This window comes from Phocoena sinus, chromosome 19, assembly GCF_008692025.1.
Source record: "Phocoena sinus isolate mPhoSin1 chromosome 19, mPhoSin1.pri, whole genome shotgun sequence".
Taxonomy (NCBI): Eukaryota; Metazoa; Chordata; class Mammalia; order Artiodactyla; family Phocoenidae; genus Phocoena; species Phocoena sinus.
In genome coordinates this window covers 7,568,707-7,687,885 of record NC_045781.1, presented here as the reverse complement: position 1 = coordinate 7,687,885, position 119,179 = coordinate 7,568,707, and the positions used below count along the sequence as shown (strand labels likewise).

Sequence of the window (119,179 nt, the reverse complement as noted above, 5' to 3'; positions counted from 1 at the left end):
ATATCCCCAGAGCCTAGTACTCTGTATGGCACATAGTAAGTACTCAATAAATGTTTGTCAAATCAACGGGAAAAGAGATGGAGAGTTCCCCTCCCCTGCAACTGTTAGGGAAGAGATGGGATTCTGTATCATGTCGTTAATTCAAAGGATCTGATTTGATACGGTGTGAAGGGGAGAACTTTTACAAAATTATTAACTTTGTACTGTGCACTAAAGAGACTTTGAAAATTAATAATTCATTCCAACATCTCCTGTTCCTTATGAATATTTCTCAGGAGTGATTTCAACAAAAATGTTTTCCACCATGCCCCGTACTGTAGGAGTTGTGGTCAGGTCCAGTGACTATTCCCTCCAGAAGAAGGCTTTCACCCTGCTGGGTTGTCTTGGTCATTTTGCTGCCCTGCTTTTAACATCCTGCCTGTAAACTGAATAAATACAGGTAAGCTTTCTCGTTAGATCACAAGATCGATAGCCCTTTCCCTCACGATGGGAAACTAAATCCCATGACTCTGATGGATTACTTATCTTACAAACAAAACTAGTGAGCCCACGTTTGTACTAAATTAGCAAACGGTGCCAGGCCCACCGATGACAACTTCCGGGATGGCTGAGAGTAGAAGGAGACGACCCCTGCTCGCAGCCCCGACACACACAGGCGAGAGTCACCTCCAATTTTGTCCCATTTTTTGAGTCCAATTTTGAAGATGGTTTTGTGTTCTTAAAGCATTCTTATAAAGCCTGTGTGTTGAACTGCATTTGTGAGAACAAAATGAGTTCTAGGTCCCTTATTTTTCTTTAATACTTTCTTTCTGTTGTCACTATTTATATCGTTTGTATGTCTTGATTAAAGCTAATTAATCAACGACGTGGTGGGCAATTTGGGGGGCAATTTGGAGTTTTTTTCTTTCCTGTGCAATGTTGAGGTAGCAAGGTTGACATGCTGCTTTCAGTCCCCTCTCTTGAAGTATGAAGAATTCCAAAATATTAATTAAAAAATGTTAAAGGTACACACTGAGATTCTGGGGTTGCTTCTTACTGCAGCATAACCCAGCCTATCCTGACTGATACGGTTTCTGGTTCTCAGTAGAGCCTGAAATGTGCAAGTCTCAAAAAAAAAAAAAAAAGTGAGTAAATGAATGAATGGCAGGGAATAGGGACAGGGTCATACATTTTCTCCCGGGCCAAAGGTAGAGGAAACAGCCACGTCTTATGCTCACTCACTCACATATACGCTTGTAACCAGGCTGGGGTAAAAATCAGACTCTGGCCTTTATTTCCTATGGTCACAGCTCATGCTGACCCTGATGTCTTTGCCCCCATCCTTCCCCCACTGGTCAGTACTGGGGACTCTTGAGGACAAGGAATGAGGAGCTACAGAGACAAGGACATGAGATGCGAGGAGGGTCTGGGAGATGGAGGAGAGGAGAGGGAGTTAGAAATGGGGAAGCCGAAACAGGAGGTGGGGGGGGATAATCAGAGAGGTCAGAGTAGAGATGGGGAGACAGACATGGAGACAGGACAGAGACACACTGAACGAGAAGCCTAGAGAACAGAAGATTAGGGAACCGAAAGGGAAGGGCAGGTTGGAAACAGAGAGGGGGACCAGGCGACAGATGACGGGGAGCTGATGGGAAGAGATGCAGAGACATAGTGAAGGGGAGATGCAGACAGGTGTGCAGGCAGGTCACCCGGAGCTGGGTGAGAAAGATGGAGAGGCATAGGGGAAATTAAGAGGCAGAGACCCAGAGAAGGCCCTGCAAGGAGCCAGGGGCCGGGTTGGGGCTGGGTGCCCCTAGTATTTGCTCTGGGAATCTTTGCTGGTGGTGGAGACCCGGCCAGTGCTAGAGGCAGGGCCAGTGCTTGAGACTTGGCCTCTGCTGGACTCGAGGCCTCTACTCGATTCTGACTCAGGGCCTTTGCTCTCTGGGCCCCCAAAGCTCTCGTGGCCTCTGCTGGACCCCAAGTATCCAGTGGGCCCCAGGTAGCTGCTAGAGTTGGGGGATGTGAAGATCGCTCGGCCCTCAGTCGAGCCCCGGCTGGACATAAGTCCCCCTTTGACGGCTGTGGTGGAGCCGACGGTCGCGTGGCCTGCGCTGGAGCTGGGGTCCCTAAAGGTGACACGGCCGACATTGGAGCTGGTGGCGCGGCCTCCGCTGGACGCCAGGATGCCGCTAGCCCTGTGGCTCGTGAGGGAGCCGGGGACAGCGCTGGGGCTCTTGGGCAGCAGGGGCAGGCCGGAGCTGGCCTGGGTGCTGGAGAGGGTCACGCTCTGGGCGCTGTCCACCTTCGTGACGGCCTCAGCCAGCTGCTTCAGGTACTGACCCTTCGCCTGCTCCCGGGCCTCCAGCTGCGGGGGAGACGAGTTAGGGCCCCAGAGGAGGAAGAGCCGCCCCGCACCCGCGGGCACCCGTCCTCACCGACTTCACCACGTAGCTCAGCAGCTCCCCCTCGCTCAGCGGGTAGTCGTCGTTGGCCTCAAAGCCTGGGGGGTCCTCACTAAGGTGGGTGGAAGGCAGGAAGGGACTCTACTCCTCGACCTTCAGAAGGCCGATGGCACCTCATTGCTAGGCCCTGAGACCCTCAGCCGTGCGCCGGGCTCTGAGCGCCCTTTCCCCTTCGGGTCCACCCAGGGCCCCACTGAATGTCCCTGGAGCCCTTACTCCTTCTGATTCCCCCGAAGTACCCACTTCATCTTCTACTCCCCCCGCCCCCGAGCCCCACTCACCCTCCAGTCCCAGGGGCCCGCCCACACCTGAAAACCCTCCCTTCCCTTGTCTCCTCTGCCCCCGTGGAAGCTCCCTGACCCTTGCCCTCTGGCTCACAGATTGTCAGGGGGCTGAGGTGGGGCCACTTTCTTGGGAAGATCCTCGGGGCTCTGGCCCAGCACCAGGAGGGCAGCGTTAGGCAAGCTGGCAGAGAGGCTGTTCTGGAGGGTGGAGAAGCCAGTGGTCTGCTCAGGCCCGTCTCCAAGGCCCCGGCACCCTGTCCCCCCTCTGCACCGTCTGCACCCCAACCTGGGTTTCGAGGAAGGCCTGCACCGTCAGGAGCTCCACCAGCCGCTTCTCTATGAGGCCCAGGAAGAGGCCTATGTCCCGGTCTCTCATGTGGATCTTGACCCCTAGGAGGTCATTGATGACCGTGCTGTCACACTGGGCCCTGGTGAAGAGGTGCTGGATATCTGGGGTCAGAGGGACAAGCCATCATGGATCCGGTGCCCATGGGGTGCCACCCTCTCTTCTCCTCAAGGCCCTGCTGCCCAAGCAAGGCTCAAAGATGCGAAGGGACTTGCCCAAGTTCAGACCCACCGGGTTCCAGATGACAGAGGGCAAAAAGCGAGGGAAGTCCAAGGAAAACGTGACAAGGGCACCTCCACACGGCCAGTCCTCTGCTCACGGCTCAGAATCACCCAGCTTCCACCCAACCCAGCGAGTCCACAGCTCAGGATGTGCGTCTACCAAAGAAACACACACACGTGCTCCACGGGAGAAAGCGGAGGAAATCCACAGCAGCACCAAGGCCGTGACCCGCTCTCACAGTTGGCCCGCTTGTATTTAGTTAACTGGTTATTGTGAATGAAATAAGATGCACCCATGACCTTGACAGAAATCTGCGCCCAGCCTGTGGCATCCCTACCACCCTCCCCTGCCTCCCCCACCTGAGCTGCAGGCTCATATTCAGTTTCCTCCTGGGGCCCCTCTCCGAACAGTCCGCAATACCGCTCACACTGAGGTCAAGCTCACCCCCCAGAGCAGTTCCTCCTCCCAGGTTCCGCACTGCACCCTCACCGGGCCAGACCCCTGGTGCCTCAGCCCTCACACCCCCGTAGCCCCTCAGCCCGACACCTCTGTGCTCCATCTCTCCCTCTCCATCCTCATCCCTCACCCTCCTATCCACCCCCCTCTCCTGCTCACAACCCTCCCAGGGCTCCCCAGCACCCCCAGGAAAAAGCCTCAGCCTGGCATCCGTTTAGGATCTGACCCTCTTCAACTCCCACCCACGCCCTCTCTGCACGAAGAACCTGCCTTCCTTGGATGCACCTCCGAGCCTTGGCCCCGCCTGCTGGGAGCATCCCCTCTCCCCAGTTTTTTGGTTAAATACTCATCCTTCAAAATCAGCCTCAAGCATCATGGCTCCCAGGAGACCTCCCCTGTGAGCCCAGCAGAGCCAATGTCATGGGCACAGGGCCCTGTGCCGAGAAGGAGCCCACGTTTGGTTTGATGCTCTGCTCTTGTCTCTTGAAATTCTTGCCAGTTTGTAAACAAGGGGCCCCGCATTTTCATTCTGCACTGGGCCCCCCAAATCCTGGTCCTGCACTCCACTCTGAGTTAAGGCATACCCTTCCTCCTGCAGTGCCCAAGGTGTCCTCCCTCCCAGCCCCTGGGTTACGAGTATCCAGAGCCCGTGTCAGCCTCTTCCCGGCCCTCCCCCTGCCCGTCCTCACCACCTAGCACAGGGCTTGTCACCACAGTCCCTACAACAGAGGGAAAGAGGGTCTGCCAATACCTGAGCTCCGACCGCGCAGCGCGAGGTGGCCCTCCTTCTTGCTCCCCACCACCACTGCCACCTCCCAGTCTCTCTCCATCCCTCATCCCATCTAATTCTCATGCCGACCCTACAAACTAGGCGCTGCCATTCCACTTCCGGAGGGGCTCCAACAGAGGAAACCACACACAAAAGTTCACAAATGGTGGAGCTGGGATTCACACCCAGGGCTGCCTGACTCTCATGGACTCCACACTGGAAGGATGAATGGATGATGGATGCAGGGTAGATGGATGGATGCAGGATGGCTGGATGAAGGATGGCTGGCTGGCTGAATGCAGAATGGATGATGGATGAGTGAATGGATGGTCGGGTGGATATGGGACAGACGACAAGGGAGTGCACAGAGTGGTCCGCGGAATGTCTCCGCGTGGCCGGCCCGGGCAGGCTCTCCGCCTGCTCATCGCATCCTTCCAGATGAAGAAGCCAGGGCGGGTGCTCACCGGTCTTGAGCTTCTCCAGCTGCCCGCGAAAGTTCTGGAAGCGGGCCTCCAGGTTCTCGGCCTCCGTGTGCACCTCGTCCACGCGCTGCTGCAACTCGGCCCGCTGCTGCTCTTGCCTGGAGCGACGGTCCTCCTCACTGCCGCGCCCGCTCTCCAAGGCCTCCTGCATCTACAGGGGCAGGGGCGCGACGTTGGGCCCAGCTCGGGAGGGGGCGCCAACGCGGGTGGAGGAGGGGAGGGGGAGGGGGAGGGGCGGGTCTCGCTCACCTCCTTGATCTCCTCCTGCAGACGCTCCAGCTCTGAGTTCTGCTCATTGATGAAATTGAACTCTGCGAAGTTCCGCTCCTCCACTGGGGGCGAGTCAGGAAAGGCAGCGTCCAGAGAGACAGAGACCAGCAAACAGAGAGACACACACAGAAAGGCAGAGAAAGAGATGTTGAGAAAGGCAACAAAGACACAGAGACAAAGAGAGACAGAGACGGAGAGATATAGGCAAAGAAATAGACACAGGGGCCAACAGAGAGAAATACAGGGCAAGGCAGAGCGACAGAAAGAGATAGCGACCGAGAGAAAGTCACAGAAATGCCGAGAGAGACACAGAGAAACAGAGAAGTGAGGGAGAGCAAACGGTAAAGGTGGGTAAAGAGAGAACATTAGACCCCGGGAGAAAGACAGCAACAGGGACACGGAGATAGGCACACAGAGGCTGAGGGTAAGATTCCCAGGGTGACCCGCAGGCCCAGGAATGAGGGAGGCGGAGGAGGGAGGGAACGGGGAAGGGGGAGACGGATGGGGGAGGCGGGAAGGCAGACACGCCAGGGAAATTGGACAGAAAGAAAAAGACGGAGATACACTCAGTGAGAACAGTGAGATGCAGACGGGTGGAGACACACAGAGAAGGAAGGGGTCAGTAGGCCCGAGACGGGGGTGGGAGAGAGACTGGGGAGAAGGGGGGGAGAGAGAGGGGCGGAGGCAGGGCGGACGGGAAGAGGCGAGTAGGGCGGAGCCTGATTCCTGGTCCCTCCAGCGCAGGTGGAGGAGTCCCCAGGGCCGAAGCGGAGGCCCTCGGTGACCGAGACAGAGCACAGTCTGCACTGGATTCCGGGGGGCTGGGCGCCGTGCTCCTGCCCCCCCTCCGCCCCGCCCTTTCCATCCCCACCCCCTACCCCCAGGGACTCACACTCCAGGTACTTCTCCACCAGCAAGTCCGGGTCGCTCTCCCCGGTCAGCTGGGACAGTTTCTTCAGGGCGTCCTCGTAGCGCAGCACCAGCTTCTCCTGGGAGGTCTTCCGGAGGCCTTCGGCCACCTCCCGGGCTGGGGGGTGAGGGGGCAGTGAGGTCGGCGTCCGGGGCGGCCACCAGGGCGGAGGGACCTGGCTGGGCACGCTGGTGGGGAGGAGGCAACAACACCGCAGCCGCGCAGACCCCGCCCCTCCAGCCCCGCCCTCCGGCCGGCCCCGCCCCGCGGCAAGACGTGGAGCGAACCGCTCCGCCCCTCCCCTGGCCCGGCCTGCTGCAGGCAGAGGTGGCGGCCCCGGCCTCACCCCGTTGCTCGCGCTTCTCCACGACGGCGGGATCCGGCTGCCGATCGCTGTTCTTGAGTTTGAGGAAGCGGTGCAGCTGCTCCAAGTGCGCGATCTGCCGCTGCAAGACCTGCACCTCCGTGTCGTTCTGGGCCACCTCCTTCTCTGCCCTCTCCCGCAGCATGCCTAGCTTGGCCTTCGCCTCCTCCCTGGGAGGGGTGGGGGTTTAGACCCGGGTCGGGGAGATTGGAGGTTGGATTTGGGTTCATCCTGGGGCCCAGGGAGGGGCGGGGTCAGCCTTGGGTTGGAGGGTGAATGGGGCAGGGTCAGTCTTGAGTCACAGGGATGCGTGGGGTCATCCTGGGGTTGGGGGTGGTGGTGGATGGGGCACAGTCAGCCTGGGGTCTCAGGGATGGGACAGAATCAGGTTGCCGTTACCCTGTGGTCACAAAAGGCAGAAAATTGTCTAGGTTCCTAGAGGTGGGTCAGGATGGGGTTATGGGGCAGAGTCAGGGGGCTCACTCACTGAAACTCCCCTGGCCTGCTTGGCCGAAGGTGGAGCTTTTAAGCTTTTAAACGTAGTGCAGCCCACTGTCAACTCAGAGTGCCCCAAGCCTACTTCACAGGTCACAGGATCAAAGGTCAGAGGGTCATTAGGTTGGGAGAAGAGCAGGTCAGTCGCCTCAGCTCCCTGCCCGTGGACCAATCTAGCTCCCCTTTCCACACCTTTGCCAACCTTGGTTGCCTCGACTCAGGGCACTAGCTTCTTGCTCTGTTCAAATTCCTCTGAGGCTTACTCAGGTCAGTCCTCCTTGGTGGGAGTCCTCTCCTGGCACCCACCAGCCCTAGCCCCCGGCGACCCCTCTAGCAGCCCCTCAGGGATTAGGACTCACAGTTCTTTCTGTGCCTTGGGCTTCAGGTCAACAGAAAGGCCAGGAAGAGGGAACCCAACTTCCCAAGAGCCTGGCCCTGCAGGAGATGCTCTAAAGCAGCACGCCATAAGTCCCCACAGCAGCCCATGAGGTAGATACCATTACTGTTGCCATGTCACAGTAGAGGAAACTGAGGCTCAGAGAGGGGAAGTGACCTGCCCAGGTCAGCCAGCAAGGAAGCACTGGAGACACTGGCTGGTCTGACAGAAGTGTTGGTCCTGACAGCTGCCCCCTGCCTTTAACGGAAACCACCCTATCTTTGCACCCGGCTAGGCTGCCCACTGCAGTCAGCTGGAGGATTGTTGGCAGAGGCTAGATCCTGGTGATGCAAAGACAGGCCAGCAGGCCATCACCTGTGGGACGTGGCAGAAAAGATGAGCCGGGCCAGTCAGATTCTCTCCTCAGAATCTGAATTGGGAAATGCTAAGAAGGGGACAGCGGGAAGCCGAAGCTAAAAGGGTGTATAGAGAGAAGCCACAAAAGGTCATGTTACAAAGGCCAAGTTAGGAAGAAGCCAGAGCTATGCGTGAACAGAAGCCATGAGTCAAGGCTCTGAAGGGGTCATGGAGGACCACAGGTAACAAATTACAGAATCAGCCATAAAAAGGCATGACGTACTGAGAGATGCTACAACGTGGGTGAACCTTAAAAGCACTGCACTGAGTGAAAGGAACCAGACACAAAAGGACACGTTGTATGATTCCATTTGCATGAAACAGAAAGGTAAATTTACGGAAAGGCAGATGTACAGGTAAATCGTTGAGACAGGAAGGAGACTAGTGGTTGCCAGGACGTTGGGGAAGAGGGAAAGAGAGAATAACCGCTTAATGGTTACAGGTCTCCTTTGGGGGTGATGAAAACAGAAGTGATGATTGCACAACATTACCAATGTACTAAATGCCACTGAATGGTACATTTTAAAATAGTGAATTTGGGGACTTCCCTGGTGGCGCAATGGTTAGGAATCCGCCAGCAAATGCAGGGGACACGGGTTCAAGCCCTGGTCCAGGAAGATCCCACATGCAGTGGAGCAACTAAGCCCGTGCGCCACAACTACTGAGCCTGTGCTCTACAGCCCGCGTGGCACAGCTACTGAAACCCGTGTGCCTAAAGCCCGTGCTCCACAGCTAGAGAAGCCACCACAGTGAGAAGCCCGGGCACCACAACGAAGAGCAGCCCCTGCTCGCCGCAACTAGAGAAAGCCCGCGCACCGCAACGAAGACCCAACGCAGCCAAAAATAAATAAATAAATAAAATTTTAAAAGGTGAATTTTATGTGCATCTTAACTCAAAGGAAGGAAGGAAGAAGGAAAGAAAGACAGAAGAAGGGAAGGAAAGGCGGAAAGAGAGAGGAAGAAGGAAGGAAGGGAGGGAGGGAGGAAGGACGGAAAGAAAGAAAGAAAAGAAAGGAGGAGGGCTTCCCTGGTGGCTCAGTGGTTGAGAGTCCGCCTGCCGATGCAGGGGACGTGAGTTCGTGCCCTGGTCCGGGAAGATCCCACATGCCACAAAGCGGCTGGGCCCATGAGCCATGGCCGCTGAGCCTGTGCGTCCGGAGCCTGTGCTCCACAACGGGAGAGGCCACAACAGTGACAGGCCCGCGTACCGCAAAAAAAAAAGAGGAACAAAGAAAGAAAGATCACAGAAACCCTAAGGTAGATTTGGACTATAACCGATGTCATGAGAAATCATGAACCATGATAAGCAGAAGTCATGTGGTAGAAACAAGACACTGAATAGAAGGTAAGAAACCACTTGGAGCAAGAGAACAGGGCTGAAGCTCAGAAAGGAGCAGAGATGGGATAAGAGAGAGCATGGAACCCAGGAGAGCCCAGAGGCAGAGAGAGACGTCCATGAGCAGAGCAGCTGGGGCTTCTAGACGCCACACAACATGATCCTTTACCTGAAGGTGGCTTGAGAGAATCTCTGTCCCTTTCACCCAATACTGACAAATAGCAATCTAATTACAGTCATTCACTGATGCTTCCTACGACCTGGCCCCCTGCTATGTGCACTTACTTAAGTCTCTCTATTTTTTTTTTAATATTTGTTTATTTTTGCCGGTGTTGGGCCTTAGGTGCAGCACACAGGCTTCTCTCTAGCTGTGGTGCTTGGGCTTCGTTGCCCCGAGGCATGTGGGATCTTAGTTCCTCGACCAGAGATCGAACCCACATCCCCTGCATTGGGAGGCAGATTCTCAACTACTGGACCACCCGGGAAGTCCCTTAAGTCTCTTTATTTATTTATTTGGCTACACCCTGTGGCTTGTGGGATCTCAGTGCCCGGACCAGGGATTGAACCAGGGCCATGGCAGTGCAAGTGTGGAATCCTAACCATTGGACCGCCAGGGAGTTCCCCTTAAGCCTTTCTACATCCCTATGTGCTACATGCCGTTAACAGACTTGGGTTAAAGAGGTTAATTCATACACCCAAGGAGAGGGACCTTGCCCGAGAAGCTGGGAAATCAGTGGAGGTGGGAGAGAAAGGGGCACCTTATAAAAAAAAAAAAGGATGTTCTGACAATCTATTTCTTGAGTTTGGAACCTTCCCACCACTTCCTTAAGAAAATGCATGGAATGAGTCATCTAGGATGCCTCCAGGGGCCCTACCTGATGGTGTAGGCAGAGGTGGAGGAGACCATGAGGGTCCTGACCGTGTCCCGCAGGAGCTGCAACTCCTGCCAAGAGAACAAAACAGATACCACTTCTAACACCCTCATCCCTGGACAGCCCTCCTTTAAGCCCCACATTTCCCCAATAAGAAGTGAGGCTCCTGGGCCTTAGAAACTTGGACCTTCCTCATTAGCGGCAATCGGTGAAAGGGATTTTAAACAGGTACCAAGTGAAAGGAAAGCCAGATTGACGAGCAGGAAGCAACAAAGACCCAACACAGCCAAAAACAAATAAATAAATAAGGACTGCAGTGAAACATCCAACCCAGAATATTCCTAAGAGTGCTGACCTAACTTTGTGGTGGGGGTCAGAAATTTGTGTGAATTTCATGATTGTGACCACGCTAATCTGTTTTCTAGTCCTATGGAAGTGTCTTTGCAGAGTTATGCGTAAAAGGGTTATTTCAGGAGAAAGACAAGAGGAAATTATATATATATATATATATATATATATATATAGTACATATACATAATGTGTATATATGTATTAATGTATATAAACATATACACACATACACATACATATATAATGTGTGTGTACATTAATGTAATACGTCCATACATATATATGTATGTATAAATACATGCGTATGTGTGCACCGGCACACACACGACACACAAACACATACACTTTTGTAACAAGAAACCTAGGATGGATAACCAGAAACTATGGGGGCTGAATGGGAACGAAGTGGAAGAGATGGTGAGGAAATGATGTTTCTGTGGCTTACCTTTTGGCATAGTTTTGATTTGGGAACCCCTGTCGACGGTTTACATATTCATAAAGAAAATTAAATCAACAAGGATAGGGGAGAGAACTAAAACCAAATACAAACAGAGGCAAGTGAACCTAACTGTATTTCAAACAAAGAACAGAACCACAAAGAAGACCAAAACAATAGGAACTAATCCCAGTGACTTCTGAATACAATAATGTGAGATAGATAAATAGATAGATAGATACCCATGCCCTCAGAGAACAAAACGATCTGCAAACAAATCTTGAACGCTCGGGTTCAGGGGGTGTTAGTACAGCTATAGCAATTCTGAACCTCTCTTATGTGTTTTGTAGGACTGAACAAGTGAGTACGTATATAAACGCTGTTGGGAGCCAAGGTTCCCGCTGTGGGGAAGAAAAAGATAAAATAGGGAAGGTTCAGGAATAACCCAGGGGTGATGGATTGATATGAGAGGCACCGACATGAACTCACAATTTTAAAATATGTGCGTGTGTTTCCTAGCTCCAGAGAAAGGGTCCCAAGGCAGGGACACCCCAGTAGCAGTGAGGACTCCTAGTGCCTGTAATTTGGTTTCTCGGCACCAAGAGAAGAAGAAGCAGGACTCCCCACTAGGAAGAATCAAGACTCCATGGAGAAATGCTAACTTGAGAGTTAAGGCTGATCAAGTACGAGCAAATCTGGACTATCTTCCTGTACCAGAAAGTAAGGAAGTTTTCAAAAAAAAAAAACAAAACAGATGGGCTTGTCAGAAGGACAGAAAAGCCAGCTTGAGGGGGCTCCCACCAGCCGAATCTGAGACAATGTGAACATCGTGGTGAGCACTATGGATTATAACCCAGAGAATAAAGTAAGAATACATGAATGCTTCCTGATAACCCATAAATATACTTAAGAAGTTCTTCCTTAAGTAAAATGCCATCTTATCAATGAAGAAGAAATGAGAGAGAAGAATCACCATTTGGTAGCCATTACAATAATAATGATTCAGGCAAAAGTCATTAAGGGATGCTAGAACAATTGCGTGAAAATGTATCAGGGAACAGGATATTTACGTGGTCTCAAAGAACCTCCCCGGACTCAGTCATTACAAAGAGGAAAACTCTATATTGGAGAAACCTGGCTGACCAAGGTCAACGTTACTAGTTATGGGACAAACTTACATTATGTGCCTACTGACATAATGCCCGCAAACGACACAATACCACCTGTGTGATATTCCACCAAAAATGTACAACTTGAATCTAATCATGGAGAGAGATCAGATCAATCCACATTGAGGGACGTCACACAGCACAACTGGCCTGGATGCTTCCAAAATGTCAAAGTCATGGAGACAAAGAAGGGCCGAGGGGGACTTCCCTAGTGGCGCAGTGGTTAGGAATCCACCTGCCAATGCAGGGGACACGGGTTTGATCTCTGGTCTGGGAAGATCCCACACGCCGCGGAGCGACTAAGCCAGCAAGCCACAACTACTGAGCCTGTGCTCTAGAGCCCACGAGCCACAACTACTGAGCCCGTGTGCCACACCTACTGAAGACTGCGTGCCTAGAGCCCATGCTCCACAACAAGAGAAGCCATCACAATGAGAAGCCTTCATGCTTCAACGAAGACCCAACGCAGCCAAAAAAAAAAAGAAGGGCCGAGGGACTGTTCCAGATGAATGAGGCCAGGACAACCAAATGCAATGTGGGATCCTGGCCCAGAGCCTGGAGCAAGATAATTAAATTAGCTATAAAGGACATTGTTGGAACAATCATGAACTTTAAATATGGACTGCTTAGAATTGTAACAATGTTCAGTGCCCTTGGGTAAGGGCACTTTGTTTATATAAGAAAATGGTCTTGTGCTTAGGAAATACACACTGAAGTTCTTAGGACCATAATGCCTGCATCGTACTCTCAAATAGTTCGGCAGTTGTGATAATAAATTATTTTCAGGGAAACTAATTACACACACACGGAGACAGAGAGTAAATTTGGCAAATTATCAATCTTGGTGAAGGATATATAGTTCTTTGTACTATTCCTGCACCTTTTCTGCAAATTTGAAATTATTTCAAAGGAAAACTTAAAGAAAGAGAGAGGGAGAGAATAAAGGAAGGAAGGGAGGTGAAAGGAGGGAGGGAGGATTCTTCAAAGGTTATTGAGAAACCCATGGAATGTAAATGGTCCTGCCTGCGCCTTGGTGGCCCTGGGTGATAACACTCAAAGTGCCATCTCTGCTTTCTGCAAATCTCAGTGAGGCTGCTTTCTTTGCTGGGGGTAGCCTGGAACATTCTCAGGTGTCCATTCCCTCCGGACTAAAGTATACCTATGGCTCCGGGCGATTCCGTACTTGAGGCCCGAGTGTTGGAGAAAGTAGGGTGACTCTTGCATCCTCCCCTGCACTCCAGCTGGGCCAAGGGGTCCTGGGCTTCAGGGCCACTGACCTTCTGCAGCTTGCGGTCCACATTCAGATACCGGTTCCTCTCGATCTGCAGGAGATCCAGCTCCTCCCGCAAGGTTGCATTCCGAACCAGCTGGTTGTCAAAGCGACAGGTGACCTGGAATGGGGGTGGTGGTGTGGGAGAGGATGCCAAGCGTCTGTCTGAGGCCTGGCCTGCCTCCCTCTTCCATTCTCAGCCGAGAAGGGGGCACTTGTCAGGTAGGGGGCCCATTCCCAATTTGGGGGCTCTGAGAGCATCGCCACCCCCCCCCAAGACCCAAGCACCAGTCTCCTTTCCTGGGAGACCCTCCATCCCTCCAGGATCTTGTCTCCGAACCCCACTTAGGGAACCCACTATTTTAGGCCACTCTGCATCCAGGAATCTGGTCCACCGTTTCTAAAACTTGACTCCCATGCTCAGTTCTTCCCCCAAGAGTTCAGGTCGGGAGACAGCCGAGAGGCTGACCCTCACCCTGTCCAACTGGTCTTCAAGGATCTTAATCCTTCGCTGGCTCTTGACCTTCTGATCCAGGATGCATCCCGAGGCCTTGACATCCTTCCCATGGGCAAAGATCCGGCTCTCCCATTCCTGGATCTGGAAGAAAGAACATGGGGCCTATTTGTTGACTGAATGCGGGAGAGATTGAGGGAATGAGGGAGATGAGAGGGAGGGTGAGTGACTGAGCGTGGTTGACATCTGCGGTCCTTGTGGCCCCAGCCGTCTGCTGTACCCCTCTTCTGAGGTGAGTACCCAACCTTCCACGTGGATCTGACTTCCAACCATAACGAGCCGCCCTGCTGGCCACATGACCCAGGTCCAAACAATCCATTTAGAGATGGACGTGTGACCCAAGCTGAGCCAGCCTGAATCCTTTCCTGATATTTTGGGAGAAATGTGTGATCTGGATGGATGCGACGCCACACACAGTAGACAAAGTGGAGACAAGAGCCTGAGAATGAGACAGGCTGGGACCTGGGACCCTTTGCTGCAGTGCCTGCACCTGGACAAACGTCTCCTCGGGCAACAAAATACAAAGGAACTATAAGGGACTAAAAATAACTGCGTGCATGTGCAGTTAGGGCAAATTCTGGACAAGAATGTACAAAAAGACCAAAAAAACCCAGCTGCCACTTCTGAAGAGTCAGGACCAAAAAAAGGGGTTCGGGAGCAAAAGCAAGGTCCTACGTGTGCCCCCTGCAGTACACCACCAGAGGGGTGGGCAAGATACCTAAGCCACTCCTCTGGCCCAACCCGTGGACACACCCCTACTGTCACCCCATAGAAGGGACAAGCTCGCCTCACCTCTGGGAGCAAGCAAGGGAACCTGTTACTTGTTTTCACTCCAGTAAACAAGGGGCCTCAGTAAAGGCCTGTCTGAATTTCTTGTCTGGCCTCTAACCAATTTCTTTTTTTTTATTTTATTTTTTTGCGGTACGCGGGCCTCTCACCGTTGTGGCCTCTCCCGTTGCGGAGCACAGGCTCCAGACGCGCAGGCTCAGCGGCCATGGCTCACGGGCCCAGCCGCTCCGCGCACGTGGGATCTTCCCGGACCGGGGCACGAACCCGCGTCCCCTGCATCGGCAGGCGGACTCTCAACCACTGTGCCACCAGGGAAGCCCAATCAATTTCTATTGACTGGGGAAGGCCAAGAATCCCGGTTTATACCAAGAGGAGGGGAAGATAAGCCCTGATGCCTGAAACCAACTTCCAACCTGCCCTTCTCATTCCCGTATTCATCTTGACTTGTTTGGGGTATGCTGTCTTCCCAACTAGATTGGAAACTCCACGAGGGCGGATTTTTAGCTTTTCTGTGCTTGACAAAGAGTTGGCATGCAACAAAACATGCAGACTAAATGAATAAATGAATCGCTTGATACTGTGTTTCCCGATTTGTGCAGCCCTATGGGTTGAACTGAGTCCCCTGTAAATCCATATGTTGAAGTGCTAATCCCCAGAACCTCAGAATGTGACCTTATTTGGAGACAGGGTTTTTACAGAAGTAATCAAGTTAAAATGAGGTCACTGGGTTGGGCCCTAATTCTACACGACTGGCGTCTTTATAAAAAAGGGGAAATTTGAACAGACATGCCAACAGGGAGAATGCCAGATGAAGGTGAAGGCAGATGTGGAATCTTAAAACTATAACAAACTAGTGAAAATAACAAAAAGAAGCAGACTCACAGATATAGAGAACAAACTAGTGGTCACCAGTGCAGGGGGAGAGGTAATATAGGGGTGGGGAGTGGGGGGTACAAAGGATTGGGTGTGAAATAGGCTATAAGGATGTATTGTACAACACGGGGGATATAGCCAATATTTTGTAATAACTGCAAATTGAGTATAACCTTTAAAATTGTATTCAACATTTTTTAAAAGAAAAAAAGATGAACGCAGAGATTGGAATGATGCTTCTACACACAAAGGAATGCCAAAGATTGCCAGCAAACCACCAGAAGCTAGGCAAGATGCACAGAACAGATTCTCACAGCCCTTAAAAGGAACCAACCCTGCCGACATCATGATTTTGGACTTCTGGCCTCCAGAACTGTGTGACAATAAATTTCTGTAGTATAAGCCACGCAAAGAAATGAATACGTGCGCCAAGGCACCCCAGAGCATTGCGGCAAAGTCAAAGGGGCAACCACGGGGATATTTTAAAATTTGAGGGAGACACATTGACATTGGTCAGATGCCACATGAACCTGGAGCTCAAGGTAGTTCCCAGGTTCAACATGAGACGGTGCTACATTCCTTTTGATGATGTCCCATCTTTCTTTGTTGTTGTTTTGTTTTTTGGGGTTTTTTTTAACCACGCCACATAGCATATGGGATTTTAGTTCCCCGACCAAGGATTGAACCAGTGTCCCTTGCAGTGGAGGCGCAGAGTTATAACCACTGGACCACCAGGGAAGTCCAATGTCACATCTTTCTTTCTTTTTTTTTCTTAATATTTATTTAGGCTGCCCCGGGTCAGTTTCAGCACGCGGGATCTTCACTGTGGTATGTTTCTAGTTGCGAGATGCGGACTCTTAGTTGCAGCATGCGTTGTGGGATCTAGTTCCCCGACCAGGGATCGAACCCAGCCCCCCTGCATTGGGAGTGCAGAGTTTTACCCACTGAACCACTAGGGAAATCCAATGTCACATCTTTCTGAAACTGAGTTTTTAGCAGTTGCTGTGATAAAAATCAAATACCCCAAAACGGTACCATTGGAGGAAACTAAGCAAAGCGTACAAGGACTCTCTCTGTATTATTTCTTCAAACCACAGGTGAATGTACGATTACCCCAGTAAAATTTTCAGTTAAAAAAAAAAGCAAGTACTGCACAGAAATCAGGGTGGAAAGAGAGTGGTGAGTCCACTCTGACTCCAAGATCTGAAAAGTTGCAAAGTGGCCAATAGGCACAAACGTGCCACAGGTAATTGAGGTTTTTAAAAACGAAACACAATTTTTTTCAATTTATGTATATTATTTTTCCAAATGGTTTCTAGGTTGTTAGGATGCAAACATTTATTGGGTTGTTTGGTCCAAACTGCTATAATAGAGCTGTTAGCAGTGCAATACTGGGGCCCTCTTGGACAGCTCTTGAGAGCTGATGGTTACATTTTCAGGAATTACATGAGTTAAATTGTTGGTAGTTTGAAATTGACCATTATATTTGTTTTCCATTTCTGCAGAAAAATTACAGTCGCCCTTCAGTATCCACAGGGGATTAGTTCCAGGACTCCCCTCAGATACCAAAATCCAAAAATGCTCAAGTCGGGCTTCCCTGGTGGCGCAGTGGTTGAGAGTCCGCCTGCCGATGCAGGGGACACGGGTTCGTACCCCGGTGCGGGAAGATCCCACATGCCGCGGAGCGGCTGGGCCCGTAAGCCATGGTCGCTGAGCATGCGCGTCCAGAGCCTGTTCTCTGCAACGGGAGAGGCCACAGCAGTGAGAGGCCCGCGTACCGCAAAAAAAAAAAAAAAAAAAAAAAAAAAAAAAAATGCTCAAGTCCCTTATATAAAATGGCATAGTATTTGCACATAACCTACACACAACCTCCTGTATACTTTAAATCATGGCTAGATTACTTATAATACCTAATACAATGTAAATATTATGTAAGTAGTTGTAAATACAGTGTAACTGCTATGTAAATAGTTGCTGGCCCCCAAAATTCAAGTTTAACCTTTTGGAAATTTCTGGAATTTCTTTTTTTTAAAAATATTTCCCATCCTTGGTTTGTTGAATCCACATATACAGAACCCGTAGATATGGAGGGCCAACTGTACCACAAACCCTGTGGCTTAAAACAACACCCATTTATTATCTTGAAGTTTCCACGGGTCAGGAACGTGACACAGCTCAGCTGGAACCTCTGCTCAGGACTCACAAAGCTGCAATCAAGGGGTCACCAGGGCCACGGTCTCATCCAGGACTCATCACGTGGTTGATGGCAGAATTCAGTTCCTTGTGGTTGCAGGACTGAGGCCCTCAGCTCCTAGGAGCCCCCAGATGTTTCCTGCCATGTGGCCCTCTCCACAGCATGGCAGCTTCTTCAGTCTACTATGGTGCAGTATTAAATAGCATAACCGGGCTTCCCTGGTGGTGCAGTGGTTAAGAATCTGCCTGCCAGTGCAGGGGACACAGGTTCGAGCCCGGGTCCAGGAAGATCCCACATGCCGCGGAGCAACTAAACCCGTGCACCACAACTACTGAGCCTGCGCTCTAGAGCCCGTGAGCCACAACTACTGAGCCCGCGTGCCACACCTACTGATGCCCACGCGCCTAGAGCCCGTGCTCCGCAACGAGAAGCCCCTGCAGTGAGAAGCCTGCGGACCGCAACAAAGAGTAGCTCCCGCTCGCCGCAACTAGAGAAAGCCCATGTGCAGCAACAAGACCCAACACAGCCAAAAAATTATAAATAAATAAATAGCATAACCTCATCAAGGGAGGGACAACCCATCACCTGTGCCAAATTCTGCCGTCACAAGTTCTGCTGCCACTGAAGGGGAGGGGATTCTATAAGGGTGTGACTCACTGGGGGTCATGATAGGGTATGTTCACCTCAGCCTAGATGAGAACGTTGATGTTATGAAAATCAGAAAATGCTCATTGTAAATCAACTATACTCTAATATAAAATTTTTTTAAAAAGAAAATGCTACATATCAGGGTGCTTTCCCCCGCTAATTGCTGGTTTCCCAGCACACCCCTGTTAGATGTTTCTTTGGGGGCTAAAAAATTTACTAAGAAATTAAGGGCTCCAGGAACAAAGAAAGTTTAGGTGAGATAGGCTGGGACCCGGGACCCTTTACTGGAGTGCTTGTACTTGGACCTGGACAAACGTCTCCTCCAGCAACAGAATACAAAGAAACTATAAGAGACTAAAAATAACTGCATGGGGGCTTCCCTGGTGGCGCAGTGGTTGAGAGTCTGCCTGCCGACGCAGGGGACGCGGGTTCGTGGCCCGGTCCGGGAAGATCCCACATGCCGCGGAGCGGCCGGGCCCGTGAGTCATGGCCGCTGAGCCTGCGCGTCCGGAGCCTGTGCTCCGCAACAGGAGAGGCCCGCGTACCGCAAAAAAAAAAAAAAAAAAAAAAAAAAAAAAAAAATAACTGCATGCACGTGCAATCAGTGGGGCAATTATGAACAATAAGACAAAAAATGGCCACAAACCAACTGCCACTTCTGAGGTGCTGGGAGCAAAAGCAGGGTACAGCTCTTGATGCCCGCACACAGCACCATCAAGGGGGTGGGCAGACCGCCTAAGCTTCGCCTCCTGCCCAACCTACCCATTCACCCTACCCTCACCCCATTTAAGGAACAAGTTCACCCCACGCTTTGGGGAGCAAGCAAGGGAACCTGTTACTTGTTTTCGCTCCCTCATCCCAGACCAGAATTCCTGGTCTGGCCTCTTATCAATTTCTATCGATTAAAGGGTCCAGTCTTGGGAATTCCCTGGCGGTCCAGTGGTTAGGACTCGGTACTTTCACTGCCGTGGCCTGGGTTCAATCTTTGGTTGGGGAACTAAGATCCCGCAAGCCGCGTGGCACAGCTTAAACAAAAAAGCAAACAGATAATATGCAGTTTAAAAAATAAATAAATAAAAAATGAAGATTCCAATATTTGGCCACTGAAAAAGCTTGTGCAGTGTTGGGGGAAAAAAAAGAGTCCAAGGATCCGAGTCAATAACATAGGTAGTTCAAGAAATTCTTCCCAAGATTAGAAAACACTCTCCTTCAATTTTTAAAAGTATTCAAATTTTGCTCTTTACATTTAAGTACCTAATCTAACTAGACTTGATGTTTTCAGATGATGTGAGGTAGGAAATTTTTTCTCAGCTTTGTTGAGGTATAAATGACACACAATAAAGCTGCACATATTTAAAGCAGACAATTTGGTAAGTTTGACATAATCGAAGGAGTGAACATACCAATCACCCCCAAAGTTTCCTCTTTGTCATTCCCCCTGCCACTTCCTTCCTGCAGCTCCCCACTCCCATGCAGTAACCCAGTTAGGCCAGTTTGCATTTCCTAGAGTTTTATTTTATTTTTTTAACTTTTATTTTTTTATTTTTTTGCAGTATGCGGGCCTCTCACTGTTGTAGCTTCTCCCGTTGCGGAGCACAGGCTCCGGACGCACAGGCTCAGCGGCCATGGCTCACGGGCCTAGCCGCTCCGCGGCATGTGGGATCTTCCCGGACTGGGGCACGAACCCGTTGTCCCCTGCATCGGCAGGCGGACTCTCAACCACTGAGCCACCAGGGAAGCCCTCTAGAGTTTTAGCTTAATGGGATCACATAGTATATACTCTTTTTTTGAGGGGAGGAGTTTAGCTTCTTTCACTCATAACAATTATTTTGAGATTCATCTAAGTCTTTGGGTATATCAATAGCCCATTCCTTTTTTTTTCTTTAAATTTATTTTATTTATTTATTTTTGGCTGCGTTGGGTCTCCGTTGCTGCACACGGGCTTTCTCTAGTTGTGGCGAGCAAGGGCTACTCTTTGTTGAGGTGCACGGGCTTCTCATTGCGGTGGCTTCTCTTGCTGTGGAGCACGGGCTCTAGGCGCGCGGACTTCAGTAGTTGTGGCACGTGGGCTCAGCAGTTGTGGCTCATGGGCTCTAGAATGCAGGCCCAGTAGTTGTGGTGCACGGGCTTAGTTGCTCCGCAGCATGTGAGATCTTCCCGGACCAGGGCTCAAACCCGTGTCCCCTGTCCTGGCAGGCGGATTCTTAACCACTACACCACCAGGGAAGCCCTACCCTAGCCCATTCCTTTTGACTGCTGAGTAGTATTCCACTGTATGGATGTACCACAATTTGTTTATCCATTCACCTGTTGGTGGACATTTGGGTTGTTTCTGTTTTGAATTTTACCAATAAAACTGTTATGAACATTCACGTACAAGTTGCTGTAGGAACATGTGCTTTCTTTTTCCTAGGGTAAATACTTAGGAGTGGAAATGGCTGAATCATACGTTTAGTGGACGTTTGATTCTTTAAAAACTGCCAAACTATTTTCCAAAGTGGTTGTCCCATTTACATTCCCACCAGCAGGGTGTGAACGTTCCAGTTTCTCCACATCCTCACCAACAGTTGGTAAGGTCAGTCTTTTAAATTTTAGCCATTCTAATAAGTGTGTAGAAGTAGCTTGTGATTTTAATTTGCATTCCCCTAATGACTAATATTTCTACGTGCTTGCTTCCACGTTATATATATTTGGTGAAGTGTGTGTTCAAGTCTTTTTGCCCATTTTTCCTATTAGGTCGTCTGTTTTCTTATTGAGTTTAAAAGTACTTAATATATTCTGGATATAAGTTCTTTGTCAGGTACAGGCTTTGCAAATATTTTCTCCCCATGTAGGACTTGTCTTTTCATTCTCTGAACAGACCCTTTTAAGGAGGAGAAGTTTAAAAATTTTATGAAATCCAATTTATCAGTTTTTCCTTTTATGGATCATGCTTTTGGTGTTGCATCTAAGAAATCTTTGCCTAACCCAAGCTCACAAAGATTTTCTCCTACACTTCTTTCTAGAAGTTTTATAGTTTTAGGTTTTACATTTACGTCTATGATGGGTAACATCTTTTTTTCCTTAAAAAATGTTATTGTACACAGAAAAGTGCATAGATCACATATGTACAGTTTATTATATATTTTAAAAGTGAACATCCTTGAACCACCACCCAGGTCAAGAACTAGAATACTGACAGCACTGCAATCTAATCATTACCATATTCCCCTCCACAGAGGTACCACTCTCCTGTCTGTGTTAGTTTCCACTGCTGCTGTAACAAAATACCACAAATTTACTGCCTTAAAACAAAACAAATTTATTATCTTACAGTTCTGGAGATCAGAAGTTGGAAATCAGTCTTACTGGGTTAAAAATCAAGGCGTCAGCTGGGCTGTATTTCTCCTGAAGGTTCCAGTGGAGAATTCATTCCTTGCCTTTTCCAGTTTCTAGAGGTTGGATTCCTTGGCTTACGGCCACTCCAACCTCTGCTTCTGTTGTTACATCTCCTCTCTCCATAATCACATCGTCTCCTCTGACCCTGACCTTCCTGTCTCTCTCTTATAAGGACCCTTGTGAGTAAATTGGGCCCATTCAGATAATCCAGCATAACCTACCCAACTCAAAATCTGCAGTCGTCACGGGGTCCAGAGATGATGACATGGACATCTTCGGGGAGTCATTAATCTGTTTGCCCTACTTCCTTAAGTGAAATTCTTTATAGTTTTATCACCCAGGTATAAACCCCCTAAACAAAAGTTTGGCTTGGCCCGGTTTTGAATTTTATGTAAATGAAATAATGCTGTCTATTTTATGCCTTGCTTCCTTCAAATGTTTGTGAGATTCATCCACAAACATTTAATTGTAATTTTTTATTGTTGTATACTATGTCATTATAAGAATATACTACATGGGACTTCCATGGTGGTCCAGTGGTAGGACTCCGGGCTCCTAATGCGGGAGCCCAGGTTTGATCCCTGGTGAGGGAGCTAGATCCCGCATGCATGCCGCAACTAAGAGTCCGCATGCCACGACTAAGAGTCTGAATGCTGCAACTAAGAAGTCCGCACGCCACAACTAAAAAAAGATCCTGCATGCTGCAACTAAGACCCGGCTCAGCGAAAATATTTTTCAAAAAGAGAATATACTACAATTTATTTATTCATTCAAATATTCATGAACATTTGGGTTATTTCCAATTTGGAGCTAGATGATATGAATAATGCATCTATCAACATTGTTTTCATGAGTCCTGGTTCCACAGTATAGACTCAGAAGTGGAATTGTTGGGTGGGAGGATGGGTTACTGACAAATCTAAACCATTTTCTACTGGGAAATGACTTTGGTTTACTTCCTTCTAACACCGTTTCCATGGAAACATACTGGGCTAATGTAAATACGGAACGCCAGCTGTGTTCCCAGGCAACAATGCTGATTACAAAAATGGCCCCTGATTGGTGAACGATATCAGATTGGAAGGATTATGAGTGGACTCAGAGACCCCAAAGGCCTACATGACCAGGACTGAATAGAAAACTGGTTTCTCTGTGGGGTGTTTCTTACAATGGAATATGTTCCTTGTGGGGTCTTAGAAGCTGCCCTGATGATCTGTTACAAGAGGTGGCTCATGTTGTATATAAAACTTCCCTATGCCAGGGCGAGCAACACCCACCCGTACAGTATCATCCAACTGAACATGCTGAGAAGCAGCCCCTGGACGCTCAAGGAAGATGTACTGGATGCTGTTGTGCAAAGATGCTGTTGTTTCTTGTCCTCTTTCCTTCTACAGAGTTAAGTGAACCTGGTGCCAAGTGACAGCCTATTGGATCCTGTGAGTGTGATGGTCAGGTAGAGCCCAAGACTGCTTCTGGTGACCGTCCATGCGGAGTAGATGCAACCCCAGATCGCAGGGTATGTCTCTCTTCAAATTTAATAGATAATGGGGGGAAAAAACCTTTTCAGGATACTCATGACAATTTAGACTCCCACCAACTGGTGGGGTCTTAGCAACCAACACTTCATAAGGGTTCTCACCGTTCCTTCTTTCCCCAGCACTTGGTATTTTTGGACACTAATTTTTGAAAATCTGGTGAGTGTGTAATGATACCTCCTTATGGCTTTCATTTGCCTTTCTCTGAATACTGATGAGTAATAATTCTTCCATTCATTGGACATCTGAATTTCTTACTTGGTGATGTGCCCACTCAAGTCCTTCGACTGTTTTTATTTCTTTAATTTTTTTATTTTTTAAATTAATTTATTTATTTTTGGCTGCATTGGGTCTTTGTTGCTGTACTTTCTCTAGTTGCGGTGAGCGGGGGTTACTCTTCGTTGAAGAGCACAGGCTCTAGGTGGGTGGGCTTCAGTAGCTGTGGCACGCGGGCTTCAGTAGTTGTGGCTCGCACGCTTAGTTGCTCTGCAGCATGTGGGATCTTCCTGGACCAGGGCTCAAACCCGCGTCCCCTGCATTGGTAGGAGGATTCTTAACCACTGTGCCACCTGGGAAGCCTTCCTTTGACTGTTTTTAAATTGAGCTGACTCTTTAATGATTTGTAAGAGATCCTTATATGTCCTTGACGCTAGGTTCTTTGTCAGCTATGTCTTACAAATAACCTTCAGTACTGTGACTTAGTTTGCACGCTCTATGGTTCTTTTGGTGAACAGGAGTTACTAATTTTAAAGTCATGGAATGTATCAATCTTTTCCTTTAAAAGTAGAGATTTCTGTACCTTAAGAAATGTTCTGCACTTTCACACATTTAGACCTTTGATCCATCTGGAATTAGTTTTGGGGACAGTGAGAGGTAAGTGTCTGGTTTCATCTTACAGTATGGATATCCAATTTTCACAGCACCATTATTAGAATCCTCCTTTTCCCATTTCTTGAAGTCAAATATCAAGTGTCCACATATGCATAGGTCTCAGCCCAGTCTCTCTATTCTGTCCCATTATCCCACTTGATTAGCCCTGCATCAATTATAAGAGATTTATTTATTTATGTCGCATCATGCGGCATGTGGGATCTTAGTCCCCCAACCAGGGATCGAACCCGTGCCCCCTGCATTGGGAGCATGGAGTCTTAATCACTGGACCGCCAGGGAAGTCCCATAAGACCTTTTTAATAAATCTTGATAATTGATAGAGCAAATCCTTCCACATTGTTCTTCTTTTAAGTAAATTTTAGTCATCTTGTCCACTGCACTTCTCTATAAACCTTAGAATCTCTTTATCAATTCCATCCATTAAAAATAAAAACTTTTAGGGCTTCCCTGGTGGCGCAGTGGTTGAGAGTCCGCCTGCCGATGCAGGGGACTTGGGTTCGTGCCCCGGTCCGGGAAGATCCCACGTGCCGCGGAGCGGCTGGGCCCGTGAGCCATGGCCGCTGAGCCTGCGCGTCCGGAGCCTGTGCTCCGCAACGGGAGAGGCCACAACAGTGAGAGGCCCGTGTACCGCAAGAAGGAAAATAATAAATAAATAAATAAAATAAATAAAAACTTTTAGTGTTTTGTAGAGATTACATTGATTCTATAAATCAATTTGGAGATCTGACATTTTACAACACTAACTCTTCCAATCCATGAATATGGTATATTTCTACATTAAATTCTTCTTGATTATCCCTCAATAAACTTTTACAATTTACTCTATCGAGGTCTTGCACACTTTTGTTAGATGCCTTCCTAGGTACTTCTTTTGACTATTATAAATTTGTCTTTTCTTCTTCTATTTTCTAATAGCTATTGCTAACACATGGAAATATTAATTTTGTATCCAGCCACATTGTTAAAATACCTTGTTAAGAATACCTTGTTAAAATACATTGTTAAAATACCTTGCCTCTTAGTACGTTGAAGTTACAATGACACAATCTGACTTCCAATGTTTCTTTTGAGAAATCAGTTGTCAGTCTAACTGTGGCTCCTTTGAAAGTAATGCCTTTTAAAAGTTTTCTGGCTGCTTGTATATTTTGGAAATTTCCGTATGTCCTGCATAAGCATGGCTTTTTTGTTCATCCTGTTTTGGACTCTAAGGCATCCTTGAATCTGTGGATTCACTCTTTCATTGTTTCTGGAAAGTTCTCAGATATTATCCTGTCACACATTACCTCTGTCCCGTTCTCTTTCTGTTCTTCTGAAACTTTTATTAGACAACTGTTAAACCTTCTCACTAGATCTGCAATTGTCTTGACCACCCTTCCACGTTTCTCATCTTTTTGTCTCTCTGTGCAAGATTCTGGGTGATTTCTTTGGAACAAATTCTTTCTTCAGTTTTTTGGGGGTTTTTTTTGGCTGCGTTGGGTCTTCGTTGCTGCGCACAGAGTTTCTTTAGTTGTAGCGAGTGGGGGCTACTCTTCGTTGCGGTGCGCGGGCTTCTCATTGCAGTGGCCGCTCTTGCTGCAGAGCATGGGCTCTAGTGTGCGGGCTTCAATAGTTGCAGCATGCGTGCTCAGTAGTCGTGGCGCACGGGCTTAGCTGCTCTGTGGCATGTGGGATCTTCCCAGACCAGGGCTTGAACCCAAGTCCCCTGCATTGGCAGGAGGATTCCTTTTTTTTTTTTTTTGCGGTACACAGGCCTCTCACTGTTGTGGCCTCTCCCGTTGCAGAGCACAGGCTCCGGACGCGCAGGCTCAGCGGCCATGGCTCACGGGCCCAGCCGCTCCGCGGCATATGGGATCCTCCCGGACCGGGGCACGAACCCGTGTCCCCTGCATCGGCAGGCAGACTCTCAACCACTGCACCACCAGGGAAGTCCCTTTCTTTGGCTTTTATTTGACTTATTGTCTATCTCCCCAGTAGAATGTAAACCACATGAGAGCAGACTCCTGTCTGTTTTGTTGACTACTGTGTCTTCAACACCTAGAACAGTACCTGGCACTTAGTAGGCATTCAACAAATATTTGTTGAATGAATGACTATCACCAGACAACTACATCCTTTCTTGAACTCATGAGGAACTTTACAGAGCTATATTCAGAGGATCCACCTGACCTACAGTTCTCCATAATCAAGTTTCTTAGGGCAAAGGAATCCATGGAGTCAAGATAATAAGATCATCCCGGTTGGACCTGTCTCTGGTGAGTTCCCATGAAAGACTAAGGAAAGCCAGCTCCGGCAGCCAACACACTACACACATGTACTACCATGAAACAGCCAAAATTTTGAGGTGTGTAAATCAGACAGAATTCAGCTTCCAAAAGGCAGCTCAGGGTGATACTGAGAGCTGGACAAACGGACTGATTGAAAGTCAAATGTAATAAAACTACAGAACATGTAGTAGACAGAAAAATGCCCCTCACCCTCCTGCCCAGATGTCCACATCTAAATCCCTGGACCTTGTGAATATGTCACTTGAAGTGGCAAAAAGGACTGTATCTGTGTGTTTATGAACTGTGTCACAATGAGTTGTGGTCCTAAAAACTGAAAAGAACACTGGCCTAGAAAAGTCACATTGTTTGCAGGGCCAAATAACAAGGTCTTGAAGCAAATAGGAAAAATCTGTCTAGGGAATTCCCTGGTGGTCCAGTGGTTAGGACTCCGTGCTTCCACTGCAGGGGGCACGGGTTCGATCTCCGGTCAGGGAACTAAGGTCCCGCATACCACACGGCACAGCCAGGAAAAAAAAAAAAAATCTGTCTAGACTCTGCTGAGTTACCCACATCCTCTTTTTGCAGATGAAGAAACTACAGCCCAGAGAGGTGAAGACTTGCCCATGGTCACACAGCGCTGATATGCCAGGACCAGGATTCTAATGCAGGTTTCACTGACTCCAGAAGGTGAATCTTTCCCCCTTAACCACCTTTTTTGAAGGTGTGGGGCTGTGCTAAGCACTAAATACTCATATTCCTACCGGAGCCTGAACACAACTCCCCCAGGGAGATGCTTTCAATAACCCCATTTTTCAGATGAGGAAGGTAAGGCTCAAAGAGGTTATGACACATGCTCCTAAGTAAGATCCACCAAGTCTGGTCTCAGAACCCACCTGCCTGTCCAGGGCTCTGGTCTGCTCCTGCAGCTCCTTGACCTCAGCCTGCGCCCGGACCCGGCACTTGAGCAGGTGACCCATGTTTTCCAGCCTCTTGCTGTCCTGCTGCCGCGTGACCTGGCTCTGGGCAATGCTGATCTGGACCTGCAGCTTGTTCCGCACCCCTTCCAGGCGCTGAATCTCCTCACTGCCCAGGCAGGGAAGTGGAGGGGAAGCCAGAAAGGGGCAGAGCTCGGCCTCACTAAAGTCCAGACACACTGGGCCTTCCCTCCCCCGTCAGCCCCAGGAGGAGGCCAGCACCCACCTCCTCAACAGCCCCGCCCCAGCTCCAGGGCCCCAGGTGCTCGGCTCACAGTTGCTTGTTGATGCGCTGGTGGACCTCCTTGCTGTAGGCTCGCCTTTCACCCTCCATCACTTTGCATTGCCGCTGCAGTCTGCTCAGCTCCCAATCCACTGAGGTGGGACCAGGCCAGGGAGGGACTCCATAGGAATCCAGGTTCCAGCCCCTCCCTCCCCAGCACCTAGGAATTCTGGCTCCCTGAGGGTCTCACAAACTTCACCTGAACTGCAGACCCAGTTCCCAACACCACTCTAGGGCTGCACCTCAGTTCCTGTATCCCTCAAGCTTCCTCATCCCTTCACACTTCCTGTACCCCAAGCCGACCTTCGCATTTTTCCCCTAAACCCACTCCTACCCGGGGCTTGGGCACACATGTTTCCCCACTAGAGGGCACTCCTGGGAGGACTCACAGTCCTCAGGGACCAGAAGCACAGGACCTGGAACTTGGGAAAGCTGAGGACAGGTGCCAAGACCCCCAGGGCACCATTGCTGTTCCCTCCCTCCCCTTCAGCCCACTGCCCAGCCTTCCTCAGCCCCACCTCCCGCCTCCTCGCTCTCAGCCCATCCCCCTGGCTCAGGCCTCATCCTCCCCTTTCTGGACCGTCACCCCATCACCCCAGCCTCCTCCCTAACCTCCTGGCCTCCCCTCACAGCTCCAGAGGGTCTTTCTATACCTAGAGCTGTCACAGGCCTCCCTGGCGCGCCAGCATCTCCAGGACAAAGTCCCAGCTCTTCACCCTGGTGTTCAAGGGCCCACAAACCCAACCCTACCCACCCCTCTGGTCTCTTCCACTAGCTCCCCAACTCTCACGGCCCAGTGGTTCTCATCCAGGAGCAATTGTGCCCCCTTAAAGACATATGGCCATGTCTAAAGACACTTTTGATTGTATGGTGCGGGGGCAGGTTGGGGGGTGCTACTGACATGAAGTGGGTAGAGGCCAGGGATGCACTGAGCATCCTCCACCACGCAGGACAGTCCCCCGGACAGCAAGGAATGATCTGACATCTGACCCCAAGGGTCAACAATGTGGAGACTGAGAAAGCTTGCTCTGATCGTATGCTGTTCTCTCTGCGGAAACACTCGTCCCTTCCTTCTCCTGTTGGTAATTCCTGAGAGAAGTTCTGGGCCCCGCTCAAACTTCTGCAGTAAGTCTTCCCGGCCGTTCCACTCCCCAGGCTTGGCCCGCCCATCTGCCCGGCTCCACCTCCATTCTGGAGCCTGTGCGTTTCCCCACTAGAGGGCGCTCCTGAAGTCCCTCCCTGTCCCCAGTGCCTTGCTGCACAGGACCTGAAACGTGGGAAAACCGGGAAAAGAATGAATGAAATAAAGAATGTACGAATTACCCGTTCCCTCCAGGAAGGCCTCGCTTCCATCCTCGGAACGAGCGCTCCCAGCAGAGAGTCCTAAAGGCATCTTGGCCAAAGAGCGTGGGGCTCCTGTAGGGGTGGCACAGGACCCCTTCAGACGGCGAGCAGGAGAGGGCTATAGGAGGAGGGCGGGCGACGAACAGCGAGGGACTCGGAATTGGAAGAGAGTGACCCCAGAACTAGCTCTGGCCTTTCTTTGAGTCTCAATTTCTCCAGTGGGTTGGAGTGAGACACCTCTAGGGTCTCTTCCCATGCCTCTCCCGACCTCCCACCTCTCACATTCTCTGTCTTGCGTCGCGGCTCTGACTCTGGCGGGGGGTCTTCTAGGCTCTCGGTATCTCCGAGGCGGGACTGTTTGGGGAGGGGGCACAGAGGAGGGGGAAATCCCCCCAACCCCGTCGGCTGAGGGGAGTGAGGCCTGGTCCCTACCTGCTGGGCTGGAGTGCCTGACATGTCCTGGATGCTCCAAGCTCACTGTTGTGGTCTGGTTACTGGGGAGATGAGGGGCCAATGAGGCCTGAGGACAGCAGCCGGGGAGGGACCAAGGCCACCGAAGAAAGCCGTGGGAGGGGAGACTGGGGAGGAGAGGCCGAGGAGGCCACGAGGAGACTTGCGGGGAGCTCGGGTGCTATGAGCAGATGAGTTAGGGGGGAGCCCTGCGAGGGGCGGGGCTAGAGGGCTGCGATGGGCGTGGGTTCGGGGTCCTGCCAGGGGCGGGACCTGTGGGGGCGGGACTGTAGGCCTTGCGAGGGGCGAAGCTGTAGAAGACTATGAAGGGCGGGACTGAAAAGGCCTCTGAGGAGAGGGACTGGGTGGGCCTGAGGGGCGGGGCTTCAGGGGAGGGCAGAGCTGCCGGGACCGAAGAGGGTTGGGGCTGGCGAACCTCAGCAAGGAGTCAGAAACCCGTCCAGGCCGGGGTTTCGGAGCCTTGAGAGGGGAGGGGGAAGGAAACCTGTAGAGGGCGGGGCTGAGGGCATTGTGAGGGGTGGGGCTTCGAGGGCTGAAAGGGGCGTGGCTGGAAGAACACGGGAGGGGTCTGGTGGGAGGGCGCCGGAAGAGCGCGGATTCCCAAGACTTGTGGCGGGGGTGGGGGACGACTAACACGGAGGCACTCAGGCTCAGAGATCCTGGGGAAGGATGGTCGAGATGGTCTATTTGGGGAGCACAGGGTTGTGAGGGCTGGGCTGTGTTTCCAGGAGGGAGAGGCAGTAGCTAAAAGAGCCTGTGGAGGCAGGGCTGGGAGGGAAACGTCTGAAAGGCTTTGGAACTGGGCCAAGGTCCTTCGGGACGGGGCGTGGGAGATGCGTGTCTTAAGCTGATTAAGACCACGTTATTTTGAGGATTCATCAGCAGGCACGCGGTGCCGATGCCGGAAATTGTGAGGGGGGAGAAGCGCTCACCGCCGCCTCAGGTCCTCGAAGCGGCTGACTACGCATGCGCGGCCAACGGCCTCCTGAGAGGCAGCCAAAAACCCACAGCCGCGTTAGAAAGGCGGGAGTGGGCGGGGCCTAGGGCGCTCCGTGCCATCCCTGCTTTCCGGCCACGCCCCCATGGCGGCGCCCTTAGCCCCGCAGGGCACGCCCTGTTGACGGCAGGCTGTTGCCCCCTTGACAACAGGCGGCTTCCCCCGTGGGCCTCTACAGAGCGGGCTGGCAGTAGGCACCGCTCCCTGCAGGCTGGGTGTGCCCGATGCCTGCGGTTTCCTGTGGGAGGAAGCGGCCCGCGGGCGCTCAGCTCGTAGCTTTGGAGGCCCAGGAGGGGGAGATCCCCCCCACCGCCTTCGGGTCCCCTGATTCTCCCCCTTCTATAGGGCCCTAGCATGGGGGACCCCCTGCCCGAACACCCACGGGGTGCCCAACTCTGGCGCTGATTCCGCTCTGGGAGCTTGATTCAGAGTCCTAGCCTCCTGTTCCCCACCTCCCCCCCTCAAATTCCATCTCCCTAGACCCTAGTCCCCAGACTCCTCCCAGGACCCAGGTCCAGTCCCCTTGCCTCCTTGAAGAGCATACGATCTCAGTCCCTCATTTTTCCCCCAGTGACCCAGGCTTTCTAACTTACCTGGGGAACTGATTTCAGACCTCCAGTCTCTTGTCCTTCTCAAAGATGTAAACTGGAACTACTTTATTCCCCACCCCCAGGGACCTTCATTTTGTACCCCCAACTTTGTAGTCTTGGGACCCAGCGGACCCAAGATTTTGCCCCTTCCCCAAATCCTAGAGACCTTGATCTTGGGTCTCCCAGTACTGAATCCACTCAGGGCCCCAGTGTCTGGTATGACAAACACATACAACAAACAGCGCTCACTTGGTGCCGGGCACTCCTCTAAGAACTGCTCCATGATGTATTTACTACTATTATTTCGATTTTACAGTTAAAGAAACTGTGGCATAAAGAGATTAGTAACTTGCCCCAAGTCACAGCTAATGAGTAAAGCAGTTTCAATTTGAATCCAGCCAGCGTATCTCTATAGAGTCTGTGCTATAGTGATACCCAGCTTCCAGGTCTCCCGAGTACCCACCCAGTCACTGAACTGCCCTTCCCTCACCCCCTCAGGGAGCCCAGATGACCAGCCATTCTCCCTCCCTCTAGCTCTGGCCCAATCAGATACCCAGACATCCCATCGTTTAGTTCCCTTCCCTTGTAGGGACCCAGGATTTCAGTTCTCCAGCTCTTAATTCCATATTCCGGATATCTGGTTCCCTGTCCCTCATTTTTCACCAAGCACCCAACCCTGCCAAGAGACCCAGGTACTTAGTGGTGATCACCCCCCACCGTAATTCAGTAACCCAAGAATTAAATAACAATGATAACGATAATAGTTGACATTAAGTCCCCGGTACTGCACTTCTGTTTAAAACCCTCCACTGGTTTCCAACTGCACTTAGAATAAAATCCAAACTCCTCCTCTAGGCTTCAAGGGCCCTCTTTGATTTCCCTTCCTACCACTCTCTCTCGTTCCCTATGTTCTGGCCACACTGGCCCTTCTGTCTTCTTCTCAAACAACCTGAACTTGTTCTCAAAGGTCTGTGCCCATCCTCTCCCTGCCCCGCATTCAGATGACTCCCGTCTGCAAGTCTCAGCTCAGATGTCACCTCCTCAGAGAGGCCTGGCCAGATCACCCTTTTAAAGTAGCCTCCCATCATTAGCAGTGTCACTCTATTTTATTTCCTTCAAAGCCTTTATCACTATCTGAAATCTATCTTCTTCACTGATGTTTTGTCTTTATCGTCCCTCTCCCTCAACTAGAAGGGAAACTCCATAAGAGCAGCAGGGCTCCCATCTGTTTGCTTCATTATTCACTCCTGGTTCATAATAGATGTCCAATGAATGTTTGATGAGGAGAGGAATAAACATGTTAGGTGTGTTAGTGTACTGGTATTACCTTATTCGTTTAGAATAAGTATCAGAATTATTATCAGTATTAGTATATTGTCAGTATTATGAGTAGTATTGTACCCACCTCATAGATTAGGAAACTGAGGCTCAGAGAGTTGAAATAATTGGTCAAGGTCCCCCGGGGCAGGAAACAGTAGCCCTGGGTTCTTAACTTCCACCTCCTGCCCCCTTCTGGAGTTCCACACTTCCTCATTTCCCATCCCCTGACCCCCACCATGGTGCCAACGCCACCAGCCCTCACCTCACTCCATGCTGCAGGAATCTGGCCTCATCCCTCAGTCTCCCATCCCTCTGAGGATTCATTCCTAAGCCCCATCAAGGAAAGCAGACATCAGTCTCAGGACCAGTCCCAGAGCAGAGGCCTGAGAATCAAATCCTCCCACCCCTGATGCTTGCCCCACCTGAGGGCCCCAGCTCTGTTCCCTTCCTGCCAAGGACGCATCATCTCAACCGCAGGAGGGAGCCCCAGAAGATGCCTGTCTGGGGGCAGTGGGTGGGGGCCCAGAGAATGAGGAATCCGAGTGCCTGGGCCCTCCCTCTGGCTGCAGACCTCAGCTGGGTGTGGTGAGGGTGGGTATAAAAGGGTCAGTATATATTGAGAGGAGCAGAGAAAGAGAAACCAGAAGAGTGAGGAGAGAGAGGAGGAAGGAGGTACAGACAGTGAGGACAGGACCGAGAGAGACAAGAGGCAGAAGGAGAGAGAGAGGGAGAGAGGGAGACGGGGAGAGAGAGAGAGTTCCGGGATTGGAGGGGAGAAGGAGGGAGAGAGCAAGAGGGGAGAGGGAGGGAGGGAGGGAGGAAGGCAGTGAGAGGCGGGGGCCTCTACAGGGTGGAAGGAGGGAGGAGAAGGGCGGGGCACGGAGGCCCAAGCGAGGGACCAGACTCAACTCTGACTTTTTCCGCCGCGCTCGGTAAGTTTCCAATCCGTTATTCAGACTGGGATTTCTTTCTTTACCTGGGTGTGCAGCAGTTTGGAAAGGAGACCCCCCAGCTTGGGAGAAGCTTGGAAATCCTTGTAATTTAAGAAGTGATCTCTTTGCACTTGGGGTGGAGACTTGGGAAGGGGTGGAGCCCGGCAAAGTTTGAGGGTTCCCAACAGAGCCTCCCCACCCGAAAACTTCCTGCTGTTTTTTTCCTGTGGCTGTCCACTCCCCCCCGAGGACCCTGAGGTCAGGGCTTCTCGTGAGAACAAGCAGAGTCTGGGGACCCTTCAGCCACCTCCCCCCACCCCTCTCCCGCCCTTTCTGGACACTTGAAGGGTCATGGGAAGCTGTCTCCTCCTTCTTGGGCCTCTCCCCACTCCCAACACGGATCTTGTCCACTTTCCCTACAAGGTGTCTAGTAGACACTAGTCTGGCAGCAGGGTGGGGTGCGGACCTCATGGGCATAGCCAGGGGCTGGGGTTTCCCTGGTGTTTGGGAGGCAAGGGGGCGAGATGAGTCACCGACCAGATGACTCACTGGGTCCCCCTTCCTCCCCCCACCCCAGGAGAGGAGTGGGGTGACTCAAGTATGCCTGATTCTGGGGGCAGACTCCAGATTCTGATGAATCTGAACAGGCGGCAATATGAATTTTCAGAACCTGGCCCATAGGTGCCCAGGGACAGGGCTCTGAGGAGATGGGGGCCACATTGCTAGTCTTACTCATTCCCGACCCGAGAGTCCATCCCTGGCCCCCTGCAGGCCCTGGGGAATTCAGGAGTCCGGGCCCCGGGCCCCCAGCCCCCTCCTCCTTCAGACCCAGGAGTCTGGAGCCCAGCCTCCTCCTCTCTCAGACCGGGAGTCCGGGGCTCCTAGCCCCCTTTTCCATTAGACCTGGGAGTCTGGACTCAGTCCCCTTCTCCACCAGAATTCAGACATGTCCCCCGCCCCTGTGCCAACCTCTTGACGTGATGGTCTCCTGACGTCCCCATCCAGGCTTCCAGCGCAGCCATGTCACTCCTCCTGCTGGTGGTCTCTGCCCTTCACATCCTCATTCTCATCCTGCTTTTCGTGGCCACTCTGGACAAGGTAAGCTTACTTGGAGTAGGAGCCTCCCGCTCTCCTGCAGACTCCTGCCACACCCCTCGGCTAGTCACTCTGGCCCCGCCCCCTTTCCCTAGCACTCACCCTTCTGAGCTCTGCCTCCACCCTACGTGCCTCCCCCCGGCCCCACTTTCCTACTAAATCCATGCTTTCCCATGGCACCTTGCCCTTTTCCTAACCCTTCCTAGTCTCCCTAACTTTGTCCTTGTTCCTCTGTCCATCCCAGTCCTGGTGGGCCCTCCCCGGGAAGGAGTCCCTGAATCTCTGGTACGACTGCACATGGAACAGTGACAACAAAACGTGGGCCTGCAGTAATGTCAGCGAGAATGGTGAGGGGTGAGGGGCATTGGAAACTGGTCTGCAAAAGGGAGGGGTAACCCCAAGTATCCTCCCGGGACCAAGGATTGGGAACCCCCCAAGGTTTGAGTGGGCAGGTCTGGGTCCCCATGCTGAGTGACAGAAGCTGATGTATGATGACCCATCTATCTGGATGGTAGGGGGAAGTATGCTCATATTCTAAGGAGGATGGGCTAAAAGCCCCACTCCCTATGGTTCAGAAGGAATGGAGGCCACATGCTCTAGGTTTAAAGAAAGGGGGAAAAACTCCCAAGATTCTGAGGAGACATGATTATGTTTCCAAAGTTCTAAGGAGACAGGTGTTCTGAAGGGGTGGCTGGGACCAATCTTTCCAAGTTCCAATGGGGCGGACCACATTACATTTCTAAAGAGGTGAGGCTGAATCCTTCTAAGGTTCTAAAGAAGTGGGGCCAGGTGCATCTGAGTTCTAAAGGGGCAGAGCTGCATGCATAGAAATTTTGAAGTCAAGGTGAAAGAGTAAATGCTTTTTGCCTAAGGGCAAGTAAGAATTTTTGCTCTCCTTCTATACAACATTGTACTGGAGGTAGCCAAAGCAACAAGGCAAGAAAAAGAAATAAAAGGCATAAAGATGGGAAAGGAAGAAGTAAAAATGTCTTGATTCCCAGTGAACATCTTTATATAGAAAATCCTAAAGAATCTGCAAACAGCTTCTAGAACTGATAAGGGAATTTAGGAAAGTTACAGGAATTGAGGTCGATATAAGTGATACTACTAAGTATCTAAGGTTGTATGTCTCTAAATGGAAGAAGGGTTGGTGGGGGCAATGACGAGCAAGCAGGTGGAGCTGGAACTCTGGACTGCTGTGACTTCCACCTCTGTCTCCTATTGCAGGCTGGCTGAAGGCGGTACAGGTCCTCATGGTGCTTTCCCTCATCCTCTGCTGTCTGTCCTTCATCCTGTTCATGTTCCAGCTCTACACCATGCGGCGAGGAGGGCTCTTCTATGCCACTGGCCTCTGCCAGCTTTGCACCAGTGAGCACTGTTCCCTGGGAATTCAAGGGAAGGGAGGAGGCCTGTGAGGATGTGGCGGGGGGGGGGGGGGGGGGGGGGGGGGGGGGGGGAGGAGCTGAGAATGGACATCTGATGAATGAAAACAATTCTCAACAACCCAAAGACCACCAGAGCTTCCTCCCTTGGCTACCTCTCTGCCCCGGGGACTTAGGGGAGTTGTAGTTTTCAGTGACTTGGTTTGTGGTGTGCAGCTCTGAGTTATGGGGGAACTGGCACTTCGGGCTTCAGGGAGCCAGGGCTGGGGAAGGGGGTGTGGACAAATAATTTAGATCCCACGGATGAAGGGGTGCCAGCAGGGATAGGTAGCTAATTAATACGCCAGGAGAGAACTCTGAATCATAATAGTAGTGGTTTTATAATGTCAGCCAGTTGCTGTTTCTTGTGGACCTACTATGTATCAGACACTTCAGGGAGTTTTATGTACTTTTCAGTTTTTTGACTTCAGGTGCAAAGGACTAAGTTAATCATGGTCATCAGTTTGGGGGAACATTATCTTTCTAGGTTCCCTCTCGTTCTATTAATTCACTATCTGTGCGCTTGGCTTGTAGAAAGGTGCTCAAAAGTATTCCTTGAATGGATGGATGGATGAGTAGGTACTTTCGTCCCATTTAATGGATGAGTAAGGGGGGCCCGAAAAAGTTAACTAAATTGCCCAAGGCCAGTCTGCAGTGGCCCCGAGGCATGGCGCTGGCGGAGCGAACCACAACTCCCAGCAGGCAGCGGTGCTGCGCACTCGCCCTCCCGCGGCTTCTTTGGCCCGTGGGTTGTTGGGAAATGCAGTCTTCTTGTGCGGGTCCTGCGTGACGCGTGGTTCCCATCTCCCCACAGGCGTGGCGGTGTTTACCGGGGCGCTGATCTACGCCATTCACGCCGAGGAGATACTGGCGGAGCGCCCATCAGGGGGCAGTTTCGGTTACTGCTTCGCCCTGGCCTGGGTGGCCTTCCCCCTCGCCCTGGCCAGCGGCATCATCTACATCCACTTGCGGAAGCGGGAGTGAGGGCCGCGCGTCCCCTCGTCTCCCCAGCCGGCTCCCGGCCCCTCCACCTCACCCCGAAGCCCCCACCCCGCCTCCAGAAAATAAAACCATTTAACCGCTCGTTCTACCTTTGCCTCCTTCCTTCCTTCCTTCTTCTGGGACCCAGGCTGCTCGTGCCTGATCTTTCCTGAATGGGGACAGCCCCCATCAGCAGCAGCTTGGTCTTCAGAACGTCTAGCTCCAGGCCCCCGTCTCTCTCTAACTTGGGATACAGGAGCCCGCGGTCCCAGCAGCCCTTCTTCCCCTTCCACAGACCCGAGGCCCCCGGGCCCTCCGGTCTCAAAACTCAGGATTCCTCCCAAGACTAGACCTTCAGGCACTTCTAGGTAAGAACCAGGAATCTGTGTTTCCAGTCCTCTCTCCTTGGCCAAGGGTCTCTCTCAACTAGCGAGGCTGTGTGTCTTGTTCTAGATTGCTGTTAGACAGGCTGGGACCTGGGACCCTTTGCTACCTTGCTTGCACCTGGACAAATATTTCCTCCAGCTACAAAATACAAAGAAACTATAAGGGACTAACTGCACGCATGTGCACATGGGGCAAATTCTGGACAACAAGATACGAAGAGACCAAAAAGCCCAACTGCCACTTCTGAAGAACCAGGAGCAAAAGAAGGGTACTGCGCGTGCCCACTGCACACATCACCGAAGAGGTGGGCAAGCCACCTAAGCCACTCCTCTGGCCCAAACACTGGACACACCCCTACCCTCACCCCATAGAAGGGACCAGCTCACCCCACTTCAAGGGAAACTGTTGTTTGTTCTCTCTCCCCCCTGCTGCAGCAGGAACCCCAATAAAGCCTTGCCTGAATTTCTTATCTGGCCTCTGATCAATTTCTATTGATTAAGGAGGCCAAGAACCCCGGTTGGGGACAGTTGAGTCTCTTTTTTTTCTCCCTCTGACCCTTCCTCTGAGAAGACTCTTTTCCATTTCCCTCTTGGAACCCAACCCCTCTTCTTCCCCCACCCTCTCCAAATGCCGCCTCTAATCCATATGACACCTTAGTAAAAATTAGATGACACCCCCTCTTCTCCAGGCTTACTCAACCCCACATGTGGGACAGGGAAAGGCTGGCTTTTACGCCAACCCATCTCCTGGCTGTGTGTCTTTGTGCAGTGAACGATCTGTCCTATCTTCTGTGTTCAGAAGACTCAGTCTTTTGGGGAACCAGGGCTCTGCTCAGGAGTCAGGTCCTCCCTAAGATCCTCTTCTGTGACCCACAGCCAGTCTATTTCACCAACTCCAAGCCCAGTCTCTCTCTAGGACTACAGCTTTCTTTGCACGGGACCCACCCAAAATGCATTCCCCCAAGACCCAGAGTCTCTTCTTTCCAGGATTCCAATGCCTTCCTTCCCTCCAACCCCTGCGGCTACCCCACTCATCCAGATTTATGAAACATGATTTATTCCTTTGCGAGAGGGGACAAGGGAGAAATTGACAGGCCAATAAATATTGCACAGGCCACTGGTGGAGGCAAGATCCAGGCTGAGGTAGTTTCTGTAGAAAGGTTGAGGGACCTGGGCAGGGAAGGCGCCTGAGTTTTGTTGTTGGGGCCTGAGTGGACGTGAGCCTTGGGGTGAGGATAGTTTCTGGTTCCTCCTGGCCCAGCTTTCTGCCCGACACAAGGCTCCCAACCCCTTCAGCCTGGACAAGCTGATCGACAGTTGACCAAATGGCCTGCCTTATAAGTAGTTGCAATTGATAGATCAGGTCTCCTCTAAAAATTCTGATTGGTTGCTTCCATGCAGGGACAACTGGCTGCCCTAGGATGGTTGTGCCCAACTGCTGTCATTGGCGGTTTGCCAGAGAACCGGGCTAAAAGGCTCTCATTGGACGTGGGCTGGAGCTCCGCCTCGGTGAACACGATGGGAAGTTTGCCCGGTACAGGCTAAAAAGACAGTGATATATAGCCTCGGGAGGGCACAGTTTAACAGCTGTGCCTGGTGGTTTGTAGCATTGCACGGCTGTGATTGGCTGGCACCACGTTTAAATGTTTGTGGGGCGGGGGACCAAGATGGAACAGAAGCAGAGCCTAAAAGCTTTGATTGGCTGTTCATCCGAAGAGGGGGCCTAGCAACAGCAGGCTGCCTTGATGGGCGACTTTGTTTAAGAAAACAGAGTAACGTTAAGTAGTAATGAGTAACTGGAAGTTGCGGAGTGGTGAAGCATCGTAGCCATGATTGACGGCTTGTCGAGGAGGCGGAGCTTAGTTCCCAACCAGCTGGCTGGGCGGGGCGGGACAGAGAGGTTTCGATAAGGGGTCATCAGTGCTGGGTGGTGCGGCCTCGGGGGAAGTGATAGTAGCCAACGGGTCTAGTTTGGGGAAACCCGGGGGCGGGTACATCCCGATGCTGGGGGTCAGGGCTTGCAGGTGGGCCAGGGCCCGAGTTCCGTTGAAGGCCACGTCACAGCCTGACTGGGCTAGAAGCCAGTTCTCCACCTCCGACTGGAGCCACTGGGAGGTCTCTGCAGAGGGAGGCAGGTGTTGTGAGGAGATCAGACAGACCTGGAAGGACTGAGAGGGGGCAGCAGGGAGGGCGCAGCACAACGAATGGGAGGGGTCTGGGTTTGGGAGAAGCCTAGGGGAGTGGGACAAAGCCTAGGAGGCTCAGCTTTGGGGCTCTCATCTGGGGACAAGCCAGGGACTCTTGCTCAGGGCGCTTACACAGGTAACGGATAAGGGTGTCTTGTAGGAAGTGTTTGGGTTCACGTACAGGAAGAAGCGGGCGGGGAGTGGGGAGCATGCCACAACAGGAGCCTGATCCAAGACTCCTATCGAGGTTGAGGTTAGGAGAGGGAGGTCACCCCAGGGAAGAGCAGAAGCTGGGTCAGGGGTCCCGAGTGATGAATCGGGTTCACCAGCGCGAGCCGGGACTGGGAGGTGGGCATCGTGGGGACGGTGTCTCACTGGGGCAGGGCCACTTGGGACTAACGGTAGTCTCAACCCGGTAGGGGCAGGGTGGAGTTTGTTCCAGGTGGGGCCACGTCTGAGCCAGGCAGCGTTGGGATGGGGCGGGGCCTCGCGGGGGCGGGGCCGAAAGGGGCGGGGCAGTGTGGGGCCACCTGGCACTCGCAGTCCTACCTTCTTCCGGCTGGCCCCGCGCCCCGCGGGGCCGCCGGGCCAGGAAGCTATGCGCCAGCAGCGCCTCCTTGGTGTGCTCGTCCTGCGCGCGCAAGGCCAGGGCGCTGAGCAGCTCCGAGTTGTTGGACGTGCTGCGGTAGTAGAGCATGTGCGCCAGCTCCAGCGCCTGCACGTTGCGCCGCTGTCCGAACATCTGCAGGTCAGACGAGATCCGGGAGGGTCAGGGCCGTGCTGGGGCTCCACACACCCCCCCCAAACCCACCCAGCACGCACCCTCACCCATATACACACCCCTGGGTCACTTACGCTGGTACAGTCCTTTCCCGAGGGCTCCAGGGACCTCCCCAGACGTCTTCGGTTCAGGTCCCCAGGACTGGGGCCTGGGTATTTGGATGTTTAACCCACATGCTCTCGCCCCTGGTTTGCTCATTTGAGCCACGTATTAATGAATGTGTTCGAGGATTTCCGGACCATAGGAGTTTTAGTGTCTGCACTTTTTGTTACAATGTTTTTTTTTTTTTTTTAATCCTTATCGTCTAGACACATACTGAAGTGTTCCCAGATGACGCGTGTAGGATCTGCTTCAAAATAATCCAGTGGTCGGGGAGGCGGTCTTTAGGTGAAACCTGATTGACTGTTGCTAACTGTTGACGCTGGTGCTGGCTACAAGGAAGCTTATTATACTATTCTATTTCTGCATCTGTTTGCACTTCTCCATAATTAAAAAAAAAGGTTTTAAATGTTAAATTGTCAAAGAGAAGTGTTAACAGACAACAAATACTTGATGAGCCGTTTTCAGAGAAGAAGGGAGGGAGCGCCAGGTCTGGGGCCCAGCTGTCTATTGGCTGCCCCCCTTCCCCACCAGGAACGGCATATGCAAAGGGAGAGAAGAAAAGAGAAGCGGGGGGAGGAGATACAAGTATATTAGAATTGTGTCAGATGAGGCTGGGGAAGCAAGGTCTCCGATGCCAAGTTGTGAGCAAGGGAGAAGCAGGGCCAGCCCCGGGGCCAATGGGGATGGGCTGGAGGGGACCAACGGGGGGGGGGGGTGCTAGGAAGAGGGTCTGAGCTGGAGCCAGGATAGAGGAGAGGAGATGGGCACAGAGACTTGGGGAGGGGGGGCAGGAAGGATGGGCTGAAGACTGACGGGTTGGGGGGCAGGGCCAGGGTGACTTCCAGGGGTCTAACCAGTGACTGGGGGACAACGGGGTCAACCACAGATGGAGAATCAGGAGGAAGAGCAGGTGTGGGAGAGATGCTGCCCTCCACCTGGCCAACTTGGCTGCTTCAGGCTGAGCACAGAGCACCCCGATCTAGGAGATGATGGGGAGCTGCTTGTGGAAACCACGGAAGTGGACGAGATCTCTCGTGGGTGGAGGGGTGGAAGGAGAAAGAGGGACGTGTATCCTGCGGCAAAATCAGCCTCCCAGGTGTTTGATCTGAGCATCTGTCCCAAGACGGGGAACTCGGGAGGACAAGGGGGTTTAGGGGAAGATGGATGCTGTGCAGGCAGCTGGACAGAGGCCAGGGAGACCCACATTTAAGGCATGGAGGGAGTTCCCTGGTGGGCTAGTGGCTGGGATTCGGTGCTTTTGGCACCATGGCCCGGGCTGAATCCCTGGTTGAGGAACTGAGATCCCACAAGCCAAATTAATAAATAAATAAATGATAAAGTTAAGGCATGGGGGCTCAGCCTGGGGCATGGGAAAATGTCTTAGGGATGCAGTAAATTAACTAGTGAACTGGGTTTTAAACTGGGTGCTTCAGAGCCCAAGAGGCTCAGGACCCTCCGTCCCCACGGGCCACTGAGAGGTAGCATGGATGGTCCTCCCTGGGCTAGAACTGTGTATGTCCTCCCCAGAGCAGCTCGGCACCCTCCCCTCTGTTGTCCGTGGTTGCCACACGCCCTCTATGCTTACAGCCCTTCCATAGCCCCCTGCCCTGAGGATGAAGTCCAGGGCCACTGCATTGGCATTCAAGGCCCTCGCCACTCCCTCTGGGGCCTCGCTTCACCACGCTGCACCCCAGACTCCATCACTGTGAGATCCCCCCAAGCTGTGCTCACCCAGCCCCCTGAAAGGCTCAATCCCCGCCTTTCAGAGCTTCCCTCCAATCCCCCCTGACCCTTGGTTCTAGGTAGGAAGTGCTCCCCCTACCCCTGCAACCCTCTCAGCCAGCGCAGGCTGGTTATTACCTGTGGGATTTATTAACCAGGCTTCCTACGAGCCCATTGGGATGGCTGAAAACAGCTTGAAAACCAATGAACCAGCAAGTGAGTGAGCGGGTACAACAGCAACTTCACGCCAGTCCACATTCCTGGGGCCAATGCCACCCCTGGGGAGAATCAGTAAAAGGCAGCCCCTTGAGGCCACCTCAGCCTCGAGACAGAGCTCGCAGCTCAGCAAGCAAAGCACAAGTTGGATTCCAGCCCCCAACTGTCCCTTCGGCCACGCATCCTTGGATGGTAGACAACCTGCACAACTGGATGAGGCGGCCCTGAGCTCACATGTAGCGGAATCAGGAAGGGAGCTTGTTAATAATACAGGCCCTGTTCCCAGAGTTTCCAGTTCAGTCCATATGGGCTAGAACACAGGAGGCTGCGTTTATAAAATAGCTCCCCTGGTGATAGTGACACCTGGCCAGGATGGGGAAGCCCAGACTCAGGAGGCAAGAGCACAGTCAGTAATGACAGTAATAATGGTAATGGCGAACTCTCATATAATACCTTCTGTACTATGTGCCAGGCTCTGTTTTCCGCACTGTATGCGTATCAATTCATTTACTCCTCACAACAGCCCCCACTGTCATCTCCACTTTAAAGAGGCACAGAAAGGTTAAGCAGCTTGTTCAAGGTCACACAGCTAGGGACTTCCCTGGAGGTTCAGTGGTTAGGACTCCACGCTTCCACTACAGGGGAATGGGTTCGATCCCTGGTCGGGGAACTAAGATCCCACATGCCACGTGGTGTGGCCACCAAAAAAAAAAAAAGCTAAAAAAAGAAGGTCACACAGCTAGAACACGGTAGAACTAGATTCAAACCCAGGCAGTCTGGTTCTAAAACACACACCCTTCCCACGTCACTAAGCATGCAGTGAGTGGCTGTGAACACTTGTATCCCACTAGCCACATGCCAGCCCTGTATCCAGTGTTCCTCAGAGATTCACTCATTTCCTCCTCACAACAGCCCTACCAGGCAGGTCTTGCTATTACACCCATTTTCCAGATGAGGAAATCGAGGCACAGAGAGATCAAGAAACCTGCCCAAGGTTCTGTTGAGTAAATAAGGAAAGGAAAGGAAGCACAGCACGAAGCAGGAATAATCCACAAAAAGAGAAACAAAACGATAGGGTGGCCTGACCTGGCTGAACACCGAGGAGCAGGCTTGGTGGGGTGGGCCGCTTACCTTGGAGGCCCGCAGGCCCATGAAGGCAGTGAAGAGCAGCAGCAGCAGGGAGGTGGCCATCTTGAGGTCGGAGAGCACCACCATGCCCACATTGACGAAGAACACCACACCCGAGACGACCAACGTGAAATTGAGCAGGGCCCGCTGTAGGGTGGGCGTGCGCACCTTCAGCTCGGGCAGCAGCTGCTCCAGGCCCTCCAACGGCATGTCCTTGAAGCTCTTCAGCACCAAGTGCCCCCGCTTCGTTCGGGCTGCTAGCACCACCCGCTTAAAGTATCTCCTGATGGCCGGAGATGGAGGGGCAACGATGGTCAGGACCACCCCAGGGAGCCCCACTCCAACCCTAGGACACTCTCTCTGGCTCTGTATTCACATCATCATTTTAAAAGCTAATTAACAATGGTGGGAGGAAAGTCAGACATAAGTGTCCAACAATAAGGGATCAGTGACATGATACAATCCCTTATTATTGGACACATAGGTTGCTTCTGATTTTAAGAACTTGAAAAATGAGAGCTAAGATTCTTTAGTTAATTATCTTTTTTATTATTTGTTAATTGAAGTATAGTTGATTTACAATATTGTGTTAGTTTCCTGTGTACAGTGAAGTGATTTAGTTGCACAGGTATATATGTATATACCTCTATTCTTTTTTTAAAATTTTCCATTATAGTTTATTACTTTAGTTAATTTTCAAATTCAAATTCTATATATATTTCAGAGTATCTGCTAAGTACCAGGGAGTGCTATTTAGCTCTGGAGCGACAACACTGAATCTGTGGAGCTGCCTTTGTTGAGCCTATGGTCCAGCATGAGAGACAGATAATTAAACACAGAGTGTGCGCGTATAAGTATGTCCTTGGAATAGATTCCTGGAAGTGGAATTACTGGTTTAAGGGATATAAGAGACGTTTTGTCTTTGTTTTTGTTTGTTTGTTTTTGCGGTAGGCAGGCCTCTCACTGTTGCGGCCTCTCCCATTGCAGAGCACAGGCTCCGGACGCGCAGGCTCAGCGGCCATGGCTCACGGGCCCAGCCGCTCCGCGGCATGTGGGATCTTCCCGGACCGGGGCACGAACCCGTGTCCCCTGCATCGGCAGGCGGACTCTCAACCACTGCGCCATCAGGGAAGCCCTTGTCTTTGGTTTTTGTTGTGTTTTGTTTTTGGATTCGTAACCGTATTTGATACACTGATTTCCAGAAGGATTGGGTGATTGACAGGTCCATTGGCTGACTGTGAGAAGGTCTGGCTCTCCTGACCCTACTCTGTATTTGAATATCTATTAAAAATATAATGTTCATTAGAATCCTGGCGGTACCACTTTTTCAGAATTTGGTCTTCCCTCTCTGAGCCTCAGTTTTCCTCATTTGGAAAATGGAGAAAAATGTCCTTACCCTTTCTCTTCCCCTGGGAATTGTAGTTCTTACTTCTCCTTAGAAAGAAAAGGCAGTATTTGATTCACCTCTCCCCCTTTCTTGGCTTCCCACCCGGGTCCCAGACACCCGAACCCAGACACTGACCTGTCAGTCCCCTCTCGACTCTAACCTTGCTCCCTCTTGCTGTAGCTGGGGAACCAAGGGCCGCCTCACCTCTCTGCAGGGGGCGACTTGAAGAAGCCATGCTTGAAGCCCACGCTGGACTTACGGGGCATCTGCCCGACTCGCTGGCCCAGGGCCCAGAACTGCATGTAGATATACTGGTCCAAATTTATCGTCACCTGCCAAGGGGGAAGAAGGAAACAGGGGCAGCTGAGCATAAGCTAGGGTGTGAGTGCGGAATACTCGAATTAGATACCCCTGCCCCCGATGATCCCCTGCCCCACTTCCCAGGCTTATCATCACCCAGTGTGTAGGCAGAACAGCCATGTATGGTTGTTCATGTTGTGTACCGCACAAGGGCACACCACCCAAGATGGCGCCATTCACATCACAGTCATCTTTATTACCATATTTCCTAGAATCTAAGATGCCACTGACTTTAAGATACTCTATAATTTATTATTTTATGAAGCAACTAAAAGGGAAAATATATTGCCAATTAAACTATTTCACACTACCCCTTGTAAGTCACATCCCAATTTCAGAGACAGTAAAGTATGACTTCAGAAAAAAAACACATCTTAAAAATCACTAAAATGTGGAAATCTGGAAGATTTCAGTATTTTTATTATAATTTTGTTGACTTTCTTTTTTCTTTTGGCCGCACCCCATGGCTTATGGCATCTTCTTAGTTTCCTGACCAGGGGTGGAACCTGCACCCCAGCAGTGAAAGCGCTGACTCCTAACCACTGGACTGCCAGGGAATTCCCTAATTTTGTTGACTTTAATGGTATTTTGTACTGATATTATTTATTATAGTCAGCCCTCCATATCCGTGAGTTTCACATCATTGATTCAACCAACTACGGCATGGAGAAAAACAATTTTTAATTCCAGAAAGTTCCAGAAAGCAAAACTGGAATTTTCTGTGTACCACCAACTACTTTACATAGCATTTACACTGTATTAGGTATTATAAGTAATGAGAGATGACAAAGTATGCAGGAGGATGTGCATATATATTTGCAAATACTATGCCATTTTACATAAGAGACTTGAGCATCCGGGGATTTTTATATCCACAGGGGTCCTGGAACCAATCCCCCCCACCAAAGGACAGCTGTATTTGTTTTCTGGCAAATGGTGATAAAGTCTCTAGTCCTAAGAAGACCTGTATCTTATGATACTTTTCCAACAGATGGCAGTGAAGTGACCTGAGAAAGAGGCACCTTTTTCTAATTCACCAAAGGCGCCACAAGAGCTGGTACCCTGTGTTCAGGACTACAACTCCCAGCAGCCTCTGCTTCCCAAAAGGCTCCACCCCTACCCCAAGACATCCTGGGAGTTTTGGTTCTCCTCTGGAAGACAAGCACCTGGACCACATCCTGAGGGTGATGGACCACCAGAGCATAGGCCAGGGTGTCCTCTGAGAGTGGGGAGAAGTTAGCCTGGGCCAGCAGGGGCTCCAGAGCCCGAAGCACCTCCTGTTCATTGGACAGACGCTGGGGCTCTGTAAGTGAAGGCTGCTCAAGGGTCTCCCTGTCAGGGTTGATGGGGTCATACAAGGCCTGAGGAGAGAGTCAGAGAGAAGAAAAATGAGCTAGGTCACTGCATGAGAGATTGTGGGTACACATAAGGATGTTCCTGGCCCCATCCTTTAAATGATGGGGTACCCCATGGCTTGATTCTAGGCCCTCTTCCCTTCTCTTCCCTCAAGCTCACTCTAAGTCGCCTCGCCATCCCCTTGCCCTTAAACACCACCTCTGTGCAGATAGCTACCTAACCCACATCTCCATTTCGGACCTCTCCTCCAAGTTCCAGACCTAATACCCATTTCCAGTGCATGAGCTCTGTCCTCCCCTTCTGCCACAGTAATAGAGGTGAAGGTGGCCATGGGGCTGCCCAGATAGACTACATTTCCCATCTTCCTCTGAGAGGCGAGGTGTGGCTAGGAGAATTCATCAATAGAATGTGAGCAGAAGTGACAGGTACACCTTCTCCCTCACTTCTTGCCCCCCCTGCACTTTCCACTCTTTCCTTGTTCTACCAGCTTCGAATGCTCTTCTGCCTACAACCCAGTTCTGAGCCCACAGAGATGAAGACTGTGCCCTAAGGGGATGGCAGAACAACAAGATGGAAGGAACTTGGATCCCGGCATCATCTCATGTGGAACAGAGCTGCCTATCCACCTTGGCCCACTTACCACAAGGCTGTTAAGTGGGAGAGAAAGAATCCTCCACCTCCTTTAAACTATTGCCTTATGGGGTCTGCTTGTTATAGCAGCTAAGCCTTTATAGGAACTAATACAAACTCTCCACTTGACATTTCTTAAGGGATGTCACAGTTGCCTCAAATCCAACATCAAGCCCACAAAATAACATCCTCTAATCCCTATCTTCCAACAAAATAACCATTCGAGATGTCCCCTCCCAAAATTGTACCATTGTAGATGCTGTAGACCTAGACATTTATCATCTTTTCATAAGGAAATAAAGGGTATAGAACAGCACCATCCAATAGAACTTCCTGCAATGATGGAAACATCTCCATGTGCACTATCCAATAGGTTGCAGCTGGCCACAGATGGCCACTGGGCACTTGAAACGTGGTGGATGTAATTGAGGAATGGGATTTTAAATTGTTATTTAATTTTAATTATTTCAAATTTACACAGCCACGTGTAGATAGTGACTATCATATCAGACAGCCCCAGGCTAGGGTAAGGGGTGCTTTCTTCTAATGTGCACATAGACCCTGGTACAGACATCAAGGTCAGTGTGGACACCCACTCACACAGACCCTCGCCTTCACAGTCTGAATTCATCCCTGCACAGGGGGGAGAGTGTCTGACTCATGACCGTCCCCACCACCCCGCTCTCAGGCCCTCTATGTCCCACACGGGGGTCCTGAAACTCCTCCCCAATCCCCTCCCACTCCACCCCACGGTGCCCCCCATCTTCTCCATCTCAGAAGAGGCCAAGCCCATCCTTCCAGGTGCTCAGGCCCAAAGCCTTGGGTCATCCTGGACTCCTCTCTTTCTCCAGCCCATCAGCAAATCCTGATGGCACCACATTCAGAATATTGATAGATCCAGAATCTGAGCACTTCTCACCCCCTGGACTGCTGTGGTGGCCTCAGTGCAGGACTCCCAGCTCCCAGCTCTCATCTCCCATCCTCACCCCCGTCTGTTCCCGGTATGGCCACCAGAGGGCGCCTGTTGTCATCTAAATCTGCTCACGCCTATTCTCTGCACAGAACCCTCCCCTGGCTTCCACCTCACCTAGAGTCAAAGCAAAGTCCTCACTGTGTCCCACAAAGCCCTGCAGGATCTGGCCCCGGGTCCCCTCTTTGACTTCATCTTCAGCCCTGTCTCCCTTGGGCACTCAGCTCTAGCCCCACCAGCCACCTTGCTGTTCCTCCTTACACACCATGCACACCCCTGCCACAGGGCCTTTGCACTTACTATTCCCACAGATCTCCATATGGCTCACTCTGGCCTCCTTTAGGTTGCTGCTCAAATGTCACCCCCTCACTGAGGCCTTCCCTGACTACCCTACCTAAAATTGAAAAAATACCTCTGATTTCTTTTTCTTCTTAATTAGGGTTACCAGATTTAGCCAAAAAGAAATAAAATGCAGGACATCAAGTTAAATTGGATTTTCAGATCACAACAAATAATTTTTTAGTTTAAGTACGTCCTATGCAATATATAAGGATTGTATTACATGGACATAATTATACTTAAAAAAAAAAACTATTCATAGCTTATCTGAAATTCAAATTTAACTGGGTATAGAAGGTTGAATAGTGTCCCCTAAATATTCATGTCCCCTTGGAACCTCAGAATACGACCTCGGGCTTCCCTGGTGGCGCAGTGCTCGAGAATCTGCCTGCCAGTGCAGGGGACACGGGGTTGAGCCCTGGCCTTGGAATATCCCACATGCCGTGGAGCAACTAATCCCGTGTGTCACAACTACTGAGCCTGTGCTCCAGAGCCCACGAGCCACAACAACTGAGTCCACATTGCCACAACTACTGAAGCCCGCATGCCTAGAGCCCGTGCTCCGTAACAAGAGGAGCCACAGCAGTGAGAAGCCCACGCACCGCAATGAAGAGTAGCCCCCGCTCGCCACAGCTAGAGATAGCCCGCGTGCGGCAACAAAGACCAAATGCAGCCAAAAATAATAAAAATAGAACAAATTAAAAAAAAAAAAGAATACAACCTCATTTGGAAATAGGGTCTTTGCACATATAATTAAGGTAAGGATCAAAGTGAGATCATACTGGATTAGGGTGGGCCCTTAAATCCAATGAGAGTGTCCTTGTAAGAGACAGAAAAGGACACACAGAGAAGAAGGCAATGTGAAGATGGAGACAGAGATTGGAGTGATGTGTCCACAAGCCAAGGATTGCCGGCACCCACCAGAAGCTGGGAGAGAAGCATAGGATGGTTCCCTTCCTCCGAGCCTCCAGAAGAAACCAACCCTGCCAACAACGTGATTTTGGACTTCCAGCCTCCTGAGCTCTGAGAGAATAAATCTCTTGTTTTACGCCACCCAGTTGATGGTAATTTGCTATGGCAGCAGTAGGAGATGAGTAAACTGGGTGTTCTGTACTTTATCTGGCACCCCTATCCATGGTACTTAGCACCTCTTAACATATTTTACTTCTTTACCTTGTCAAGGGTCTGTCTCCCTCACGAGAACATGACGCCATGAGGCAGATACACACATCTCAGGCTCACCGCTGTGTCCTGGGGGCTGGAACCATTCGGGGGACACAGTAGGTGCTCAGTAAATATCTAGTGAGTGAATTCAATGAATAAATGCGTAGGAGAAAGGAGGAGCAGAGAGAGGTCACCTACCAAGGTCACCCGCACGGCTAGTGAACGACAAAGCTGGCGCCTGAACTGGGCTCTTCTTGTTCTTTGCCTGGTTCCTCAACGGACTTAGGTCACCAGCAAATGGTCACCCAGTGTGTCTCACTCACCTTTGGTGCTTCTACCCAACCCTCTCAGTGCGTCCATTTAAAATCTGCTGCCTCAGTGAGAATGTCTGTCTTCACTGTATATTCTTTCTGTTTCAATATATTTAAATGTTTATATAATAATATATTTTTAAATAACTTTTTAAAAAAGTGCCCCAAAGAAGAGCTTGGAGGCCAGGAGACAGGGGAGCAAATCCGAGCTCTGCCACTTGGGACCTGTATGACCTTGCACACGTCTGGGCCCTCGTGGAGCTTCAGTTTCTGCTTCTGCAAATGGGGCTGATGGCAGCTGCTCCTCGGTTCTGCAGGAAGGAGTTGATGAGCCTGCCACAGAGGGGCCGATGTTGCCCCTCATCGAAGCAAAGAGGAGAGCTATAGGGGGGCAGGAGCGGTAAAGGGTTAACTTGGCAGGCCTGGGTTGTCCAAACCCTGCACATTCCAAAGAACTGGTGGGCTCCTGGGAGGGAACCTCTAAGCCCTTGGACTATCCTGCCTGATGGGAGTATCTTGGTTTACCAGGGGCTTGGGCCACACCTGATAGTCTGTGCTAACAATGTGATTCATGGTGGGGCCATGAAGTAGCAGTGTGACCTCTGGAGGGGCTGGAGGCTAAGTAACTAAGATCAGCCACGTAGGCAGTCAGCCACGCCTGCCTGACCAACCACCATTAAAAACCCTGGACACCAAGGCTCAGGTGAGCTTCCCTGGTGGGTGATACCCTGCGTGTTGTCATGCACCACTGATGAGGGAATGAAGCACTGTTCCTGTGACTCTGCTGGGAGAGGACAACCGGAAGCTCTCACCTGGTCTCTCCCGGACCCCGTCTCCTTGCCTTTTTCCTTTGTGATTTTGTCTGTTCTCCTTTTGCTGTAATAAACTAGTACTGGGAGCCTAACAGCTTTACTGAGCTTTGTGAGCCCCTCGTGAAAATCAGTGAATCTGAGGGTGGTCCTGGAGATGCCCAACACAAGATCCTAGAGCAGGAGGAGATGCTGAGAATTTGGCTTCCACCGTTTCCTGGAGTTCTGCTTCTCTCTGACTTCTCCTTGTCCAGCCCCCTCACTGCTTCCAGTTCCCCTTCCCGACCTCCGGACTGGCACTCACTCCTCAGGACTAATCCCCCTGGTGGTTGCTTGCAGTACCATCTAGATACTTCCAGGGTTATTTCTTAGCCCAGCCCCTTCCCTTGACCTCCAGCCTGTGGGCATTCAAGTCCCTCTCTCTACCGGGCTGTCCAATAGGCAGCTCAAATTTCTGAGTCCAAAACTGAGCTCTCAACCTTCCCCACAGACCTGTCTCCTGCCCCCGACTCTGTCTTCCACGTCTCAGTAAGTGGCAGCCGCATCCTTCGGGAGGAGCAGACCTGAACCGCTGGAGGCCCCCTTGACTCCTCTCTCTCTCAAGGCCCCACCCACACAGCCGAATGCTGATGCCTTCAGACCATTAGCAGCGTCTGACCACTTTTCACCACTTCCACTGCTATTACCCTTGTGGGAGCTGCCATTATCTGTCACTTGGACAAACATAATAGACTCTTTAATAGATCTCCCTGCCTCTGACCGTCTTTTCCCTACATGGCAGCCAGAAGGATCCTATTGACACCCGAATCAGCTCATGACCCTCCTCTGCTCAGAGCCCACCTGCGGCGGCTCCCAGCTCACTTAGCATAAAAGCCAAGTCCTCTGCATGGCCCACAAGGCCAGGCACAATTTTCCCCCACTCCTTCTCTGCTCTCACCTCTTGCCCTCTCTCCCTCCAGCCAGTGGTCCCATTGCCATTCCCCCAACACTCCAGGCCCTCTCTCACCTCAGGGCCTTTGCACTTGCTTTTCGCTCTGCCTGGAATGTCCTTCCCCAGACACCCATGAGGCTCGCTGCATCGCTTCACTCAGGTCTTAACTCACCTGTCACCTCCTCAGAGAAGGCTTCCTTGACCACCCTGTCTAAAACAGGTGCCCTTCTCGTCCCTTTCTATTCCACCTTCAATAGCACTTACAACTCCTGGGTATCATATTTTACAATTATTGATTTATCATCTCCCCAATTGGAATGTCACTTCCACAAGGGCATGGCTTCATCTCTTCTGCTTACTGCTGCGTTGCCAGTGCTTAGAACAGGGCCAGGCTCCAAGTAAGCCCTCAGAGAATTTTTGCTTAATGAATGGATAAGCAAACAAGGATGACAGGGCCAGAGGGGCCCTGTCCTCACCTGCAGCTGGGCCAGGATGTGATGGTAGTGGAACAAGGTGCAAAAGTTCACGTGGGTCACGAACTCCTCCAAAGCCGCCTTCTCCGCAGGACTGGAATGGAACTCCTGTTACCTCGGGAAGCAAAACTTCTCTTTAGGCCTCTCCCTACTTCCTCATGGGGAGGAATTCTTTCCTGGGCAACCCAGACAGACAATCAGAGCTCTGGGCTCTTTAAAATTTGGGCGTGTTTTAGAAGGGACAAGGGTTGATCAATTTCACTGGCCAAGAAACTGAGGTAGCTCCAGAGAGTGAAAAACAGATGACTTGAAGAGCTAGATGTTCAGGTTCCCTCTTTGACACTTACTGGCCAGGAGTCACTCCTTATTTGTGTGCCAGGCGCTGTTTGCTGGCATGATATCATCCTCTAGAGGATGCAAGGAGGTTGACGGAATTATAACCCTCATTATTCAGAGGGGACACTTAGATTCAGAGAAGTCACTTGCTGAGGGCTACACTGTCTGTATAAAGAAAAGCTGAGACTACAATCCAGGCCTATCTGACTTAACCACTTAACCACACATACTTAACCACTTTTTTATGCTTCCTATCTCGGTGCCCGGGGTGAATGTCATCACTTCTCTGAGCCTGTTTCCTCATCGGCAACAGAGCATCATACCCTCTTTCTCAAAAAAGCAATGGTGAGAATGTGATGTGATTATGTGTGTCCGTATATATACACGTGTGTTTATGTGTGTGTACATATACTTTCGTGTATGGATAAAGCCCAGCACAGGACTTAGTCCATACAGGTGTTTAATCAATAATTATTAAATGAATGAATGATAATACAGAATAATCACAAGTATGATGGCAATAGTGGGGTAAGCTGTTAGGGTCGAGCAAGTGCCTACTTGCCTCACCCTTGTCCCCGCCCTGCTGTGGGGTCAGATCTGGGCCACTAGTCATGACCTTGGGTGAGTCACTGACCTTTTCCTGATTCAGTTACCTCATTTGTAAAATGAGAATGATGGTGGTACCTCTCTTATTGGGTTGTTCAATAATTCAATAATATGTGGGAAATGTTTAGTACAGTACCATATAATAAGAGCTCTGTGTGATATCATTATAATTATAGCTTCGTGGGTATAATAATTATTATTAGGCAGTAGTAATAGTAATGATGAGGATGATTATTATACCCATTTTGTAGAGGGAAAAACCATGCCCCAGTGAGTGCTTGTTCCAGCCCCCAGAACAAGCTGGAGTCCGGAACTGCTGCGGCACCTATCTGCATCTCAAAGGTCAGTCCCCTGCATTCCAACTCACTCCACGCCCACCTGGGCCTGTAAAGGGAATAGGAACTACAACTCCCAGGGGGCTCCAAGGCAGCCCTCTATAGCATGAAGGGCTGTACCGCCGCGAGGCCTGCCGGGATTCGTAGTTCCAAGGCTCTTGGACCCGGGGCGGGCTGTACCTTTATCAGGAGGCGGAGCAGCTGCTCTTTGGAGAACGGGATGAACCGCTCGCGGTACTGCTGGGACCAGTTGCGGGGTTCCGTGGGGTTCCACATCTTGCGGTACTCCCCCATCTTGGCCGCCAGCGATGACAGGGCCCGGGGGTGGTCGAGGAGCGCGGGCAACAGGGGCCATACTCGGACCCTGGATCCCCACAACCCTCGGGTCACATGCAGCATGGCCAGACCCTTTCCCCGCAGCCTAAACGAGGGAAATGGGCATAAGTCAATGGTCACCTGGGGGTAAAGGCGCCCTCTCCACCTCCGTGTCCCAACTTCCAGGGGCCGTTTCTACCCCAGGAAGGGCGCAGAGCCCATCCGCCCGCCTCGTAGGCCCTTGCTGTGCGTCCCCTCCCACAGTGCTCAGTTGGCCTGAGTCCTAGGCAGGGGTCAGAGGTCTTCAAGTCCTGGAGCGTATTGCGGTCCCAGAAGCCCTGTGGTGGCACAACTAGTCTCTGCGGGGTCTAGGCGGCAGGTGGATCTTAAGCGCATAGGATATGCTCGGAAGGCTACATAGGGGTGCAGGGCCGCCCACCCCCGGCCAGGCAATCCTTCACCCTTTCCCTCACCTTAGCCAACGTTCAACTGTCATTGAGCCTCCTGCGCATGTGCAGAAAAGCGTCCTGGTCCTTCGAGGTTCGGCTTCAGGCCGCAATAAGACGCATGCGCAATGCCTAGGTCATTGAGAGAGGTCCCTTTCCTTCTTCTAACGCCCTGTGTCGACTGCGCACGCGCAATCTGCCTGCCTCGCTCCACAACTCGCTTTCCTTGGACTCGGCGCATGCGCTGCAGAAGTATCTCCTTGTCCAAGAGCTTCAAAGGGAAAGGGGCGGGGCGGGCGCCAGACTCCCGGGACTTCCGGGACCGTGCAGGGCTTCCGCGCGCAGCCTGCCAACGGCGGGCGGCCCAACGTCCGCTGAGGCCACGCCCCTGCTCCTGTCAGCTCGAGAGTAGGCGGGGAAGGAGAGGGGGCAGGGCTTTGGCTCAGCCAATCAGCTCCAGCAGAGAAGGAGCGGAAAGGCGGGAAAAAGAGGAACCAAAAGAAGGCTGAGGTGGTGCCAGGACCAGGAGGGGAAGGTGGGCGGAAGGAAGAGCGGTCCTCCAGGTGACGTTGACCCGGCCTCCAGAGTAGGGGTGACCCTTTGTCAGGTAGCATCACCCCCAAGTGTCACCACCCCCATTCCACGTCCTTAAAGGGAAGACCCCGATTCTCTGAAGGTAGCTTAGTGCCGGGGGCACGGCCTCCTCATTCTGAGGGGGCAGCTGAGTTCCGAGCCCATGTTCCCTACACATCTGAGGTCCAGACCCCCGACTTGAGGAAATGCACTTTTATGAAGATGGACCTGAACTCTAAGGGGAGGCCCTGATTCTAAGGCAATCACCCGCAATCACGAGGACAGCCTAAAATCTACCCTGAGCTGCTTGGGGTCTACACTACGGGTGCTGTCACCCCAAAGCCTGAAAGGGATCCCCCTGTTTCAGACCTCCCCGGGGTTCTGATCGCCATTCCAGCACCCCTAGTCCCTCGAAAATCCCATTAACACAGTCCTTAAAATGGGCCCTCTGGCTCCTGTGTCAGGGCATCACCCCAGTATCCTGCCTTCTCTCCGCTCCTTCTCCCTAGCCTGGCAGGCATCTCCCCACTCTGCACCTCCACCTCTGGGGCCCTACTCAGCCTGCATTCCTGACTCCTGGGACCCCAGCAGCTCCCTCACCCTGTGCCCCTACCTCTGGAATTCTCAGAAGCCCCCTCCCCCGGCACCCCAATTCATGGGACCCTCTCATCCTGCGCCCCGATCTCTAGGACCCCTACCCCAGCATCTCCTTCACCCATGCACCGACTCCTAAGAACCCTCACCCTATATAACCCCATCCTGGGACTACAAGGACCCTCCCATCCCCTGCCCCCTACTCCTGGGACCCCTGGCAGCCCCTTTACCCCGCACCTTGGACTCTAACCATCCCCCCTCCATCCCTCTTGTCTTGCAGCAGCTGAGCCCCGGGGTGGGCCTAGAGCCTCTGGACGGTAGTGCCCAGCAGGCAGCACCCAGCATTCCTGCTCCGGCCTCCCAGGGCCTGGGCAGCAGAACAGCAGACATGCACATCCCAGAAAGCCTCCAGGACCTGGCCAACAGTGAAGCCGTGCAGTTTCTCAAGAGGCCAAAGACGATCGCGCGGAGCTTTGCAGGGGTGAGGCCCTCCTGTAGCCTGGCTGCCCCGTGGGTGACAGGAAGCAGGTGTCTCACCTCCCAGACCCAGTGCACAGAGAGTGGGGGTGGGGGGAAGAAGGGGTTAGATGGGGAAAATGAAGCCAAAGGGAGCTCATAACGGAAGTCACCCTTTACTGAGCATCTAACTGTAGGCCCTGCACTATTCTGAGCACTTATTAACTCTCCTGGGAAGAAACAACCCTGCAAAGTGGGTGCTATGGAGCCCCATTTTTGAGAGAAGAAAACCGAGGATCAGAGAAAGTTAAATAATTTTTTTAAGGCTGTGCTGTCCGATTTGGTAACCACAAGCCACATGTGGCTATTCTAATCTAAACTAAATAAAATAAAATATTCAGGGAATTCCCTGGCAGTCCAGTGGTTAGGATTCCTCACTTCCACTGCAGGCGGCCCGGGTTCGATCCCTGGTGGAGAAACTAAGATCCCACAAGCTGCATGGTACGGCCAAAAAAAAAAAAAAAAGAAATCATGCCTCAGTCACAGTGGCCACATTTCAGCCTGGCGGCTCTCATATTGGACAGTAAGGATCTAGAACATTTCCATCATGGTGGAAGGTTCCATTGGACAGCGTTGGCTAAGGTCACACAGTAAGAGGCAGGGAATCAGACTGGGGTCTATGAGATGCCAGAGCCCATTCATTTCCACCTCTCAGACAAGGGACCAGGAGAGGAGCAGGGGCTGGGGCCTCTGGGGGGAAAGATGCACAGAGGTAGGAAGAGAATAAGAATATGTAATGTAGACCTAAGATGCCAGAGGGTAGGTGGTCACTATGGCCAGGCACAGTGCCAAGCAAGGGATTTACCTGCATTCGTTTCATCATTACCACATTCGCGAAGAGTCAAGACACCTGGGGTCAGATCCTCATTCAGCCCCCGACTTTGCTGTGTGACCTTGAGCCGATCACTGCTCCTCTCTGGACCTCAGTGCTTGAATTAAAGCTGTGACTGTGGGCTTTACGCTGTGCAGCCTCCACGGCACTCCTCTGACAGAGTTGGGAACCGAGGCCCAGGGAGATGATGAGATTTGATCGGGGTCAGGAGAGTAGGTGGGATGCCCGGGATTGAATGCAGGGTCCTATTCCAGAAGGATCGATCCGGCCTGACTGAGAATCCTGGTTCGACCACATGGTCTCCGCGTAGAGCGACATCCTGCCCTGCTTGCCTGGGTTGGTCCTGGCGTAATTAGCAGCAGCACCTCCTTTGATTCTCAAAAGTGCCCCGTTTTATTTGATAACTTCCCCGGTGACCCCAGGTCCGTGTGACCTTGAGCAAGTGACTTGATTTGTCTGAACCTCCACACCCTCCTGTGTATAGTCCTTCCCGCTCACCAGGAAAGACTGTGTGTGAAAATGAAATCAAGGCCCCTAAAGTGATTAGTGTGTGCCTGGCAAGTAGCCATCTTTCCTTCGATAGCGATTATTATTGGGACCAACTTGTGATCGAGGAGAGAAGGATGGGTTTGGGGGCCATAGGGTGGTGGGGACTCGTGTCCATCGTCGTTCTCACCCAAAGGAAGAGGTGAAAAACGCATTCCACATCCCAGTTCCAAGTCCCTCGCTGGCCTCGCTCTTCGGCTCCTCACCACGACCCTATGGCATGAGCATCATTACACCTGTTGGACCCAAGGGGAAACTGAGGCTCACAGAGGTTGAGCGACTTGCCCAAGGACGTCACCCAGCTGGAGAGCGAGTCAGAAGGATGCACGGGCTTGGCTTCTGATGCTTCAGAAGGAAGGGCAGGTGGCGAGGGAGAAGGGGGTGGGGAAGGGCTGAGGGGAAGGGCCTCCGACTGTGCCAGACGTTTCAGTCACGGACTTTGCCTGCCACCTCCCTCCTCCCTCCCGCCCGCCCTCTCCTCCTTCCCCCCCTGGCCCAGTTCCTCGGCAGGGAGTCTCCGGGCAGCTGGTCCTCCCATCCTTCGTCCTTCTCACGGCTGCCTGCCAGCTGGTGCCATAACTAATGAATCTTTGCTCCCTCCCCGGGGACAGGCCAGGAGGGGTGTGGAAGGAGGTCTGCCTCGGGCTTCAGAGGCTTAGGGTCTCTCTGGCCCAGCCAAGCCCCCTTCTTGCTTGTCCAAGGTTTTTTGGGTCAGTGGACAGACAGCCCGCGGGCCTGGAAGTCAGGGGGGCTGGATTCCAACCCCCTCCCCCCATGACTAACCTTGAGAGGACGCTTCCCCTCTCTGGCCAGTCATGAGAATTGCCATCAGGGCCAGGCGTCCACGTCTTTGCAGCACAGAGACAGACTGGGAAACTGAGGCTCCAAGAGGGAGCAATTTGCCCAAGGCCAGCCACACAGCTGTCGGAGTCAGACGCGGCTGGCTCTTTCCACTGCACAGTCACGGCTTTCGATTTATCACCTGTGAAAGGGCAATGGATTAGTAACCGCGACCACGCGGGGCCCCCGGGGCTGCAGGGAGGGGGCGAAGGTAAAATGAATCCGGGCTCAAAAATGATCAATGGGCCTTCCGGTCCTTGACCTGGCTCTGCCTTGGACCAGCAGGGCAAGACGCTCCCCTTCTGCAGACTCAGTGTTGCAGCCCTGAAATGGAACGGATGTGAATACCCTCCCTTAATGCTAAAGTGCTGGAAAAAAAAAGAGGGACTAGTCATTATTATTATTATTATCTGTTCTTTTTATTCAGAGAAGGCAATTAAGGCAAAGGAGAGAGGAGAATGGACAGAGGCTGTAGAGTTTAGGGGTCCATCCTCTGCCTCTCCCTTCCCCACTCTGAAGGGCAGCACAGGAGCAAAAAAGAAGGGCCAAAGTCATTCACTCTTTCAACACATTTGCAGAGGTCCAGTCTGGTGCTGGGTGCTGGTTGTAGAGAGAAGGGGCCCACGTGCACCCTGTCCAGAAGGAATTCAAATTCTAATGAATTACCTTCCCCTTGTCTCCTCCCCTCCCTCCTGTCCCCAACACTACCACATCCAATCAATCACCAAGTCCAATGTTGCATCCTAAATATCACTGGCTTCCCCAGAGCCCTGGCCTCAGCCTTTCTGCCTGGGCCCTCCCATCCATCATGACCAGGGAGATTTTCTCTAACTCCCTGTCTGACGCTGGCCATCCTCTGCTCAGAGCCCTTCCATGCATAAAATTAAGTCCAAGCTAGAAAATTAATTTTTGCCAGGGCTCCCAAGTCCAGGCCCCTCGGTGTGGTGTTCAAGGCCTCAGAGGGTCTGGTCCCTGTGTTTCCAGCCTCACCTCATACCAGACCCCTCAGATGAGATTTGTCTCCAGCCCCTGCAGGAGCTTCACTCTGCAGCATCTGGCATTGGCACACATGGTTTGGCCTGCCTGGAATGCCCTTCCTCCTGTCTGCCTGCAAAACTCCTCATTCTTTTTTTTTTTTAAGTTTTATTGGAGTATAATTGATTATAGTTGATGTTGTGTTAGTTTCAGGTGTACAGCAAAATGAATCAGTTATACCTGTACATATATCCACTCTTTTTTAGATTCTTTTCCCACATAGGCCATTACAGTCTATTGAGTAGAGCTCCCTGTGCTCTACAGTAGGTCCTTATTATCTATTTTATATATAGTAGTGTGTATATGCCAATCCCAAACTCCCAATTTATCACTCCCCAAAGCTCCCCATTCTTTAAGGTGCAGTTCAGGTCTCACCTTACTTCTTCCTAAATCCGGCCCCCTGACTTCAGTTCCTGCTCAAACCTTGACTCTCTCCCTGAGCGTAGGCCCCAGCCTCCTCCCCAGATTCCCAGCCTCCAGTCTCACTCACTCCAGTCCACCTCTGCATGGCCCCACAGGGCTCTTCATACACCCGGAGCTGACCCTGCCCCTCCCCTGCTCTCAGCCATTCCATGGCTCCCTACTGACCCCCAGACAAGATCCCACTCCATAGCCTTTCTCACCCTGCAGCATTCCTTACAGGCCTCACCGCACCCAGAAAGCCCTCCTGGACCAGCTCCCACCCCCATCACATACACACACCGGTTCCTTCCATATCTGGTGTGGCCCCTGCCACGCTGCATTGTGACCATCTGGGACAAATCGCTGGGGCTTCAGATCGTCACTGAATCTCATTGATGGGAACCTCTGCCCTCGGGGCTTCTGGTCCAGCCGGTGGCAGCATATACAGCAGGGGTTAAAGCAGACTCAGGAGCCAGACAACTTGGGTTCAAATCCAGGCACTGCCTGTCACTAGCTGACTGACTTTGGGCCACTCTTCACCCTCTCTATGCCTCAGCTCCATTATCTAAAAAAACGAGGGTGTTAACAGTGCCCACATCCTAGGGTGGTTGTAAGGATGACACAGGCTAGTAGTGCTTGTGGAGTACATCGGTGGTTTCATAAATGAACAGGGTTAGGTGGACAGTGGTACCCCCATGTGCTATGTGCAGTGTGTGCACAGACAAAGGTGACAGGGCTAGCATATTGGTGAGGCTGCATTTGCTTTTTTTTTTTTTAATTTTATTTATTTATTTTTGGCTGTGTTGGGTCTTCGTTGCTGTGTGCGAAGACCTAGTTTCTCTAGTTGTGGAGAACAGGGGCTACTCTTCATTGCGGTCGCAGGCTTCTCATTGCAACATCTTCTCTTGTTGCGGAGCCTGGGCTCTAGGCGCACAGGCTTCAGTAGTTGTGGCACGCGGGCTCAGTAGTTGTGGTGCACAGGCTTCGTTGCTCCACGGCATGTGGGATCTTCCCGGACCAGGGCTCGAACCCGTGTCCTCTGCATTGGCAGGCGGATTCTTAACCACTGTGCCACCAGGGAAGCCCCGCATTTGCTTTTTTTTGGGCTGCGCCGTGTGGCACGTGGGATCCTAGTTCCCCAACCAGGGATCGAACCCGTGCCCCCTGCAGTGGAAGTGCGGAGTCACCACTGGACTGCCAAGGAAGTCCCAGGCTGTATTTGCTTTAAAAAAAAAAAAAAGAGCCTTGGGAGTTCCCTGGTGGCCTAGTGGTTAGAATTCAGCTCTTTCACTGCCGTGGCCCAGGTTTGATCCCTGGTTGGGGAACTGAGATCCCACAAGCTGTGTGGCGTGGCCAAAACAAAATATATTAAAAAAAAAAAAAAAAAAGCCTTGAAGCAAAAGGTGAATGTTCATTAGGTACTGAGTGTTTATTACACTTCTCTCTGTACGTTTCTGTGTCTTTGGAATATTTCACAAATTCCTTTTTTAAAATGGAGAGGAATTAGTGGAGCTGGGAGAGAGGAGGAAGAAGTGGCTGCCAGAGGGAAAGACTTGAAGGCAGAGAGAATCAACAGGATAGCAGATACTTATTGCCCTCTCTTCCCGAATCCCGGGCACGGTGCATTTCATATTGGTACTTGGGTTGGGGGGCAGAAGGTGAGCATGAGCGAGGCAGGGGTGAGTGGGGGGGAGATGAGGGGCTGGGACTCTGTCCTGGGGGTGCTAGGGAGCCATGGGGGTGCGGGGCTGGGAGCTGGGAGGGGCAGGGTGTGGAAAGAGCCCCTGGGGGGCCGTGTGGGGAGACTTTGAGGCAGGGAGGCCGTGGAAGAGGCTGGGGCAAGGGCCCAGTGGGGAGGATGAGGCCTGAGCTGGGATGGAGGAGAGGGGCCGAGGGGCAGCGGGAGGATGGCTCTGGGAAGCTCTGAGGATGTGACCAGGAGGGAGGGGTCAGAACCACCGGGAGGGTGTACGGCAGGGCCCCCACACCCAGTGATGGGGACCCGCCCGGGAGGATGAGCCGGTCTAGGGAGACGCTGAGCTCTGCTCCGGCCCCTGGGGACCCCCATCCCGCACCCACAGGTCTTCTCCCTCATCGTCTTCTCCTCCCTGCTGACTGATGGCTACCAGAACAAGACCAACTCGTCGCAGCTCCACTGCGTCCTCAACAGCAACAGCGCGGGCTGCAGCTTCGCTGTGGGAGCTGGCCTCCTGGCCTTCCTCAGCTGCCTGGCCTTCCTCGCCCTGGACGCCCATGAGGGCCGCACCACCAGCAGCCGCTTCAAGACGGCCTTCCAGCTTCTGGACTTCATCCTGGCCGGTGAGCCCCCCGGGCACTGCCCTTGACCACCCAGCCGGCCCCGACCGTCCTCCACATGTGACCCAAAGCTTTGCCCCTCACTTCTCAAAGCTCTTCTGCGCCCGCTGTTTCCTCCCGGGGAATCATTGCCCATCCCTTAGACTCAGGGTAAGGGTCATCTCTTCTGACCCCCAGACTAATTCTAGGAGCCTCTCTCCTGCCCAGCTTTTTCCTCGCATTCACCTCCCTTCTTCACAACCTTTGTTGAAAAGCCACCAGTGGCAGTGGCCAGCGGTTGGGTGCAGAGCGCAGAGTCAGACAGACCCAGGTTTGAAATCTCACCTCTGGTGCCTCCTCAGTGTGTGGGTTTTCTCCCCTCTCTGAGCTTCTGTAGAAGCTGGGATGAAATCTCCCACCTTCAGGGTTTTTCTGAGGATGAAGCTCGAGAAAGGACTCCTGCAGTGATGTTGATATTTATTTACCAGGCATATCCCCTGTGTCAGGCACCGATTCAAGAGCTCCCCATGGCTGTCTCATTTCTTCCTCAGAACCACCCAAGGAGGGAAGTCCTGTTCAGATTCCTATTTCACAGAAGAGGAAACTGAGGCTTGAGGAGGTTGTGTAATGGCTGCCGAGTGGCAGATCCAGGCTTCCAAGCCAGGCCTGGCCTCCTAACCAATGCCGAGCACCCTAGATAGAGCCCGGCACACAGTAAGCGCCAAATAAATGCTCGTTCCTTTTCCTCAGGCCCCAGGCTCCTTCCTCTCCTTTTCTGCACCTGCCCAGTTCCAGCAACTTAGGGCTGGGAGGGCCCCTAAAGGTCACCGAGTCCAGCGCTGTCCAAGAGAAGGTTCTGTGAGGACAGGAATGTTCTGTGCCTGGACTCCCCAACACGGGAGCCACGGGCCACGTGTGGCCGCCGAGCACTTGAAGTGTGGCCAGTGCCACCAAGGGGTGGAATTTTTTTAAATTCTATTTTAATCGATTGGAATTTTTGATTGAGTGAAACATAAAAAGCTGCAAGTGGCCAGCGAGCCCCGTAGTGGACGGCACACCCCACTCCAGGGGTTGTTTTGCGGCCGGCTGGGAGGGAGAGGCCACGGCAAGACCCGAGGCCCCAGCCACCCTTCCTGAGCCCTCTCTCCCCAACTCACGCCCACCCCCACCCCCCACCCCTCTTCTCTCCCTCGACCCCCCAGCCCTCTGGGCAGGCATTTGGTTCGTGGGATTCTGCTTCCTGGCCAACCAGTGGCAGCATTCGCTGCCCAGACAGTTCCTCCTGGGGAGCAGCAGTGTCAAGGCCGCCATCACCTTCGCTTTCTTCTCCATCCTCGTCTGGGTGAGGAGCCTCCTCCCTGCAGGGCGGGGTGGTGTGAGTTAAGAGGGCTAGAACCTTCCACCCAGCTCCCCAGGACCTCCGCAAGCCCCTTTTGTGACTTTGGGCAAAAAGGGAAGAAGGCGCCCCTTCCTCCCAGCAGACTCAGCCCAGTGTGGGCATCATCCAGTGAGCTGTGGCACAGCTCCCACCTGGGCCGACCCCACCCAAGCCAGCCTCCAGCCCGCCCTCCTCTGCCCACAGATATTCCAGGCCTACCTGGCCGTCCAGGACCTCCGAAATGATGCTCCAGTCCCTTACAAGCGCTCCCTGGACGACGGCGGCGTGGTGGTGACGTCTCTCTCCCCGCTGTCCGCCACCAGCCCTGTCAACACGCCCACCACTGGTCCCCACAGCCTGAGCTACACCAGCTCCGCCCTGTCCCCCCATCTGACCACTCCGAAGGCCCCCCGCCTCACTATGATGCCCGACACCTAGACAGCCTCATCCACACCAGTAAAGAGACTCCTCCCTCCAGAAGGGTTTCTGAAAACTGCCCTCTGTCCTTCTCATATCTGTTTCTCTCCAGTCCCTCGAGTGCCATGGGGAGGGGGGAAATCCTATGGGGTCTCCTCAGGGGTTTCTGTAGCGGGTCCCACTTCCAGTCCACCTCCTGGACTCTCCCTCTGGGCGCCACCTTGATAGCTAGGGGCGGCGACGGGAGGGAAACCCTTTTTTCAGGCCTGTGACACAGCGAGCCCTTTACTCCTTGCACTGGCCACAGGAGGGAGGCACGAGGTGCCCCACTGTACAGCTGAGGAAGCTCAAGTTCAGAGACAAGATGCTTCCGCCCGCGGAGAGGGCTCTAAGGAGAACCTGGGCCAACACTGGGACCGGCCCTGTCTCCAGGGCCCACATCCTTTAACTCACCCCAGCTGACAAGGGACCCACTCAGACCCATGCGGTGGGAGGAGTGGTTAAAGGAACAGGGGATGGCAAGTCCATGACTGAGGTCAGGGGAGATCCTTGTCTTCAAATATTTGAAAGCTTGTCTTAGGGAGCCCCGAAACTAATCGGGGACTTGTGCTTGGGCCACAAAACGCTCCTGCCTGCAGGGACCCAGCAGGTCACTCCAGTGGGTGAAGTACCCATGAAGCAAGAGGCGGGGCAGGGGCCGAGTCTGGGAAGGGGCAGCCTTCACTCAGCACCCAGCGTTCAGTACCACAGCCCGGGGGTGACCAGAGCAGCGCTGTCCAGGACTTTCCTAGTGGTCTGGCGGTTAGGACTCCACGCTTCCACTGCAGGGGGCACAGGTGCGATCCCTGGTTGGGGAACTAAGATCCCACATGCCACGATGCAGCCAAAAAAACCCAAAATTATAGAGCAGCGCTGTCCAATGGAAACAAAGTGTGAGCCATGGGGGGCAGCATTTAAACTTGCCAGCTGGCCACATGAAGAAAAGTAGAATGAAACAAGTGAAATGAATTTTCATATATTTTATTTAACCCAGTATATCCAAAATATGATCATTTCAACATGTCATCAGTATAAAAAATTACTAGCCAGGTAGCTTACATCCTACTGCACTAAGTTTTTGAAATCCTTCGCCTGTTTTACAAGGACAGCACATCTCAGTTTGGGGTCATCACATCTCAAGTGCTAATGGTCACTGTATTGGATAGTGTCGCTCTAGAACCCTCTAGTTTTTCTAGAACAACCGGACATCCGTTTCTTTTTATGTGGAATTAGTTGGCAAGGAATACAAAAAAAAAAGCTTAATGTTAGGCTGGCCAAACCAAACACACCCACACAGGGGCCACAGTGGTTGCAGAGCGTTCATTTATAAACTGGGAAAAGCAGTGTGAGTTGTGGGGAGGCAAATGTGGGCTCCGTGGTCCCCTTTTTGGGTTTCCTGTGTGGCAGTGCTCAGGGTGCAGAAAGAAGTAGGCCGTGGTCCCTGTGGGCACTGGAGGAAACGGCAGCCATGCGGTGGAGTGGGCAGGGTTCCGGCATGGCAAACGGGAGGACCCAGAGCTCTGGTCCTCGCTCTGTCACTAGCTGGATCACCTGGAACGTGTCACTGAATCTCTCTGGTCCTGAGCGGGGCTGGCTGTCAAACTAGAGACTTGGACCAGATTTAGATTGATGGTTTGAGGGCTGCGTTCAAAGAGGTGCCCCCTCCCGACCCTGAATCAACCCAAGCAGCCCTGCTCCTGCATTTTCCATAAGAGGCTTCTGGACAAATTCCTCTAAACAGAAGGTCCGTTGGCTTAGCTTACAAGAAAGAAAGAAAAAAAACCTTTGAAAAACCCCACAGCAGTGGCTAAACATACAGGATCCAGCAGCAGGAAGCCGGGGTACCAACCCCACCCCTGTGGCTCACCCGGCTAAGCCTCGATTTCCTCCGCAACAAAGTGAGGGTGCTCTGAGGGTCCCACGAGCTCACCGTGTAACGCACATTGCCTGGCGCTTGAGACGCTCGGAAACGCCAGCTACCTGCCTCCTGAAGCTTCCAGAGTCATCCTACGGCAGAACTGGAGGCGGCTAAGGAAAGTCTCAGCAGACATCTAGGGCATTTGGCGAAATCAGGGGGCAAAACTCCAAAAGGTTACAAGGGCCAAGCAAGTAAACCAAGTGAAGGAAACAGGCCAGGTGTGAAGCCAATCTGGAGGGAAACATGGAAAAGATTTGACTTTCCTTTGAACTTCACAAAACCACAAAACAACAGCGTCAGCCCAGTAAGAGATGGTATCAACCCCTCAGCCAAGTCCTGGGGACTTGGTGGTGGAGGGAGGGGAAGCTCATGTCCCAGCCATTCACTCCAGCCATCTGCTGCCACCCAGACACAAGGACCTGGCATTGTCAGACTGATGGGGTTTTTTTCAAGAGAAGCCAGAAATCCCGATTTTAATGTGAAAATCTGGTTTTTAAAGGCTCTCTAGGGAGAATTGTCAGGGAAGTTCTGTGCCAAGATACGAAGAATCTTCGAGATTTTTTTCCTCCACAACCTCTTCCCTGGTGGAGTCATGAGGAGTCAGGGTGCAGCTCAGAGTCTCAGGAAGCCCAGTTTCTCATCTCCCTGCTCCTCTCAGGCCTGGATCGCCTGCGGATGGCAGACGGGATAAAGCAGAGGCAGAGAGAGGGGCTGGGGTGCCGGGCGGACCCCACAAATGCCAGAGAGAGGGCAAGGAGTAGCCAAAGAGAGGCATCGTTTTCCTCAGTTTATTTCAAGAGAACAAAGAATCAACCATCAATTCTGTACAAAAACATGGCCATAGAGCCACAGTGACACTTGGGCCAACCCCCTTCCCATGCGCCCCTAAACTGCCAAAAAACAAGGACATGACCAAAAAACCCAAACTCTGGAAAAAATTATTATGAAAAATCAGGGGAGAACTTCCCTCCCCTCTTCTCTCTCCCCAATGCAGAAGTTTGTCGGGGCGGGGGGGGGGGGGGGGGGGGGGGAGGTTGTGTCCATGACAACGGTGGGAGGTCTGGCAGGCGGGTGTCGGCAGATTTAGTGTTTGGCAACCAGTGGGGCTGAGGGGTTAGGATCCAGAAGGAAGCCAGGGGGCTCGGGGGAGGGAAAAGATCTCCAACCCTGCCGTGCCCCACAGGACACTCGAAAACAGTTTATAAAAATTGGGGCCAGAGAGTAGAAAAGAAAGGAGTCATCAGAATCAAAACCTAAATAGTGAAAAGATTTTTTTTTTTTCTTCTCTAAAAGGCAAAAAAACTACAAACAGCCCAGGTCCTGAGCTGCCCCAAGACTTGGGTCCTCCACTGCCCCCTGAAACCTGGCAGGAGCAGGGCTGGGGAGTACCGAGAGGTGGGTTCTTAAAAAAGTTCCCCTGGATGGGAAGGCTCTTCGTCTTTCGTCGCCTTCCTCTGCCTCTCGCAGCTGCCCCGGAGAGGGATGGCGAGGACCAGGGCTACGCCGGCAAACTCAGCTTCTTCCCCTTGAGGACTGGGGGGAGAGAAAGGGGGGCGGGCATGACCAAGGGGTCCCTCGTGGAGGGGACAGCCTCCCACGCCCACAGCAGGGGCTTGGATGCTGGGCTGGGCAGAGATGCAGGAGGGGCAGCCCCAGGACTCCAGATTATCAGCTGGGGGTGGGGCCGGGGACCAGGCTTCCGGTCTAGGGGCTGAGCCATGGAGCCCCGGAGGAGGCCCCATTTCCTCTAATGCTGGCTGCTCCCCTTCCATCCTGGAAGGGCTGGAGGCCTTGGCTCTCGGGGGGCGCTGGGGAGGGCCTGGCAGGGCTGGCTGGGCGAGACCACCGGCTTCTGCCCTCCCAGCCTTAATCCTCAGGGGGCGTGGCTGCCTTCAGGCCTCTGTCCTCCTGTCTCCTCTTCCCTTCACACTGATTGACTGAACTTCCAAGGTCTTTGCTTTAATCATCGTCTCTAAAAGGCCTCCCCCCCCCACCGACCACACCATCTCCATGTAAAGTAACCCCCTCACCCTCCACCATTGTTCACCAACACATCCCTGGTTCCTTTCTGTCACTGCCCTTCTCACTGTCAGCAATCATCTCTCTTATTTATTCACCACCTCCCCCGACTACAATACAAAGGGAGGGGAGGGCCTTGTCCATCTTTTCTCCTAAGCTTGTATCCCCAGAGCCTAGCCCCGGCCAGGGACATAGACAGTGCTCCATAAATTTGTTGGTTGAATGAATGAATGAATCTTGGTGGGCCTGAGTCCCTGAGGGTAAGGACAGAGGTCCATGAGCAGAGAGGAGGCCCTCCCTTCTCTGAACGCTGCTGGGGCCTGGGAGATGGGAATTCTGGATCTGTTACGGGTATGAGACTGAAAGACTTTGGATCTGGAACCTTGGGGCAGGAGGAGGGCTTAGGACACATTCCAAGAGAGGAAATGTCAGAGGCCACCCCTGCCTGCCCCTCTCTTTGTCCTGTCTTCCCTCGAGGGATACAGGGCTGGGGAGATGAAGCTGGGGCCCCAGGGAGGGTGGGAGCTGGGGAAGGAGCAGGCTCCCTACCAGCCGGCCCCCCACGCTGGCTACCTTTGGTGATGTAGAGGTAGAAGAAATCACAGTAGAGGACCGTCTGGACCAGGCCTGCCACGATGGCGATAAGGTCGAAGAAGCCTTCAAAGTGGTAGCGCCAGATCCAGTTGAAGAGATAGAGCGTGCGGTAGACACCCAGCGCAAACAAGTAGTGGCTGGTGATGGTCTCCGCCTCGCCTGTCTTGCTCACCATGAACAGCTGCGGCAGGATGGCCACAGACTCCAGGTAGATGGAGAAGGTCCAGAGGATCTGCGGGGAGGCCGGGGCGTGGGAGCAGAAGGCAGGACGAGGCGGGAGGGGACAGGGCAGAAGAGAAGGGTGAGGATGGTGGACATTGTGGCTACAGGTGCAGTGATGTTGGAGAGTGGGTGACAGGTACCACAATGCCTGCCGGGCACTCACTGTGTGCCAGACACCGCTTTCCTGCCCCACCTGTATTCTCTCGTTTAATCCCCATGACGACCCCATGAGGGAGGTACTATTATCAGCATCTCCTTTTTTTTTGTTTTGTTTTTTGGTTATGCCGCAAGGCTTCAGGGATCTTAGTTCCCCGACCAGGGAGGGAACTGGACCCCGGCAGTGAAAACACCAAGTCCTAACCACTGGACCACCAGGGAATTCCCAGCATCCCCTTCTACCGATGAGGAAACTGAGGCCCAGAGAGGGTAAGAGGCTTGCCCAGGATGTGGCTAGGAAGCGGCAGAGCTGGGATTTGAACCAAGGGTTCTGAGCCGGTGTTTGTGAGCACTTTGAATTTACATTACATTACATTACCAAGGGCAGCCCAGGTTGGGATCTTGGCTGTGAGATGTCCCTTCTATGAGATCTTGGGCAAGAGACCCAGATTCTCGGAGCCTCTGCTTCCTCACCTCTAAAATGGGGATGATTCTGGGAATTCCTTGGCCGTCCAGTGGTGAGGGCTCCGTATTTTCACTGCTGAGGGCCCAGGTTCAATCCCTGTTTGGGGAACTAAGATCCCACAAACCACATGGCACAGCCCTGCCCCCCACAAAAAAGGGGATGATTTTCCTGCCTTGGTAGGGGTGACATTCAATGTGCAATCTTTAGAGACATAAATCAGACTGTGTCACTCCCTGGCTTAAAACCCTCTTGTAGCTACTTCTTATCACATCCAGAATAAAACCCAAGTTCCTAACCTTGGCCTTCAAGGCCCTCCTCAATCCAGCTTCATCTTCTACTCCCTCCCCTCGCCCTCCAGGCTACAACTACCTGGGCCTTCCATCTGGTCCTCCAACACACCAAGCTCCTTCCTGCCCCAGGGCCTTTGCACTTGCTGTTCCTTCAGCTCTTCCCCCAGACAGTCACATTCTGCCTCTTCCACCTCCTTCCAATCTCAGCTCATCAGTCACCTCCTGAGAGAGGACCTTCCTGACCATCCTTCCTCCTGGATGGTCACATCCCCTGTCTTATCTTCTTCCTGGCAGCTCTGACCAGACTGTGAGCTCCGTGAGGTCCAGGAGCCTACATCTTGGGCACCCTGTGGGCCCAGCACCTGGCACAGTGCCTGGCACATATTCGATGCCTGGATGAATGCATGAGCGATTGGAAGCAAGGTCCCCAAGTGCTTGTCACAGGCCATCATTTAGGGAGCAGTGACAAGCATCATTCGTAAGCAGGACAGGGCATCCCAGGAGGGAGAGACGAAGAGACGGCAGGCAGCTGTCGGCCCCTTTTCAGTCCTCAGCTCCCTGAAAGTCCCACCTGGGGTGAGTTGTGATCTGTAGACCCACCGAAACCTCTGCTCAGACAACAAAGCCAGCTGGCAGTTGTGGTTCCTCCTGGGTTGTTTTGGTTTGTGGGAAGGAAGTGGGGACCTTCAGGATGTATTCCTAAGAACTGACATTTATATAGCATTTACTACATCCAAGGCACTGTTCTATGCACCTTATGGGTATTAACTGGCTTATGCCTTAACCCTATGAGGTAAGTCCTATTGTTATCCCCCTTATACAGATGAGGACACTGAGGCCCACGGGATCAGTAACTCGTCCAAGGCCACACAGCTAAGATGTGGGTGGAAACAGATTCCTACCCAGGCAGCTAGACTTCAGGGCTTGTTCCCATAATTATATGGGATATCAGGTTAGTTGAGGCTCTCGGGAAACATACCCATTAAATTGATACATACCGATTGTTAGCCTTGGGGAGTAGAATCATGACGTAAGAGGAGAGAGAAGGTCTATTGCATTTTACTTTATCTATTTGTGACGTCTGAATTTTTAAAGAATTGTTTCCTTCTATGATTAAAAAATAATTTTTCAGCATGCCCCTATTGATAGCATGGGCTTTGAAAGCAGGCAGACCTGGGTTCAAATTCTGTGAGGTCTCCCCTCTGAGCCTCACCTCAGTCCTCCAAGAAATAGGGATGAGTATGCCCACTTCCCCAAGAGGCCGACGGATCAGACGGGATGATGACGGATTTGGAATGGCCAGCTCAGAGCAGGACACATAATTGGTGCCAATACTTTGCACAAGTGACCTCCCCACCTCTGAATGAGGGAACCACACAAGCTGGAGTCAAGAATCCTGGGTCCTGGTGTGGCCTCCTCCACCTGGAGCAAGCCCCACTGCCTTCCCCCAGCCTTGGTCTCCCCATTGGCAAAAGGGGCCCAGCTCAGTGGGTGCTCCATGCAAGGTGATGCTGATGATAAATCTGCAAAGTCCAGGCCCTGCAGCCAAGCTTGGGGTTCCTGCCACAGTGCAGTGCGGCCTCCCTCTGACATCTCTGGGACCCCTGGGTCAAAGTCACCCTCAGTCACCCTCAGTCAGATTTGTCTAGCCTGCAGGGTGCTTTTAGAAATAGATCTGGAATCTGTAGCCAAAACTGTAAAGTCTTCCCTCAGGAAAACTCCTGAATTGTGGCTTGTGTTGAAAACATCATCACATCTGGCTGCTCAGTGGCGGCTTGCAGAATCTTAGTTCCCCGACCAGGGATCAAACCCGTGCCCCCTGCCTTGGAAGTGTGTAGTCTTAATCACTGGACTGCCAGGGAAGTCCCAGGGCCAGCTTCTTACAAGGCAGGAGTGGGTGGTCCTGGGGGAGGAAAGCCTGCTCTGAATTTGATTCCTGCCAGCCCCAGGAGGCAGATCACAGATTTAGCAAAGTCCCTCTCAAAATTCCTCCCAGGAATTTGTACAGGTCCCATCAAAATGCCATGCGATAAAAACCATGACAGCTAACGTTTAGGAGTAATAGGATCCACATGGTCCTAAACACTGCAAGCACTGAACAAACATGGACCGCACTTCCTACCTACTGCCAGACACTGTGCTTTACCAATATTAACCCCTCATCAAAGCCTATGAAGTAGGAACTGATTATCCCCATTTCACAGACAAGAAAACGGAGGCACAGAGAAATTACATGACTTGCCCAAAGTCTCACAGCTGCTAAGTGGGCTTCAAATCCCAGTTCTCTGGTTCTAGAGTCTCTGTGTCTAACCACTACGTGATGCTGTCTAATCTCAGTAAATCCTCACAATGACCTGATCTCGACTTTACAAATAGGGAAACTGAGGCACAGAAAGGTCAAGTTCCATGCCCAAGGTCATGCTAATAGAAAGTAACAGATCCAAATCCAAGTAGCCTGGCCCCCCAGAGCCCCGTTCCCAACCCCTGAACTATTCATTAGGCCAATGACTTTGGAAGAGTCATTTCAACTCCCTAAGCCTCAGTTTTCTCATCTATAAAATGGGGCTGCTATGAAAAGTAATGAGTTAATGTATGTGAAATGCTGAGAGCAGCATCTGGCACATAGTGAGTGCTACTGCTGTTACATTACTATCATCTGACTCCAGAGCCCCTGTTTTGAACTTTATGTCCCAAAAGAAGGAAGTCTGAGCAAACCCTACAGAAGGAAGCCTCTGAGTGGGTCCACTGTCAACTGCTGTTCTCCCACAGCCCACCCCACCACTACAGACCGTGCAGGTGTCCTACCTCTAGAGGGGTAAAGTCATGGTTGACCAAGAACGCCAGGATGGCCGTGGGAACAACGAGGAACTCCACTCGGAACGTGTCGTGGTTCCCATCGTAAGTGGCTTTGAACTTGCTGTAAATCATCCAGACCGTGGTGAAAGAACAGGCGATGTAGACCACCTGTCGGAGGGGAGGATGCGGAGGGTGCTTCAGCTCCAAGCACAGGGTCCGAGCCCCCAGTAGACTTAGACCCAGCCCCAGGAGTCCAGGCCCCCAGCCTCTCCTCCCTCAGGCTTAGCAGTCTGGACCCCTAGCCCCATCCTCCCTCAGACCCAAAAGTCTGGGACCCACATTCCCTCCTCCCTCGGACCCTCCCCGGCTCCCCCCTCAGGAGGGCTCGGCAGGTTAGGAAAAGCCTTTACCTTCATGCACGTGTTGTAGAGTGAGATGTAGTTGGTGAAGAGGTCCAGGTAGCGGGCAGTGAACACCACAGCAAACAGGGCCTGGCTCTTCCCCGAAATCCCTGTGGTCCAGAGAAATGGGGATGGGGGAGGCTGAAGGTGGGCTGCACGGCCAGTAAACCGAGGCCCAGGGCCCCGGGGGAGCCAGAGGGGTTCTGGAGTGCAGCTGTCCCTGGAGGCCTCCCCAGCTCCGCCGGCCTAAGCAGGGCCTTTTCCCACGGACCACAGCCAGGGGGCAGCCCGGCCCCAAAGCTACTCCAGCCCGAGGCTCTGTCCCAGGCTAGGCCTCGTGGCCACATCCGGCCCCCTCAGGGTCCTCCCACAGTCCGGATCCAAGGTGGAGCCTTGGGAGGACCCCACTTGACCTCAGCCCTCTGGAACAGGTCGCCTACCTCCCGCTCCCTTTCTGGCGGCCACAGTCCACGTCACCAACTCCCAGCCGCCTCCCTGCCTGCCACAGCTCCCTATTCCCAGCCCTGGGAACCCTAAGGCCACCCAGATAGGGGCCGGGGGAGGCTGAATTGGGTTCCTGGAGCCACCCCCACCAAACTGGATGCATCCCCAGTTTGGGGAAAGGAGCTGACCCCCTGGTGACCCCGGACCTGGAAGGGGGATCCCCAGCAAGCAGTGGCGGGGAGGAACCCGTCCCCCTATGCCTCCAAACCCTTCCCCGAGTCCTGGAATGTCTCCCGCATTCTCCCCCCTTCTCCGGCCCCGGTGGGCGTCTCACCGGCACACGAGCGGGACTTCCAGATTTTGAGCAGCAGCAAGATGATGGCTAGGAGGTGGGAGAGGTCTCCCAGGAATCGGAAGAGATTCATGGCTGAGGGGATCTGGCGGGGCTGGGCTGGAGGGAGTCAGGCTGAAGGGGGGCTGCCCCCCGGGGCTGCTGTTCTGGCCGGGCGGCTGGGCTGGGGGGCGGGAGAGGTGCCCTCGGGTGGGCTCCGCTCCGGAGAGGGGGCTCTGGGCGGGGTCGCCGAGGCCGGAGCTGGTGGCCAAGCCAGAGCTAGGAAGAGGGAGGCCGGCGGGAGAGAGGGGGAGGAGTCCGGGCGGGAGGCTCCGCCCCCGAGGGCGGAGTCCCGGCTCTCCAGCGCCCTCTACCTCGCACCCCCCCCACCCCCCCCCCCACCCCCCCCCCCCCCCCCCGCTTGCAGAGTTGGCGCCGAATTTACCCCCCTAAGGCCGCCTCCCAGGAACTTGCGGGGTCGCTGGGATCCGAAACTCGCAAATCCGGCACCAGTTCCCCCAGGCAGTCTGCCTCTCTGTAAAGGTTGCAGCCCAGCCGCACAGATTCTGCCCTTGACAGCGATTCGGGAGGCAGATCTCTGAGATTTAAAAATATTAGACAGGGACCCAGAGGCTGGCTTTACAGGGGCCTCCAGCTCCAATGCACTCAAAAGACAAGAGAGCAGTCCCCAGTCCCCCTCTCAGACTCAGAAGTCTGGGTCCCCAGCACCTTCATCCCCCAGGAGCCAGGAGTCCAGGACCTCAACCCCCTCCTCCCCCAGGACCCAGGAGTCCAGGACCCCAGCCCCTCCTCCCTCAGACCCAAGAGTCTAGCCCCCCTTCCTTGGGACTTAGGGCCCTCCCAACAATCTTGTGTCTCAAGCATCCTAGACCCAGGAATCTAGATGCACAATCCCTTCCTCCCTCTGGGACCCACAAGTTCAGGTGCCCAGTGTCTTCTTTTTCAGAAATGTAAGGCTTCACTCCTGCTCTCCCAGACCCTGGAGTCAGCAGCCCACAGCTCTGGCTCCAGCCCCTCCTCCAGAGCTGCCCCCTCACAGGCAAACATACACACCCTCAGGAGCCCAGGTGTCCTGCACCACACTCCACCACAGCACTTTATAGAAGCGCTGGGCTTAGCCTCTCTAGCAGGAAGGGCAGGAGCTGGACAGCTGGCCTTGAGGGCCAGGAACAGGCTGTGTCTAGGAGGGGACACACATTGCTTTCCTTCTGGATGTCTGAGTACCCACGGGTGATGGATGTCAGGGTCCGTCAGTAAAAGAAGGGGTACAGAGGTAGTAGTTTCCTCAGATTGCTGGATGGATTGGGTGCCTGAGGGTGACATCCATCAGTCTTGGATTTGTGGGCCGCTGAGGGTGGTTTGTGTTAAGGGGTCAGTTTGTCTGAGTGCCTAAAAGGGACTCAGGCCTGGAGCAGGGGGCCCAGGCCCTGGGTAGCAGTGGAGAAGGGAGCTAGGGGCTTGGACTCCTGGGTCTGAGGGAGGAGGGGGCTGGGGGCCTGGACTCCTGGCTTCATGATGGAGACCTAGTTTGCAGGCCTGGCCTTCCGGGGCAATAGAAACCAAAAGATGGGTCCTAGCATGGCGGAGAACCAAGTCTGGGAATGGCCTCCTGCTTCACAAGCCTCAAAGTGGGGAGGGGGCAGAGGGCGGCAGCCCCTGGGCTCTGGAGTCCAAGTCCCAATCTAATGTCTCAGTGCCGGGGCCTGAGTCCCTGCCTGTTCCCCACCCCTTCCTCCCCGTTTTATTTGCAGCCCCTCACTCTCTTGTCCCAGGAGGAAGGCAGAAGCTGGGAGCTGGGGAGGGGGGTGGCCCCCTCCCCCAGCCCTGGCAGGAGGAGGGGTCCCCAGGGAGGCCAAGAGGGGGGGCTGTGGGTCTCCCGGCAGGGGCGGACGGGGACTGAATGTTAATCACATCCCGAGCGAGTGTGTGTGTGTGAGAACAGAGCGAGTGTGCGAATCCCTCCCGCTCCAGCTCCTCCAAGCTGTGGCCGCCGCCCTCCGCCCACAGCCTCCCACGGCCACCGGTGCCCAGCTGGGGGGGTGTCGGCCCGGGTGGGTCCGCCCGGCCCCCAGGGATCTCTCGTGCGTCTGCCATCTGTCCGGTGAGGATCTGTGTGTCCGGGTGTCTGGGGCTGGGCTGATGGGGGGGGGGTGTGTCTGTAAGGGCTGCAGCGGCTGAGGGAGGGAGGGAGGGTTCTGTCTGTCCGTCTCGACCCTGAGCCACCTGCCTGGGTGTCGCGGGCCCCCCAGTTTCCTCCCTCCGAGCCCCCCCCAAACCCGGATGGATGGTGTGTACCTGGGCTCTGTGCCTCCTGCCTTCGTCCGGCCGGGCTTCTGTCGTCCCCGGCTGCCTGTGTCCTCCTGTCTGTCCGAACAGCCCCTGACGGCAGTGGCAGCCCGGCCCCATCAGACCCGTGTGTGCGTGTGTGTGTGTGTGTGTGTGTGTGTGTGTCGCTCCTCAAGCTCCGGGGGTGTTGAGGGGAATCCCAGGGAAGTGAGGTGGTGCGTGTGTGTATGGTGTGTGTTTCTGCCTGTATTTAAGAGTGGGGGAACGAGGGGGGTCGTCTGGAGGTGCCCAAGCGAGGAAGGGGCGAGCAGTTCCCCCGACAGGCACTCTTCCGCCCCTCAGGCACACACACACACACACACACACATACACACACACACACACACACGCCACCGGCTTCAGAGGTGACCCAGACAGACAGACAGACAGACACAGAAGCGGGAGGGGGGGAGCGCTAAGGGCACAAAGGGGGGGGATGCGAATGAGCCAGGGAGAGGCGGGACCGGACACATGGACGGGGGGGAGGAGCCGGGGCTGAAGCGGCAGAGGGGGGCACCCCGGGTGGGCGGAGGGGGGATCCCCACGGGGTCGGGGCAGCGAAAGGACACCCCGACAGCCTCCGCAATGTCCGGGGCCCAACTTCCAGCGCAACATGTGTAGCAGCGTCCTCGCCTAGTCTGAGTGGCCGCAACCTTGGGGGACAGACAGGGCAGGACGGACCGAAGAAGAGGAGGGAGAGCTGGAGCCAGGGACGGGCAGGAGGTCCCCGCCACTGCCGCCGCCCCAGGGCCTGCCCCCCCACCCCCTCCGCGGCTCCCTGAGCCCTCCGCCGAATCTTCGGGTCGCTGGACTCCGGTTCCGTTCCTGGCACCCTCGCAATACCCCCCACAGAACAGGGTCATGAAAAGGTAAGGCTGGGGTAGGGGATGCAGGGGTGGGGGTGGGAACGCGGATCCCCAAATCTAGGACAGGGAAAGTTGGCCAGGGGCCTCCGGGAAGGACGGGGATTGAATGGGGAACAGGGGTCTCTGGGGGCCTCTCTGCCCCCTATCTCCTTCTCCCTCTCTGAGCCCTTTTTCCCAGGTCTCTACACCTCAGGTCTCCTAACCCCCCATTTCTGACACTTTGATCCCTCTCCCCAGCCCCATACACCTGACGCCCTATCTCCCTCTCTATCCCCCATCTCTCCATCTCACCTTCCCTCTGCCCCACCCCACCCCCTGCCCGCATCAGTCTCCCCCCCACCTCGCCTGTCCTCCTCCCTCTCTCCTCTCCATCTCCCCTCCCTCCTCAGCTGTGAGTCTGCTATTAATACCTCTACCAAGGACCTTGAGAGCATCCAGGCCCTGGCACCCCTCGCCCCAAGCTACCATCCCTTCCTCAAGGTTCTGGAATACCCTTCTAGCCTCTTCCAAGCACCAGGATTAGGGTGGGGAGAGAACAGGGCTGGAGGGGGGGAACGGGACGCCGTCTGCAGCACGACGCGAAGGTGGGGGGGGCGGGCTGTTGATCGAAGTGGCCTCTCCTCTCTTCTGTGATGGATGGGGGGAGTGATGGAGACAGGGACACACCAGGAATCTCTGCACCCTCCTCCTCAGCTGAGGGACAGGCTGTACTGTGCATAGGACCTGAGTGGGGTGACTCGGGGCGACTGGAGCTGGGGGGTGCCCAGGATGATGGGACGAATGGGGCTTGAGACCAAAAGGGGTCCTTTAAGGGAGGAGAGGGCTATGGGCCTGGATTCCTGGGTCCTGGGCATAAAGGAGGCTGGGCAGCTGGATTCCTGAGTAGGGGGCAGGAGTGAGCCGGGACTCCTGGATCCTGGGAAAGGATGGAACTGAGCACCAGGACTCCTGGGTCCTGGGGAAGGAGGGGGCCCAACAGCCAGGACTCCCGAGTCTGTGGGAGAAGTTGGAGGATAGGGCTTCTGTGTCTGAGGGAGAAGGGGGCTGGGGGCTCAGTATCCTGAGCCCCTGATGGGGAGGGGATGGTGGTCTGGACTTTTTGGCCCCCTGGGGATGGAAGTGGGGACAGAAACTCATGAGGAGGTGGAGATTGGAGGCCTGGACAATGTGATCCCTGGGGGTGTAGGTTTGGGGGGTTGAAATGCCAGAGTCCCTCAGTGGCTGGGGATACTGCTTCTCTATCTGTCCCTGGAGGGGTGGGAGACTGCCCTCCCAAATCCCTCACAGGCGAGAGCTTGGCATCCAGCCTCCTAAGAAGTGTGGGGCTGGAGCTGCCTTCTTGGGCTTCAGCAGGAAGTAGGACCCCAGGGTCCCCAAGGCCAGAGGCCAGGCAGGGGTGAGTCTGAGAGAGGCAGAGGGGCTGAAGGGGTGAGCAGCCACCAGGAAGGGTGGGGAGAATGTGTGTTATCCTGGGGTGGGGGTGGGGGCGCCAGGCCACAGCTGTGGGTTATTTTGGGGCAGAGGGGGTCTATTCTGAGCACTGATTGAGCCAGCTGCTTGGGGAAGGGCAGTGGAGAGGAGGGGCGAGGGGGAGCCAGGATTTGGGCATGCTGAGAGCCCCTGCCCCCATCCCTAGGGAGACAGTGGCCCAGGGTCCCTGGGAAGGCTGGAAGGGTGTGGGGGGTGAGGCCTCTAGGCAGCGGAAGGGGTGTGGGCCTTTCCCCTACCCTAGCTGTCTGTGGGGTGGATAGAGGCCTGCGCTACCATGGCAACCGGACAGGAGCCTGATTGACAGTAAAGAGTGAACCCTTCCTTGTCTGGACCCTCACCCCTTCGAGAAGCCCCTTCTATAGGCTCTAAATCCTGAGAACCAGGAGTTCAGGCCCCCAGTGCCCTGCTCCCTCAGATCCAGGAGCCAGGAGTCTGGGCTCCCAGCCTGACCACCCCAGGCAGCTAGTATTCAACAGGGACACAGGAAGAGACGCTGTATTGCCTCTCATTTACTAAATTGCTCTGGGCTGGGAGCCAGGGACCCCCGCTCCCCCCAGCTGTGCCCCCTAACCCCGCGGCTCAGACTGGGCCATGACTCTTTCTAGCTCTCATTGAGAATGGGGGGACAGGGACAGGAATAAGGGGCCAAAAATGGGTTGGGGGTTGTGCTCAAATGGAGGGGTAAGGTCGTGGGGGGCATATTCTCTCCGCAGGATGTCCCACTAATTTCTTTTTCTCTTTCTCTCCCCCCACACACCTGACCCCTTTTCCCTTTCTCTTTTTTTGTTCCCCTTCACTTTTTCTTCCTTTTATTTTTGATCCCTCCTGCCACTCGCCTTCCTGGCCTTCCTTTCATGTCTGTGCTGGGCACCTCCCTGGCGGGGGTCTTGCTCTTTGCCTCGCTATTTCTGTCTTCCTGTGTTTTCTGTCTGCTCTGCCTGCCTTCTCGCGCAATCTCTGATTTTGCCTGTTTCTCCATCTCTTGTGTGCGTGTCTCTTGGTGGCTGTGGGGTCTCTGTCTCCGTCTTCCTGGGTTTCTTTCCATCTTCCTCTCTCTGTCCAACTTTCTCGTTCCTCTTATGTCTCCCACCTTCCTTCATCTATCTCTGCATCACTCCTGCCTCTCACTCCCTCCCTGTATCTGTCACTCCGCCTTATCTCTCTCTGCCTCTGTTACTCTGAGCCTCTCTATCCCTGTCTGTTTCTCCTTCCATCTCCCTCCTTCTCCCCATCACTCTCTCTCCCTGACCATCTCTCTGTGACTGTTTTCATCTCTTCCTATCTTCCTGGGTCTCTCTCTGCTCCTGTTCTGATCCCATCTCTGTGGGTCTGTTTCCCATGTGTCCTGTCTCATTGTCCTCCCCCTTCCTACCTTGTCTATCTCTTCTCCCTACCACTGTATCTTCTCTGTCCCCATTACCCACCTCCACTCTCTTTGCCTCTGTATCTCTCCCTCGGTCTCTGTCTCTCCTTTGCTTCTGTATCTCTCCCTTTGCCTCTATATCTCTCTGTCCGTGTCTCTCCCTCTATCACCCCAACCTTTCTCACTTCTACCTGAGTCCCTGTCTCCTTGTATCTCTCCTTCTCCCTGTATCTCTTCCTATACCTTGTCTCCCTGTCTGTCTTTCCATCTCTGTGTCTCTCATTCGTATCTCTCTCTGCTCCCCGTGTCTCCCCGTCTCTGCGTCCCACCCTCCTCCGTGTCCCTCCCCGCGTGCCTGCGTGCTTAGAGGCCGCCCGGCAGGGCCCGCAGGCGATGCGCGGCGCCGGTGGCCCCCGCGGCCCTCGGGGCCCCGCTAAGATGCTGCTGCTGCTGGCGCTGGCCTGCGCCAGCCCGTTCCCGGAGGAGGTGCCGGGGCCGGGCGGGGCCGGCGGGCCTGGCGGGGGCCCCGGCGGGGCGCGACCTCTCAACGTGGCGCTCGTGTTCTCGGGGCCTGCGTACGCGACCGAGGCGGCGCGACTGGGCCCGGCCGTGGCGGCGGCCGCGCGCAGCCCGGGCCTGGACGTGCGGCCGGTGGCGCTGGTGCTCAACGGCTCGGACCCACGCAGCCTCGTGCTGCAGCTCTGCGACCTGCTGTCGGGGCTGAGGGTGCACGGCGTCGTCTTCGAGGACGACTCGCGCGCGCCCGCCGTCGCGCCCATCCTTGACTTCCTGTCGGCGCAGACTTCACTGCCCATCGTGGCCGTGCACGGCGGCGCCGCGCTCGTGCTCACGCCCAAGGTGCGCGCAACCCGCGGGCGGGAAGGGGGCCAGAGGCTGAGGGGCGGAGCCGGGGCCCGTCGTGGGTGGGCGGGGTTGTAAGGGGGCGGGGCCATCCCTGAGGGCCCCCATCGGGGATGCGGTGGGGACACATGTAAGGATCAGGTCTAAGTAAGAGGCGGGGCTGACTTGGAGGGGCGTGGTCTATAGGCGGAACGGAGTGTGCCGGGGAATCATCTAGAAGCAGGGTCTGGGGTGATCAGGCTATGGGAAGAGTTGAGAGGCTGCGAGAGAGAGGTGAATCAGGGGAGGGGGCAGGATCTGGAGAAGAGGCGGGGCCGGCCAGTGAGGGGCGGGGACTGGGAACGAGAAGGGACACGCCTGAGATGGCAAGGTCGGAGTGAGGGGTGGGCTCTGGGATCAGCGAGGGGGAGTCAGTTGAAAAGGAATGGGGTTCAGAAATGGGTGAGGGCTAGAGAGGAGGCGGGAGCCAGGAAGGCAGGAACAGGGACCAGGAAAGAGGGGTATCAGGTACTGAGGGAAAGGGAGGTCCCCGGCCAGCTGGGCATGGCGTCTAAAGGTCAACGAAGGAGGACAGAACCATCTGGTGAAAGGACGAGTATGAGAAAGAGAGGTGTCCTAAGTGAGAGGGCGAGGGAGGAGTAGAACCCTGCAGCTAGGAAGTGGGGAGAGGCCAGTCAAGGAAGGCGTGAGTCAGGGAAGGGGCGGGGCTAGCCGGTGAGAGGGGAGGCCAGGGAGGACAGGACCCCTGCTCTGTACTAAAGGGGCGGAGTCTAGAGAGGAAGACGGTCTGGGAGTGGGCTCACCCAACTGTAAGTCTTGGAAAGCAAGAATCCAGGGGGTGGTCCTGGAAAGATGAAGGCCCCCCAAAGAGGTAGCCTCAGCCAATGAGAGGTCAAAGCCAGGAGCCTACAGGGAAGGCGGGGGCAGAGGCTGGAGCTGGCTGTGGCCTGGAGAGACCTGCCTCCCGAGGGCACAGGAGGGGCCAGCTGGAGTGTACTTCTGGTAGGGAAAGGCAGAATTTGAACAAGTCTTGTGTGCGGACTAAGAAGTGGTCAGCTAAGAGGAGGTGCCTGAGAAGGGGCGGGGCCTATTCAGAGGTGGAGCCAGTGTAACTGAGAAGTGGGACTCGCCTGAGGATGGGGCCACCTGAGTGGGTGGAGCCTAAGTCTCCACCAATTCCCTGCTGTGGGGGCCGGCGGCTTTGTGACTAGATCACTATTGGAGGCTGGGACTCGTAGTTCTCTCGTGTCCAGGGCACTCTGGGAAAGATCTCTGTCCAACTTTCTTCTTCTCTTTGGCATGGGGTTGTCCAAAGATTTGAAAGCAGATCATCTGAGAGATGAACTTATTACTTCCTGGCTGCCACCTCCATGGCATACGGAGAGACGTGGTCCCTCGTACCTCCATTGCTGCTTAGAAATGTGTGCCCCTCTGTTTCACTGTCTGCTAGGTGCACACCCATTGCCTTCTGGGAAATATAGTCCCTTTAGTGTTTCTGAATGGAAGAAAGAGTGGTCCTCACAGCTGCATCTGTGCCCCCATTGAATACTGGGAATGTGGTCCCCTGAGCACACCTCCACCTGCCAAGGGTGAGGGCCCTTCAGTGCTCTCACGGCATTCTGGGAGGCCTCATCCCCTCAGGACAACAGCCCTAACCGGTACACATTTAACCACAGGCACATGTCTAGGGAGAAAGTACACTTGCTTGTCTCATCGCATTACTGGAAGATTTATTGGCTGGTTCTGTGCCAGGGCTGTTTTAGGTTCTGGGGAATACAGTTATGAAAGGTTAAAAAAAAAAAAAAAAGACAAGGTCCCTGCTTTTACAGAGTTTGTATTTCTAATGGGGAGACAGAAAAAACAAATAACAGAGAGTTGAAATCTGTCCTGAAGGAGAGGTAATGACCGAGGACATGGCTTCAATAGATGGTGGTCAGGGGAGGCCTCCCCAAGGAGGCCTGAGGACTGAGGAGGGGAGGAGCTGGGGGGGAAAGTGTCCTCGAGAAAGGTGACAGTGAAGGGCAAAGCCCCTGAGGCCAGAAGGAACTTGAGGTGTCTGAGGAAGAGCAAAGAGGTTGGGGTGATGGGAGATGAGGTCAGAGAGGCGACGGGGACGAGGTCATGCGGGGCCTTGTGGGCCACAGCGAGGACTTTGGCTTTGATTCTGATGTAGAATTATTGGAAGGTTTTCAACCAAGAAGGGAGGCAATCCAATTACTATTTTGAAAAGATCACTCTGGCTGCTGTCTGGAGAATGGAAGGTGCGAGAAAGGAAGTCGAGATGGGTTAGGAAGTTGTTGTCGTCTAGGCAAGAGAGTGGTAACCATGAGGGCCGTGACAGGGCCCGTAATGAGGATTGAACAGCTGGGGTCATGTTTTGAACAGAGCCGAGAAGTCGTGGAGATGGTCTGGATATGGGCCCAAGGGCTGTCCAATAGAATTCTCTGCAATGATGAAGGTGGTCTTCATCTGCTCTGTCACATATGATAGCCACAGCCATGTGTAGCTGTTGAGCACTTGACGTGTGGTTAGTGCAACCAGGGAACTAAGTTTTATTTAACTTTAATTGATTTTAATGTGAATAGTCATGGGTGGCTAGTAGCTACCATACTGGAGAGCACAGGAGACAGTATTTAAACCCATGGATTTAGATGAGATCACCAGGGAGAGAGGACAGAAGAGGAAACAAGGGCACCCCTATGTTTAGAATTCTGACTGAGGAAGAGAGTCCAGCAAAGGAAACAGAAAAGGAGGGGACAGGAAGGTAGGAAAAAAAGCAGAGAAGGGCAAGTCTACTCAGCAAAGCTTCCTCCAGTTGGAAGAGACTACCTTCAGCACCCTCATGGCCTGCTGGGAGATGTAGTCCCTCTCAGTGGATGCTGGGAACTGTAGTTCCCTCCCAGGATGCTGATTGTGTCCACTACAGTAATGTTAGCTGCTGTAACAGATAAACCCCAACTTCTCAGTGGCTTAACCCAATAGAAGGTTGTTTCTCACTCGTATAAAATCCAAACAGGTGTTCTTGTTCCAAAGAGTCTCGCCTCCAAGCCGTGACTCAGGGACTTAGGTTCCTCCGTGTTGTGGCTCTGTAACCCCCTAGGTTTCTCCTCTGGGGCCTCTGCATCTGCCCTCAGGGAAGAGTAAGGTGCATGGGGGGAGAGGTTTTTATGGTTGAGCCTAGAACTCAGTCCTGTGGTTAAACATAACCCAGGTCTAGCTCTGTGCCCCAGCAAGGAAAGGAGATGGGTTTGCCGAATGGCTAGTCAGCCTGCCATGTTGAGAGCTGTGAGCTGCCTTTGGCCATTTGGGAGCTGTGATGCCCTTATCAGTTGCTGGGAGATGAGGTCCCCTTTGGACCCCTGGGAGCTGTGAACCCTTCACTGGTCGCTGAAGGTCCCTTATTGACTGCTGGGAGCTGAGGTCTCCACGTGGGGTGGCCTGACATCTTCCTCCTCCTCCCCTGCAGGAGAAGGGTTCCACCTTCCTGCAGCTGGGCTCGTCCACAGAGCAGCAGCTTCAGGTCATCTTCGAGGTGCTGGAGGAATACGACTGGACATCTTTTGTAGCCGTGACCACGCGTGCCCCCGGCCACCGGGCCTTCCTGTCCTACATTGAGGTGCTGACTGATGGCAGCCTGGTGGGCTGGGAGCACCGCGGGGCATTGACGCTGGACCCTGGGGCTGGCGAGGCTGTGCTGGGCGCCCAGCTCCGTAGTGTCAGTGCGCAGATCCGCCTGCTCTTCTGTGCCCGTGAGGAGGCTGAGCCTGTGTTCCGGGCAGCCGAGGAGGCTGGCCTTACTGGGCCTGGCTACGTCTGGTTCATGGTGGGGCCCCAGCTGGCTGGAGGCGGGGGCTCGGGCACCCCTGGGGAGCCCCTTCTTCTGCCAGGAGGCGCCCCACTGCCTGCCGGGCTGTTTGCAGTGCGCTCGGCAGGCTGGAGGGATGATCTGGCCCGGCGTGTGGCAGCTGGCGTGGCCGTAGTGGCCAGAGGTGCCCAGGCCCTGCTGCGTGACTATGGCTTCCTGCCTGAACTTGGCCATGACTGTCGCGCCCAAAACCGCACCCCCCGAGGGGAGAGTCTACACAGGTGAGTGGGGCTGGGCTGGGAGGGCTGTGGGAAGATTCCTGAGCCTGAGTACCTGGGATACTTGTGCCTGAGTGGCCTCAAATGGGTCACGTCCCCTCTCAGAACTTCAGTCTCCTTTTCTGTAAAACGAGTGTAATTGGGTCTCCTTTCTGGGGTTAAATCAGGTGATTTGGAAAAAAGCACCTGAGATACAGTGAGTGTATTACTATATTTCATGATTCTAGGATGCGCGTTTTTGCATAGTTTAATGTCTTTGAAACCAAGACATGTCTTACAATTGTTAGCCTACCAAGGTTTCATGGGCAGTGCATTTTTTTCCTTTGTGGTAGGTGAAAATTGTGACACATCTTCTAGTTGATAGCATCTTAGATTTGGTGAAATACCCTAGTTAGAGTAGGAGTTGAACTTCAGTAACAAAAAGACCCGACATTCCAATGTCCCAAACAAGGTAGAAGTTTGTTCCTCTCTCACTTAACAATCCAGAGATGCACGATTCAGTTATCAGGAGACTCCATCGCTCCATGTGGTCATTCAGGGACTCAGGACTCTCCTACCTTGTTGCTCTGCCATCTCCTTTCCGCACAATCGAAGCTGGGTTGTAGGCCATGTCTGAATTCTAGCGCATGAAAAGGGGGAAAGTGAGGAGGTGAACAAGCCATTTCCTTCATGGCCAGTGAGGTGGAAGGGACGAGTCTTACATCCCATCGGTGAGAACGTAGTCACTGGGCCAGGACTGACTTATTGGTTGTGTACTGCCACATCCATGCAGATTGGCTAGACATCGATTCTGATTGGGTAGTGCCTGTGCTACACTGATTGTTAGAGTTTGAATATCACCTGCCCATGCCCTGGGCTAGCTGCAAGGAATTTCGGGGAATGTGGGAAATGTCAATTCTAGCTGGGCAGGTGTGTGCCCAGCTGACACATGACTGTTTTAGAAGAGGAGACCAGGATTTGGTGGGAAACAGCATCTCCACCCCAGGAAGCTTTAGAAGTGAGAACTTGATGAGTTTGGTGACAGACAGTGGAAGGAGAAGACTTTAATGCTGAAATGAGGATGGGCTGAGCTTGGGAAGGGGCGATGGGTGGGGAAGAAAGCCTAAGGGAGCAGAATTGAGAAGTGGGGAGGTGGGGAGTTGGGAATCGGGATCCAGGGGCAAGAGGATGAGAAAAGCATCCCTTGTTCATACTTACTGAGCGCCTGCTAGGAACTAGGGCTCATGCTGGGCACTGGGAACGCAGAGATGAATAAGACCATGGACTTCTCTTGAAAGAACACAGGGTCCTGTAGGGGTAGCAGACAGGGATGGGATAATGACAACACAGCATGTTATTTGCAATAATGGAGGTTGCACGGACTTTGTGGGAGCACTGGGGAGAGTACTGAAAGCCAGGACATTTTTGGTTGCAGGAAGCAGAGTCTCATTCAAGTTTCCTCAGGGAAAGAGGGGTTTATTGGAAAGATAAACATGCACAGAAACCCAGACATCAGGAATTGAGGCCAATTCCTCAATTCCAGCTACTCTTTCAATTCATTCTGATTCTCTTTCTGATCCTCTCTGCTTCTGTGTGTGTGTGTGTGTGTGTGTGTGTGTGTGTGTGTGTGTGTGTATCTATCTTTCTCCCTCCCCCTCTCCATCACCATCACCATCTCCATCTTCATCTCCATCTCCATCTCTATCTCTGTCTCAGGCTTGCCACACAGGGGCCGTCCAGTTCTTCTGCTTACCCAGAATTTCTGTTCCTTCATGATACTCATCACTTCAGCCCATCCTGTCCATCACCCATGCCTCCAAATCTCACAGCTAACTTCCTCCCAGGAGCGGGATTGTGTTGGTCCCAGTCAACCTTCCAAACTAGGCTATACAAGTCATGGGTCAGGCTACGGAGTCAGGGAGGTTTCCAGGAGGAGGTGGTTTCTAAGCTGAGACCTGAAGAATAAACTGCTTATTCATTCATCTACTCATTCATTGAAAAGCCCTTTGTCAAGAGTCTGTGGTGTGCCAAGCCCTGCTTTATGAACAGGGTATAATGTTGAACAAGGCCTCTGCTCTCACAGAGCTTGCAGTCTCATAGGTGAGACAATCAGTGCACAGACAAGAAAAGAAAGGAAAAAAACATCAGCAGGTAATAACTTCTGAGATGAAAATAAAGCAGGTAGAATGTAAAACAAATGTCTATGGTGCTAGGTTAGGTGACGTCGTCAGGAAAGGCCTTTTCAAGTAGGTGAAATTTGGAGGTTAAAAAAAAAAAAGGGGGGGGGGCTTCCCTGGTGGCGCAGTGGTTGAGAGTCAGCCTGCCGATGCAGGGGACGCGGGTTCGTGTCCCGGTCCGGGAAGATCCCACATGCCGCGGAGCGGCTAGGCCCGTGAGCCATGGCCGCTGAGCCTGCGCGTCCTGAGCCTGTGCTCTGCAGCGGGAGAGGCCACAGCAGTGAGAGGCCCGCGTACCGCTAAAAAAAAAAAAAGAAAGATCCAAGGGAATTCCCTGGAGGTCCAGTGGTTAGGACTTGATGCTCTCACTGCCGAGGACCCAGGTTCCAATCCCTGGTTGGGGAACTAAAATCCCACAAGCTGCACAGCACAGCCAGAAAAAAAGAGAGAGAGAGAGAGAGAGAGCCAACTATCTGAAGATCTGAGTGAAGAGAGGGAGGGGAAACAGCAGGTACAAAGGCCCTGAGGCTGGAATTGCCTGAAATAAAGCCAGTGTGCCTGGAGCACAGTGGGCAAGTGGGCAGCGTATGGTGGAGTAACATGGGGCCCAGCTCAGGTAGGGCATTTAGGCCAGGTTAGGGGTTTAGATTTGATTGCAAGGGCAGTTGGGAGTCCACCAGAAATAGATAATCCAGGCAGGGGGAAGAGCATTGTGCAAAAGACCAGAGGGGAGAAAAACCTGGGCAGGTTGATGAGACCACAATAGCTCAGGGTGGAGAATTAGGGGTTGGGAATGATGAGGCTGGTTAGGTGGAGAGGCTCAGGCCACGAGGGCCTTGAATGCCAGGTTGAGAGGCTTGGACTTTGTTCTGGGGCACTGGGGAGCCATGGGTGGGCTATGAGCAGGGGAGAGGTGGAGTCAGTTTAGGGTATAGAAAGACCTCTCCGGTATGGGGTGGGGACAGACTGGAGGAGAAAGATTGGAGGCTGGAGGCCAAGTAGGAGGCTGGGGTAGGGGTCCAGGAGGGCTGTGGGGACAGAGAGGAGGGGATGGGGCAGAGATATCCCAGGGGCAGGAAGGATGGGGCTTGGGGACTGATGGCCTGGGTTGGGGGAAGCGAGGAGGCAAGGATGGCAGCTGAGGGTCTGGTCCAGTGACCTGGGTGATGTGACAGGCATTCAGAGCACAGGGTGCCATTGTATAATAGAGATACCTGGGAGTCCAGAGACCCTCCCGGGGCTTCTGTCCAGAAGAAGGGACACGTGAGCTGAGTCTTGAACACCTAAGAACTAGTCAGGATGAGGAGGGAGAGAATAAGGGTTTTTTTCTTTTTTCTTTTTCTTGGGCCGTGCTGCGCGGCATGTGGAACTTCCCTGTCCAGGGATCGAACCCATACCCACTGCAGTGCAAGCGCAGAGTCTTAACCACTGGACCACCAGGGAAGTCCAAGGGTTTTTTTCTAGGCAGAGAGAAAAGCACCTACAAAAGCCTAGAGGTAGAAAACCACTTGATATTTTGGGGGACACCCTGCATTCAGTATTTGTGGGGCAGAAAAAGGGTTTGGGCGGAGAGAGTTTGACGGTGGGCAGTGATCAGAGATCGGGCTGCAGAGGCAGGTGGGTCCCCTAGAGCCTCAAACCCAGGCTGAGGGTCTGGGACCTGGTCCTGGAGGCACCGAGCTGCCAAGGGAGAATGCCTAGCAGAGGAGAGGCGTAGTTGGGTTTTCCAGAACTTAGAGGAGAGATTCAAACTGGGCGCTGGGGTTGGTCAGTAGACAGGGGACTTTCTCGGCCTTCAGCTGCCAGGGTGCAGTTCAGGCCCCCACGTGTCCCCTCCCTTCCTGCTGGGCAGGTACTTCATGAACATTACCTGGGATAACCGGGATTACTCCTTCAATGAGGATGGCTTCCTGGTGAACCCCTCCCTGGTGGTCATCTCCCTCACCCGAGACAGGACGTGGGAGGTGGTGAGTCCTGGCGCTGACCTCAGGCATGGGAGAGGGCCTGGATTCCTGGGTCCTGGGGAAGAAGCAATGAGGACCTAGACTCCTGGCAGAGGTGGGGGCTGAGGCCCTGCATTCCGGCCTCTGACGGAGGAAGGGGCTGGGAGCCTGGACTTCTAGGTCCTAAGGGGAAGGACTGGGAATCCAGACCCCTGGATTCTGGTAGAAGAAAGCCCAGACTCGTGGGTCTGAAGGAGGAAAGGGTTTCTGGGTCCAAGGGACAGGTGGGGGAGGACGCCCAGACTCCTGGATCTGAGGGAGAAGGAGCTGGGAGCTCGCGGCTACGAGGAAGGCAGGCCATGGAGGCCAGAACATTCTAGAAAGTCCCCCTCAGGAAGCCTGAATCCCCTGCTCTTGGCCAAGGTGGGCAGCTGGGAGCAGCAGACGCTCCGCCTCAAGTACCCGCTGTGGTCCCGCTATGGCCGCTTCCTGCAGCCAGTTGATGACACGCAGCACCTCACCGTGGCCACGCTGGAAGAGAGGCCTTTCGTCATTGTGGAGCCCGCCGACCCCATCAGTGGCACTTGCATCCGAGACTCCGTCCCCTGCCGGAGCCAGCTCAACCGCACCCACAGGTGACAGCCCAGGATCCAGAAGTTCCAGCTTCAAAATCCTCTCTTGAAGCCTAGTAGTCCTAGTCCCAGCCCCCTCCTCCCTTGGGACCCAGAAAGCCGGCCAGCTTGGTGACCTTGGACAAGTCATGTAATTCCTTTGAGCCTCAGTTTCCCCAGAAAGCGATGCCCACCATAGTTTTAGTGGCTGCTCGTCCCTCCCTCCATAAGGTGGGGGGGGGCGCAGGGATCCCCAACATCCCCAAGCCTGCTTGCTCCCCGCAGCCCTCCGCCGGACGCCCCCCGCCCAGAAAAGCGGTGCTGCAAGGGCTTCTGCATCGACATTCTGAAGCGGCTGGCGCACACCATCGGCTTCAGCTATGACCTCTACCTGGTCACCAACGGCAAGCACGGCAAAAAGATTGATGGTGTCTGGAACGGCATGATCGGGGAGGTGAGGTGGGCGGGGACAGGGTGGGGGCGGGACAAGACAGGTGGGGGGCGGAGTCGGGACCAGGTCAGGGCGGAGAAGCGGCTGGGTCAGGCTTCTGAGGGGGCGGGACTATGAGGGGAGAACTCTGAGGCCGAAGGGACGTGGCCGAAGGTGAGAAGCCTGGATTTGAAGGGGCGGGGCCACGAGGAGGACCCACCTTGACGGAGGGGCCGGGACAGGAGGAAGGACACTTGGGGCGGAGGAGGCGGGGCTCGGAGGGTGGAACTATTAGGAAAAGGGGGCGGGGCCTGGAGGATGGAGCCCAAAACTTTCAGAGGCTTTCTGGGGGGGGACGATGCAGCAGGAGGCCACTTCTTCCCACTCTTGTTCTCGACACTCACCTCCACCTTCCCTGCCCCATTCTGCCTGCGTCCCCCTCATCCACCCCGCCACCCTCCTAGCCCTTTCTATCATCCTGTCACTGGTCTCTTCCTGGGACCCATCTTTGTCCTGAGCCAGCCGTGTTCCCTCACTCCCTCCCTGTCCTCACTCCCAGGTGTTCTACCAGCGCGCGGACATGGCCATTGGCTCTCTCACCATCAACGAGGAGCGGTCCGAGATAGTGGATTTCTCCGTCCCCTTCGTGGAGACAGGCATCAGCGTTATGGTGGCGCGTAGCAATGGCACTGTGTCCCCCTCGGCCTTTCTCGGTGAGCCCAGGTCCTGGAATGGCAAGGGGTGGGGTTTGGGGGCAGCTGTGTGTCCATTTCCCATCCTGCTATTGCTTGTACCAGCAGGGTGACTCTGGTGAACTGAGGGCCTCAGTTCCCTAACCTGTAAAATGGGAGAATTTCCCCCACCAGAAGCAATTTTACAATGAAGCTAAGAAAGTCTGAGCTTCAGAAGCCTTCTCCTGCACAGCCCCTTCAAGGCCCTGTACCTGGTCTTGTATTCATAATTTTATTTTCTTGTTTCTTAAAGAGAACCCTCCAAATTGTATAAGCGGCAGGCCCCACAAAAACCATCTTCCCCTGTACATAAGTATGAGATGAGGAAAAGAGATGAGCATGGGCCCCATCAAACAATGTTTACTGAGCACCTACTATGTGCCAGGCTCTGGGCTGCACAGGAAACCTTGCCCTTTAAGAGCTCTCCCAGGGCCTCATCGGGGAGACGGAAAACAATCTCTTAAAGATATACAAGGGCTTCCCTGGTGGCGCAGTGGTGGAGAGTCCGCCTGCTGATGCAGGGGACACGGGTTCGTGCCCCGGTCTGGGAAGATCCCACATGCCGCGGAGAGGCTGGGCCTATGAGCCATGGCCGCTGAGCCTGCGCATCCGGAGCCTGTGCTCCGCAACGGGAGAGGCCACATCAGTGAGAGGCCCGCGTACCGCAAAAAAAAAAAAAAAAAAAAAAGATATACAAGATAGGCAAGATCATTTCATATGGTGGTGAATACTACGAGAAATTAAGCCGGGGGAAGAGACAGAGAAGAATAGGATCGGTGTTGCTGTGGGTGGACAGGCGGGTCCCTCTGAGCAGGTGACCCGGTCCTGCATAGATCTGGCTAGAAAAGTGTCCCAAGCAGATTAACATTAAGGGCAAAGGCCCCAAGGTGGGAATGTTCGTGGGGTATTTGTGAACTATCGTGAGGCCTGTGTGACCAGGGGAGGGGGCAGTGAGTGATCATGGGAGAGGTAGGAGGTGAGGGCTGAGAGGGAATCAGGTGGTGGATCGAGCAGGGTCTTGGTTGCTACGGTAGGAAGGTTGGGTTTTACTTTTATTGCAATGGCAAGGCTTTTAACTGCAGGCGGTGGTGTGGGGATATACGATCAGATTTAGGCTTTTAAGATATCCCACTAGTGGGTCTGCGGATGCGGGAGGCCCATGAGGAGGCTACTGGAGAGGTCCGTGCAGAGTGAGTTTGGGGTGCAGGATAGGAAGATGGCCAAGAGGGTGAGACGAGTAAACAGGCTTAGGATGCGGATAGAAAGCTGGCACACAATGGGTTGGTGGCTTTGAGGTAGATTGGGTAGAGATCTCATTTACTGAGCTTGGAGAAGACAAAAGGGAAAGCGTACATCAAGCCAAGGGCAGCAGTTCACGTCCGTTCCCTCCTGCTCTCCAAAGTCTGAGCAAAGCTCCTGGGAGGGGGAAGGGCTGAGAGGAGAAGGGACAACCCTTCTCTGGTGTTTTGTTTTCTGTCTATTTCCCCAACGGTGTCTCTTGTGGCCTCCTCTTTGCACCAAGGTCTCTGCAGGGCACCCTGACAGGCACCACGTGGGGCCCCTGCTTTCAGCAAGGGAGTGACAAGGTCCTGTTTATGCCCCATCACGTGGCCCAGTGGAGGTGACAGACATGTCCCCAGATACTGCTGTGACAATCCAGGCTGGTGACCCTACCGTGACAGGGGCAGTCCTGGCCGCTTACACTTGGCCCAGGAAGGTCAAATCCCGGGTACTGATCTCAAGAAAGAGTGCTTTGGGTTTGTTGTCAGTGAACTCCTGGAAGCAGTGTGAGGAGGGGATGCAGGAACTCAGGTTTGGCTGATGGACAGGTCAGGGTGGTGCCTCTGGTAGGGGAGCTATTGAGAAAGAGGCAGAGAGGATGTAGCTTGTTTGGGGAACTGTGAGTTCTGGGTGGTTAAAGCAATGGGTTCTTGAAAAAAATCAGTCCAGAGACGAGAGTGGAAACAAGTCTGAGAGGCAGGGACTTTGTCCTGGGGGCACTGGGGAGCCACAGAGGTCTGTGAGCTGGGGAGAGGCCAGGTCATCTCTGGGTGTAGAAAGAGCTTCTAGGGCCGTGGTGGGGGGAAGGGCTGGAGAGGAGAGGATGGGGAGATGGTCCAGGGGACAGGATGTGGCCTGAGCAGTGTTGGCAGAGAGAATGGAGAGGAAAGGCCGAGGTGGGGGTGGGTGGGGGCAGGACAGGAGGATAGGGCTGGGGACTGACAGGATGCTGGTGAGGGGGAGGGAAGAAGGGAGTGAGGGTGGCAAATGTGGGAGGGAGGGTCTGGGCGGTGACTGGATGGACGGGGAACTCCCAGGGTGGGGAGCCTGGGAGTCGGTGCTGGGCTCCGTGTGGGACATGAATGGCCTGGAGGGATTGCCAGGGGGAGGTGGAGAATCAGGTCTGGGGCTCAGGAAACATAATTAGGAGATAGTTTCTATACGGTGGTTGAAATCACAGAAATGATTGAGATGATTTTCTTTGGGAGAGACTGCCCCGCCACCCCTGCCAGGGGTCTGGGTGGGCAATGAGGCTGTCCCCAAGAAGGGGGCAGAATAGGACGGGGTCAGATCTGGGCTGTACCTTGTTCACATGTCTGTGGGCACCCAAGCCTTGGCTTGGCTGAGTCATGGCCACACACCCCCTTGCCCTCAGAGCCATACAGCCCTGCCGTGTGGGTGATGATGTTCGTCATGTGCCTCACTGTGGTCGCCGTCACCGTTTTCATCTTTGAGTACCTCAGTCCCGTCGGCTACAACCGCAGCCTGGCCACGGGCAAACGTGAGTCCCCTTCCTCCGTCACCCTACCTCAGAGTGCCTGGACCACAGAGAGAGAACTACGTTTCCCAACAGCCCCTGGGATAGAGTTATGGTCTCCTGAGGCAACAGGGGCCTCAGGGGCCACTGGGAATTGTAGTTCTTTCTGCTCCCTCGTTGAGCATAAGGGATTTGGGGTCCATGTCCCCCTCCTGGCCCCCTGCAGGCCCTGGCGGCTCAACTTTCACCATTGGGAAATCCATCTGGCTGCTCTGGGCCCTGGTGTTCAATAACTCGGTGCCCGTGGAGAACCCCCGGGGGACCACCAGCAAAATCATGGTGCTGGTGTGGGCTTTCTTCGCCGTCATCTTCCTCGCCAGCTACACAGCCAACCTGGCCGCCTTCATGATCCAGGAGGAGTATGTGGATACCGTGTCTGGGCTCAGTGACCGAAAGGTATGTGTGTTTGGGGAGGGAGGGAATTGGCTGAGGTTGTAGGTGGCAGATGGCGGGGGAGGGGGGGGAAATCGTGGGGGGTCTCTTCCTCGAAAGAGACCCAGAATGGTAGAATGGAATACTCCGGAGGAAAATGGTTATGTTTCACAATGAACTATTTAAATATTCCAAGGAGAAGAGAGTATCCCCAAATATTCTAGGGGCAGGAGTGCCAAATGGAATATTCTAGATCAGTGCTTCTCTCAAACTGTGATGAAGGGCTAATTTTTGACATTTCTAATCCAGTGGAGACCAATGCTTTTATAAAATATGATAGAAAGGAATTACTGGAAAAGTAAAATAAAATTTAAAACCAAGACATGCAAAATTCCAACCCACATCTTTATTAGGTTCAACAGACGTAAAATTATTCTGTCAAATAGCTTGACTCTCTCGGTTTCTGTACTTACCTCATCACGGATCACAGTTCGTTCATGGACTGGTGGTCTGCATAGCACATCTTGAGACTAACGTGGTTAACTGGGTGTCATGACCTATTAGAAGGTTGAGGAACCAATTCAATGGATTACAACAGACATTTTTTTTTAATGGAATGGATTAGAATAGAATAAAAAATATGTTTGACTGCATTTTAGGTAATCAGGGTGAGTATGGTTGTATGAAACTTTTGTTTTAGTCATGTAGACACCCGACATTAGACCAGCACACACCTATCTGGCTGGGTCTGTTGTTAAAATAGTGAACTATTTCTGAACAGATTGGGAACTGTTAGCAACTGCCCCCAGCCGGTGCCATGCCAGCCCCTGCCCCAGGGACCTCTCATGATCCAGCAAGTTAAGGGTTAATGCCTGGCCCATCAAGGGCCTCTGGGACCTGTCTGGAGATTTGTTGCCTGTGTCTTTTCTGATTGGACCATGATCAGCCCATACTGGGGATTAAATATTTCAATATTACTCCTGACTGTGTGTGCGCATGTGTATGTCTACATATCTGCACACATACGTACAGATAACTGCGGGTGTATGTGATGGGTGAAGAGTAGTGTTTCCATGGGTCATGGCGAGCAAGTGTAAGAAACACTTCTGGACTGGGGTGTCTGCCAGTGTCCCCCAGAATGGAGCAGCTGGTTGAGGACATCTTGACCCAAATGCCCCCTGGGGGGGTGCCCTAATGACTCCCCATTCTGCCCCAGTTCCAGCGGCCCCAGGAGCAGTACCCACCCCTGAAGTTTGGGACAGTGCCCAACGGGTCCACAGAGAAGAACATCCGCAGCAACTACCCCGACATGCACAGTTACATGGTGCGCTACAACCAGCCCCGCGTAGAGGAAGCGCTCACTCAGCTCAAGGCAGGGTCAGCGCAGACCGGGGGCCGGGAGGTGGGGGGTAGGGAGTGGGGCTGCTGGGGCCCCTGAGGAGGCTTGGAGATGGCAAGGGGTCAGGGGTTGTTCATCAGCCTCAGAGGTCAGCCCGGGGTGGGCCAGCTTGGAGGGCAGAGGTCATTGAGGGTGGGAATGAACTCCTCCTTCTGGGAGTAGGAGCCTTAGTATATTTTCAGAGAGCCAGTGGTTACGAATTATGGAGCCAGACTACCAGGGTTCAGATCCTGGCTTTGTCCCTTCTTGGCTGTGTGACCTTGGGCAAGTTACTCAACCTCTCTGAGCCTCAGTTTCCTCCTTTGTAAAATGGGGATGACAAGAGAACCCACCTCATAAGTTTTTTATAAGAATTGTTATAGTTATTATTATTCGTTAATATATTATTATAGTCATTATTAAATAATATATATTATTATAGTTATTATTAGTTAATCCATGCAAAACACTTAGAACAGTGCCTGGCACACTGTAGGTATTTGCTGTTATTATTATTATTACTACCATCATCATCATTAGATCTGAACTCACTGGAATCAATACTTGTAGAGATATATATATATATATTTTTTTTTAACATCAGTTTCCCAAATCATGGGGAAAAGTTCAGTTCTGGCCCCAAAGTGCAGTCCAAGGTTACAACAAAGCTAAGCACAATGACTCCCTCTCCCTGTCCCTCATTGATTTAGTCATTCAGCATGCATTTATTTTCTTAGCCTCAGCTCCATGCCAGGCAGTGAACAAACAGATCACAATTCCTGCCCACAGCAAGCTTAAGACCTAGAGGTAGGAAATTAACAAGAAACATGCAAACAGAAAAATCAGCATGATCATTTCAGAAAGTGATTGTGAGCTAGAGTGTGACTGAGCTGGGGTGTATTCACCAGGGTGTTGAGGGCAGGCCTCTGGGGGAGGTAACTGGAACAGAGCCCAGAAGGAAGTAAGGGACTCCTCCTTAGCTAGGTGGACTTGCCTAGCCTTGCAGGCAAAGGGTCTGAGCCCCGAGGGTCTTGGCTTCTTAGAGGAATAGCAAGAAGCCATCATGGCTGAAGGGTGGTGAGCTCAGTTAGAGCTCAGTTTGGAGGGTAGATGAGAGTAGAACACAGGGTGTGACCCCTGAGGCCAAGGTCAGCGCTGGGTTTTATTTGAAGGGCAGTGAGAAGCCATGGGAAAGGGGGACATTAAGTAGGGGAGCGATGTGATCAGATTTCTGTTTGTAAATGCCCCCTCTGGCCTCCATGTGGAGAATGAATGGAGGGGGACATCAGAGGGACCAGTTAGTCAGAAGCTGTATTGCCCTCCTGACACCTTTCCCCCAGGCCCACTCTCTGCTGACCCCTGCAGGTGCCAGTTGTAACTGGATCTTTTTTACCCCTCAGTCTTGATTAGAATTGGGACTGAGAGATTGATTAGATTTAATCTAATCTAATCTCTAATCAATTAGAGATTGATTAGAATTGGGACTGAGTCTAATTAGAATTAGACTGTTGGGACTTGTCACGTGGTTCCCTGCTCCACGCAGGTCCTCAAAGATGCCCGGGAACCTGTGGGGAACAAAGCCTCAAGCTTGTTTCCAGAACACCCTTCCTCCTGTCTTTCCTGCAGCTGTGAAGCCCGATGGACCCCCTCAGCCCCCTTCCCAGGGCTCCCCTGTCTGAGGACACCCCCTTTCTCTGCCTGGCACCCCTTGCCTTCACGTTCCCAACCTTCATGAACGAGGTTTCCCCTTCCCAAATCTCTTTCCCCCTTCTCTTCAAAGGTTTTATTTACCTAACACACTTGTTAAAAATAATAAGGTAAAAAGTGAAGATCTCTCCTCTCCCCCTCCTTATTCATATTTCCAGGCATTTCCTCCACCTTTTTTCTAGAGCAGAGCTGGGGAGCCACATATGTAATATTTTTCTTTTTTTGGGGGGTGGATGAGTGATTTTATTTTTTTCATTTATGAAACATTTTAAAATTGTATTTATTTTTAAAAACAGGCACATATACAGAATGGGTTTTTGTTGCGGCATACGGGATCCTAGTTCCCTAACTGGGGACCGAACCAGTGCGCCCTCAGAGTGGAAGTGCGGAGTCCCAATCACTGGACCACCAGGGCAATCCCATGAAACATTTTTTTTTAATTGAAGTATAGTTGATTTGCAATGTTTCAGACGTACAGCAAAGCGATTCAGTTGTATACACATAACTGAAATATATATACTTTTTCAGATTCTTTTCCATTATAGGTTATGATATTGAATATAGTTCCCTGGGCTATACAGTAGGTCCACATATGTAATGTAAATGTATCCAAGGAGCCACACTAAAAAAAACAGGTGATATTAATTCGAATGGTACATTGTATTTAACCCAATAGCTCCAATATATTATCATTTCAATATATAATATCAAAATTAATGATGGGGAATTCCCTGGCAGTCCAGTGGTTAGGACCCCATGCTCTCACTGCTGAGGGCCCAGGTTCAATCCCTGGTCAGGGAACTAAAATCCCACAAGCCATGTGCCACGGCCAAAAAAAAAAAAAAAAAATGAATGAGATGTTTCACTGTTTTGGCAGGGGGCAGGGTGGGTACTTCAAATGTTACAATCACAGTTCATCTCAATTCACACTTGGTCCAGTCTGGCTAGTGGCTGTCACATGGAGTTCTAGAACTCTGTCTTTTTACCTCTTTTGTTGTTTCCTTCCTTTCCTCTCTTTTTCTTTTTTCTTCTTTTCCTCCTCTTCTTCTTTCCTCGTCCTTCTTCCACTTCTTAATCCCTTCCTGTACTTGCCCCGACCCCCAGATGTCATCTGGAGTTTCCCACCCCTTAGCATCTAGATACCTTTAGCCCCGTAACCCCTTTCCTAAAAACTGTACAAATTCCTGGGCTTCTCAGGGTCACCCTGGCTTCAAGCTCCCCTTTGCCAGATTGAATTCACTTTCTGGACCATCTCACAGGCCCATGTCTTCCAGCTCTGGAGCCTATTAACTAAAATTGGAGCCCATCTCTCCCTTAATCCCCACAGAAGCCCAGACCTCAAGCCTATATGTGCTGGATTGAAGATTGGAAACATGAAGGGCGTCAGTTTGCCTGCACTGTCCGGCAGAAAGGAAATGCAAGCTACTGTGTAATTCTGAATTGTTAGTAGCCACGTAAAAAGACACAAAAAGAAACAGGTGAGGGCTTCCCTGGTGGCGCAGTGGTTGAGAGTCCGCCTGCCGATGCAGGGGACACGGGTTCGTGCCCCGGTACGGGAAGATCCCACGTGCCGCGGAGTGGCTGGGCCCATGAGCCATGGCCGCTGAGCCTGCGCGTCCGGAGCCTGTGCTCCGCATCGGGCGAAGCCACAGCGGTGAGAGGCCTGTGTACCGCAAAAAAAAAAAAAAAAAAAAAAAAAAGAAACAGGTGAAATTTGTTTTAATGATGTATTTTACTTAGCCTAGTATATTCAAAATATTATTGCAACACATAATCAGTATAAAAATGGTTGCGACCTTTTACATAATCCACCCCCCCACCCCCACCAACACACACACCTTTTGAAATCCAGTGTGCATTTTATACTCACCACACATCTCAGTTCAAACTTGCCACCTTTCAAGCGCTTAAACCAGCCACAGGGACGTGTGTAGATACCAAATTGGGCGGCCCGGGTCTACATCATCTAAATGCCAAAAGTTTCATAGTGAAGGTTATGAACATGAAACATAAAAGGACTCTGGCCACCTCCCCACCCCCCTGGGAATTTTCACTTCCTTACTCACCCCCAGAGTATCCTCCCCAGCCAGCCAGCTGACTCATCCCCACCCCCCCTACTTCACAAGTATCAAACGCCTTCCTCGGGAGGCAGGGGAATTGCCTTCCTCTTTTTTTTTTTTTTTAACTTCTACAGGGAACCCTCACATTCCCAGTCTATCTCATCCTTACATTTGGAGAGTAAGAATTCCAAGACCTGGGTAAGGGTAGGACCCTCATGTCCCACATCTACTTGGTTCCTGAATTTTGGAGAGCAGTGAGAGTGTGACCAGCAAGGGAGACCAGCCCCATCTCAAAAAAATGAATCCAAATCTATCCCACCCCTGAGTTAAAAGGAGGGATAACTGTATTCTTTTCATCCAAATGTCAGCCACAATCCCAGCCCTTAATAAGAATAGCTTCAGGCTTCATCCCGTGTCTTTTTATATTGCATCTTTTTTTAAAATTGAGCTGTAACATACACAGATCTTTTTCTTTTTTTATTGGAGTATAATCGATTTTTTTTTTAAATTTTTTGTCGGTGAATAAAGTTTTATTGGAACACAGCAGAGGCCGTTTCAAGGGGTCCCCAACACACATTCTGAGCACAGAGGAGCCATAGATGCAGGAATTGTAAAAAAAAAAAAAAAAAGTGGCCACCATTTCCTCCAAGGGAAATTTGATGTGGTCTCTCTATGTATTATGTATGTATATAAATATGTATATACTAGTATAGTTGACTTATAATGTGTTAGTTTCCGGGGTACGGCAAAGTGATCCATATATATATATATATATATATATATATATGATTTTTTCAGATTCTTTTCCATTATAGGTTATTACAAGATATGAATATAATTCCTGTGCTATACAGTAGGCCCTTGTCGATCTCTTTTATATATAGTAGTGGGTATCTGCTAATCCCAAACTCCTAATTTATCCCTCCCCCGCTTTCCCCTTTGGTAACCATAAGTTTATTTTCTATGTCTGTGAGTCTATTTCTATTTTGTAAATAAGTTCATTTGTATTTTTTTTAAAGTATTTTTGATGTGGACCATTTTTAAAGTCTTTATTGAGTTTGTTACAATATTGCTTGTTTTGTGTTTTGGTTTTTTGGCCTCAAGGCATGTGGGATCTTAGCTTCCCAACCAGGGATTGAACCCGCACCCCCTGCATTGGATGGCGAAGTCTTAACTACTGGACCGTCGGGGAAGTCCCCTGTATTTTTTTAGTTTCCACATATAAGTATATGATATTTACCTTTCTCTGTCTGACTTACTTCACTTAGTATGATAATCTCTAGGTCCACCCAAGTTGCTGCAAATGGCATCATTTCATTCTTTTTTATAGCTGAATAATGTTCCATTGTGTGTGTGTGTGTGTGTGTGTGTGTACACACATACATACCACAGCTTCTTTATCCATTCATCGGTCGATGAGCGTTTAGGTTGCTTCCATGTCTTGGCTATTGTAAATAGTGCTGTTGTGAACACTGGAATGCATGTGTCTTTTCAAATTCTAATTTTTGTCTTTTCCGGATATGTGCACAGGAGTGGGATTGCTGGATCATATGGTAGCTCTTTTTTCATATTTTTAGCTTTTCAAGGAAACTCCATACTGTCCTCTATAGTGGCTGCACCAATTTACATCCCACCATATACAGATCTTAAGTGTGAGGTCATTGATCAGCTATACATTCATGTGGCCATACCCAAGTTAAGGTATGGAAAATTTCTAGTTCCCCTCTGCCCTTCTAGTCACCATAGATTATCACTGTAAATTAGTTTTGCCTGGTTCATTGAATATTACATAAACAGAATCAAACAGTGTATATATAACAGTGTATATGATAGTTTTTGTGTCTAGTTTGCTTCATCCAGCGCGACTACCAAGTTTGTTCACTGCAGTATTCCACTGAGTATAACAATAGAGGAATATATCAGAAATCTTCCACTCTCCTGATTGGTGAACATTTGGGTTGTTTCCGGTGTTTGGCCATTGTGAATATTCTACTATGAAGATTCTCGTACAAGTGTTTGAAGGACGTATACATTCATATTTCTCGGGTAAATTCCCACGGGTGGACCTGCTAGGTCATAGGGAGGTGTCTGCTTAGCTTCAAAAGATACTGCCAGACATTTTCCAAAGTGGTTGTACCAGTTTACACTCTCATCGCAGTGCAGGCAAGTTCCATTTGTTCCACATGCTTGCCAAGGCTTGGTATCATTCCCATACCTTTTTAATTTACCATAGTGTTTATTATACATCAAGTTCTGTTCTCAGTTTAAGTTCATTATTGGTTTGCTAGGCCTACCATAACAAAAATTTATTGTCTCACGGTTCTGGAGGCTAGAAGTCCTCCTTGGTTCCCTCTGAGGGCTGTGAAGGAAGGATCTGTCCCAGGCCTCTCTCCTTGGCTTTATAGATGGCCATCTTCTTCCTGTGTCTTTTCAGATCATCTTCCCTTTGTGCATGTCTCTGTATCTAAATTCTCCCTTTTTATAAGAACACCATTCATACTGGATCAGGGTCCACTTTAATGACCTCATTTTAACTTGATCACCACTGTAAAGACCTTTTCTCTGACTAAGAGCACATTCAGAGGCACTGGGATAGGACTTCAGTGTATAAATGCTGGGGAACACAATTCAACCCACAACTCTTTATAGGTGAATATTATTATTCCTATTTTATAGATGAGAAGACAAACGCAGAGCAAGACCCTATAGCTGGTGAGGGGCAGAGCTGGGATTTGAACCCTGGCAATGTAATTCTCAGTCCAACCTCTCAACCACTGTACTACATAACCTCACTCGCCCAGCGAGAAACCCAGAATCACCCTCCTTGTGCCCCTCATCCAGAAGCTTTGTAGGTTCACAAAGGATACCCGTGTTTCTCACTGTCACCTCTTGCCCTGATTTCCTGCTTCTGCTGAATTTTTTTTCTCCCTGGTATTCCTTTTTACATTTTTTTCTAATTTTTCATCCAATTTTTATCAGAGTTATACATCCACATAGTTTGAAAAATCAAATACAAGATTTTTTTAGAAAATGAAAACCACCAATGGTCCCCCATCTCTTTACCCTCCATTTCTCCCACCTTAGATGAATCTGCTTTCACCTCATTTATTATATTATTTTGCTACTTACCTCCCTGTCTCAAAATACCATGTCTCTATGGCTACCTCTTGATTTTTCAATCTTAGGCATTTTGCATTCACTTCTCACTATGGAAGACACATACTCATACTGTTATTTAAGTTATTTCAAGCTCCCACACTGTGATTCTGGTTAGATGAATATTCATTGTTTACTTGTTGACTGTGTAAATGCTCCCATAGATGCCACACATAGTAAACCATGATTCCTTTCCTCTCCTACACAATTCTGTTTTTCCTGGCACTGATATTGTCTTTTTTTTTTTCAATTGCCTAGTGGCTGAGTTTTCCTTGTGCTTAACTAATTCAAATCCGAATTCTCCACTAACTATATGAATCTCTTCTTCATGTGTTCAGATGCATCAGGTACTCCATTAATTGCATCTTATTAAAGAAGTTTCTCACGTGGCCTTCTGACCTGCTCCAGTCTGGAACATAGCTGCCATCTTGAGCCCATCACCTCCCTCCTGGTTCAGATCCTGTTGTATCCCATTTCTTACTCTTCCTGTGTTTTGCTCCCTTGTTCTTTTGAGCTTCCTGACAAAAGGCACATGGGAGATACCTTTTGGAGACATCGCATACATGAAAACATCTTTACTCTCGATGGGCCATCTGGCTTGGTATAAAATTCTGGGCTGGAGATCACTTTCCTCCAGAATTTTGAAGGCATCACTCCACTGTCTTCTAATTTCCAGTGTTATTGTTGAAAAATCCAGTCGTTTGGATTCCTAAGCCCTGTATGTGACCTGTTTTTCTTTTCCCTGTCCTCAGTGTGCTGACAATTCTCAGCAATGTGTCTTCATCTATTTTCATCACTGGACCTTTCAGTCATATCCTGAGGTCATTCAGGGAAATTTTCTTGAATTCTTTCAATTACAGTTTGCCTCTTCCTTCCATTTCTGTTTTTACTTTCTAGAACTCTTATTAACTTGATATTGGGCTTCTTGGACTATCCATTTCTTTCATTCTCTCTCTTATTTTTCTAACTCTTTCTGCCGTACTCCCTGGGAGATATTCTTTTTTTTTTTTTGCTGTACGCGGGCCTCTCACTGTTGTGGCCTCTCCCGCCGCGGAGCACAGGCTCCGGACGCGCAGGCTCAGCGGCCATGGCTCACGGGCCCAGCCGCTCCGCGGCATGTGGGATCTTCCCGGACTGGGGCACGAACCCGTGTCCCCTGCGTCGGCAGGCAGACTCCCAACCACTGTGCCACCAGGGAAGCCCCTCCCTGGGAGATATTCTTAATATTATCTCCCACTCTTGTATTAAGCTTTTTCACTTTTGCTAGTATATTTTTAATTTCTAAGAACTCTTTTTTGATCTCTGAATTTTTATGGTATTTTGTAAATTTTATAGCATTATTCTGTAGTCTCCTACTTTATAATATCCTATTCATGGTTCAGAGATGCAGTATCTTGTCCTGTTTCTCTGATGATATTAATGATAGTTGTTGGGTTTTTCTTTTTTTTTTTTTTACATCTACTCTCTGCATGTCTGCATGTTTCCTCCAAGTCCCCCCTCCCTCCTATTTGTTTTGTTTCTATCTTTCTTTTTTTTTTGGCCATGCCACACGGCTTGCAGGATCTTAGTTCCCCAACCAGGAATTGAACCTGGGCCATTCCTTGTTTCTGTCTTTCTTGTTAGAGGCTTTATCTGATGTCTAGTAATCCTTAATAGTCAGTTCATATTTGGGAGTGGGCATCCAAAATTCTGGAAGTGGTGGGCCTGTGAGCACATAAGCAGGGTTGTTGACTGTGAACTTCACTGTAGGGTGAGCTGTCTGGACCATTTTTGTTGGGGAATCCCCAATGTCAGTATTTTTTGGTCTCTTTTCCTGGGTTAGTCATATATATATATATATATATATATATATATATATATATACACATACATATAGATGTATATATTTGTATATGTAGACATACTATATATGTGTTTTTAAAATAGAGAGGACCAAAGAAGAAAACAAATAATGAATCATGATCTCCCTGGCAAGATACCCCTAACCATATGCAAGTTAAAAGGCACTCATTCATTCATTCATTCATGCATCCAATAAATGTTTATTAAGGTCTTCTTGCACCAGACACTGGGTTAGGCACTGAGGGTATAGCAGTGAACAAATCAAAGTCTCTGTTCTCCTAGCGCTTCCATTCTAGTCTGGAAGACAGACACATGTGTGTCTAGAGTAGCGCTCTCCTACAGCCCCTTCTGCGCTGATGGAAATGTTTGAGATCTGAGCAGTCCAATATGGTAGCCAACAGCTCTCGATCACTGGAGATGAGGTTCGTAACTACAGAACTGAATTTTAAATTTCAATTAAAATTGGAATTCAAATAGCCACCTGTGGCTAGCGGCTACCACCTTGGACAACACTAGAAAATTCCATCCTTACAGAGAGGTACCAGGGATTGGCAGCCTCATGGCTTTGGCTAGCTCACATTCCAAATGTGGGCTTACCCTACCGCTGAGGGCAAGCAACCTCACAGGAAGAGAAAGGAAATGCATCTCTTAAAAAGAAATAAAGAAACACAGCTTCTCCCAGCCAGTTCTGGAAGCCCATTCCATGAGAGAGGTTCAATTTCTCACTCACTTACGAGGGCCGAAAAGGAAACATCAAGTCCCCTTTCCCTAAAGGAAGCATTATTTTTCAGATCAATTCAACCATATATACACACACAGCTTTATACATCCCTCACTGAAAGTACACACTGTTCGCTTGCATTTTCCGTGGAGGAAAGCCTCTTGGTATTTTTCCCTATTAATGAAATCTTATCTCTCAGCACCGGTGATTGGCACACAGAGTGCTGGTCTCAAACCAGCCTGAATTCATTCATTCAACCCCTCTTTATCAAGCACGTGTTGTATGCCAGGTGCTGTTCTAGACCCTGTGGATACAGCAGTGAGCCTGGCAAACAACGTCTGCTCCTTCATGGAACTTAAATTCCAGTGGGGGGGGGGCGGTAGGGAGATGAATGATAAAGCTAATAACTAAAGACATTTAGTTAGTGCTATGGACAAAAATACGGCAGGGTGAGAGAGTTTGGGAGACCCAGGAAGGAGGCTACAGGTTGCAGTATTAAACAGTGTACCAGGGAAGGTGCCTTTGGAGCAAACACTTGAAGGAGGTGAGGGGGCCAGCCAGGCAGCTCTCTGGGAGAAGGATATTATTCCAGCAGAGAGAATGGCCAGTGCAAAGGCCCTGAGGCAGGAGCAGACTGGAGCAATCCAGGAACTGCACAAAGCCCAGGGTGGCTGGAGCAGACTTAGCGAGGGAGGCGTGCATGGGAGACAAGGCAGAGGGGTAAGGAGGGGTGTGGGGGTGTTTGCTGACAAAGAGCCTGGTGGGGAGTGAAGTGGGGAGACCACGAAGCGCAGTGAACTGAGGACGGACGGGAGTCAAGGAGGGACGGGAGCTGACTCAAATGTCAAGATCCCTCTGGCAACAGGGTGGGAATTTTTATTTTTCCCAAAAAAAGGCTGGCGGACATGGCTGAGTTTTACTAGAGGTTTAGGATCAATGCGGGGGGGGGGGGGGTAGGGCATAAGGAGGTGGGGAAAGAGTCAGGCATTATATCTCAGAATAACTGAGCAAACGATTAAATTCAAAGCAGATTCTCAGCTCCCCTCTTCCTGAAAGCCCTGCTCACCTTCCCACCACTGGAAGTCTTGTTGACTCTAAAATACTACTCCATTCTTTCCTCCCACACCTCTCCCTTGTACATGTCCCCCTCCCAGGACCCCTGAAGACCCTCCTTCCATCTAGTCCCCAGCGCCTCCATCTCTCCTGTTTGGCCTGACTCAGGAAACTCCGAGTTCTTCCCACTTAAACACCTTAAACAATTCACCTTTCGCCCCCAAGGGCATTTTCCTAAACAAAGAGACACCTCGAGAGAAATGACAGTTTGCCTACAAGGCAGCAGTGCCCGCAGGTAGTGCGGTATTTTTCTCGCCTATGTACCGTGTATGTTTCCGGATGTCAGCTGGGCTCTCCCTGCCTGTTAGGATCTGTATAAGATGAATTCAAACCCCATTCTCCAACTACGGGGTGGCGAATGCCCTCCCCACATTCCAGAGCTTTGAATTCCTTGCCCCACCCCAAGTTGTTGCTTCAGCTGGATTCTGGGGAATCCTCTCTCTGTCTCCCCCTTTGGGGTGCAAGGACTAAGTCTGTCCTTTTCCTTAATTTCTATGCAACCAACCATGCACACAAGGCATTTATATGCACTCATGTGAGTGTGTGGACGGGGCTTCACTGAAAGTTTGGGGACACAGAGGTATTTACATCAACAGATAGGCAAACAATTCAAGACTCCAGGTGATGTATTCACATCAGTATGACCCTTCGCCTTCTCCTCACCAAGCATCCAGCCACATGCCTTGATGTCTCTTGTTTTCCCCAGACCTGAGCTGTCCGACTATTTAAATTTAAATTAGGGACTTCCCTGGAGGTCCAGTGGTTGAGACTCCGTGCTTCCAATGCAGGGGGCACGGGTTCAATTTCTGGTTGGAGAACTAAGATCCCACATGCCTTGGTGTGGCAAAAATAATAATAATAATTTAATTAATTAAAATTAAATACAATTTAAAGTTACATCCCTTTGTCGTACTGATCACATTTCATGTGCTCCAGAGCCATGGGTGGCTGGTGGCTGCCATGTTGGGCTGTGTAGATGGAACATTTCCATCACCCCAGAATGTTCTTTGGGACAATGTTGGACTAGAAAGGACAGATACCTCCCTCTAAGAACTAGTCTGGTGTCTACAATTAAGATGACCAAAACTTCACCCCACAAAATAACTATGGAACTATATTCTAGCTAGGATTCCAGGACTAGTGGGTTTTTTTTGTTTTTTTTTCATTAATACGCCCTGGACATCTTCACAGATCAGATCATGAGTATTTATTTTATGTCATAGGATAGTCACACAGTGTGGAATCCACAGAAGTGTGGATTCCTTTATCCATTCATTCATTTACTCCACAAATATTTACGACCACCTTGTATGTGTCAGGAACTGCTGGGTCACAGCCTAGAACGTGACAGTGTTGGATCGTGCCCTAGAGGGGCTTGCATTCCGGTAGGAGAGGCTGAGATTAATCAAGTCCTCACAGAGATAAATGTAAAGTGGCAACAGTTGGGAAGGAAGTGACCTGTGGCGAGTGCCACAATGTATGCACCAGTGAGAACTACTAATTCTGTATCCGTGCTTATCTTCCCACCAAACTGTAGAAATTAGGGCCTAGAGAGAGAACCCAAGCAAATTAAGATGCATGTCTGAGCCTGCGCTTCCCCACTCTGAATAATGGAGATAATAGTTTCTACCTCATCGGAGTGTTGAGAGAATGGAGTTATTACAGTAGATGGAACAGTGCCTGGAACAACAGAAGTCATCGTTAACACTATTATTATTTGTATGATTCTCCTTTCTGAGCTTCAGTCCTCCTCTTTAAAATGGAGGAGTATATGGGACCTTCTCTGGAAGGTTCCAGTAAGGATTGAACCAGTAGTTATTTCATTAACAGTCACAGCTAACACTTCTCTGGCCCTTCCTTTGCTCCGAGGGCTATCCGGGCAACAACGTTGGAAGGGAGGTATTGCCGCTGTCCCCATTTGACAGATGTGTAAACAGAGGCACAAAAAGGTGCAGTTCACCACTAGTTAGAATCTGGAGCAGTTGGAGGTTAGGAGGTAGAGGGATTCTGGGTTGCCCATTCGGGCATCTGCATGGAACTGACCCTGCCCTTCATGCCCCTGCCGGCAGGAAGCTGGATGCCTTCATCTACGACGCGGCTGTGCTCAACTACATGGCCCGCAAAGATGAGGGCTGCAAGCTCGTCACCATCGGCTCGGGCAAGGTCTTTGCCACCACAGGCTACGGCATCGCCCTGCACAAGGGTTCCCGCTGGAAGCGGCCCATCGACCTGGCACTGCTGCAGTTCCTGGGGGATGGTGCGGCTTCACGCAGAGATGCCCACAGGGGATGGGGAAGGGAGGGGAGGCAAAGACCCCTGGGTACTGGGGAAGGAGGGGATGAGGACCTAGACTCCTATATCAGAGAGGAGGGTCCTCAGAGGGCGCCCACGGAAGGTGACCTCCCACCTTCCTGTCCCCAGATGAGATCGAGATGCTGGAGCGGCTGTGGCTCTCTGGGATCTGCCACAATGACAAAATCGAGGTGATGAGCAGCAAGCTGGACATCGACAACATGGCGGGCGTCTTCTACATGCTCCTGGTGGCCATGGGCCTCTCCCTGCTGGTCTTCGCCTGGGAGCACCTGGTGTACTGGCGCCTGCGGCATTGCCTGGGGCCCACCCATCGCATGGATTTCCTGCTGGCCTTCTCCAGGGTATGGGGGAGAGAGGGAGGCGGAGGGAAAGAGATGGGAGGAAACAGGCTGGGACGCCTAGAAATGGAAGGGAGCTGGATCGAGGTGCTGCAGGGGACGGAGGGAAGGTAGGTGGTCCGCAGCATCCCGCGCTGACCGGGCTTATGCCGCGACCCCCCGCAGGGCATGTACAGCTGCTGCAGCGCGGAGGCTGCCCCGCCGCCCGCCAAGCCCCCGCCGCCGCCGCAGCCGCTGCCCAGTCCGGTGTACCCGGCGGCGAGGCCCGCTCCCGGTTCCGCGCCCTTCATACCCCGCGAGCGCGCCACTGTGGACCGCTGGCGCCGCGCCAAAGGTGCAGGGCCGCCGGGGGGCGCGAGCTTGGCCGACGGCTTCCACCGCTACTACGGCCCCATCGAGCCGCAGGGCCTGGGCGTCGGCGAGGCGCGCGCCGCGCCCCGGGGCGCAACTGGGCGCCCGCTATCTCCGCCGGCTACGCAGCCCCCGCAGAAGCCGCCGCCCTCCTACTTCGCCATCGTGCGCGACAAAGAGCCGGCCGAGACCCCCGCCGGCGCCTTCCCTGGCTTCCCGTCGCCGCCCGCGCCCCCGGCCGCCGCGGCCACAGCCGTCGGGCCGCCGCTCTGCCGCCTGGCCTTCGAGGACGAGAGCCCGCCGGCGCCCACGCGCTGGCCGCGCTCGGACCCCGAGAGCCAGCCCCTATTGGGCCCCGGCGCGGGGGTCGCGGGCGGTGCGGGGGGCGCGGGCGGCGGAGCCCAGGCCGCGCCACCCCCGTGCCGCGCCGCGCCGCCCCCCTGTCCTTACCTAGACCTAGAGCCGTCGCCGTCGGACTCGGAGGACTCGGAGAGCCTGGGCGGCGCGTCGCTGGGCGGCCTGGAGCCCTGGTGGTTCGCCGACTTCCCCTACCCGTACGCCGAGCGCCTCGGGCCGCCGCCTGGCCGCTACTGGTCGGTCGACAAGCTCGGGGGCTGGCGCGCCGGCAGCTGGGACTACCTGCCCCCGCGCAGCGGCCCCGCCGCCTGGCACTGTCGCCACTGCGCTAGCCTGGAGCTGCTGCCACCGCCGCGCCATCTCAGCTGCTCACACGACGGCCTGGACGGCGGCTGGTGGGCGCCGCCGCCCCCGCCCTGGGCCGCGGGGCCCCCGCCCCGGCGCCGGGCCCGCTGCGGGTGCCCGCGGTCGCATCCTCACCGCCCGCGGGCCTCGCACCGCGCGCCCGCAGCTGCCGCGCCGCACCACCACCGGCACCGGCGCGCCGCAGGGGGCTGGGACCTCCCGCCGCCCGCGCCCACCTCGCGATCGCTCGAGGACCTCAGCTCGTGTCCCCGCGCCGCCCCCGCGCGCAGGCTCACCGGGCCCTCCCGCCACGCGCGCAGGTGCCCGCACGCCGCGCACTGGGGGCCGCCGCTGCCCGCCGCGCCCCACCGGAGACACCGGGGAGGGGACCTGAGTACCCGCCGGGGCTCGGCGCACTTTTCCAGCCTCGAGTCCGAGGTATGACGCGGCCTGGGGGGCCCCGCCGCCCCCTCGGTCAGCGCAGGCCACAGCCCGAGGGAGCACGCGGGGTGGACAGGACCCGCACGGGTTGGGAAGGAAGGAAATGGAACTGGCCGGACCCCGCCTGGAGCAGCGTCCTGCGCCCCTCGCTATGGGGGCACCTCGAGCCGGGGGGGATTTGGTCCCTCAAATCTCACCCAGCCTGGGAACAAGGGGATAGGGGTCTTGGAGCCCACTGGACTTTTTTTTAAACCCGACAAGGGCTTTTTAACGTCACCAGATGGGGCAGGAGGTGGTGGGGTCACGCCACGCCCGCGTCACTCCCCCACGCCTGGGGCCGTGGCCCCCACATCACTGTGCAGCTCCCCGGCCCCAGCCACGCCTCCGGGGAAGCCCGTTTTTAACCTTTCATCCATCGGGACTCAAAACTGTGAGACGCGTTCGCCAAACTGTGACCCCAGACCTTGGCCCCCGCCACACAGAAACCCCTGACCCCAGACTGTGACTTCCGACCCCAAAAAATAGTCATCCGACCCCAGACTGTGACCCCTGACCCCAAACTGTGACCCGAGCCCCAGACCGTTCCCCGACCAGACTCTGTCCCTCGACGTCAAACCGTGACTCCCCCTCCTCCTTTTCCACCCGCGGTAGCTTTCCCCTCTTTCGTCCTAGCACACGCCCCCAACGGAAGCCCCGCCTCCACTGCCCCAGCGTTGATCCCAACCTCCATCAGGCCAAAACTCCCCACCCTGTCGCACCTCACTACCAGCCCCAGGTGCCACTAATCACATGCTCTCCAAAACCAACCCTTATTTATGACCTTTCAGTGAAGACCCAGCAGACCCTCAAAAGCCTTCTCTTCCCAGATCTCCAGCCGGGTCTGGAGCTGGGTTGTGGAAGAGAGGGGTCTGGGAGTCCACACTCATCACCAACCTCCCTTCCCACTCTCCTGTCCCATATTGCAGTGTTTGGAATAAACCATGTTTTTATGCCTCCTCAAGCCCAATGTGAGCTCCGTGTCTGTCTCTTAGTCCCCCTCAAGCTTCTCTGGAGGAAATAAAAACAGAAGAGTCCCACAGAGGAAGAGGGGGCAGAAAGAGAATTCCGGCAAGAACAGAGACCCTGGAGGGATGTGGGAGGTAAAGACTCAAAGAGGCGGTGAGAAAAGACCCTAAGAAGAGAAGGGCTGAGAAGGGGTTGGGGTGGAAGGAGAAGTGGGACAGAGAACTCAAGAAAGATCTGGGATCAAAACTTTTTTAGGATCAAGTCTAGGGTCCCATTCCTATGGCAACAGGTAATGAGGCTTGCTAGGTTCTTAATATCCTGTTCATGCAAGCGAGGAGCGTGTCTATTATACCCCAGCCAATCCACATATCTTGAATTCCGTTAATCTCACCAATGAGAACCTATTTCTAACATTTCATTATGCCAATTAGCCAAACCTCTGGTGCTGATGGGCAATAAAAAGAGCGGAAGCACTTGTAATAGCTGCCTCCAGAGGGTGGACTTTCTGATTAAGTGCTTGCTGACCAGAGCTTCAAGGTGAACGCCTGGGGAGGCAACTGACTGCCCCTAGAGGGTAGATTCAACCAGCTGATTTACACATATCATCCTGTCTACACTTAACCATTTTGAAGTAAATTAAAGCCTTCATAACAAGGAGGGGAGAAGAAACTGGCTTTATGGGTCCTCAGGAAGCAGAAACCTAGTCTCCTTGCCAGTAAGGGCTCTTATTTGCATACATGAATAATTAATTAAGTGGAAAGAAGGGGCTGGGAGTCAAAGGTGGAGGAGAGAGTCGGGGCTTGGAGCTCCTCTAGTTGATGAGGAAAACAGGCCTCCTGCAGAACTACAACTCCCAGGAGGCCTTGCCGCTGCTCTGCGGCAGAGCGCCCCAAAGTCATGGGGAGGGTATAGTTTCCCCGGATCTGCAGGCCTAGCTATCCAGGCCAGGACGCCGTTACCTTAGCTCTCCTTCACCCCCTCTCCCCATTGTCCTCTCTAATTGGTGAACGAGGAGGTTTCCAAGGTAACCGCGCAGTAGGGAGGAGCCTCACAAGAAGGGAAGAGAGACCCGGAAGTGACGCTCTTACCTCGCGCCGGCGGCGGGAGGCTCCAAAGATGGCTGCGCGCAAGGGTCGGCGGCGCACGTGTGAAACCGGGGAGCCTATGGACGCCGAGTCCCTCGACGCAGGGTCCAAGGGCCCGGCCCAGGTCTACCTACCCGGCCGGGGACCCCCGCTGCGCGAAGGCGAGGAGCTGGTCATGGACGAGGAGGCCTACGTGCTATACCACCGAGCACAGACTGGTAGGCCTGGGCACCTGGAATCCTGGGTCCTGAGGAAGGAGGGGACTGGAATCCTGGGTCCTGAGAGGGCAGTTGGTCCTGAGCCTTTAACTTAAGAGGCACTCTGAAAGAGAAGATTGGGGTGTAAGAGGGTTGACATCACACTCGAGAGGACTGAGATCCCTCTGTCCCAACCTAATTTTCCAACTTCTCCTTCCATCCCCAGGCGCCCCCTGTCTCAGCTTCGACATAGTCCGGGATCAGCTGGGAGACAACCGGACCGAGCTTCCTCTTACACTTTATCTGTGTGCTGGGACCCAGGCCGAGAGCGCCCAAAGCAACAGGTGAGTAAGAACTGACGCTTTCCCAGGACCAGGGACCTGAGCCTCCAAGCTCCCTCTTCCTCAGGACCTAGAAGTCGGGGTTTCCAGCCTCCTCCCACCCTCCTTACTAAGGATCCCGGCACCCGGTGCCGCATTCATGCCACACCTCCCCCAGACTGATGATGCTTCGGATGCACAATCTGCATGGGACAAAGCCGCCGCCATCCGAGAGCAGTGACGAGGAGGAGGAGGAGGACGATGAAGAGCGGAAGCCTCAGTTGGAGCTGGCGATGGTGCCCCATTATGGCGGCATCAACAGAGTTCGGGTAAATACAGCACCAGCAGCCTGCCCTGCGTTCTCTGGAGCACACCCCCGTGCACCCACGCCCTTCAGCTCTTAGGAAAGCACCTGGCACATAGTTTTTTTTGTTTTTGTTTTTTTGCGGTACGCGGGCCTCTCACTGTTGTGGCCTCTCCCGTTGCGGAGCACAGGCTCCAGATGCGCAGGCTCAGCGGCCATGGCTCACGGGCCCAGCCACTCCGCGGCATGTGGGATCCTCCCGGACCGGGGCACGAACCCGTGTCCCCTGCATCGGCAGGCGGACTCTCGACCACTGCACCACCAGGGAAGCCCTGGCACATAGTTTTATATATTATAGTAATTGTCATTATGTGCTAGATGCTATAAGGTGTTTTTTTTTTCAGCAAGCATCACTTGTACTAAATTTATTATTATTTATTTGGCTTTGTTGGGTCTTAGTTGCGGCATACGGGATCCTTCATTGTGGCGCGAGGGCCTCTCTCTAGTTGTGGCGCGGGCTGTAGAGCACGCGGGCTCAGTAGTTGCAGCAGGCAGGCTCTCCAGTTGAGGCGCGTGGGCTCTGTAGAGCAAGCGCGGGGGCTTAGTTGCCCCGCGGCACGGGGATCTTAGTTCCCCGACCAGGGATCGAACCTGTGTCCCCTGCGTTGGAAGGCGGATTCTTAACAGAGGAGTATTTTTTAATGTTCTTTTCTCTTCTGTAAAACGGTGAGAGTCACAAAGCTTACGTGATGGGGCCGGTGTGAGGATAAACTGAAATGACATAAAGCGTTATTTCAATAACTGAAAGTTATTCAGGTGTCTAGAAACAGCACTTGGCTATAACTTGAGATATATGTTTTCTGTTATTGCTCAGGGATTCTTGTGGGCTTGGGGGTTACTTTTGTGCTTCAGAGTTACAACCCCTTCTAATCAGGTTGATGTGAGAATTAAATGAGATGCTGTGTGTCTAGTACTTGGAGCAGTGCTTGGTTCATAGTTCTTGAGAAGTATTTCCATTAAAGTATTACCGTGTCTCGGGTACTGTTTTAGACTGTGGGGAGTTAACAGGGTGCAAAAGGTCTCTGGCTCCTTGAAACTTACATACCAGTGGGAAAGGGAACAAGAAGAAACTAAGCATATGTGTGTATGTCCAAAGATGCTAAGTGTTGTGAAGAAAAATGAAACAAGGTAAGGGAGTTAGGGTCTTCTGGAGTGGGGTTGCCTCTTTAAATAGTGTGGTCAAGGAAGCATTCACCGATAAGGTGCCATTTGAACAGAGACCCGCAGGAAATGAGGGAGTGAGGCAAGGATATCTGTGGGAAGAGGTTTGCGGGCAAGGAAATAAGTGCAAAGGCCCTGGGGCGTACTGAGGAGTTTTGAGGGAAGCTGGGGAGAACAGTGCCGAATGGATGAGGGGGAGAGTGACAGGGTTTGGCAGGTGGGCACAGAGGAGACATTGTTTAGGGCCTTGTAGGCCAGTGTAAGGACTTGGCTTTTACTTGGGGAGAAATTGGGAACCGTTGGAGGGTTTAGAGTGAAGGATGGCAGGGATCTGACTTGTGTTTTAAAGGGATCCCTCTTACTGCTGTATTGAGAATAGACTGCAGGGAGGCAAGGGCAGAAGGACAGTCCTGTGAGGAGGCCAGTACAGGAATGCAGGGAAGGGTGACTTCGGTAGTAACACGAGTGACAGCAGCAGAGGTACTGAGAAAGGATTGGAAGTGTGGCATTTTGGGTAGAGCCAGCATAGGTGGTGGGTGTGAGGAAGGAGAGACAAGTGGGGAATGAGTCCTGCCGTTTGGGGCCCAAGGTGGGACCTCCAGGGAGGAGTAGGTGGCAGTGGGCATTTAGGAACTTGGCTTTGGCCTTGTGATGTCTAAACAGTCAGTTCGTTGTGAGCCTGGAGTTGAGGAGAGAGGTCAGGGTTAGGGGCTACTGGAAACCTTGAGGCTGAACAGGATCTCCTAGTGAGCAAAGGTAAACAGGCAGAGAGATCCGGAGACAGGCCTGTGAGCAGCCTACATTTAGACAGTTACAGAGACCAGGAGCCTGAACACACTTCTGGGGGCTAGTGGAATAACAGCCTCGATTCCTGGGAGTCCGGAAGGAGTTTTGTCCTCCCCGCACCATCCTCTCGCACCATCCTCTCTACCGCAGGGTGGGGAGTTGTCCCGGGTACCAAACTGCTCTTGCAGGCCCTGATTCCACTCCCGCAAAGGTTTCTGGGAGTTGTAGTCCCAGCCCTGGGTGGGGGGCGGGTCTGAGGAGCTGCAGTTCTGGTTCTGGGGGATGTTAGGGGCTGTGCTTGCCACCTGGAGCCTCCTGTCCCTCTCACCTCCGCTCCCCTTCTCCCTCCCCTCCAGGTGTCGTGGCTGGGTGAGGAGCCAGTGGCTGGGGTGTGGTCAGAGAAGGGCCAGGTGGAGGTGTTTGCACTGCGGCGGCTTCTGCAGGTGGTGGATGACCACCAGGCCCTAGCGACCTTCCTCCGGGATGAGCAGGCCCGCGTGAAGCCCATCTTCGCCTTCTCTGGCCACATGGGCGAGGGCTTTGCACTCGACTGGTCCCCTCGTGTGCCTGGTGAGTCCCTGGGGTGTGCAGTTAGCCCTGAGGGCTGGGTAGGAGCAGGGTCTACTGCAGGGGTGGGTGCTAAGGTGGGAGTGAGCTGTGGCCAGGCGGGACAGGGTCGTGTCCTGACTCCCCTTCGCAGGGCGCCTGCTGACCGGTGACTGTCAGAAGAACATCCACCTCTGGACGCCTGCGGACGGCGGTTCTTGGCATGTGGACCAGCGGCCATTTGTGGGCCACACACGCTCCGTGGAGGACCTGCAGTGGTCTCCAACCGAGGACACGGTGAGGGAGGGCTGGGGGTCTGGACTCCTGGCGTGGGGAGGGGGTCAGGTCCTAATGAGGGGGTCACTAAAAGAGGGTAGCCCACCACTGGACCCCGGTCTCCAGAGTGGGGCGGGGGTGCACCAGGTTGCCTCCGACTCTGCCTTGTCCAGGTATTTGCCTCTTGCTCAGCTGATGCCTCCGTCCGCATCTGGGACATCCGGGCAGCCCCCAGCAAGGCCTGCATGCTCACCACCGCCACCGCCCACGATGGGGATGTCAACGTCATCAGCTGGAGCCGCCGGGAGCCCTTCCTGCTCAGCGGCGGGGATGACGGAGCCCTCAAGGTCTGGGACCTGCGGCAGTTCAAGGTACTGTCCCAGCTGGACACCTGGGGCGGGAGAAGCTCCTGCTACCGGAGGCCACTAGGATTTGTGGGTTTTCCCTCCTGAGATGGTTTATACACCAGAACTGGGAAGGCCCTCTGAATTGGGGTCCACATGAGGAAACAGGTTCAGCGAGAGGAAGGCTTGGGGCTGCTGTGGGGTCGCTCCCTCTACCATCTGGAGATCTGACACGGGGAAGGGGCTGGGTGGCGGAGACTACGGTTCTCATCTGCCCGCAGGGAGCCATGCGCCAGCCGTGCTGCCCAGGGACTCAAGGGCTTCAGAAGACGGTCATTTTTCTTTCCGTGGATTTTATAGCTGAGAGCAGAGCCCAGCTCACTCATTTTGGGAGGGGGAACTGAGGGCCAGAAGGGACAGGAGCAGGTAGGATGTGACCACCCAGCTAAGCGTTGACTCTGCAGAGCTGAGAGGGTCTCCAGGCAGGAGAAGTTGCAGCTCCTGGCCTCCCTCTGGACAAAGCCGTGACTTCATACACCTCTGGGCCTTCCCGGGATTGTCTTTTTACTCCCCCCAGTGTAATGAGTTCTACAGAATCAGCCCTGGGGAAGTTTCTAGAAATGGATTCCAGCCCCCCAGGCAGGTGCATGGCCAGGTCACAGGGCCAAAGTGGATTGGCCACTGGAACATTGGAGCCACTTCTCCAAATGAGAGAGACACCAATCCCCACGAGCACCTTCGCTTTAGTGAAAGTGTCGTTCTTTGCCTCAGCTCTCTCTGGAGGCTGGGAGTCATGCCGCTGCCCACTTTAAGGCCTTCTAGAACCAGCGGGCAGAGAGCACTTGCAGAACCACGCCTTCCTTTTATAGGGAAGGAGCCTTCCTTTTATAGGGAAGGAAACGGAGGCAGGCCCAGGGAGGAGCAAGGGTTGGGGTTTTGTGGCCTGGAGCTGGGAGGGGCTTCTTTGCAGGTGAAACCAAACTCCCAGCAGCCCCTGGGACATCACAGCTTTATTACCAGCTGTACTTTGCGCTCTGTCCCTTTCAGAGAACCTGGGTTTGTGGGGGGCACAAGGGGTGGAGCCCTGGTTGAACCCTAAGGCTGGAGAGGGGTGGGAGTCTCTGCCTGGGTCACCCCAGGCGTCAGGCTGAGGGGCTCAGAGGCCCTGACTCCCATCTTCCCGTAGTCTGGCTCCCCGGTGGCCACCTTCAAGCAGCATGTGGCCCCCGTGACCTCCGTCGAGTGGCACCCCCAGGACAGTGGGGTCTTTGCGGCCTCGGGTGCAGACGACCAGATCACACAGTGGGACCTGGCGGTGGAGCGGGACCCCGAGGCCGGCGACGCGGAGACTGACCCTGCGCTGGCAGACCTTCCCCAGCAGCTGTTGTTTGTGCACCAGGGCGAGACGGCTCTGAAGGAGCTTCACTGGCACCCGCAGTGCCCTGGGCTCCTGGTCAGCACCGCCCTGTCAGGCTTCACCGTCTTCCGCACCATCAGTGTCTGAGGCCAACCGGGCCGCGTCTGTCTGGCCCTCCACTTGGGAACTGAAGTTGAAGTTCATTCCCCTGGAAGGGACTCGTTCAGATGCGTTGGCCAGCGCTTCTCCAGCAGGACTTAGTTTGGCCCATCGGCTGCCGTGATGGATTCTGTTTGACTAATTGTTCTTTGAAAGGACTCGGTTTGGTCCGATGCCCCCCTTGCCAAAGGATATGGTTTGATCCGTGGCTCTAAAACTAGGGCTTGGCTTGCTCCCACGATTCCTCCAACCAGAGGACTGGGTTTGACCCATGGCCCTATAAGACCAGTGGGTTTGACTCTGGTGACCCCTCTTGCCCCAAACCTTGGTTTAGCCCGGTGACCCCCTCCCCCCCGACCTGTCAGAAGACTCCATTGGCTTTTTTCCTGACGGGCCTGGCGTGGCCTGTGTTGCTGTGGACACTTAGCTGCAGCACTTGGCGTGACCCTTTGACCTCTCTGCCACTGGCCTCCCCCAGGGAACTCAGGTGCTTTACAGTGGCTGGACCAAATTCAAGGAGTGGGTTCCTCCAGCAGAATTTGGCCCTTGTCTTCCTGCCAACTGGGTTTGGCCACGACTTCCCAGGGAGAGGCCGCGTGGGGCCTTCTCCCCTCCTCCCAAAGGCAGGCACCGTGCAGGGGGGAAGAGTTGGGGGCTCCTGAGGGGCAATAAAGGACCAGAATGAGGCCTGGAGTGTGTGAGACTCGTCCTTCTGCCCGATGCCTCCTGAGGGGGAGGGAGGACCTGGCCCCCGGCTGTCCCTAGGCCACTGGGTCCGACCCCCAGCCCATTGGGTGCTATCCGGTCCTGCCTTCCCGATGTCTTATTCCGTCTGGAACTCACTCTAGGTCTCTGGGGGGGATCTCAGGTGTCCCTCCCAACTTTTTAAGGCTGCACCTCAGGCGGAACCGGGGAGCCCCCCGTGTCTCTTGTCTTTCCACCACCGCCCTCATGATCGCTTTCTCACCATCTCTTTGTTCCCTCATCTGTGTCCCCATCTTCTCGCATCTCCTGGCCCCCAAGCTCTGTCTCCATGCCTCCTCCCGCTGTGTCTTTCCTCTGCCACCGCCTCCTCTCCAGCCTGCTTGGGCCAAGGCCTAGCCGCCCTGCCTGGCCGTCCTCCCTGGCTCCCCCTCTGCGGCTGGGAGCTGGCCCCACCCCCTGCCCCCCCTCGGGCCAGGCCTCTGATCCTCCTGTGGACACAGAGGTCGGCACCCGGCACAAGGCCCCTGGGGCCGAGGACAGGCCGCAGCACCTCAGCACCCACAGAGGCCTCGCGTCGGCCCGAACAGAAGAGCCCCCGGCAGAGGGCATGGGGGTGGGCTGCCCCATCAGGTACGTGTCTCCGCACAGAGCCCCAGGGCCGGGGTCCTGGCTCGGAGAGCCGTCCCCGCCCCCACCTTCCTTGCTCGGGGGTCTGCCCCGGCACCTGCAGACCGTTCCCGCTCAGTGACACATTCCAGCCCCAGAGCGATCTCCCCCGCCCAGCTTCACTCCCCCCAGCTCTGAGCCCACCTCCGTTTTCTGCCTGTTTTCACTGTCTCCCCTGTCCCCCCCATCCTGCGTCTCATCTAGTCCCATCTCTGTCCCCCATCTGGCTCTGTCACCACAGCTCCTGTGTCTCCACTTCTCTTTGCTCGGTTGCTCCTAGGCTGCCTGCCTCTTTTCTGTCCCCCTCTCTCTCCGGGCCTCTGTCCCCTCTGGGTTCCTGTGACCCCCTGGGGGGGGTCTCTGTCCTTCCCTCCATCTCAGGGCTGCCCCTCCACACTCGCCCTCCCTGCCCATCTCTGAGCCTCTGTACCCTCGTCTGTCTTCAGTCTCCACACCACATCCCCTCCTGTCCATCTCTGCCCTCCAACCTGCTGCCCAGACCCCACTAGTGAGCGGGGGGTGGGGGGCTTGTGAGGGGACAGCCAGCGTCTCAGGGAGCGTGTGAAAGTGCTTCTGGGTGGAGTGGGGGTGGCACCTGGGGCGGGGCTTCTCAGCCCCAGATTAGACAGTGACTTTGACGTGAAGTTGATTCACCTTAAGCCCCGTGTCGCCTTTATATGGAAACATTAAGCTGCTCTCCCAGGTCAGGGGGAGGTGGGGGGGAGGACTTCAGGCTCTGGGTCCTCTTCTCTGGGGTCCTGACGTTGCTGGTGGGAGGTGTGTGTGCCCTGAGGCCGAGTCCCACGTGCTGCCTGTGAACTGGGCCGCGTTGGATGCAGACAGGACCCCCCCGGAGGTG

At 53.0% G+C, this 119,179-nt stretch overlaps 7 protein-coding genes across 22 annotated transcripts; 4 read left to right on the top strand and 3 right to left on the bottom strand.

The window, feature by feature from the left end:
- Positions 1 to 1,245: 1,245 nt before the first annotated feature.
- CCDC114 (coiled-coil domain containing 114) lies at positions 1,246 to 34,254 on the bottom strand. Of its 9 annotated transcripts, none has more exons than XM_032612389.1 (15): positions 34,236 to 34,252; positions 28,936 to 29,028; positions 27,605 to 27,704; positions 27,249 to 27,438; positions 13,745 to 13,867; positions 13,277 to 13,390; positions 10,047 to 10,114; positions 6,530 to 6,717; positions 6,166 to 6,300; positions 5,253 to 5,335; positions 4,986 to 5,154; positions 3,015 to 3,178; positions 2,823 to 2,926; positions 2,418 to 2,496; positions 1,246 to 2,347 (listed from the first exon to the last, which is right to left on the bottom strand). In XM_032612389.1, the coding sequence occupies exons 2-15, from the start codon at positions 29,003 to 29,005 to the stop codon at positions 1,793 to 1,795; spliced, it is 2,142 nt and encodes a 713-aa protein (XP_032468280.1). In that variant the 5' UTR covers positions 29,006 to 29,028; positions 34,236 to 34,252; the 3' UTR covers positions 1,246 to 1,792. The 9 variants fall into 9 exon arrangements, with proteins under 9 accessions (XP_032468280.1, XP_032468281.1, XP_032468279.1 ...); XM_032612390.1 differs by lacking the exon at positions 34,236 to 34,252 and adding an exon at positions 29,389 to 29,724 and having other exon boundaries at positions 3,015 to 3,118; XM_032612388.1 differs by lacking the exon at positions 34,236 to 34,252 and adding an exon at positions 29,389 to 29,723.
- EMP3 (epithelial membrane protein 3) lies at positions 30,831 to 36,872 on the top strand. Of its 2 annotated transcripts, none has more exons than XM_032612398.1 (5): positions 30,831 to 33,266; positions 34,272 to 34,364; positions 34,606 to 34,708; positions 35,589 to 35,729; positions 36,597 to 36,872. In XM_032612398.1, the coding sequence occupies exons 2-5, from the start codon at positions 34,287 to 34,289 to the stop codon at positions 36,764 to 36,766; spliced, it is 492 nt and encodes a 163-aa protein (XP_032468289.1). In that variant the 5' UTR covers positions 30,831 to 33,266; positions 34,272 to 34,286; the 3' UTR covers positions 36,767 to 36,872. The 2 variants fall into 2 exon arrangements, with proteins under 2 accessions (XP_032468289.1, XP_032468290.1); XM_032612399.1 differs by having other exon boundaries at positions 32,978 to 33,266; positions 34,204 to 34,364; positions 36,597 to 36,866.
- Positions 36,873 to 38,189: 1,317 nt separating this feature from the next.
- On the bottom strand, positions 38,190 to 54,270 carry TMEM143 (transmembrane protein 143). 2 transcript variants are annotated; one of them, XM_032613916.1, is made up of 8 exons: positions 54,080 to 54,269; positions 53,472 to 53,712; positions 52,018 to 52,122; positions 46,198 to 46,392; positions 44,876 to 45,003; positions 43,288 to 43,567; positions 39,885 to 40,077; positions 38,190 to 39,268 (listed from the first exon to the last, which is right to left on the bottom strand). In XM_032613916.1, the coding sequence occupies exons 1-8, from the start codon at positions 54,100 to 54,102 to the stop codon at positions 39,009 to 39,011; spliced, it is 1,425 nt and encodes a 474-aa protein (XP_032469807.1). In that variant the 5' UTR covers positions 54,103 to 54,269; the 3' UTR covers positions 38,190 to 39,008. The 2 variants fall into 2 exon arrangements, with proteins under 2 accessions (XP_032469807.1, XP_032469808.1); XM_032613917.1 differs by lacking the exon at positions 46,198 to 46,392 and having other exon boundaries at positions 54,080 to 54,270.
- On the top strand, positions 53,455 to 63,557 carry SYNGR4 (synaptogyrin 4). 4 transcript variants are annotated; one of them, XM_032613922.1, is made up of 5 exons: positions 53,455 to 53,525; positions 55,503 to 55,700; positions 61,472 to 61,709; positions 62,888 to 63,027; positions 63,268 to 63,551. In XM_032613922.1, exons 2-5 carry the CDS (start codon positions 55,608 to 55,610, stop codon positions 63,499 to 63,501), a joined length of 705 nt encoding a protein of 234 aa, XP_032469813.1. In that variant the 5' UTR covers positions 53,455 to 53,525; positions 55,503 to 55,607; the 3' UTR covers positions 63,502 to 63,551. The 4 variants fall into 4 exon arrangements, with proteins under 4 accessions (XP_032469813.1, XP_032469812.1, XP_032469811.1 ...); XM_032613921.1 differs by having other exon boundaries at positions 53,478 to 53,525; positions 55,500 to 55,700; XM_032613920.1 differs by lacking the exon at positions 53,455 to 53,525 and adding an exon at positions 54,536 to 54,615 and having other exon boundaries at positions 63,268 to 63,557.
- A 927-nt stretch (positions 63,558 to 64,484) lies between these two features.
- On the bottom strand, positions 64,485 to 73,480 carry KDELR1 (KDEL endoplasmic reticulum protein retention receptor 1). 2 transcript variants are annotated; one of them, XM_032613818.1, is made up of 5 exons: positions 73,160 to 73,480; positions 72,391 to 72,491; positions 71,990 to 72,148; positions 68,030 to 68,282; positions 64,485 to 66,970 (listed from the first exon to the last, which is right to left on the bottom strand). In XM_032613818.1, the coding sequence occupies exons 1-5, from the start codon at positions 73,248 to 73,250 to the stop codon at positions 66,936 to 66,938; spliced, it is 639 nt and encodes a 212-aa protein (XP_032469709.1). In that variant the 5' UTR covers positions 73,251 to 73,480; the 3' UTR covers positions 64,485 to 66,935. The 2 variants fall into 2 exon arrangements, with proteins under 2 accessions (XP_032469709.1, XP_032469710.1); XM_032613819.1 differs by lacking the exon at positions 73,160 to 73,480 and adding an exon at positions 72,822 to 72,856.
- Positions 73,481 to 76,310: 2,830 nt separating this feature from the next.
- On the top strand, positions 76,311 to 110,349 carry GRIN2D (glutamate ionotropic receptor NMDA type subunit 2D). The gene is made up of 13 exons (XM_032613545.1): positions 76,311 to 76,371; positions 79,590 to 80,080; positions 83,550 to 84,169; positions 88,175 to 88,289; positions 88,689 to 88,900; positions 89,162 to 89,330; positions 89,866 to 90,019; positions 92,694 to 92,819; positions 93,022 to 93,251; positions 94,444 to 94,604; positions 107,274 to 107,461; positions 107,626 to 107,858; positions 108,021 to 110,349. Exons 2-13 carry the CDS (start codon positions 79,616 to 79,618, stop codon positions 109,350 to 109,352), a joined length of 4,005 nt encoding a protein of 1,334 aa, XP_032469436.1. The 5' UTR covers positions 76,311 to 76,371; positions 79,590 to 79,615; the 3' UTR covers positions 109,353 to 110,349.
- A 1,102-nt stretch (positions 110,350 to 111,451) lies between these two features.
- On the top strand, positions 111,452 to 117,642 carry GRWD1 (glutamate rich WD repeat containing 1). 2 transcript variants are annotated; one of them, XM_032614766.1, is made up of 7 exons: positions 111,452 to 111,657; positions 111,863 to 111,980; positions 112,135 to 112,285; positions 114,624 to 114,837; positions 114,968 to 115,110; positions 115,263 to 115,460; positions 116,620 to 117,642. In XM_032614766.1, exons 1-7 carry the CDS (start codon positions 111,471 to 111,473, stop codon positions 116,935 to 116,937), a joined length of 1,329 nt encoding a protein of 442 aa, XP_032470657.1. In that variant the 5' UTR covers positions 111,452 to 111,470; the 3' UTR covers positions 116,938 to 117,642. The 2 variants fall into 2 exon arrangements, with proteins under 2 accessions (XP_032470657.1, XP_032470658.1); XM_032614767.1 differs by having other exon boundaries at positions 111,457 to 111,657; positions 116,833 to 117,642.
- The last annotated feature ends 1,537 nt before the right edge of the window (positions 117,643 to 119,179 follow it).

Bases quoted from the DNA above. Each gene is read 5' to 3' on its own strand.
- GRIN2D (XM_032613545.1), top strand. From the start codon at position 79,616: ATGCGCGGCGCCGGTGGCCCCCGCGGCCCTCGGGGCCCCGCTAAGATG. The intron at 89,331-89,865 runs GTGAGGTGGGCG...CCTCACTCCCAG, and splicing joins GGAACGGCATGATCGGGGAG to GTGTTCTACCAGCGCGCGGA. The intron at 92,820-93,021 runs GTGAGTCCCCTT...GGCCCCCTGCAG, and splicing joins CAGCCTGGCCACGGGCAAAC to GCCCTGGCGGCTCAACTTTC.
- EMP3 (XM_032612398.1), top strand. From the start codon at position 34,287: ATGTCACTCCTCCTGCTGGTGGTCTCTGCCCTTCACATCCTCATTCTC. The intron at 34,365-34,605 runs GTAAGCTTACTT...TGTCCATCCCAG, and splicing joins TCGTGGCCACTCTGGACAAG to TCCTGGTGGGCCCTCCCCGG. The intron at 35,730-36,596 runs GTGAGCACTGTT...ATCTCCCCACAG, and splicing joins CCTCTGCCAGCTTTGCACCA to GCGTGGCGGTGTTTACCGGG.
- CCDC114 (XM_032612389.1), bottom strand. From the start codon at position 29,005: ATGCCTTTAGGACTCTCTGCTGGGAGCGCTCGTTCCGAGGATGGAAGC. The intron at 27,439-27,604 runs GTGAGCCGAGCA...CTGCCTGGGCAG, and splicing joins CAGCGCATCAACAAGCAACT to TGAGGAGATTCAGCGCCTGG. The intron at 2,348-2,417 runs GTGAGGACGGGT...TCTCCCCCGCAG, and splicing joins TGAGCTACGTGGTGAAGTCG to CTGGAGGCCCGGGAGCAGGC.
- GRWD1 (XM_032614766.1), top strand. From the start codon at position 111,471: ATGGCTGCGCGCAAGGGTCGGCGGCGCACGTGTGAAACCGGGGAGCCT. The intron at 111,981-112,134 runs GTGAGTAAGAAC...CACCTCCCCCAG, and splicing joins GAGAGCGCCCAAAGCAACAG to ACTGATGATGCTTCGGATGC. The intron at 112,286-114,623 runs GTAAATACAGCA...CCTCCCCTCCAG, and splicing joins GCGGCATCAACAGAGTTCGG to GTGTCGTGGCTGGGTGAGGA.
- TMEM143 (XM_032613916.1), bottom strand. From the start codon at position 54,102: ATGACAGTTGAACGTTGGCTAAG. The intron at 53,713-54,079 runs GTGAGGGAAAGG...TCCCTCGTTTAG, and splicing joins ACAGTTGAACGTTGGCTAAG to GCTGCGGGGAAAGGGTCTGG. The intron at 39,269-39,884 runs GTAGGACTGCGA...CTCCCTCTGCAG, and splicing joins GCGGGGCCAGCCGGAAGAAG to AGACCTCCCAGTGGCTCCAG.
- SYNGR4 (XM_032613920.1), top strand. From the start codon at position 55,608: ATGCACATCCCAGAAAGCCTCCAGGACCTGGCCAACAGTGAAGCCGTG. The intron at 61,710-62,887 runs GTGAGCCCCCCG...TCGACCCCCCAG, and splicing joins TCTGGACTTCATCCTGGCCG to CCCTCTGGGCAGGCATTTGG. The intron at 63,028-63,267 runs GTGAGGAGCCTC...CTCTGCCCACAG, and splicing joins TCTTCTCCATCCTCGTCTGG to ATATTCCAGGCCTACCTGGC.
- KDELR1 (XM_032613818.1), bottom strand. From the start codon at position 73,250: ATGAATCTCTTCCGATTCCTGGGAGACCTCTCCCACCTCCTAGCCATC. The intron at 68,283-71,989 runs GTAGGACACCTG...GCCTCCCCGCAG, and splicing joins ATGACTTTACCCCTCTAGAG to ATCCTCTGGACCTTCTCCAT. The intron at 66,971-68,029 runs GTAGCCAGCGTG...CTCTCCCCCCAG, and splicing joins CTACCTCTACATCACCAAAG to TCCTCAAGGGGAAGAAGCTG.